The sequence below is a fragment of the Oryctolagus cuniculus genome, chromosome 6 (genome assembly GCF_051225735.1).
Source record: "Oryctolagus cuniculus isolate XC-2025 breed Fujian yellow rabbit chromosome 6, ASM5122573v1, whole genome shotgun sequence".
Taxonomy (NCBI): domain Eukaryota; kingdom Metazoa; phylum Chordata; class Mammalia; order Lagomorpha; family Leporidae; genus Oryctolagus; species Oryctolagus cuniculus.
Window position 1 is genome coordinate 68,689,781 of NC_142872.1, and position 141,038 is coordinate 68,830,818.

The window sequence follows — 141,038 nt, forward strand, 5'->3', positions numbered from 1 at the left end:
CGGCCTGACCTGCACTGTAACACCAGCAGGCTGGAGACGTCACTTCAGAACGTGCTTGGAGGAGACAGTCAGACCTAGCACCTTCTCATCTCCCTGCCAACAGATCTCCCATCTTATCCAACAGTGCCTTCCTCCCCCTCCACCCTAGGGCAATGATCTCCCTTCTTTCCTTAACTTCTCCCTTCTGATGCTTCCCTGTTGATGCTTACAATGCGACAGGTGCTCCACCTGCTGCTATTCATAAAACCTAAGTTCTTGGGGCCGGCACTGTGCCATGGCGGGTAAAGCCAGCGCCTGCAGTATTGGCATCCCATATGGGCGCCAGTTTAGTTCTGGCTGCTCCACTTCTGACACAGCTCTCTGCTATGGCCTGGGAAAGCAGCAGAAGATGGCCCAAGTGCTTGGGCCCCTGCACCTGCATGGGAGACCTGGAAGAAGCTCCTGGCTCCTGGCTTCAGATCGACTCAGCTTCAGCCATTGCGGTCAACTAGGGAGTGAACCAGTGGATGGAAGACCTCTCTCTCTTTCTGCCTCTGCCTCTTCTCTCTCTGTGTAACTCTTTCAAATAAGTAAATAAAATCTTTTAAAAAAATTAACAGTCAATGTGAATGATAACTGATTAAAGTTGTAAAACTGCCAAAAAATATATATCATAGATTGGAAATGCATGTAATCCATCTAAACTATCAAACTAGACAGACTGGCCCAGCTCACTTTAAACATGCCCAGAACACTTACCTTAACAAAAGCAACTATTGGGGCCGGTGCTGTGGTGTAGCGGGTTAACGCCCTGGCCTGAAGCCTCAGCATCCCATATGGGTGACAGTTCAAGTCCCGGTTGCTCCACTTCTGATCCAGCTCTCTGCTATGGCCTGGGAAAGCAGTAGAAGATGGCCCAAGTCCTTGGACCTCTGCATGCAAGTGGGAGACCCAGAAGAAGCTCTTGGCTCCTGGCTTCAGATCGGTGCAGCTCCAGCTATTGCAGCCAACTGGGGAGTAAACCATCGAATGGAAGACTTCTCTCTCTCTCTCTCTGTCTGCCTCTCCTTCTCTGTGTAACTCTGACTTTCAAATAAACAAATAAATAAATCTTAAAAAAAAAAAAAAGAAAAGCATCTATCACAAAGCCTGTTTTATAATCAAATGTCGAATATCTAATATAATTTATTAAATACTCCACTAAAAATGGAAAACAGAATGGTTGTATAGTTACAGCCTTGGGGCAGCATGGTAAAAATGAAGAATCATGCATCAAACTGTCACAACTTAGGGACTGTCTGTACGTAAAGCTGGGGGATTTCTAAAGAACAGAAAATGACTTCTTACAGTTCTGGGGGACGAGGCACCCAAGATCGAGGTGCTGGCATTGGTGTCGGGTAAGGGTTCCTCTCTGCTTGCAAGATAAGTCTTGCCTTGTTGGCACCTTCTTACATGGTGGAAGGCAGAGGGGCAGGAAGGGGGCACTCTCTCTGAAGCTGCTTCTTTTTTTTTTTTTAAGATTTTATTTATTTATTTATTTGAGAGGCAGACTTACAGACAGTGAGAGGGAAAGACAGAGAGAAAGGTCTTCCATCTGCTAGTTCACTCCCCAAAGGGCCACAATGGCTGGAGCTGCACCCATCCGAAGCCAGGAGCCTGGAGCTTCTTCTGGTCTCCCACATGGGTACAAGGGCCCAAGGTCTTAGGCCATCTTCCACTGCTTTCCCAGGCCATAGCAGAGAGCTGGATCGGAAGATGAGCAGCCGGGACTAGAACCGGCGCCCATCTGGGATGCAGATAATTAACATATTGCACCACAGCGCCGTCCCCTGAAGCTGCTTCTGTCACTGCATTCATCTGTCCAGGCAGGTAGAACTTTCATGACTTAATCACAGCTCACTGTGGAGATTAGGTTTCAACATGAATTTTGGAGGAAACACCATGTTCACACCACTGCAGGTGCAGTGTGTGTGTGTGTGGGGGGTGACAGGCAGCGAAAACGTTCTAAAGTAGACTGTGTTGATGGTTGGACAATTCTGTGAATACTCTAATTCTGGTGAATTATGCAGTATGCGGATTACAGTGCAGGAAAGCTGTCAGCAAAAACAATCAGACAAAAACCATCTCTGGGTGCAGTGAGGGTGATCAGGCTAAGGACAAGGGTGTAGCCAGCGAGACTGGCTCATTCATGAGATGAAGGATGCCTGGTCGATGCCTATGGATTGGAAGGAGAGGCAGGATGTGGTGCATGTCCAATGGGGCAGGGGGAAGAAGGGGGGCTTCTCTATCAGATTGTTCTTACACAGCACTCAGAGTAATAGTTCAAGATATAAATTCAGTTATGCCACTGTGCAGCTTGGGCCCTCAGCATTTGCTCCCTGCAAGTAGAATCAACTTCTCAGGGTGGCATTGTGACACAGCAGGTTAAACCGCTGCCTGCAAAGCCAGCATCCCATACGAGTGCCTGCTGGAGTCCCAACTGCTCTACTTCTGACCCAGCTCCCTGCTAATGTGCTTGGGAGAGATGATCCAAGTGCTTGGATTCCTCCCACTCACATGGGAGACTAAAAATGGTGCTCCTCACTCCTGGCTTAGGCTGGCCCAGCCCTGGTTGTTGCAGCCATTTGGGGAGTGAACCAGTGGATAGAAGACCTCTCTCACTCTTTCTGTCTTTTCTACCTCTCTCTGTATAAAACTGCCTTTCAAATAAATTAAGAAAATAAATAAAAAGAATCAGTTGTCCTTGCTGGACAAGGTTGCCATTCCTGGTCTCTGGCCCCTGGCTTCCCAGATTCAAGGCCTGGTTCCCTCTGCTCAGCCAGGCTCTATGAAAGATCAAAATTTGGTTTAGGGGCTGCTTTCCCAGCAATTTCCCCCAACTCTAATCGACATTAAGGGTCCTCGCTATACTATAAGTCTCTTGCTAACATCTGTAGTCATGGACTGAGTTTTGTGTAGTTGTTCATTTTTGTCCACCTTCCCTGCCATATTGTAAGCTCCTCCAGGGCAGAGGTATATATTTTTTCTCCTGTGTTCATTCTGAGACATGGATCAAAGTAGGCGCTTGGATGTTCATTGTATGGATGAAGGCATGAAATGAACACATCCCAGAGGAGCAGTGAGTCAAGCATTCTAAGGAGAATGAAATTATGAGGATCCAAGAGTGTAAGAAACAAAGCACAGAATGAAAGAAAATATTTGCAAGTCATGCATCTGATAAGGGACTGACAACCAGGATCTATATGAAGAACTCCTACAGCTCAAGAAAAAACCAAACACCCGGAGCAGGCATTTGGTCAGTTGTTCACGTCCCATGTCAGAGGGCCTGGTTCCAGTCCTGACTTCTCTGCTTCTGCCAGTTTCCTGCTAATGCGCACCCCGAGAGGCAGCAGACAAAGGCTCAAGTCTTTGGGTCCCTGCCCCCCATGTGGGAGAAGTGGATGGAGTTCTAGGCTCCTGGCTGTTAGGCATCCGGGGGAGTAAACCAGCAGATGAAAAGATCTTTGTCTCTCTGCCTTTAAGTGAGTGAAAATAAAGACAACACTAAAAATGAGAGTAAATGCTGGCAAGAATGTGGACCCCTCATGCACTACTGGTTGGAAGGTAAAATAGTGTAGCCACCTTAGAAGCTTGGAAGTTTATTAAAAAGTTAAGCACAGAGGCCAGTGCCTTGGCATAACAGGTAAAGCCGCCGCCTAGCAGTGCTGGCATCCCATATGGGCACCGGTTCAAGTTCCCAGCTCCTCCATTTCCAGCCTGGCTCTCTGCTATGGCCTGGGAAAGCAGTGGAAGATGGCTCAAGTCCTTGGGCCCCTGCATCCACGTGGGAGACCTGGAAGAAGCTCCTGGCTTCTGGCTTTGGATCGGTGCAGCTCCAGCCATTGTGGCCATATGGGGAGTGAACCAGTGGGTGGAAGACCTCTGTCTCTCTGTAACCCTTTCTCCCTGTAACTCTGCCTTTCAATTAAATAAATGAATCTTTAAAAAAAAAAAAAAAGGAAATATATGAAGAGAGAAGCAAAACATGGTATGTACACAGATAGGATATTAGTCTCAAAAAGGAAGGAAGTTCTGACCCATGCTACCCAATATAAACTTTAAAAACATTATGCTAAGTTAAGTAAGACAAATACTATATGATTCCACTTATGTCAGTTACATGGAATATACAAATTCACAGAGATGGACAGTAGTGTAGAAGTTTCCAGAGGCTGAGGGGAGGTGGACTGGGGAATCAGGATTTAGGGGGCACACAGTTTCCACTGGAGAAGAGGGAAAAGTGCAAATGGACGGGGGTGGTGTTCGCACCAGGTTTCTAGTGTACTGAATGCCAATGAACTGTGAAATGAAGCATGGTTAAGATGTAGGCATTTGGTCTAGTTGTAGGACGCCCATCCCCCATATCAGAGCCTGGGTTCACTCCTGCTCTGGCTCCTGTATCCAGCTTCCCACGACTACACCCTGGAAGGATGCAGCTCAGCAGTCCCTGCTACCCACGGTAGGAGACCTGGGTTGTGTTCCTGGCTCTGGCTCCTGCCCAGCCACAGCAGCTGCTGGCATTTCAGGAGAGAACTACCAGATGGGAGAGTTCTCTCTCTCTCTCAAATAAGTGTAAAAAAAATTTTTTTCAAAGAAGTGATCAAATAGGAACTTTTAGATTACATATATTTTACCATAATTTAAAAATCTTTAAATGTAAGGAACATTAGCCACCCACGCGCTTTGAACACACGCTGAAGAAGCTTATCACGAGATGCCATCCCGGCTGCAGGAGCCCAGCGCGCTCCCGCCCAGCTCACCCGGCCGCCCCGCGACCAGAAGAGGGCGTTCCGGGACTCGGTTTCCTCGCGCTCAGCCGCAGGCCCCGCCTACCCTGGGGGCGGGGCTGCGCGGCGCCTTTGTCTCCCGCGCACGATTTATCCGGGCTCGCGTTTGGATGGTTTGGATGGCTACGCATCCCGCTTATTCGGCTGTCCCACTTAGTATATTACAGGGAGGGCTCGGGGCGGCCAAGAGGCGCCGGGGTCACTGCCCCGGTAGGCCGGCCGCCGCGGTCTTCCCGGTTAAGCGGCCCCGTCGCCGGAGCGCGCCCGGCGTTGGTACACGGCTTCGCGCGCATCCGGGGCCCGGGGCGCGCTCCCCGGCTCCCGCCCACGGTCGTTCTGCAGTCAGTCCTCAGAACTTTGTCCCTCTCCGGGAGCTTGTATATCCTGGGGTGTAGTTCGCAAAGCGGGACTTGGCTGTGCTGTTTCGTAGATGGCTTTCTTTGCAGTGCGGGAGCGTTGTGACCAGTCTTTGAGTTAAAAGACGCCCTGCCGCCGTTTCTGATAGCGAGCAGCCACGATTTTCTCAGTGATCGCTACCCTGTAGGGCGTTAAACCTTTCTCCCCGACTCCCACACGCACTACCGCGTGCCCGACGGGGTCCCTCCCGGCGCTGCTCAAAAGAGAGAGCACCTGTGCAGGAAGCAGGTCTTGTTATACCTTGGGGGGGGGGGGTGGCAAGGAAGTAGGAGCAGTGAATCTCTTTAGGGTGAGGGTGGAGCTGACACCTGTGGTTGGGCCATCTGGTCACCTGGCTTGTAGCAATGGCAGCGAGAGCCTAGGAGAGTGTCCAGGGCGTAGATCGCGCCACAGACAAGACTGTGCCATTTTACTAACACTTCCACTGCTATCCCAGGCACGTTGCTGGGAGCTGGATCGGAAGTGGAGCAGCTGGGCCTGGAACCGGCTGGGAACCGGAATCCATATGGGAGGCATGCAGATGCTTAACCTTCAATGCCACAGCAGCGGCCCCTAACATTTCCTTGTTTCATGCTGCGAAGGACAGTCCTAATTAACTGCAAGAGTGGAAGTGGAATGATCAGACTTTCAATATGTGTTCAGAGAGCCCTCAGAGAAGGAGTGCACCAGTCACGTTCCAGATACAACATACCAGCAGGACGCCTGCCTGAAAATGAATGGCAAAAGGCACTGCATCATTTGATTTGATTTGCATTTCCGTGGTTACCTCTCTAGGAAATACTTCGCGTATCTGGGTCCTTTGCACTTCTTTTGCCAACTGCATGGTTCTGTTCCTTGGACGTTGCTTGGTGAGAGATGGTGCAGGGGCGCCAACAGATTGGGGGATCAATCTCTTACCAGTTTAGCGTCTGTACACCAAAGCAAATTACTTGAACCTCTTTAAGCTTCATTCTGCCTATATTGCCATGAAGTTGGTTTGGTGATTAGCTGAGATATTGCATACTGGGTGGAGTATCTTGTATCTGTGCATCTGTTTATATACATTTCACTTACCATGCTCATACACACACCCACCCATCCACCCTTGTGTTTCATAGGTGTTGCAAATGTTTTTTCTTCTGTTGTTTCTTTCAATTCTCCCACTTTATTCCACACAGAATGTTAAAAATAACTTTTAAGGGCAGATGTTTGGCTCAGCAGTTAACACACACTGCGTGGGACACCCACATCCTATATCGGATTGCCTGGCAGCCCATCCCAGCTTCCTGCTAATGCACACTCTGGAGATGGCTCAAATAGTTGGGTTCCTGCCACCCACATGGGCAGCCTGGATGTGGAGTGAATTCCTGGCTCCTGCCTTTGGCCTGGCCCAGTGCTAGTGTTATGGGCATTTGGGGAATGAACCAGTCGATGGAAGCACTTTCTGCTTCTCTCAAACAGAAATGTTAAAAAATTACTTTTTTTATAATCGAATTCATCAATCTTTGCATTTGCCTTTGAGTGCCTTTAGCTTTTCATGCTTTAAATTTAAATCTGATTGAGTTATTTTGCTATTTGCTGTGATTTAGAGCTCAAATCCTGAATTCCCATGCCTGACAAAACTGGGTGCAGAGAGTTAATCTAAAGGCTACTTTAGGGGCCATCGCTGTGGCACAGTGGGTAATGCCACCATCTGCAGTGCTGGCATCCCATATGGGCGCCAGTTCAAATCCTGGCTACTCCACTTCCGATCCAGCTCTCTGCTATGGCCTGGGAAAGCAGTGGAAGATGACCCAGGTCCTTGGGCCCCTGTACCCACATGGGAGACCTGGAGAAAGCTCCTGGCTCCAGGCTTTGGATTGGTGCAGCTCCAGCCATTGTGGCCATTTGGGGAGTGAACCAGTGGATGGAAGACCTCTCCTTCCCACCGCCCTCTGTCTCTGTATCTCTGCCTTTCAAATAAATAAATCTTAAAAAAAAAAAAAAAAAAAAAAAAAAGGGAGGGGGACTGGGATGTTGATTGCTCCAGAAAGCCCCACACCTGGGGACATTCCAAACTAAGACAATGCACTCTAAAGAGCCTTTGTGTATGCCACCCCATCCCCACCCGCTTATCAGGGTCTAGTGGCGCTCTACACCTCCCCCAGCCAGCAGCTGAGGAAGGGACTCTGCCTGCTGCTCAAACAGAATGAAGCCTGGTTTCAAATCCCCTGCCCTCTGTCTGGGAAGGCTCAAACCCCACTCTATACCCCCATCCTGTGCCCCCTAAAATAAAGTCTTCTCTACTTTAACTAGCCACCTTCTCTCCTTCTTTGAACCCTAAAGTCCTAAAGCTTAACATAGCGGTTATGAACGGGATGAAGGCAGACTTGAGGCGCCTTCCACACTGACTTCCCTTCTTCACTGCCATTTTGGAGTGAGTACGTCTCCCCTAGAGCACCCTCTTTGGCCTGGGAGACAAGTTGAGCATTGCCTTGGTTTCTTACCCCCTCAGCTCCTGCTTATGCTTTCTCATCTCTGCGGGCTCACAGCCAGAGAGCTTCCATCGGATCTCTCCTCTACATGCAACACCGGACCTGGTTTTCAGCCCGAGGACCAGTAAAAAGGATGGTCCCTGTGTCCCCAAAGTGTGCCTGCGCAGACTGGCCATTGTCCCCTGCCTCTGGAAAGTCCAGGGTAGACTTTGGTCCCGTTCTCCTTTCCCTTTTGTTCTGGAACAAGAGGAGAGCTCCGGGAGGTCTAATGTGGGGGTGGGGGAGTAGAAGGGTGGGGTGGGTGAGGGTTTTCCCTCTTTTGAGCAGGGACGCCTGTCTTAGAAAGACTGCTCTTACTTTTGTTGCTTCCCAACATTTGAGATGAAGGGGGTGGGTAGGGAGTAGACCCTGGGCAGACCTGCAGGAGGGCCTGGGTGGAGAGTTTGAGAGCCGGTAAGTTGGCCTACATCTCTGCTAAGATATTCTCCCTGCCTGAGTGTGGCCAAGAGGCTTGGGCTGCAAGAGCAGGGCAGGGAGAGCAGCAGTGTTTAATGGGGTAGGGCCTCCGCAGCCAAGGCCCAGCATGGGTCTCTGGTCCCTCCCTCCTGCAGGATGCCTTGTACCTCCTTCATCACCATCTTAAATAGACTGATTATAACATAACGGGACTTGTTTTAAACAGCTGTTTTTTCCACTGCCCCTACTCTACAAGGTCATGTTTTCCAACTGCCTTATCCACTGGCTGCCCTGACCCAGAGTTCACATTTTCTCACTTACTAAAGTGATGTAAGTTTCTCTGTCCCCCTATTTAAGCCTCCTCTGTTCTCCATTCATCACTATATGCCTTGTTAAACTGCAGAGCTCTGCACTGACTACTGCCCAGAAAGTATAAAGATCAGTGAAACTCTGTGATACTTCCTGAGATGCTGTGCACTGTTGCTATCATAATCATGACTATTTACATTTTTGTCATCTACAATATGATTCCCAAAATATTTTTGTCTGTTAACAAAATTGGAACTATTTTTTTAAGATGTATTTATTTATTTGAAAGTCAGAGTTCCAGAGAGGGAGAGGCATAGACATAGACATAGGCATAGGCATAGGCATAGGCAGAGAGAGAGAGAGAGAGAGAGAGAGAGAGATCTTCAATCTGATGGTTCACTCCCCAAATGGCTGCAATGGCTGGAGCTGGGCTGATCTGAAGCCAGGTACCAGGAGCTTCTTTTGGGTCTCCATGTGGGTGCAGGGGCCCAAGGACTTGGGCCATCTTCTGTTGCTTTCCCAGGCCATATCAGAGAGCTGGATGGGAAGAGAAGCAGCCGGGACACAAACAGTGCACACATGGGATGCTGGTGCTGCAGGCAGTGGCTTTACCCACTCAGCCACAGTGCTGGCACCACATACTATTCTTAAATGTCTTGCTTTCAAGGCTAAATATTTTTCTGAGACTCCTAGGGTTCACAACACCTGGGTAAAGTAACTTAATTCTCCAATGTTCAAAAAACTGCTTGTATGTTTTCATGGGTTCATATGCTGATATCACATGATAACCCTTTTCAATAGAGGTTTTTCTGTGTTTTTGTAACTGACCTAGGAAACAAAATTCTATGTATCTCAGGGAAGTTTCATGTGTTTTATAAAATGATGCCAAATTTATGCTGTGCTTATATGAAGTTCTGATTTTTCCCACATTGGGGTTAGTCACTGTTAATAGTTCACAGTTATAGGGCAGATCCAAGCCCCATTGCTTTAAACCAAAGCTTGCCCTTACACGTTGTGTGATGGTGAGGGGTAATGAGGTTGCTCTCTCCCTCATCCCCAGCTTCTGACTGTGGCCAGGTCAGCACTGGGACATGTAGCTGTCTAAATCTCCCCAACTACATTTTCATTCTTGCTTCGCAACCCTGCCCCATCGTCTCTTTAGACAGCTAAAGCCCATAAAAGTGAAGACAAAAAAAAGTTACACTGACAGTCTTTGTCCTGTCTAAAACTACCAGCCACTTAGAAAATAATCCCGGGCCGGTGCCACGGCTCACTAGGCTAATCCTCCGCCTCGCGGCGCCGGCACACCGGGTTCTAGTCCCGGTCGGGGCGCCAGATTCTGTCCCGGTTGCCCCTCTTCCAGGCCAGCTCTCTGCTGTGGCCAGGGAGTGCAGTGGAGGATGGCCCAAGTCCTTGGGCCCTGCACCCCATGGGAGACCAGAAGAAGCACCTGGCTCCTGCTATCGGATCAGCGCAGCATGTCGGCTGCAGCGCACCGGCCACAGCGGCCATTGGAGGGTGAACCAATGGCAAAGGAAGACCTTTCTCTCTGTCTCTCTCTCTCTCTCACTGTCCACTCTGCCCGTCAAAAAAAGAAAGAAAGAAAGAAAGAAAGAAAGAAAGAAAGAAAGAAAGAAAGAAAGTAAGTAAGTCCCGGAACATAAAAACAGTATCCTAATAGATAGATAGATGATACAAAGTAACTGACCTGTTAGATCCAATCTGTTAAGATTAATAGCTGTTTTATGTGGTGATCTGTCATCAAGGAGACCCTACTAAGCCAGTCTATCCCACCAATATTTCCCCTGTTGATGCAAAAAGCCAGGGCATCTAACAGCTGCCATTGACAGAGGCTGGCTTCCAAAGAAGCTCCACCCACTCTGCCAAAAACCTGGGCCCTGGGAGTGAGCCTGGACCACTGGATCAGAATCACAGAGCCTGTCACAAGTTCTTCTCTCAGCCTGCATCAGTATGGAGGAGACGGCCTGGGCTCCTTGTGGGCCTTACAGGTAGGGCCATAAATTTCTGCACTCTCCTATAACTAGCTAGGTAGATACTAGCCTATGTGAGCAAGAAAAAATGGGAATTCTGTGTGGCTAAATGATCACAAGTCTTGCCTTTGTTCATAACCCTGTCAACAGCTCTCTCCCTGGGGGCAGCATAAAAAAATCTCCACCACCCTGCACCATGAGAATCCTACAACAACCTTGCTGGGGGAGTCCCAACCTTCCGGCAGGGGCAGGTTAGGGAAAACTTTCCCCACCGTGTATGAAGGAGGATGCTGAGTTCACGGTGAAGTCCTGGGAGAAATCTCAGGAATTCCACACCCAGGAAGCCCTCCATCCAGACAAGGAGAGAAAAGAAACAGGAAGGGGCCCAGACACCCTCCTAAAAAACACTCTTAAGGACTCTCTCCATTAAACACTCAATCCAAAGCCACTCGAATCCAGTTGGAGTGGGCCTTGTTGGGTCATTTTAGCTACTACAGGGGCTCAACTGTCAGGCTTTCTGCCTGGATTCATTTCTCCAGGTCAGAACTTGCCCTGACCCAGGAAGACAACTGGGGCAAGTGTCTGAAGAGGTGGCCATCACAACCCCTGATACCTGAGCCTCTTTGCTTCTATTCCAGAAGAGTCTGAAGAGATCACTGCTCACAAAACTCTGAGACCCTCCCCTGTCTGACCTTGGACAGCACCCCGATCTTGTCCTAACCTCTCAAGGCTGCCACCCCCTCTCCTCCCTCCATCCAATACAAACAACAAACTTCACTCTCCTATGTGGCTGTTTTCCTCCTGGGAATTTGATCAAGTGCATTCCTGAGTGCCTTTATCCTCCATAAATTGTTCAACTTTTCTTGAGCCCTAACACCCAAAGGTGATATGTAACACAAAGTTTTTTCTTTCTTTCTTTCTACATATGTATTAAAATGCTGGATTTGTGAGAACACTGGGCTTGAACCCCCAGGCCTGTTGAAATGGGGCACAGGTAGTTCATCTAAAAGGAACTGGGATGTTGACTGCGCTGGAAAGCCTAGCACCTGGGGCCATTCCAAACTCTAAGACAATGTACTGTAAGAGCCTCTCTGCACCACCACCCCCCACACCTTATCAAGGCCCTTGTACTGCTTCGCACCTCTCACCTCCCCCAACAAGCAGCTGAGGAAGGGACTCTGCCCGCTACTCAAACAGAATGAAGCCTGGTTTTAAACTCCCTGCCCTCTGTCCTTGCACCCTCAACCTCTCCCTCTCCCCATCCCCCCATTCTGTCCTCCCTAAAATAAAGTCTTCTCTACTTTAGCCATCTCTTCTCCTGTTTTGAACCCTAAAATCCTAAACTCTGACAACCAGTCATTAGTTTGTTTTGAAGATTTACTTATTTGAAGGGCAGAGAGACAGAAGAGGAGAGACAGAGACAGGTCAGTTGAGCTTCCATTCCCTGGTTCCCTTCCCAAATGCCTTAAACAGCCAGGTTTGGGTCAGTTTGAAGCCAGGAGTCAGACATTCCATCTTGGTCTCTCACATGATTGGCAGGGGCCCAACTACTTGGCCATTTTCTTCTGTCTTCTTAGGTGCATTAGTAGGAAGCTGGATCAGAAGCAGAGTAGCTAAGAGTCAACTGGCACTCAGTAATGGGATGCCATTGTCATAGGCAGGGGTTTAACCCAGGTTTTGACAACAGACATTACAATACTTTCCATTCTGTTACCAGTGCTAAACTCTCAAATATACCTTGGACTTATTTCAGTGTACAGTCTCTTTTTGTACTACTGCTACATTGTTTTGATATAACATTGACATAGTTTTGCTAGTGCTACATGTATTTTTTTTTTTTTTTGCTACATGGTTTTAATATAACATTAACATAGTTTTACATGGTAGCTTTGCTAATTTTTACATGTTGGCTTGTTAATTTTGTATCCCCCCCCCACATACTATATCAGAAGGATCACTTCACATTTAAATAAAATCTATAAAAATACAATTTAAATGGCTACAACATGTCATTGGTAGCAATCAATTGGTAAATTAAAAAACAGTTAAAGTTTAATTGAAACTGCTGTATTTGTTATCTAATGATTGAAACTGCTTTCTAAATTTTCATTTGATACTACTATTGTCAGTAAGTGATCTGGGACTTGAACACCCCCTTGACTTGCATCCTCTGGTCTGCTTTAACAAAAATCAGGAGGAAAAGAAAGCTGGGCATCAGAAATGGAAAGATAGGTGGCAGCCTATTAATGGCTATTCTGTACAGTGATCTGCTCTCAAGGAGACCAAAAAGGCCAGTCCACTGCAGTGACTTTCAGTGTGGTAAGCCTGGGCTTCAGCAGAAGTCAGCTTGTGAAGAGCCCTGGCAGCTCTGCCAGCCAAGAGTTGGATTACTGGAAACGGACCTGCCCTGGAGTCGAAGGACTTCAGGTCAGAGCCACAGATCTTATTGGCTCTAAGCTGAAAAGCCCTTCACTCAGCCTAGCTTCCAAAGTGACCACTGCTGCTGAGAGGAGATGGCCAAGTAGGGTCAGCAACACTGCAGGCAGAACTGTAAATTTCCTGTTAGAGATGCCACCTGCCAGCCGGCGCTGCGGCTCACTAGGCTAATCCTCCGCCTAGCGGCGCCGGCACACCGGGTTCTAGTCCCGGCCGGATTCTGTCCCGGTTGCCCCTCTTCCAGGCCAGCTCTCTGCTGTAGCCAGGGAGTGCAGTGGAGTGATGGCCCAGGTGCTTGGGCCCTGCACCCCATGGGAGACCAGGAAAAGCACCTGGCTCCTGGCTCCTGCCACCGGATCAGCGCGGTGTGCCAGCTGCAGCGCGCCGGCCGCGGCGGCCATTGGAGGGTGAACCAACGGCAAAGGAAGACCTTTCTCTCTGTCTCTCTCTCTCTCACTGTCCACTCTGCCTGTCAAAAAATAAAAAAAAAAAAAAAAAAAGAAAAGAGATGCCACCTGCCTTCACCTAGCCAGCTCTCCTCCCAGGCCAGTCAGGTAATGGAAGTCAACAGGGTTCCTTCCCCAAGGAGGTTCATATCTCCCTTAGGATGTACCCCATGTGAAGAGACAGACAGGTCTGGGCCTCTTAACTTATAAGGCCTAAAGCCCACCAGATTATTATCAAGCCCCTTCTATCAGGTTCTATTTGCCTCTCAATCAGAAAACTTAGTTGACTCTATTCCCAACCTGTGTGTATTGATGATCCTCTCCTCCACTTAATTTGTATGATTATTCAGAATTTCTCTACAGACAAACCCCACTACCTGCAAAAGTTGAGTGGCCTTTCTCCCAGCCTTGGCTGGGATCAGATTTAAACCATGTCCATCAAACCATCCTCACAAGGGTCCAGAGACCCCCCCTCATTTCCTCTCCTCTATGAAATCCTTTCATTACCTGGTTAATGCCACTCTTAGGATCATTGGTTGCTATTCTCACCCTGACTTGTATACTACAGTGTCTGTTTAAGTGTTTACAGCAGATGATAATGGAATGAACCACGGCCTTCAGCAACCAGGCAGTCAACCAGATGCTTCTCCATCCATACATGCCTGTCCCTGCGGAGCCCCAATATACCCACAGCGGTCCCCTGTAAACAACGTCCCCAGTCAGCAGGAAGTAGCCAGAGAGACTCATCGTTACCTCCTTTCCTATCATCAAAAGGTCGGGATGGTAGCTTTGGGATCCGCATGGAAGGAAGGCCTATATTTCTGGGAATGGAATGGCCTACTTCCAGGGAAGAAAGTCCTTGTCAAGGTCCCTGCGGGTGCCTAAAGGTCAACCAATGAGGATCAGACCTGCCTCAACCTTTAACTCCCATGCCCTGAATCTATAAAAGGAGCTCTCCCAATCTCTGACGCGCGACTTCCCCAGCCCCCACTCTGTTGCTCTGTTGGGATCAGGGAACCTTGCCTGGGAGCAGAACCCCAATAAAAGCCTGTGAATGAATTGATTCGTCCGCCTGGGAAGATTTGTTATGCGCCGGACACCTTGCAGTCATCACAGGAGAAACTGCAGCAGATCAGTTTCCCATCAAATCTATTATTGATTTTATCACCATTATTTCATACACCACTTAGGAAATGATTCTGCCAGGGCTGATGTTGTCACACAGCTGGTTAAGCTAGTGCCTGCGATGCCAGCTTTCCATATGATGGTAGACCTGGATGAAGTTCCAGGCTCCTGGCTTTGGCCTGGCCTAGTCCCAGGCCATTGCAGCCATTCAGGGGAGTGAATCAGTGCATGGGAGTCCTGTCTGTTCCTCTCATTCTTAACTCTACCTGTGAAATAAATAAATAAATCAAAAGAAGGTAATGTATATGTACTTTATTTCTGTTTGCAAGGAACTTTCTAAGCTTAAACACAAATCTGGGGGCTGGCACTGTGGTGCAGTGGGTTAAAGCCTTGGCCTGAAGTGCCGGCATCCCACATGGGCACCGGTTCTAGTTCCTGCTGCTCCTCTTCCGATCGAGCTCTCTGCTATGGCCTGGGAAAGCAGCAGAAGATGGCCCAAGTCCTTGGGCCCCTGCACCCACTTGGAGACCCGAAAGAAGCTCCTGGCTCCTGGCTTCAGATGGGTGCAGCTCCAGCCATTGTGGCCGTCTGGGGGAGTGAAGCAACAGATGAAAGACCTCTCTCTCTCTCTGCCTCTCCTCTCTCAAATAAATAAAAATAAAAATAAATCTTTTAAAAAAACCGACAAATCTGAAACAAACATATCCACAGCTTTGACATCACCAACATTTCTGGATGTCAAAACACTAAAAAGCATGCAAATAATAACAATTAAAAGGCAAGCAACCTAGGAAAAACATTTGGGGCAACTATGGCCAAGTGTTAACAGCCTTAAAAAAGGGTTCTTCTTAAGTACACCAAGATCAAAGCGTTACAGAAGAGGTCAATTTTTTTATGTAAGACAGTTTTTCATATATAATTCAGCTTATATGAGAATTGGCTATAAATGTATGGAATTTATTTTCTGTCACTAGTAATCAGCTGCAAATCAGATATGGTTTTTCTCAGTATTAGCAAAGATTACAGGCAATTTTTGCTGCCAGCAGAATGAAAGCTATGGAAACTCTTCACACACCACAGAGAGGATTAAGTACTGTAAACTTTTATTATTAATAGCCTGAAAATATGCAGGTCCTCTCATTGCATGATTTTTAATTCTAGAAATATATCCTAAGGAAATAATCTGCTCTTTCTAGGATTATTACACATCACATTTACTCTTATTATGGAAGACAATCTCTGAAAACTTTAGGAAAAAGAAACATCTTTGAGAATTTGGCCATGTTGTTAAAAAGCAAAAAGACGATTAAAAAAAGAGTGATCCTTCCCCCACCCCCCGCCCCGAGATCATGAAATCAGACACCAGCGTTAAATCATCCCAAAATACCTGCGCTCTCAAAGGCGGCAACCCACCCAGGGACTGGGGGAGGAGAGGTGTCTTGATCCTGTCCGGGCTTTTCAATTACCCAGACTCCTTGGCTGCAAGACGGGGGACTCTTGATCTGGCTGAAGTTCCTGCCAGTCCTTTAGTTCCCTGGGCAGTGGGGGCATGCAGCACCGTGTACCTCGCACGTGTTTTCCACAGCACTCTGGAGTTAACTCCTTTGCAAGGCTCAAGTGGCCTTTCCCAATCTGGCTCTGCCGGCCTCTGCGCTCCTATTTTATCTTAAAAGACAGGATTCAGCCTCCACACCATTGCAACCTGGAGGTTGGCGATGCTTCGCTTTCGTCTTACCGTGGTGGCATCCGAAGCCTGTCCTAGCTGCTCTGCCCCTGTCCAACGCTGCCTGATTACCAACATGTGTGCACCGGGTGTGGGATGGGGAGGGCGGCCAGCTTAGACGTGGGAGTCTTGGGAGAGGCTACGGGCATCGCGCCACACGCACACACGGGGTGGCCCCGGGGACGCCTCGGGAGGAGCCAGCGGAGCGCGCAGCCGAGTGGCCGGTGCGCGGGGTCCGGCACGCACCGGCTAGCTCAGCCTGCGCCCACGAGGCGCGGCAGCGTGACCCCCTCGTGCGTGCGAAGGCCCGCGGTCAGGGTCCGCCGACCCCGGGCAGGGCAGTGGGTCGCACAGGGCGAGTTCGTTAGGCCAAAGCCGGGTACGGGGCTGAGAGCTGGGCACCGGGACCCACGGCAGCAGGTAAGGGGAGGTGGAGGCACACGGGCCTCGGGCGGCCCCAGGTGCCGCGGCGAGGCCGGGCCTCCGGGACAAATGCAGTTCCCGCCGGCCCCAGGTGAAAGGAAAGCCGCGCTCGTCCTTCAAGTCCCACCCGAGCGTGGGCACAAGCCTGGGCTAAGGATGGAGCCTGGGAGTACCACACGGCCCCGATAGGGCCCTAATCGCCGCCGCCATTCCCCTCCCCCACTCCGGCGGGTAAGGCTAGAGAACCGTTTGAAGGGGGACGCATGCGCACAAAGCTAAATTAGAAACCGCTGAGGCTCCAAGTTCAATATTTGCGGGAAAGCGCAGGCGCAGGAAAAGCCCGACGGGATTAGGGAGGGGGAGCTCGAGCTCAAAACGCATGCGTGTAACAAATGGTCGGCGGGAGGAGGGCCCGCTCGTGAAATTACGCATGCGCCTGAGAGGCCTGTGACGCAAAGGGGCGGTGCGGGCTCACACTGCGCACGCGCAGAACGTGCTCCAAAGGCCTTATTTAGGTTGCGCAGGCGCCTGCTGGCCATTTCTTCTTAGCCACGCCGAGGTTGGGTGTCTTGGTGAGTGCGGTTCTCTTGTTTGCCGCCTCGCGACCCCCGGGGATGCTATTTTTGCGAGGATTGCTTGTCCCCAGGCCTCCAGGGGAGCCTCGGGACCCTTGGCCAGCCTCGTGCTGCCGGTGGGGCCAGGAGCCGGCGGCTGACTGAGGGCTTCGGCGCCGAGGCCTGCGGGCCTCACCGACTCTATTGTGTGAGATGTCGGAGGAGGCGGAGCGGAAGCGGCCGCCGCCATTTCCTTGCCTCAGGCTGGCTCTGCGCCAGGGCCCCTCGGCTTGGGGCCTGGTGCGCATCGCAGGACGCGGGGTGCGGCGTGGTCCATACGGGCCCCGCTGCTTGTGCGGGGCGCCTGGAGGCGCAGAGCCGCTGGATGCTGAGGTTTAGGGTCTGATTGGCCCTCATCCCATCCTGCAGGCTGCTTGGACGCCGGGATTCGCGAGGAGACGATGATGTTGGGCACCGAGGGCGGAGAGGGATTCGTGGTGAAGGTCCGGGGCTTGCCTTGGTCTTGTTCTGCCGATGAAGTGCAGCGGTTTTTTTCTGGTGAGTGAGACGCGCGAAGCGGGAGTTGGCCATCGGGATTGGCGGGGCCGTGGCGCCCCCTAGCGGGCCGAGCCGGCGCCGCAGCCGTTCGCTCCGGTGCGGCGCGGGCCCAGCCGGCCGCGGTTACGCAATGGAAATGACGGAAGCCCCGCCTGCGGTCCTGGCCCCTTCGGGGGCGAGGCCACCCGGGTGCATCTTTTTGTTTCCTTTATGTCCCCGTTCATGCACCAGCCTTCTGCTAGCGATGCCATTCGCGAAAGGATGAGCTGAGAGTGATGAGTCCAACCCCCGCCCCCTTTTAGTCTGGAGGAAATTGCAAACTAGTATCTGGGAAAATAGTAATTTGCAGCGTTTTAACTATTGGTTTTCCGATTTGGGTGTTTCTTTGGGAAGGCGTGTCCTGCCTCGGAAAGTTTGAGATGCCACTTCTTTAATTTCAATGATCCTAATCAAGATTTGGTAATCAAAGAGTTCTTGCTCATCTAGTTATTGATGTAGTGCATGTGGCAGTGGAGGGTACTGACGCCCAGGAAGTTTGTTTGCCGCTGTAGTTTGTTTGCGTGTCGCTTGAATATTTAATGCCAGAATGTCCTTGTTCCCGTTATTAGTGTAAGATTAGGCTGATAAAGTTATGTTTGCAAGAAACTTGACATTTTTGGAAAGACTTGTAGTATTGTCTGGATTCAGTGTTGATTGCGGAAATCGACCTGTAAAACAAGAAGCAAGTTCGCTGGAAGCCACCTTGCAGGGGGCAAGGCTGGGTTTGGGTTCAGCTGTTCAACTTGGATCATTTTAAGTTGATAACATTGAGCCCTTTCCGGGTGAGTATTGGATAATGAGAAATTGTCATGTTGCTGATGTGGTACAAGCAACAGATGTCCCAAACCAAAACTGTGATGGGTTCACAAAGTGCGGTAAAATCGAAGTTCAGTCTTGAAACATTTTCTGAGACCTTTGAAAGGATTTGCCAGTTATGAGTAGCAAGCACTTAAGAGACAGGGAATTGAAAGTGCTTTGGTTTGGGTTTATGTGATGGATTGCACTATATCACTTAGAGTTTGGTTGATTGTGAGAGGATCACGATTTACATACTGAGGAGAGAGCTCTAGGCGTTGGTCATTAATGTCTTAGTCATTGTGACTTGCAGCTGATTGACTTTTTAGTGGTGACTTGATTAGGAATTTCATTTCTATCTCCCAGAGGTGGTTGTAGGTTTTAAATTCTGTATTAACGGTTGTTTTCTTTCCAGACTGCAAAATTCAAAATGGGGCTCAAGGTATTCGTTTCATCTACACCAGAGAAGGCAGACCGAGTGGCGAGGCTTTTGTTGAACTTGAATCAGAAGATGAAGTCAAATTGGCCCTGAAAAAAGACAGAGAAACTATGGGACACAGATATGTTGAAGGTTTGATTTATGTTGCCCTAGTAACAGTAAATACAACGTTAAACTTGGAAGTCTTACCCTGTTCTGAATTTTAGGTATTTGACCGCATGGAAATAGTCTTCTAAGGGAGTTTATGGCAGCTCTTCCTAGCTTATCTAAACACCCAGGAAGTCTGGAATGTGTTCTGACTTTCCAAAATTGACTAATTCTAAGCACCTCTTTCAGTATTCAAGTCAAACAACGTTGAAATGGATTGGGTGTTGAAGCATACTGGTCCAAATAGTCCTGACACGGCCAATGATGGCTTTGTACGGCTTAGAGGACTCCCCTTTGGATGTAGCAAGGAAGAAATTGTTCAGTTCTTCTCAGGTATGTAGTCCTGTTTGTTGCTGAGCAGTGAGTTTTGGCTAGCTTCTGGCAACATGACTTAATAGACCTTAAAGTTGAGTAGCTTAGGTAATGAAATAAGTTGTAAGTATATGCTGATGAATTACTGTTTTCTTCCTGGAGACCTTCAAATAATTTAAGCCCATCTTAAAGGTGGAAATTAAATACTTCCAAAATGTTAACTTTACTTGTATGAGTTTTCCTGTAGTTGTAGTTCAGAGTAGATCTTTGAGGATTGTCCTCAACAGCCTACCTATTCCTTACATTGCTGTTCAGCAAAGTACTTCAAATGAAAGGTAAGATCCCTTAACATTAGATTAGTATGAGCTAGATAATAATTTATAGCAGTCTCTGTAAGAGACACTTAACTTCGATCGTGGGACCACAAACATTTCTTACGGTCTGATCCTATACAAAAGATTATTAGGAAGCAACTTTGTTCAGCCAGCCTGTCACAAATAGTGTCATTCAAATGTGAGTAGATTGAAAACTTTAGTCTCAATATCTGAAATACAGAAAGCGTTTTGGAATTGTTTTGGGCCTAAAGTATTTGAATGTTTTTATGCTGAAGACCTGGTTAAGATTGCATGTTTAATAGAATGTTAGATCATATATTTTAAATACCATTAATATTGATGTGGTAAACTGATTTTTAATAAGAAATCCTTTCATGGTTTAGTGTAGTATGTTTTGAAATTTTGATTATTAGAATGTATCAAGTCCTAATATTGTGAGAACTTTTTGAATCAAGTCTGTTTTGTTTTATCTAAATTGGTGAGAATTGAATGCTATCTGTCAACGTTAAATATGAACATAATTTCATATCTTCTAGGAAAGTGCTTTAAGCCCTTTTTGTAAGCTTGGGAATGTATCCACGGAAAGGATTTTTCATAGACGGATTTTCCAGAAGTGAATCATACTACTGTTAGATCATAAGAGTGCATGATTGTGCTGTGTAGATCAGTTGTTCTGTTGAAAGTTTAGATTGAATGTTTGTCCATTACATGACTTAAGTAATGCTTCCATTTTTATATGAAATGTTTAAATGTGTACAGTTTTTAAATTTGAAGTTCCAATAATAACTTAAAACTTTGAAATATAAAATGAGGTAAAAGGTGTGTCTTGAATTTAGTAAAACTGTTTAATGCTTAAGTTTATTAAGTTATTGTATAATTCTCAACATTGAATTGCATAGTTTTTAACTGTTGAATTCTTAATGCATCCTGTGTTCAAGTTTTTTTTAACATATTGTGCCATGGGGTGTGTTAAGAATTGCGTTATACTTTGTAATGATGGAACTTCATATTATTGCAATGCATATTTAAAGAGTACTTGTTGAAAGCATACCATTCACCTAAAGTTAAAATTCTGGTTTATTTAAAGCTATAAGAAGAAATCATTTCTGGGCTTGTGATGTTAATATTGCCCCCCTACTGGGGTTATTTGTCCTTGGGTTGAAGGGTTGGAAATCGTGCCAAATGGGATAACATTGCCGGTGGACTTCCAGGGGAGGAGTACGGGGGAGGCCTTCGTGCAGTTTGCTTCACAGGAAATAGCTGAAAAGGCTCTAAAGAAACACAAGGAAAGAATAGGGCACAGGTGGGGATGGATGGTTGGTTGGATATGTCACTTTTCTTATGGTAAACAATTAAATCCATATTCTCTCTGCTTAAAAGGAGGAAATTAATCTATTTCCTAGTCCCAATGAATTGATTTTTGCCACAGTTTTCAAACGTCCTACATCAGTGTCCCATACTGCACTAAAACTCAATTTTAGGTTTTAAAATTGTCCCCAGTAAATTTGGTCTGATTTATAATTTTGTAACTTGGCCCCACTCAATGGAGTTGAGAGACTATGGCTTTAAAAAATTAATGCAAACCTGGCTTTAGCTGTAATAACACCCATCTAGTAAATTAATATTACCATAAGAAAATGTGATAATTTCTGATCTTGTTTTTAAAGTTGAAATGCAACAAACTTTTTCTTGCTGTATAAATATTCTGCATACATATTAATAAGCATAGCTTTCAAGAAATTGTCACAAAAGGTTTTATTCTCTTTGCTTGTGACTATTTTTCATTGAAGCATGCGCTTACCTATGCTGATTCCTACTAAAAGCATAGGCTGGGGTAATGATTGGCAAAAAGAAATGTGTAGTGTGGGCTAGACTGTTGGTGGAGGCTGGCTGTTTAGCCCACTTGCTATACATGCTGCCAATGGATGTGAGACTGGAAATGTTGGAAGTTGAGTGGAATTCTTTCCCTCCAAACACATTTTAGTCCAGTACTCCTCTACCCTTAAGGTTGGGCTCTGCCTCAGAGGAGTGTTTTTTTTTTTCTTTAAAATTTATATTAAATAATTTATGAGTGAATTTCTGGTCATTGCCTATGCAAATGTAAGAAATCTGGCTTTAAATACTAGTCAGTATCATGGCTATGACTAGATTAGACTGTTTTTTTTTTGTATAACTGAATACCTGTATGAAATGAACTAATGTTTTCTTCTCCCCTTCCCCTCTCCCATGAACAATGCTTTAGGTATATCGAAATCTTTAAGAGCAGTCGAGCTGAAGTTAGAACTCACTATGATCCACCACGAAAGCTTATGGCCATGCAGCGGCCAGGTCCCTATGACAGACCTGGGGCTGGCAGAGGGTATAACAGCATTGGCAGAGGAGCTGGCTTTGAGAGGATGAGGCGTGGTGCCTATGGTGGAGGTATGAGAGGTTTTGTGAGGGGCCGCTGATCTGTTTTGTATTTGAGTGTTCTCATTTAACTGATGGTGCTTTTTTTTCCCCCTTTTTTGTCCTTCAGGCTATGGAGGCTATGATGATTATAATGGCTATAATGATGGCTATGGATTTGGGTCAGATAGATTTGGAAGAGGTAAGGTAAGAATTGAATTTCTAAGCTGTGGGATATTTACACTCTTGTCCATCTAGACCTCAATTACTGTTTTTCAGGAATGTCTGATCACAGATACGGGGATGGTGGCTCCACTTTCCAGAGCACAACGGGGCACTGTGTACACATGCGGGGATTGCCATACAGAGCCACTGAGAATGACATTTATAATGTAAGTGTGAGATGGACTCAGGCGAAGTGTTCACTGTTGGCAGGGAAAATGGGTGACTGATTAGGCAACACTGTATTCTAAAACTTCAAGTTTTTTGTAATATTAGAAAACTGATTTGATTCTTTGAAATACCTTATGTTTTAGTTTTTCTCACCCCTCAACCCTGTGAGAGTACACATTGAAATTGGTCCTGATGGCAGAGTAACCGGTGAAGCAGATGTTGAGTTTGCAACTCATGAAGATGCTGTGGCAGCTATGTCAAAAGACAAAGCAAATATGCGTAAGTGTTTCAAGCATTTGGGGGCTCTTAGCAGGTGGTTGTGTGACAAACAGTAGGAATGCATGAGAAATGTAATGGGTAATTCTTAATGGCTGTGTTTAAAGGGTATTTACATAATTGACCATTTAGATGAATGTGTAAAGGCTAAGTTTTGAAACTTGAATTAGTTCAGGTAAATTACCCAAGAGAGACAGCTATAGGTTTTTACCCGAGTATTTGGAAGTTCACAGGTACACTTGTTTTAAGAACTTTAAAGTGCTTACTTTGCTTTCTTTCACCAACAAATGTTTTCAAACTTTGTTTTCTCATTTCAGAACACAGATATGTAGAGCTCTTCTTGAATTCTACAGCAGGAGCAAGCGGTGGTGCATACGGTAGCCAAATGCTAGGAGGCATGGGTTTGTGTAAATATCACTTTAGTGTCTTTTTTTTAAGCTAACCTTGTATGCCTTTTCTCTCATTTCAGAACACAGATATGTAGAACTCTTCTTGAATTCTACAGCAGGAGCAAGCGGTGGTGCTTATGGTAGCCAAATGATGGGAGGCATGGGCTTGTGTAAATATCGTTAGTTTTTTTAAAAACCAAAACATTTATATCTGTATAAGGCAATTATAAGTTAAGTTAATCTATATTTAATGATGAGTTTAGCATAATTAAGTTTGCTTAACAATGTAAGTTAGCCAAGAAAACAGTTCCTTGATTTGAATAAATTTTGTGTTTGGCTTAATAACTAACTGCTTAAATACTTGTGAATTAACATTGCTTAGGCTAGAAATTTCAAAATAGATTTAAGTATTGTCGGGGGGGGAGGGCACTGTATAATGAAACTAAATATTTTAATATGAGTATAAAGTTTAAAATAAATACATGGCCAAAACATTAAAATGAGTTAATTTGTTGAGCATAATTAGGTGTTCAGTGCTAACATGCATATTGATGTCCTTAGTAAAACTAAGGGGGAAACCCTGCTAAATCCAGTCCAAAAGTTTTCATAAAATTGTCACAAACTGCCTCTACTTAAGGAATTGTGAATTTAGTCCTGCTGATGTATATTGTGTTAACTCATGTGGTTATAAATATTTGACTAGTTTATGGTAAATTGAAGGATAGTCTGGTTATATATAGGCAATAGGCAGAAGGAAGCAGAGGGTTAGAGTAACGTAAGATCAAGACTGCAAAGTCTTAGATGTAGAATGACAAGCCCGGTACCACCAGGTACCACCTTACGCAAGGAACAAGGTTCTAATATTCTCTTAACTTAAAACAGCGAACCAGTCCAGTTATGGTGGCCCAGCCAGCCAGCAGCTGAGTGGAGGTTACGGAGGGGGCTATGGTGGCCAGAGCAGCATGAGTGGATACGGTAAGCCCGTTTTTTAATATACTTAGAATAAGTCAGGTTTCTTTAGTTGGGAATGTGCAGGCTCCTTTTTTGGTGAAATTAGGACATTATAAATCTATGCTTTATCCTAATGTAACTTCTTAATAGCTTAATTTTCAGAAGCAATCATTGGGAGGGGGAAGTGTACTGTGAAGTAAACACTAGTCATTGCGACTGCGGAATACTGTCGAGCCAGAACAACATCTGCCTCCATTTATTGAAACATGAAATAAAGTAGTTGACTTTTTCTGTCTTTTGGTTAGCATTAAAGCAATTTTTGATGGAGGGAGACTTAAAGAGTAGAATGGTGGTTGGGTTCAGGACCGTATTTACTAGTCAGTTAACCTAGGGATTGGTTTTATTAATTATTTTTCAATTTGGTCTAAAGAATGGTGATTTTGGTATTATAGTCTTACCCTACAAAATCCTTTTGCAGACCAAGTTTTACAGGAAAACTCCAGTGATTTTCAATCAAACATTGCATAGGTAAATATTTTCTCAAAAAATATAAATTCCCAATAGCAAATACTGATATGTTGTAATACCACCTTCCATAGCAGTCAATGGCTCTGACTTCACTCCATGGAGGCTGCCATTTTGGGCACAGTGAGTTGCTTTTTAGTCCAACTTTGTCTCACTTCCTGCCCACCATGAATAGGAAAAGCAAGAGACTTCCCCCGTGCTCCCTATTCATATACCATTCAATGGACGCCTTGTGAATGCTTATAGTAAATTTTTTTTAAAAATGCCTTGTTTAGTTTTAAAAACATGAAGTAATTTTGCAATTTTTGAAAAACACTAGTTTTCCTTTAAACTTAATTCTCTATGTTGATCCTGAAGAATCCGTTTAAATGGTAGCACAAGAATCTGGCAAGTTGGTACTGCAGAGAAAAGGGGTTAATTGAGACTTGTTTGGAGTCGGGATTCCCCTACTTGGACAGCAGCCATTTGCACTCGTATACCTTTTAAACTTTTTCTTGGAATGCAATATTTTATTTGACTGATGAACTGACACTGCTCCTAACTTGTCAACTTGCTCTCTCTGCAGGTAGCCAAGGAGCAGTGAGCAGCAGCTACTACAGTAGTGGAAGCCGTGCGTCAGTGGGCGTGAACGGAATGGGAGGGATGACTGGCATGTCCAGTATGAGTGGGGGATGGGGAATGTAATTGGTCCTCATCACTGACTTTTGGTCAACTTTTTTAAAGGAAAAAAAAATACAACTTTGGTTTAACAGTTTCCGCCATATGAGCTTGTGATTTATGCTTACTTTATAAGTGGGAATCAAGATTGTCAGCATAAGGTTCAGTATTTTTGGACATGCGTCATCTGGGATGTAACAGCGGCAAAGTTAACTATATAACTGTTAAACAATTTTCAGCTTTTCTCAAGTTAGTTATATTGTAGGATGTACTTAAACAGTAAGCGTATTTAGGTTAAAGCAGTTGAATTATGTTAAATGTTGCTCTTATACCACATTACATCAAACACTGTTTGGGTGCATGTTGAAAGACATGCTTTTTTGTAAAACAATAGGAGCTGTGTCTACAATTAAAAGTGAAACATTTGGCATGTTTGTTAATTCTAGTTTCATTTAATAACCTGTAAGGCACGTAAGTTTAAGCTTTTTTTTCTAAGTTAACGGGGAAATTTGAGACGCAATACCAATACTTTAGGATTTTGGTCTTGGTGTTTGTATGAAATTCTGAGGCCTTGATTTAAATCTTTCATTGTATTGTGATTTCCTTTTAGGTGTATTGCGCTAAGTGAAACTTGTCAAAAATAAATCTTCCTTTTAAAAACTGCACTTTGCTTCAGTGGACTGTTTCTTGGTGCTCTGGTCCTGCCTGGGGCGTGTGTGGGTCCAGGACTCTGGCTGTGGCAGAGGTTCTGCAGTGGAGGCTGTTATAGATGTCTCCAGACTTCTCTTCCCTCCAGTGCAACTACAGGTAAACTGGCTTTGGGGCCCTTGTGGAGGGCTGTGTCTGTTTGCCCTGGCTGCACAGGACCCAGTCTGCCTGCCTGTGATGAGCACTTGCTAATAAATTAGCACTTGCACAAAGCAGAGGGATTGGTGCGGTGCCCTCACTGCATGGCCTGCATGTCCACGAGGCCCTCCAGCGTGGCTGAGAGAAGTGCCGGAGGCCGCGTTAACTGAAGGCTGCTCTTTCCCCCTCTGCACTTGGGGGCAGTCTGCTAGGAGCTTAACTCTGTTTTAAAATTGGGGATTTTGAGCTTGTGTCTTTGAACATTCATTCCCTGTAAATCTCCTTGGGTAGAAGAACTTTGTCCAGCCAGTGTGACTAGTTTTAAGCCGTTGTTGAGGTTGCAGTCCTATTAGGTGGGACTCCAGTGACACCCTGGCCAAGTTGCTTTAGGGAATTCATTCAACTGCCACTCAAGTTGCACTGGGCGCAGAGCTTGGAATCTGCACTGCAGTGATAGAGGCTGGTAGCGCCTGTGACACCAGGTTTCCCTCCAGTTCCTTTGTAAGGTCAGCAGTTGGACAGACTGAAAAGTTGCGTTGTCCATGCACCTAGAGGACTGGCATGTATGCCCTCCTGGGAATACTGCAGCTGGAGTGGATCTAGCTTTCATTTGGGCCCCAGGTGAAAAGTTCTTGGAGGCGGTGTTCCAAATGCTTCTGAATTCTTGGCAAGCTACTCGGGAACTGCTGAAGGCTCGAGGGTTCCTGTGTGCTTCAGTTAACTGTTCATGCTTAGGGACATCTCTCCTTGTTAGAGAATCAAGTTGAAGTGAATGTAGCTAGGTGAATCTGGCTTACAAAAAGTGAGTCGGCCCCTGGAAGCCTGTGCCATATATTGGCCCAACGCCCCCTCCTGGGAGCTTCCCACCAGGGACTCAGAACCTCTAGCCCTTGGATTTTTCTTGTTTGAAAGGACAGAGATTGCCCATCTGCTGGTGTATTTCTCAGTGTAGGGCTAGGCCAAAGCCAGGAGCCTAGAACTCAGTCTGGGTCTCCCTGTGGGTGGCAGGGACCCTTGCAGGGTACACAGCAGGAAGCTGGAATGGAGAGCGGAGCGGGCACTGCTGTCTGGGATGTGTGTGTCTAGCAGTGAGGCACTGCCTGATGACTGCTCCAGAATCTGCAGCTCAGTAGCCTATGTGGAAGCTTGAGAAGCACTCGGAACACAGGTCTTGTTTTCCAGGTTGAGCATGAAGTGTGGTGCCAAGTTGGTAACAGTGTATTGTGGATTGAGTAGAAGTTACAAGTTACTTGACACTAAGGCAGCCAAATATTCCCTACATTTGTTGCTGACTTTGACCATTTGTTGCTTGGTGGAGGGAAGGCTGGGAGAAGGGGCAGGGGATGATGAAAGAGAAACCTTCACTGAGCACTTTTTTTTTTTTTTAAAGTTTACTTGAAAGTTAACAGGAGGAGAGGCAGAGAGAGAGAGGTCTTCCATCCGCTGGTTCACTCCCCAATTGGCTACAACGGCCAGAGCTGAGCTGTGCCAATCCAAAGCCAGGAGCTGCTTCTGGGTCTCCCACACAAGTGCAAGGGCCCAAAGACTTGGGCCATCTGCTTTCCCAGGCCATAGAGAGCTGGATCTGAAGTGAAGCAGCCGGGACTCGAACTAGCACCCATATGCCAGCTGCTACTCCACAGTGCTATCCCCTCACTGAGCACTCACAGGAGTGAGTGGCTTGCCCAAGGGTTTCCAGCAAGCTGGGGAGCCTAAATTGGGTGTGCTGAAAACAAGCTAATTCTAGGAACTTTGGGTCATGTGGTGGTCTGTAAACTTGATGAGAGTCCTGTGGGAGGCTAACAGCTGCCCAGGTTGAGGGAGGAGGGCCCTTGGCAGCTGCTTGCTGCCATGCATTTCCACTGCCAGGGTTTAAAACCTCCCACCCTGGAACATGACTGGAGCTGTGCAGATGCAGTCTGGACCTGGTGGCTGTGCCGTTGCCTAGCTGTAGGGAAGGGGTCAGCATGGCACAGTGGGTTAGGCTGTCGCCTGTGATGCTTGCCTTCCTGACTGTTCCATTTCTGATCCAGCTGTCTGCTAATGCACCTGGAAAAACAGCAAAAGATGGCTCAAGTGCTTGGGGCCCTTCTTACCCACACAGGAGTCCCCGATGGAGTTCTAGGCTCCTGGCTTTTGCCTGGCCCAACCCCAGCTTTCGCGGCCATCTAGGGGGTGAACCAGTGGATGGAAGCTCACTTGCTTGCTCTCTGACTCTGCCTTGTAAATAAATTTTTAGCAAGTACCCTGGGTGAATTCTGGGGCTTAGCCTCCTCTATCTCCCTATCCTAAAACTTACTCAGTAAACTAGACATCTGCAATCTGCTGAGATCATAATGGAAGTGTCAGAACCATACTGAGCCATGTTTGTGGGTGAGCTTTCTGCAGGGAAGAGGCGGGCCAGTGATCAGAGGAGTCGGGACAGCAGGCATCAGAGTGGGAGTGAAGGCAGGGCTCACCCAAGCAAGCTGGCATTTCAGAGGCTGGACAAGGGTTGAGGTCCTGGGCAGATAGGTTGACCCTGGCCGTGTCTGAACACTACAGTGCTTGCTCATGCCTACCTTCTAAGTTCCAGGACGTGACCCCTACCCCCCGGGTGTATGTGAGCATGAGGAGGAAGACTTGGAGCTGCTCCCTCACCCACAGCCAGCACTTAGTACTGCCTCTGAAAAAGTACTGCCTCTGAAAATAAAAACATGACTGGTTTCCCACAGGTGTCTCCATCTAATCTGTCAACTCGCAATTATACAGGCAGTCCCTGATTTAAGATGGCTGTTTCATGATTGTTTTACTTGGTAGCCAATAAAATGATATGAGGCACCTAATGCCACTTGATGTGTCTGAACATGTTAGGGTGGACTAAGCTAGGCAGGGCAGCTCTACTCAATGTGTTCTTCAATGTCACTTTCAATTTGTGGCGGGCTCGTTCAGGCCCTGCCATCCTATGTTTAGGAGCATTTGCACGTTGTGTGACGGGGTCATTCCTGAGGATCTGGCAGGCCCAATCAGGGCTGGGCCTGGGCAAAGCCAGGAGCCTGGATCTGGCATCGGAGTCCTCAGGCAGGGACCCCGGTACTGCAGCTATGACTGCTGCCTCCCAATGTCTGCCCCTCCCCTCCAGGGCCTTCAATCCTGAGGACTCCTTGAGGGGTGGCCCTGTGACAGACCTCCAAGAGCCTGCTTGGCGGCTCCCGCAGAGCTGACCTAAGTTCAATTTTTATACAACAGAGTGAAAAATAAGTGATTTTATTGCAGGCCCAATGATAGGAACTCACAAGGGTGTGAAGAGGCGAACCTCTTGACTCTGGCTGAGAAGGCACGCCCACAGACCTGCCCCCTCTCCCTTGAATAAAACACTGCACATCCTGAAAGGTGGGAGAGAAGCTGATTATGCACTAGCACAGTTGCTGCAAAACAGTAGGCTAATTCTTTTGAAAAGTGGAGAATGACAGTAGCAAACTCAGTAAGTCACATGTGAACCAAAGCCAGCGAAGTCTGAGGAAGCTGGAAGGGTTTGGAACCCAGAGGAGCTCTTCCGGCCCCGGCACAGACAGTCCCAGCATGCCGTCTTCCCGCCGCGCCCCAGTGGGGAGGTCAGGAGGCCGTGGAGGAGCAGCGCTGCAGCAGCAGCGTGTGGCAGCTGTCGCACACGCGCACGGGCTTGGGGTAGGAGGGCAGGGCCAGCTCGTTGCTGGAGCAGGTGCTGCAGAAGATGTGGCCACAGTTGCGGCAGTGGTGCTGGGGGAGGGGGAAAGAGGCGGTCACGGGCCGTCTGCACAGGGGATGTGCCCTCACCCCCCACCCGACGTCCCTTTCATGCGTTCTCCACCCCCCCCCCCCCCCCAGAAGCGTTGCCAGTGTGGCCTCCTTATATTTTCCTTTTCTGTGAGCCCGTGGAATGCTGGGGGGGGGGTCCCTGTAACTGCAGCATTCCAGGGGACCCCAGGGTTCCTGGGCACATCACAGACACGTAGACGACTGCTCTCCACTGGGGCTGCACCTCTGGCTGGCCCTGCCCAACCTTCGGCAGGCACAGGGGACAAACGTGACCTCAGGCAGCCTTGGGAAGCAAGTACCGCCAAGAATTTGGGAGGACTCTGGCTTCCGCTTTTCCACAGAGACTCAACAGAGAACAGTGATCAGCACGGAGGGCTGTGGGCGGTGGGGCGGGCCGCCTGGAATACAGGGTGGGCCCGGGACCTCCTGTTCCCCGGAGCCTGAAGGCAGGCAGAGGAAGGGGCAGCCCAGGGCACCAGGGACCTTCTTATGACCTGCTGCCCCACGGATGGTCTTTGCCTGACCTGGTCAGAATTTGCAGAGAGAATTCTGAGATGACCGGAGTAGACAGAGTAGGCCCGTCTCCAGGAGGTCTGCCAGTTAAGGGAAGGGCTGAGGCCGAGGGGCCGGGCAGGACTTCTTGTTACCCTGCCCCCACGTACCTTTCTGCGGGCGATGGAGAACTCCTTCTCGCACTGCTTACAGTGTGTGGCTTCGTCATCTTTCAGCCACGTGTGCCCCTGCAGAGGAGGAGACGAGACAGCCTCTGAGGGGCGCAGCCAGCTGGGGTCTGCCTGCAGCTGGGAGCCAGGGCGCTGCCCCGAGGGGTCTGTGGAAAGGCACACGCGCTTCTTCTGGGCCCCTAGCATCTGCTGGACGTTGTCTCGCCCAGGGCATCTATCCTCACAGCAGAGAGCCCTGCTGTGTGGCTTCTCTCCTCGCTCGCTGGCGCTCTTAGCTGTCTCTCTGTGCACACACTTTTGCGCGGTGTGAGAATAATGAAGACAGGCAGCTCACCGCAATCACACCCAGGGGAGGGTTGCTATTGGTGCGGACAACTGGCTGCTTCTGACCTGCCATGACTTGGCAAGTTAGGTGCCCAAGAGACATCAGGGTCAGTGCTGAGGGTCCTGGAGGGGCCACGTATGTGGAAGAGCAGAACAAGGCCCCAGGGTGGAAGTCCCAGCGCAGGAGAGGTGGGCGGGGGCCATCCTCCTCAGAACAGCCTGCTCCTGTCCTAAGTGGAACAGTGCTGCCCCCTCAGATGGTGCAGGAACCTGGTCCAAGTCAGGCTCAGACTGAGTGGTGACGGTTCAGGGTCCTGCCGGGCACCGTCCATCTCTGGCCCTTCTCACTTGAATGAAGAATCTCTTAACAACAACAAAAACCGATCTCCGCTACCTTTTTCCTTAGGGTTCCCGTAAACTACAGGCCCATTTCCAGGCTCCAGCTGATGGCACAGGAATTGAACTCAGGAGACCAGGGGCCTGGGAGTTGGCCCTGCCACTTGTCCGCACAGCCAGTGCTGCCTGCTGCTGGGACTACAGAGGAGCAAGTAGGTGCTGTGCACCTGCAAGCAGCGCTGAGGGTGGACACCAACACCAGTACCTTCAGGGCCTTGTTTACTTCTTTTATGTCTTCCATCTTCAACTTGGATCTAAAAAAAAAAAAAAAAAAAAAAGAGGCCATTTTATAGCTGTGGAGAGAGGCTCTGGGACTCTGGCACAGCTAACTCCAGTGACCTGGGCTCTGCAAAGGGTTGGCATGGGTGAGGCAGGAGAGCCCTGGGGTCCCAAGATCACCTTGTTGCACCAGCTCATGTGGCCACCAGCTGTGGGGCTGAGCCTGGGGACTGAATCTGGCTCAAGAAAACAATTACTTAGTTGCAAGGGTTTAAAAAGATGTGTAACAGCTGCCATAATCTAAACACAGAATGGGCAGGCGTTCAGCCCAGCAGTTAAGATGTTTGCACCCCACATCGGGTGGAGTAACCCGGGTTTGCTACCCTTCTGGCTCCCAACTCCAGCTTCCTGCTAATGTGGACCTGGGAGGCAGTGGTGATGGTTCAAGTAGCTGGGTTCCTATCACCCATGTAGACTGGGATTGGAGTCCCAGCTCCCAACTTTGGCTTAGTTCAGCCCTTGCAGGCGTTTGGGGAATGAACCAGCACATGGGAGCTCTCTTTGTCTCTGTCTCCTAAATAATAAACAAAGCAAAATGGAGAGTGAGCTCTTGGAACACAGGTTTCTGGCATCTCTGGACAGCAGTCCCTGCCTGGACGTGTGCTCCCTGCGGGGCAAGGGTGCCCTGCTCTGCCCAGCAGGAATCCTACTCCGCAGGCTCTGTGGCCTGCACTCCTACCTGTTCTGGCTAGAAGGGGCAGGTTCTGAGAGCAGGGAGGGTTGTTCTTGGTCCATTCTTGTTAGAGCAAGTACTGTTCTTTAGCTAATGTCCACTAAGAGACAGGAATGAACACAACCTGAATGGGCAGAACAAGGCAAATACAAGGAAGCACTGCACCTGCAACTGTGGGCTGCAGTGCAGGCCTTTCCTGTTAGTCTGACCTGTCATCGGACTAAGCGTCAGAACAGCAGCTCTCTGGCCACCACAGACGACCACTGAAGGAGGGGTTGGAGAACAGCCCTGTGGCCTTGGCCAGTGCCCAGGCAGGCAGTGCCTCCCCTCCGTCAGCTGCCCGGATGGGGGCCTGGGAAAGCAGGTTCAGACGGCGCTCTGGAGGTGCAGGGACTCCTGCTCTAATCTGGAGGGCAGATGAGGAAGAACCCGGATGAGTCCAAGCAGAAGGGTCTGAGAACACGCTCCTCCCCCTCTGCGCCTGGCACGGGCTCCCGGGAGGGAGGGGGAAGCAGGGAGAAACACACAGGCAAGCGTGTGGGCGACCCTGTGGGCTGCGGGCACCTGGCCCTGCAACAGGCACACACCTCCACTGAGACGGGCAGGGTCACCAGTGGCTGGGGCCCCGGGGGTGAAGTTGGATCAGGCAGTGGCAACAAGACCATACATTTTCAAGTGCAGAGACCACACAGGTTTCTGAAGTGGATGCTCCACCGGCAGGGTGAACTCTGATCTGCCCTGCTGCCTGTCCAGCGTGGAGGAGGGTGCGCAGGGGGAACGTGCTCACCACCACTGGCTGCACACCCCTGCAGCCAGCCAGCTCCATGCCAGCGCTGGCCTCCTTTTTTTTTTTTTTTTTTTAATGTTTAGTCTCATCTACTTGAAAAGAAGAGTGACAGATGGAGAGATCTTCCATCCTCTGGTTCACTCCCCAACAGCCAGGGCTAGTCCAAGCCAAAGCTGGGAGCCTGAAACTCCATTCAAGTCTCCTGTGTAGGTGGCAGGGGCCCGTGATCTTCGGCCATCACCTGCTGCTGCCTCCCAGGATGCATAGCAGGAAGTTGGATCAGAAGCAAAGTAGCTGGGACCTGAATCAGGCATTCAGATGTGGGATGCAGCTGTCCCGGGTGGCAGCTTAACCTGCTTCATCACAAGGCCTGAACTGCGGTCTGGGTCTGGTTCTGGCACGTGTTCCTCGAGCTGCTTCTGTCTGTGCCCCTGTGTATGGAGCTGCTGTCAGGTGGGCAGGGCTGGGCAGGCAGGGCTCAGCAAGGGCCTGAATGGGGCCACGCTCCCGCCAGTCCTAAGATTCTCCTCCTTGACACCAGAGCTTGCAGGCTGAGAAAACACCCGAGCATATCTGTGCACCTCGTGGCTGTTTTCAGCCGCTTCTCAAGCGAGCCCCAGGGGCGGGCCTTTTCTGGTGAGGTGTCAAATGCTGGGCCTGAGCCCAGGCTGTGCAGGGCTATCTCTTTGGTCAGGGTACTTGTGCCTGGCACTGGTCCAGGACTCAAGGGCACAGGAAGGACAAGCTATGCAGGACCTCAGCTGGATGGTGCTGCTGGCCCCAACAGCGCCTACCCTCTTCCGCGAGGCAACCAACAGGCAGGAGAGCAGGGCTGGGAGGTGGAGACTGATTCCTGACGGCTTTCTTGGCTGAAGCCACTTGAGCTGTCCCTTGTAGCCCAAACCCAAAGACAGAAAAAGCTCTGAACCCACTGAGTCTGAAATGCAATCATCACACAAAAGGGCGAGTTCCAGTCTGCACCATGACCCACAAGCAACCTGGCCAGCCTGGGATATGGAGGAGAGCAACTGTGAGGGTGTGTGCTCCCTTCGCACCAACCAGCAGCCTGGCACCACAACTGCAGTCTGCGGAGAGGCAGGTGGGCTGTGCTCAGCAGCGCCAGGGAGTGCACTCGTGCAGCGGCCCGACTGCGGGCCGGCCCAGTGACTTTCCCATCACCTCGGCAGGTTGGGGAACGTGATAGTTCTGGTCCCCAGAACAGAGTATTCCTGAGGAGTTAACTAACTAGTAATTAGTAGCTAGTTAACGAACACCCTTCTTGGTTCCCCAGAGGCTGGCCTGCCTTCCGGGCAGGGCGCTGTTGGTTCCCTTCCAGCAGCATCTGGCCCGTGATGGGTGGGGTGAAAGATGGGAGTGACGTTCCCCGTGGGGAGGGCGCCCAGGCCCCAGCCCTGCACACGGAGGGAGGGAAGCTGGGCTCTTACTGGCTGAGGTGCAGTCCCATTTCCTGGAGGGCTTGCTCCTGCTCATCACACACCTTCTGTAGCTCGGCCTTCTCGTCCTGGAGCCCCCGCAGCTCCTACAATGAACAAACGAGGCACCGGACACCAAACCACGCCCCCCCCGCCCCCTTGGGAGCACTAGCAACTGGAGTGACAAACAGATCAGGATGTTCCAAGGACTGCTGTATCAAGGTCATTTAGACAGGGTTCTTCCTGCTCCCTCTCCCCCAGGATCTCAGCTGGGGACAGGGTTCGGTGACATTCTTCAGGCATGTTAAACAGCTATCTGTCCAAAGTATTTTAGATTTTTAAAACACATATTTAGATGAACCTTCCACAAGGTTACAAGAGGCCGCATCAGGAAGGCCTCTGTGAAAGGTGACCTTTTTGGTCTGCACTGAGAAAGCTGTTTGCGAGAAGGGCCGGGCAAACCTTCCGGGGAACGCATGAGCAAAAATTATGCCAGCCAGGACGTGGGACCTTGCTCATGGCTCAAGAGCGGCCAGACCGACCATCAGGGGCCCATGAGACCCAGGGATGGGCTATGGGCAGGACGCTACCCAGCGAAGGCAGCGTTGGCAACCACGTCACCTGAGGCTGGCGCATCCAGGCTGGGGACCCAGAAAGGAACTGGGGGTTTCCCAGCTCATGGGGAGCAGCAGGAGGGCTTAGAAGGATGGCAGCCACCTACCCACCTCCACGGCCTCTTCTGACCCCAGAGCCTGCTCACCCAGGGGCTCCTGACAGGCCCCTTGCCTTTTTCTGCCTAAAGTACTTTGTTTGGTTCTTTTGTTGGAGGGCTGGGGTAATCTGAGGCTCAGACCGAGTATTCTGAAGTGGAATAAAGGGCTGTCTTCCAGGCTCAGCAGGGGCTCTAAGCCCTCTCTTGCCCCCCACCCCCAAGGGAGCTCCCTTCCCAGCCGACCCCGAGAGCCGTGACTGGCGGCTACCACACAGTACGGTGACAACAGATGTCAGCGTGTTGCACATTTCTCTATGGAAACAACAAACTACAAGATAGGATTTTGGATGTTTCTGCCATAAAGGGATGTTAGATGTCTGGAGATAAAAACAGTATCCTGACTGCACACTCTGATATATACACAGACCGAAACATCACATAGTATTCTGAATGGGAGCAATTTTTATGTCTGTTAAAATTAAAAACAAATTGTGCAGTGGTATTCAATACTGTGTTCAATACCACAAAACCCAAGCTGGGAAGCTGCCCAACCTGTTCACCAAGGAGAGGGTCATGGGCGCCCTGCCCCTGAGAACAGCCCGGGCAGCCACAGTAAGCAGGCCACGGTCAGCAGGGCAAAGGCTCCAGTGCCCTGGGAGGTCCAGCTCCATGACGACATGGGAGCCTCGCCAGCACCCCCACTTGTCTGGCTGGCTAAGAGCCCTCGGACCCAGGCCAAGCGTTCAAGTGAGATGGGCCTCCAGAGCAGAGAGGCAGCACCAGCAGCAGTCTGGGGCTCAGGTCTAGCCCAGGGTGTCTTAGGGCTTGGGTTAAGTCTGCTTCCCAGGTCACCTGGCTAACCTCTGGGATGAGGGGGGGCGCTGGCAGCTTCCTCCCTCGTAAGTTTCTGACCCACTCTCCACACGGGAGCCGGTACGCGTCTTGTGGTAATGCATCTGTCCAGCAGCTTCCTGTCATGCCCGCAATAAGCCCAGATTCTGCCCCATGGCTCCATGCCCCTTCTGCTCTCCACCTTCACGAAGACAGAACCCTTATGCCTGCCGCATGCCCGACAGGTGCTCTGCCCAGGTCCCCAGAGGCCCTGTGCAAACACTGCACTCTTTCTCTGTCCTCAGAGGGCGTCTGCCTTCCCGAGCTCACTGCTAGGCTTACTGGCCAGGAGCTGCAGCAGAGGCCGAGGGAAAGGGCGGGTAGTGGAGGGAGGGCAGCCCTCCCTCACCCTAGGGCCTGGCTCCCAAAGGCACAGGGCTGTGCCTCCTACCTTTTTCAGTCCTTCCACTTGCTGCAGCTCCGTCCGCAGGAGAGAGCAGGTATCCTTCTCGTGCTGTAATTCCCGCTGGAGAGCTTGTCTCTGTTCTTTTTCTGATTTCAACTCTTTCTCTAGACTTGAGCTGTTTCCCCAAAATGAACTGGAGTTAGTGTCAGGGCGAGATCCCCATGGAAGAGCCACAACCCACAGTCCTGTACGGGCACCGGGGAGCCCTCTGCACTGCCACTGAACGAGACGCTCCGGGCCAGCCGCCCCTCGCCGAGGGCAGGCAGGAGGGGCAGGCACTCCAGGCGGCCCTGCACATGCTGAGCAGAGGGAAGAGCTCTGAGCCGATGGTGCCCACCAGACTCCACTCCTGAGAGGGAGCCCTGACGGGCAGGGTACCACCGCAGTTATTCTTTCTACAACCCACAGCCGGCGCCCAACGGATGCCAGAGGGAGGAGGGGAAGGAGAAAGGTACCAAGGTCACGCGAGCGCTGGCGGGAGGTGTGAGCTGGGCTGACCCCTGTTCTGCTCTCCCACTTGGGTAAGGGGGATAAAGCCGTCTGCTGGCTCCCCCAGGCCAACCTGGCATCTGTGCGCCCTCCCCCGCACTGGCCGTACAGGCTGAGTCTGAGGCCAGGCTCGGCCCCAGTTCTTCCTGGAGGTGAGAGGTGGGAAGTTGTGCGCGGCCGCGCTGCCTACCACTGCTCGTGCAGCTGGGAGAGCTGCAGCTGCAGGGCGCCCACCCGGCTGCCCAGCTCCTGCTGCAGCTTACGGCTCCGCTCCTCAGCGCCCCGTCTCGCCTGGTCTGAGAGCTGTAACCTACACGGTGTAGAGGGAAAGAAAACATCCCACTCAGTGTACTTTCTTCCAATGGTCTCCCAAGAAGCATTCTGAACCAAAGCTGTTGTTGGGGATGTCAGATAAAAAGTAGACCACAGCTGCCTGCTGTGCCAGCATCCCATGTGGGCACCAGTTCGAGTCCTGGCTGCCCCACTTCTGATCTAGCTCTCTGCTATGCCCTGGGAGAGCAGAAGAAGATGGTCAAAGTGCTTGGGTCCCTGCACCCGCATGGGAGACCCGGAAGAAGCTCCTGATTGCACAGCTCCAGGTGTTGCAGCCCTCTGGGGAGTGAACCTTTCTCTGCCTCTGCCTCTCTGTAACTCTGCCTTTCAAGTAAGTAAATAAACCTTAAAAAAGAAAATAAAAACCAAGATACCCAAGCAAATCTGAATTTCTAATGGACAACAAATAGGTTCCTGTATTTTCAGCAAAATTACATCCTAAGTATGTCTCATATATTCCTTGGAATATATACATTATATGACAAATATATTTGTTGTTTATCTGCAATTCAAATTTAATTTGGTATCCTGTATTTTTGCTTGGTTAATTTTCACAATTGAGGTGACTTCTGTGTCGTGCCTTTTAAAAGCAGGCTCTGGCATTCTGATTTTAAAGTGAACGAGCAGCCAAGATGGCTGCTGTGTGTGCATGGCTCCCTGTGCTGTGCTGCACATATATGGGGGATCATCACCCTCAGGCCAATAGCCCCTCCTGCCAGTAGACTCCGGGTACGGCCCCGCCCCTCTGCAGCCACACTCTCCGCCCAGCAAACCCTGACTTGTTCTGTGACTGTCTCTCTGAAAACATCACACAGATGCAGCTGTACTTCTCCAGCCTCCGTCTCTCAGAACGTTTTGGGAGCAGCCTAGCCTGACACATTTGGTGGTTGGTTCCCAACGCGGGTGGAGCTGTACCTCACTGGACAGACTGACCGCCGTGTGTTTATCTGGCCACTCAACACAGGACACTGGGTGCCTTCTAGATTTTGGCAACTATGAACAGAGCTGTTGTGCAGCTCGGCACGCTGGCTTGCGGGGATACGATTCTCACCTCCCCCTGGCAGAATCCAGGAGTGCCACGTGTAAGGAGGCCTAGCTGTTGCAGGGAATCCCCCACAGGGTCCGTGCTGCCTGGCATTCCCACCAGCAAAGCTGTGGCTCCCAGCTGCTTTGTGCTCTCAGCAGCACTGTGTGGTCATTAAAAGAAACAGGGGCAGGCATTTGGCCTAGTGGTGGAGACCCTGGTTAGATCCAGCATCTTCACTGGAGGATCTCCGTTTGTTCCCCAGCCCGTTCTGGCTCCTGATTTCAGCATCCTGCCTCTTAAAACAAAAGTACTTTAACAGGTGTGAAGGGGCCAGCACTGTGGCACAGCAGGTTGAGCAGTGGCCTGCAGCGCCAGCATCACATATGGCATCCCCTGGCAGCTCCACTTTCAATCCCATTCTTTGCTAATGCGCCTGAGAAAGCAGCAGAAAATGGGCCCTGGCATCCTTATGGGAGACTCAGAAGCTCCTGGCTTCTGGCTTCGGCCAGGCACAGCCCTGACTATTGTGGCCATTTGGGGAATGAACCAGCAGATGAAAGATCTTTCTGTCTCTCCTTCTCTAACTCTTTCAAATAGTCTTAAAAAAATATAGATGTGTACTGGGAACTCATCATGGTCTTGATTTTTTAAAACTTGTTTATTTGAAAGAGAGAGATGAGAGAGAGACTGGGAAATCAACCTAGGTCTGCCGCTGGGCAGCAGGGACCCGAGTCCTTGCACGACCTGCTGCCTCCCGGGGCGCGTTATCAGAAGGCTGCAATCAGGAGCGGTGCTGGGGAGTGAATGCAGGCACCCCCTGCCACGCAGGTGGCCCGAGTGGTGTCTTCACTGCCGCACCACACGCAAGCCCCTCATCATGTTTTCACCGTGTGTTCCTTCCTGGCTAGCGACACTCAACGTCTTGTCTTGAGCTTGTTTGCCCATCATAGGTCCTCTTGGTGAAGTGTGAGCTCAAGTCGTCGTCCATTTTTAAAGTGGACTCTTTGGTTATACTGCTGAGTTTGAGAGTTCTCTATATACTCTGGATACAAGTCCTTTGTCAGATATGTAATTTGCAAATATTCTCAAACTTACAACTTGCCTTTTAAATTCTTAATTGTATCTTTCTTCTTCCTTTTTTAACAGTACATAACATGTATTAATATTTTCAAGGATTGGGATTCACTGGTCATTTGGAATTGAAAGTCAGTTTTGTGGCTGGCACTGTGGCATAATGGGTCCCAGCTTGATTCCTGGCTGCTTCACTTCTAATCCAGCTCCTGGCTAACATGTCTGGGAGAGCAGCAGAAGATGGCCCAAGTGCTTGGGCCACTGTCACCCACAGGGGAGACCTGGAGGAGGCTCCTGGCTCCTGGCTTTGGCATGACCCAGCCCTGGCCATTGTGGCCATCTGAGGAGTAAACCTACAGATAGAAAATCTCTCTGAACCAGCAGACAGAAAATCTATCTCCCCTTCTCTCTGTAATTCTGCCTTTCAAATAAATTTTTTTAAAGATTTATTTATTTATTTGAGAGGCAGAGCTACAGAAAGGCAGAGGCAGAGAGGGAGAGAGAGAGGTCTTCCATTTGATGGTTCACTCCCCAGTTGACCGCAACAGCTAGAGCTGCGCCGATCTGAAGCCAGGGGCCAGGAGCCTTTTCTGGGTCTCTCACATGGGTGCAGGAGCCCAAGGACTTGGGCCATCTTCTACTGCTTTCCCAGGCCACATCAGAAAGCTGGACCAGAAGCAGAGCAGCTGAGACTTGAACCAGCGCCCACATGGGATGACAACACTGTAAGGCGGTAGCCCCACCAGCAATGCCACAGTGCCCGCCCCTCAAATAAATGTTAAAAAAGAAGTCAGTCAATCATGGGGCCTGTGCTGTGGCACAGTGGGTTAACGCCCTGGCCTGAAGCGCCAGCATCCCATATGGGCACCAGTTCGAGACCCAGCTGCTCCACTTCCGATCCAGCTCTTTGTTATGGCCTGGGATAGAAGTAGAAGAAGGCCCAAGTCCTCGGGCCCCTGCACCTATGTGGGTGACCTGGAGGAAGCTCCTGGCTCCTGGCTTCATATCAGTGCAGCTCCAGCCGTTGCGGCCAATTGGGGAATGAACCATTTGGATGGAAGACCTCTCTCTCTCTCTGCCTCTCCTCTCTCTGTGTAACTCTTTCAAATAAAAATAAATAAATCTTTAAAAAAAAAAAAAGTCGTCAATCAGTCTCAGGGACCTACTTATCCTAATGAAGGGGAAAAATAAGTGTTCGAGATTATTAAACCATGTTATGGGAGGACCTCATTTGGAATGACCAGACCAGAATAGAGTTCAAACAAGCAGAAGGCACTGATAACTAGTCTCAGAATAAGTCTCCAGTGTTAATCCTGGAAGAAAATTAACTTCTGAAATGGTTCCAGAAAAAAGTCAATTAAATCTTTGGTTCTTCTGGCTGTTTTATGATAGACTTCGGGTGACCTATAAGTGCAGAAATACCTCGAGGCTGATGGAACTTAATCCTGAAAAGGCGGCTGTTTTGGGGTGAAAAAGCTCCTGACACCTTCCAGAAAAAAGTTCAGTTGTCTTAGAAACAATGAACCGTATACAGAATAGCCAAGCATTTTACCAGCATCACCTGAGTTTGAAGGAAACTGCAAACATGTCCACTGCAAACAGTGTCAGCGCTGACTTCAAGGTTGCTTTTCTCAGAGTTAATTGTCCCTTTCACAAGTTTTACACATTTCCCATTTCCATTACTTTTAAAAGTTTATTTTCATTCTACTTGAAAGGTGGTGAGACAGAGACGTACATCTGCTGGTTTATTCCCTAACTGCCTGCAACAGCCAGGGCTGGGCCAGGCTGAAGCCTGGAGCCAGGAACTCTATCTGGGCCTCCCATGCGGATGGCAGGTACCCAAGTAGTGGAGGCTCATCTGCTGCCTCCCAGAGTGCACCCTGGCAGGAAGCTGGATTGGAAGTGGAGGAGCGGTGACTTAACCAGATACCCTGATATGGATTTGGGCATCCTGAGCAGTGTCCTAGCTGCTATGTCAATGTCTGCCCACCCAAAACAAGTTTTAAATTTTTGATGAAGCCCAAGTGACCAAGTTTTCCTCTTAAGGACTGTGTTTTTAGGTCATTTTAAGATTTTTCTGTCTAACCTGAGGACATGAAGATTGTTTTCTTCTACTACTTCTATAGTTTTTTAAGTTTTACATTTAGATTTGATCCATTTTAAGTTAATTTTTGATAGGAGATGAGATGTAGGTTCAGGTTCCTTTCTTTGCAGATGGATGTCCAATTGTGTCTCGATCACTTACTGGAACAATTACCTTTCCTCCATTGCCTCGGTACCTTTGTGAAAAAGCAGCAGTTGTACTTGTGTGGGTCTAGTTTTGGACTCTATTCTGATCCACTGCTGACTTGATATTTAAATTGTGCACAGCCCGTTAAGTCACTGCTTGGGACACCCACAGCCTATACTAGAGTGCCTGGTTTGCTTCCCAGGTCCTCCAGGCTTCTGATCCAGCTTCCTGGCTAACGTGCTGGAGAGGGAGGCAGCAGATGACTGTCTGAGTACTGGAATTCCTGCCGCCCACGTGGGAGAGGGAGACCTGGACAGAGTTCTGTCCTCTTGGCTTCAGACTGGGCCCCTCTGGGCTATTTAGGACATTTCGGGAGTGAACCAGCGGATAGAAGATCTCTTTCTCTGTCATTCTGCCTTACAAATAAATCAATTAAGTCTTTAAGGGGCCAGCACTGTGGCATAGCAGGTTAAGTTGCCGCCTGTAGCACCGGCATCCTATATGGGCACGAATTTGAATCCTGGCTGCTCTGCTTTTTTGTTTTGTTTTGTTTTTTAAGATTTATTTATTTATTTGAAAGGCAGAGTTAGAGAGAGAGGCCTTCCGACCTCTGGTTCACTATCCAAATGGCCACAATGGCCGGAGCTGCTCCAATCCGAAGCCTGGAGCCAGGAGCTTCTTCCAGTCTCCCATGTGGGTGCAGGGACCCAAGCACTTGGGCCATCTTCTACTGCATTCCTAGGCCACAATAGAGCTAGATTGGAAGTAGAGCAGCTGGGACCTAACCCAGTGCCCATACGGGATGCCAGCACTGCAGCCTCTAGCCCCACCCCAATCCCCCGCTACTCTATTTCTGATCCAACTCCCTGCTAATTAGCCTGGGAAAACAGCAGAAGATAGCCCAAGTCCCTGGGCTCCTGAACCCACATGGGAGAACTGGAGGAAGCTCCTGGATGCTAGCTCTGGGTCAGTCAAGCTCTGGCCATTGTGACCATTTGGGGAATGAGCCAGCAGATGGAAGATCTTGATCTTTCCCTCTCTGTAACACTGCCTTTCAAATAAATAAAATAAACCTTAAAATAAAAAATAAATGTATCAGGAACCAGCGCTGTGGCATAGCGGGTAAAACCACTGCCTGGAATGCCAGCATCCCATATGGGTGCCAGTTCAGGTCCCGGATGCTCCACTTCCGATCCAGCTCTCTGCTGTGGCCTGGGAAAGCAGCAGAGGATGGCCCAAGTCCTTGGGCCCCTGCACCCACGTGGGAGACCTGGGGGATGCTCCTGGCTCTGGAATGGCATAGCTTTGGCTGTGCGGCCAACTGTGGAGTGAATCAGCAGATGGAGGACCTCTCTCTCTCTCTCTCTCTGTGCCTCTGCCTCTCTATGGCTCTGCCTTTCAATTTAATAAATAAATAAATATTTTAAAAAATAAACAAATCTTTAAAAAAGAGAAGTGACAGGGACAAGGAGCTCACTGTGCAGTTCTGACCTGCTGTGAGGCTGATTAACTGAACACCGGCTTGGGCAAGGCTGCTGGATCCAGTCCTATTCTCTGGTAAGATGTGGACCTGCAGAAGTCATTCCATCTTGCCTGTAGTTATTTATTTTCCTTTAAAATATTTATTTAATTATTTGAAAGGCAAAGTAACAGAGAGAGAGAGAGAGAGAGACAGAGAGACAGAGAGAGACAGGCAGAGAATGAGATCTTCCACCTGCTGTTCACTTCTGGGTCAGGCTGAAGCCAGGAGCCAGGAACTCCATCTTGGTCTCCCATGTGAGTGGCAGAGGCCCAAGTACTAGGGCTGCCACTTGCTGCCTTCCCAGGAGCAATAGTAAGAAGCTAGGAGTAGAGCGGCCGGGATGCAAACTGGCACCCTGACATGGAAGGCTGGCATCACAAGCGGGGACTTAACCACAATGCTGCCCTCTCAGGGTCTGTACTGAGAGGGTCTCTGAGTCAGCTTCCAAGCCCAGGAAATGCCTGGCATCTTCTCGGGGGAGGGATTACCTTTCTTCCATCTGCTTCATGCTGGACAGAACTTGGTTGGTTTTACCCTCAAAAGATGTGATGGCTTCATTCTTCTGCTGCAAACTGCTCTCAGCATCCTGCGAAAGCAAGAACAGGGGTTCAGAGTCGCCCACCTCCCCCATCCCTGCTCGGATTACTAGTGGGGTTTAATGTTAGCCTACTTTTTCTGATTACTCCTCTTCCCTACAGCCCTGGCAGACAAACTGGGCAGGGCTCCCTGTGGGGAGCAACTGAGCCTAGACTAAGTTACTGGAATTAAGACTTATTCTATGCATCTGCTCTCCCACAATATGGCGCTGAGGGAGCAAACAACCTCTACGCAGCTGCCTCATCAGTTTGATAAGCTGCAGGAGCTGATCCTGCTCCTGACTGGAGGAGAGCAGCGTGCTCGGCGTGTGGGTAGCAGAGTTGGGATTGGTGGAAGAGGACTATAAAGGAGGAGAGAGACAACATGCACCAGGAACATCTGAAGGAACACCTGAGGAACATCTGAGCAGCCCCCGAGAGAGCCAGCCGGCGGTGTGCCGCTCTTCCACGGAAGCGGGGAAAGCGGCAGGGGGTGCCGCCCCTCCACGGAGGTGGAGGGGCCGGCAGCTAACCCTGGACGGCGTCATTCCTCCATGAATGAGGGAACGGCAGCTAACCCGGGAAGGGCCGAGCAGATAAAAGAACAGCGCAGGGTCTAGTGTCGTTCCTCCGCAAAGAGGGGGAGCGACAGCTCCCAGCTGCCAACAGAAAGAAAGGCAAAGAGGAAGGTACGACCTTTGCTGCTCCTTGACAAGGGCCTTGAGTCAGGTCCCCAACTGTCCCCAGCTGCCAGGCCCATGCAACTAAGCCCCTGCAGGATTCTCCAGGGAGGCGCTGTCAGCCTCACCCTAGGACACCTCACCTCCCTAGGACAGATGGAGGCCCAGGAAGAGGAAGCAATGGGCTGCAGGTAGAAAGCTCGCGGGGGCGTGATTGTTCCCGTCCACGCCTGTACGACTCTCTGAGTCCAGGCCTTTAGCCAGACCAGACACCAAGTGCCCAGGAGGGAGCTCTCTATTCCTGGGCGTTTACAATGAAAGGATGTAGCAACCGACCTTAAGGAGATACACTATAATAGAATACACTACAGTAGAGAATAGCTTCAAAACCACCTCATATCTGCCAACTAAACAACCTATTTCCAAAAACCGCTGAGCTGAGAAAACAGACCGGGGGCAAGCAGTTGGCCCAGGGGAAATCAGTTAGGACACCCACTTCCCATATCAGAGTGTCTGGGTTCGGAGCCTCACTCCACTGCAGACTCCCGTTTTCCTGCTAATGCACACCCTGGGCGGCAGCAGGTGATGGCTCCAGTAAACCACATGGGAGACAGGGACTGAGTTGCTGCCTCTGGCTGTGGACTAGCTCAGCCTCAGCTAACAGGGGCATGTGGGAAGTGAACCAGTAGATGAGAAATCTCTCTCTCTCCCTGCTTTTCTTTTTATTTTTTGACAGGCAGAGTTAGACAGTGAGAGAGAGAGAGAGAGAGAAAGGTCTTCCTTTTCCGTTGGTTCACCCCTCAGTGGCCGGTGTGTTGTGGCCAGTGTGCTGCGCCGATCCGAAGCCAGGAGCCAGGTGCTTCCTGCTGGTCTCCCATGCGGGTGCAGGGCCCAAGCACTTGGGCCATCCTCCACTGCACTCCCTGGCCACAGCAGAGAGCTGGACTGGAAGAGGAGCAGCCGGGACAGAACTGGCGCCCCAACCGGGACTAGAACTCGGTGTGCCGGCGCTGCAGGCAGAGGATTAGCCTAGTGAGCCGCGGTGCCGGCCCTCCCTGCTTTTCAAACAAAGGTAAAAACAAGACCAGGCTGGAGAACTGTCCAGAGACTATAACTGAGGCAAGTGCATTGTCGCAGGAGTTAGGTGAGGAACTACTGCCCGTGGGACGGATGGGGATGGGAAGTGGTGTGTGCGACCCCTCTCTCACTGCGCCGCTGGGAGCACGCTCTGGCTCTGGACTCCTGTGTTTCTCCCTCTCCAGTGGGAAGAATGGGAGAGCGAGAGCTGCCTAGGTAGCTGAATGGCTGTGAGGAGTGACACTGAGTACTTCCGTGCAACTACTCAGTCACGGAGACGCAGGCTTCCCTTCTGTAGCCGGTCTGCTAAGTCACAACGGCGGCGTAGCTTACCCTAACTAACAGCACGTTTACATACGGGCTCCAAGCAGAGGAAACCAGGAGCACTTCACGTAGACGATTTGTCATGAGGGGAAACCTGCTCCTCCTTTCCCCCTTGTGGTATTTAAATTTCTTTGTTGCTGGTATAATACTGATTATCATTCAAGTCAAGTCAAACTGAACCCGGTTTATTACACTGTCTGCCCTCATGCCATCTTTGGTGAGAGTCAGCCTACGTCCATGGAAAATGCAGCATTTTGGGAATGTTTTGGGAATGAAACAGGAAGCAGAACTTCAAGGACAAGCTTGAGAAGGACGCAGGATGGTGCCCCGAGTGGCCTCTGGGTAAGGAAGCGTCACCAGTTTTGATGCCGTGAGTGTCTTTCACTCATGACATGCCAGAGGGCCGAGACCAGGCCTGACATACTAGAGGTGCACAGATGTGCTGGGCCACTCACGTGGCAGGAAGAGTGAAGCAGGACTGTAGAGGGGCAGGCACTGTGGCATAGCAGGTAAAGCCGCTGCCTGCGATGCTGGCATACCATACAGGTGCCGATTCCAGTTCCGGCTCCTCCACTTCTGATCCAGTTCCCTGCTAACGGCCAGAGAAAGACAGTGCAAGATGGCCCAAGTGCTTGGAACCCCTGCACCCATGTGGAAGACCCAGATGAAACTCCTAGCTCCTGGCTTCGGCCTGGCCCAGCCTTAGCCACTGTGGCCATCTGGGGAGTGAACCAGTGGATGGAAGATGTCTGTCTCTTCCTTTCTCTCTAACATTTTCAAAATAAATCTTTTCTTTTTTTAAAGGCTATAGAAAGCAGCAGGGAAGACACGGAGCCAGCTCCCACCTGAACTTTGTGAAACATCTGTAAATTAATTGCTTTGACTTCTTCCAGTTGCTGGCGGAGGGCGACGAGGGTGTCCTGCTTCTCGTGGGTATCCTTCTCCAGTAACTTCATTGCAATTTCCATCTCCGTTTTCATTCCTATTTGTAATTCCAGTTCTTTTTCTAGTTCCTTAAGAGGATATTTACAAGGAAGATGTTAAACCACAGCAGGGTATTACTTGAGGTTGTATGGTGGGCAACGTCTCAAAGACAAACCACAAGTCAGGACAGCTGGGGAGATGGACAAGAGTCTGTAGCACAGTTAGATGGCACAGTCCATGGTCAAGCTGACAGAGCTGCTCAGTGGCACTGGCTGCCTAGAGCTCCAGCACCCACATTCTCCCCATGGTGTACAAGGATGTCTGTCGTGGGCTTCGGTGCTGGCAGCAACTGGCTGTTTCGCGATGGTAGAACTTCTGGGACGGTTGCTAGGTGATGGCACCAGAGTGCAACCGTTTGTCCTGGACAGCTCAGGACACACTTCCCGCACCATGCAGGTGTGAGAAGTATGTGTAGTAAAGAACCTTGGTCGCAGACACACAGTGCGTGGAAATACGCGGACCTAGGGCTCGGACTGAGGGAACAGTTCTGTCACAGAAACCACGAGTCTGGTCAAGGCAACCCCTGAAAACAGGACTGCAGAATGGGGGAAAAGGTGTCTGAGTGACAACGCAGCACTGAGCCGTAAACACACAGGGCTTCCCACGGAGAATGGGCAGCTCCCGCCTCCCCATGGCACAGGGCCGCGGGCTCCCGCAGCGCCCCCCAGACCCGCCACCTCCGCTCACCAGTCGGATCCGCTTCTCCTCCTTGAGCTGCTTCCACACGTCGCTGTACATTTCATCCAGGCCTTGCCGGGTCTGCTTGTAGGTCTCCAGCTCCACTCTGGTATCTTGTTTTGTCATCTGTATCAAACAATACCCAGAGCAACGGTTTGCTTCCAAAAGCTAGCTACAAAGTATTTTAAAAACAGACCAACATTTTTTAAAAAGAGAGATAATTTCTATTTTTAAGCATGACAGAGATATAAAATCTTGACAATATTTGAACTTGGAGATAAAGGATGAGAGCAGCCAAGAGATGCTTGAAAGGTCCTGGTCACGTTCACAGTCACTTAGAGCTGATGTTCTTTATGACAGAATAATAGTCCTTAGTGGGAAAGGCCTTCTCCTAATGGGTCACTTAGTGTTTACTGACCGTACTTTGATCTAGCCCTGGGAGGATTTAGAGGGAACTCAGACATGCTGAGACTTAGCTGCAAGCCAGGAATTCTACAAACAGTAACCGGGTTCTGTACCGGAGGGAGGTAAAAGAGCTACGGGAACATGGGAGAGGGGATGCCTAGGCCCACCACCGTGCCGAGGGTGGTGGTACAGGAGTCTGCATGTGAGCAGATGTTGAAAAGTGAACAGGAAGTGTGGCTTGCAGAGGTCCAGAGTGGAGGCGTCCACATAGACCAAGAGGGACGTGGGCTAGGCCCCTCACATGTTATGAGCACTGAGTCAGTACTGTACTACAGCTGACCTGCTGTGTCTGCACAGGTTTTACATTTGTGGATTCAACCAACCACAAATTGAAAACATTCAGGGAAAACAAATGAATATGCATAATTTACTTGTCATTATTCTTTAAATAGTACAACTTAACAACCACTCACATACATTTAATTATATAAGGTATTATAAGTAACCTAGAGATGATTTTAAAACATTATTTATTTATTTATTGAGATGCAGATTCACAGAGCTGGCTCCCGTCCACTCCCCAAATATCTGAAATGGCCCCCCGCTGGGGCCAAATATGGGCACTGGGAACTCAGTCCTGCTCTCTCATGTGCAAGGAAGAAAGCCAAGTCAACTGAACCATTACTGCATTAGCAGGAAGCTGCAGTCAGGAGCCAGAGCCAGGAATTAAACCTAGGGAATGCAACGTGGGCTGTGGGCATCCAAAGGCGAGGGCAAAGGCCCATCCCTACAGCCGACTTAGAGTAGATAAGGATTTCCTTGGTTCCATGCCTTTGCTATGCCACTGTATACAAGGACGGGACCATGTACAGATTTTGGTATCCCCAGGGACCCAGGAACCAATCCCTCAAGGGCTACTGAGCTCAAGACTGGCACCGGGTGTATCTGAGAGAAAGACAGGCCGCCTGGCTGCGAGGCCAGGCTCTCACCTCCACACTCTTCTCACTTCTTTCACGGATCAATTCATTTTGTTCTCTTAACTGCTGCTGCTCTTCTTCAAGTGAGCAAATCCGGTCAGTTGCCGCTGAAAGCTGATTAGGGAAGATTTTGACATTTCTTAACATCAGCATTTATCTTACTATGCTAATTAAAAACTAACATTATTTGGCGTCTTCACTATTTATGATGCATGTTCACGTGTCTGACGTTTTATTTCCTTGTTTTGAATGGGTAAGACACGGTTCAAAATTCCAAAGACCAAAAAATACATGCTGTAAATACTCCGGCCCTCCCCTCGCCAGCTCTGCCTCCCTAGGCTCGCTCTCTCTGGCAAAATCGACCATGAGCTACTTAATACAGGCAGTGGTTCACGGACACACAAAACCAGAAACAGTCTGAGTCTACTGCGAGAGAAGTGGTTCAAGAAATTACAGTTCATAAATACTTGAAGGCTTTTAACAACCCAGGATGCAACACGGACAGGGAGCGCAGGTGGGTTACATGGTATGCTCTCACTTGTAATTAAAACATCCACCAGGTTGAAGATGCTTAAGAAATGATGGAGCTGTGTAACAGATAAATGACATGACGGGCGTGACACAGCAGAGCTCAGCACAGGGATTATGGCTTTTTTTGTTTTGTTTTTCTGATTCTCCATTCCTTTCAGGTTTTCTAGTCAACATTTTATCACTGAGAGGGAATTAAAGTGGGGGCGTGTGAGGGGATGGGTAAAAAGACACCATTCAAGACCAGCGCTAGAGGAAGCCTTCCTTCCTCGAATGAGCTGCTGTGGTTTAGGGACAGGATGCTTTCCCCAGCCTGGCTCAGGACAGAATGTCAGGAGAGGTGGGGAGAGCAGCCGCCCCAGCCACCCCAGGACACAGCCTGCAAGGGCAGGGGGGCTGGAGAAGGGGCCGGAAGCAGGACGAGGAGCCCTGGTAGCAGGCTCTGCTCTCAGCGTCAATCAGCAACGGAGGCACCCAGGAGCACCAAACTCCTCACCTCCTCTTTGCCAACTGTGTCTACAACCCCCAGGAATAAGTTCCACTCAGACCTAGAACCCAGGCCTGGAGTCAGTAAACATAACCACTGCAGCCCTACTAAGCCAGTCTCCAGCTTTAAAGCACATGTAGTGGCTACAGCAGAAGCAGCAGGCAAAAGCTGAGCAGGGGGTGTGCCCTGAAGGGAGTGTCCTCTTCTCCAGTGCACACCTTGTTACAAACCAACTGAGAGCTCCTTTCAAAGCCAGCCACCTTGTCTGAGAACAGAGAATCTGCTTATGTGCCCCGCCTGCTAAGAGTGGTATTGCACATGTTAATATCTGACTGTATCTTTACAATAATGTGAAGCATGCGTTATCATCCAATGTACGGTTGGTTTCAAGAGGCCCCCCTCCTGTACCCCTGGATGCGCTCTCTGAACTGCCTTTACTCACACATTATTATATGAGGCCTCTCCTCAAAGCCTCAGGGCTGGTGCCGCAGCACAGAGCAGCTTCCAGGGGCCTTAAGTGGGGTCCTGCATTACAGAGGCCTGCTCTGAGATGCCTTCCAGCTGTCCCCTGCCTGCATCCTCGAGCCTCTGCTCTAAGCCCTCTTCCTCGCCAGGGAGACTAGGTGGGCAGGCCTGGGCAGCCGGGGACCGCTACCTGTGGAAGGCCTTAGCAAGGCTGGGCAACCCCGCTCCTGCTAACAGGAGACAAAGATGTGTCCACCAAGGAGCCTGCCGGGCGGCTGGCAGCAAGCTTTCTTCCTCGGCCTCAGCCCTCCTTCTTCCTGTCCTTTCATTCTCTCGCTTCCTAGTGAGAAAGCAGAGAAAGACCACACTGTGGGGAGCCTGGCTCCGTGCTCCCGAGGCCAGAAGACACGGAGGGCTAGGGAGCTGGTACCCAGGGGCAGAGCCTCTGCCTCCCGGGCAGTGAGGGCACACACCATCACAGCAGAGGTGGAGAAGAGGAAGAAAATGCACTTTCCTGATAGATGGTGGGCTTTTCCGAGGTGCTTTCTGCCACTGGATTACTTTGTGGTGATAAAACCTAAGTCACAGAGAACGGGCTCATGAGCAGCCGAGCGTCTTCCCCGGGAGCCCTGGAGAGGGCACAACAGACACGCAGGAAGCCTGCCCCAGGTGCAGCTCATCCCGCTGTCAGCAACTCCCCTTCCTACCAGCAGGAAGCGCAGGTCACACAGACCAGCTGCGCCATTTCCCTTAACCTTGGGTCATTCTGTTCTGTGGAAGAATTTCAAACAGTTACACACCTCTTCTTGGAGCTTTGAATTAGTCTTTTCTAAGCCATCTATTTTTGCTTGAAGATCTCCAACCGTGCAGCTGTAGAAGGTAAAACAGTGGTCGATGTGAATGCATCAAGGCTGTTTTCCCAGCCTGTCAACTGTGAGACTCCGATTCTGGCCTTCCTGTACGTAGGAACGGAAAGGCAAAGCCTCTTCCCAAAGTACTCAGAGGATTCTAAATGTCTATGTGTGCACACAGACACTCACACCTACTGGTCACTAAGTTTTATTCTTTTTCAATAAGATTTATTCCTAAAATATTCATTCATTTTTTAAAGAACCTACAGAATTTTATTTTTATTTGTTTGAAAAGTAAATAAACAAAAGAGCAAAAGAGAGAGATAAAGACAAAGAGAAATTTTCCATCCACTGGTTTATTCCCCAAATGCCTGCAACAGCCAAGTCTGGGCCAGGCTCAAGTTAGGAGCTAGGAACTCCATCTGCGTCCCCCATGTGAGTGACAGGGGCCCAAGTACGTGGATCATCTTCCACCACCTCCCCAGGCACATTAGCAGGGAGCTGGATGGGAAGCGGAACAACCAGGATTTGAGCTGGCAGTCTAATAGAGGGTGCTGGCATTGTAAGCAGCAGCTTAACCTGCTGTGCCACAATGCTGACTCCTGTCCTAAGCACTTTATTTTTATTTTTTTTAATTTTATTTATTTATTTGAGATGCAGAGTTAGAGAGAGAGAGAGAGAAGAGAGAAGAGAGATAGATATCTTCCATTCACTGGTTTACCCCCCAAATGGCTGCATCGGCCACTTGATCCGAAGCCAGGATCCAGGAGCTTCCTCTGGGTCTCCCGTGTGGGTGCAGGGGCCCAAGCACTTGAGCCATCTTCTGCTTTCCCAAGCCACCAGCAGGGAACAGGATCAGGAGTGGAGCAGCTGGGACTGGAACCCACATCCCTGTAGGATGCCAGTGCCACAGGCAGAGGCTTAACCTACTACGCCATAGCACCAGCCCTCCTAACCACTTAAATGCATCAATTCACTTAATCCCTCCACAGTTTGATGAAATAGATCCTACTGTTAACCTATTCTACACATGAGGAAACCCTAAGCTTATGTTAGAGAAGTCACTCAAGTTCACACATCTGTGCAGGCAGGTGGCAGGAGAACCCACGTGGTCTGGCTGCACAGCCACACTCAGAAGCATCAGACCAGATTGTCAGAGACTAAGAACAAACCTGGCAAGGCTAACAAATCAAGATGAGGACCTGGATGGAAGGGGAAAAAGCCACTAAAGACACAACAATGAAAATGTAAAAAACAAGAAATATGGAGGGAATAAAAAATTTTTAACAATATATAATTTTCAAAGTTATACCAACTGGGGTCAACATTGTGGTACAGTGGGTTATGCTGCCACTTGTAATCCTGGCATCTCATATCAGAGATAGTTCTAGGCCTAACTGCTCCTCTTCTGATCCAGCTTGTTACTAATGTGCCTGGGAAGGTAGCAGAAATGGCCAAAGTATTTGGGTCCCTGCCATTCACATGGGAGACCTGACTGGAGTACCTGGCTCCTGGCTTTGTCCTGGACCAGCCCTGGCTATTGCAACCACTGGGGGAGTGAACCAGCAGATGGAACATTGATCTCTGTCAATTTTCTTTTCAAATATATAAAGTAAATATTTACAAAAAGTTATACTGTGCATCTAACAAAAAATAACCAAATTAAAATTTTCTTAGAAAATATATATTACCAAAACAACACACTTCCTCAAGGGGAGAAAACCTGGATGAACTCACAACTAAGGAAAAACCAAAAAGCTGACATGGCATTGCCTTATAAAGGATTCAAGCTTTATTTTTTTAAAAAAAAAGTTTATTTGAAAGGCAGTTACATAGACAGGGAGAGACAGAAATTGATCAATCTCCCATCTGCTGGTTCACTCCACAGATGGCCACAATGGCTGGGGCTGGGCCAGGCAGAGCCAGGAGCTTCATCCAGGTCTCCCATGCAGGTGGCAGGGGCCCAAGGACTTATGCAACTTCCACTGCTTTTCCCAGGCCCCTAGCAGAGAGCTGGACAGAAGTGGAGTAGACAGGACATGAACTGGCACCTACAAGGGATGCTTTACCTGCTACACCACAATGCCAACCCCCAAGCTTCACATTTTTAAGGAGAAAATAATGCCTGCAACTAGAAGCTGTTCCCAAGTACAAAAATACGGCAAAGTAGATGAATTCATTCTGTGAAGCTGCTTAATCCAGATGCCATGCTCAAGAAAGGAAACACAACATTTACAGGATGGTGAGATCAACAACTGGTCTGCTGAGTCCATCCTTGGCAACAGGACACATCACATCTGGGCCACGTGGCACGCCTGCATCACAGCCCAGAGGGCCTGGCTCAGCCCTGGTTCCTTAGCTTCTGATCCAGCTTCCTGCTAAAACTCATCCTCGGAGGCAGCAGGTGATGCCTCATGTATGTCGCTCCCCGTCTTCATGGGGGAACGACACAAGACCCTGCGCTGTTCTTTCGTCTGCTCGGCCCTCCCCGGGTTTGCTGCTGGTTCTTCCCGGGTTGGCTACTATCCCTTCCACCTCCGTGGAAGGGCAGTTCCCCCTGGCCACATTCCCCACTTCCGCAGGGGAGCGGCACACCGCCGGCCGGCTCTTCTCGGGGGCTGCACAGGTTCCCTTAGATGTTCCCCATAGATGTTCCTAGTGCATGCCGTCTCTCTCCTCCTTTATAATCCTCCTCCGCCAATCCTAACTCGGCTGCCCACACGCCAAGTACGCTGCTCTCCTCCAATCAGGAGCAAGTCCTACAGTTTATTAGTTGAACTGGAGGCAGCTGTGCGGAAGCTGTTTACTTCTCTCCCAGCGCCATATTGTGGGAGAGCAGATGCATAGAATAAGTCTTTTTTTTTTTTTTTTTTTTTTTTTTTTTGACAGGCAGAGTGGACAGTGAGAGAGAGACAGAGAGAAAGGTCTTCCTTTGCCGCTGGTTCACCCTCCAATGGCCACCGCTGCAGCCGGCGCACCGCGCTGATCCTGGCAGGAGCCAGGAGCCAGGTGCTTTTCCTGGTCTCCCATGGGGTGCAGGTAGAATAAGTCTTAATTCCAGTAACTCAGTCTAGTCCGGCTGCTCCCCACAATGTACTTGTGTCCCTGCCACCTGTGTGGGAGATCGGGATTGAATTCTGGGCTCCTGGCTTTAGCCTGGCCCCGTCTGGCTGTTGTAGGTCTCTGGAGAGTGAACAAGCAGACGGAAGATCTTTCTCTGTCTGCCCTTCAAAACACACACACACCACACAAACACAAACCAACAAAAGAATACATCTCATCAATAGATACACGGATAAAAAATGGTTACCTTAATGATGCTAAAATGCATCTGTTCCTTATAAAAACTCTCAAACTAGGTATCAATCAAGAAAGCCCCAACACAGCAGCCAAGCTGACAGGGAGGGAGCTGCATCTCCTCAAGCATGTCGGGAACAACAAGCCAACTTCCTAGCCTGTTTCATCGGCTTTGGGGGCCAGAGAGGCTGCTCCTGTGCAGCACTGTTAATGACTAATGTGCGCTCCAGAAGGGGGTCCCAGAGAATGTGTCTCCCCTGGGGCTGGCGCCATGGCGTAGCGGGTAAAGCCACCGTCTGCAGTGCTGGCATCCTATATGGCACCAGTTTGAGTCCCGTCTGCTCCTGTTCTGATCTAGCTCTCTGCTATGGCCTGGGAAAGCAGCAGAAGATGGCCCAAGTCCTTGGGCCCCTGTACCCACATGGAGACCCAGAAGTGCCTGGCTCCTGGCTTCGGATCGGCGCAGCTCCAGCCATTGCGGCCAACTGGGGAGTGAACCAGCAGATGGAAGACCTCTCTCTCTCTCTGCCTCTCCTCTCTCTGTGTAACTCTGACCTTCAAAAAAATAAATAAATATAAAAAAAAGAGAGAATGTGTCCCCCCAAGAGTCCCTCACGGCCCATCAACACCTTCAAGGATTAATGTTTCATGAAACACACATGTCAGCAGCTTTCCACCTGAAATTTTAGTCAAGACAAAGATGCCTGCGAGTGCTGTGCCACTGCTCTGGAAGGCTTAGTTCGGTGGCTTTCAATCCTCCTTTCCTGCCCCAAGGGCTGTATGCTGATTCCCAGCAGCAACAGTGCAGTCACGGCCGGGGGCGCAGAGGGAAGGTTTAATGGATTTACCTCTCTGGATTGTCTAACTGCACAAAGAACCAAAGACTTCCAAAAGCTGCTTTATCAAGAAGAAATCACACTCATCCTGTCTGGACACATGTTGCTTGAATAACTTTTCTTGGTTTGAAAAACGTGTTATAAATACACGGCAGCTCAGAAAAGTGCCGTGAAGCAATGACAGGATACACAGCACGTAACCGGAACAACACCAGACCCAAGAAGTGTGTCTTACCTTAAGTGCCGGTTAAGTTCTTCCACGTAATTTTTTTGATCAAGGACATCAGTAATTCTTTCATGTCTTTGAAAAAGAGCAGAAAAAGGGAGCCTTTTAAATTCATAGGTAATACTTTGTCTTCCCAACCTTCATATCACCTTGTCACGGTACCAATGTCTTCAAGAAACCAAAAGACAGCCACAGCTGAGCAACACGTGCATGGTCCCAGGGTAAACAATGGGGACACAGTGGCAGGGCCTCTAGTGGGGACAGCCATCTACCATAAGCAAAGGGCTCTGAAAGTGGCACATGGCCCTGCCTTTACTGTGTGGAAGAAAAGGAGCCTAACTCAGGGAACGGACAAGACTTTTCAGAGCGCAAAGCCACAGAACAACAGCACCCAGAGCCCTTACTCTTTGCCTCCGTCAAGATCCTGCACATCCCTGAGGTAGATGGAAAAGTCAATCACTCCAACCTGACAGAAATAAAACACACAAAGTCAAAAATACCATTTTCCACTTTCCACAAACCTTACCGTCTTTAAAATTCAGGGCACTTACCATTCCTGTGCACATTTAGTTAGGCTAATCAGCTCTGAAGAATGGCAATCAATGGAACAAACCAAAAGAAAACTAGCCCACCTTTTTGAAAGAAAAACTGACTAAAAACCAGAACTAAAGGAGGAATGCAGAGCGTGGTGAGCAGAACAAGGGAGAAGCTGCACGGGAGGAGTAACTTGTAATGATACCAAGCTGGACAATGTTAGCTAGTGGAGAGGATTTTGAGTGTTCCCAACACACACAAATGATAAATGTCAGAGGTGATGGATGTGCCAGTGACCCGGATCTGATCATTATACACTGTGTACATGCACTGAACTGTCACGCTGTATGCAAAAACACAGACAATGAGGCTGGCGCCACGGCTCACTAGGCTAATCCTCTGCCTGCAGTGCCGGTATCCCGGGTTCTAGTCCCGGTTGGGGCGCCGGATTCTGTCCCAGTTACTCCTCTTCCAATCCAGCTCTCTGCTGTGGCCTGGGAAGGCAGTGGAGGATGGCCCAAGTGCTTGGGCCCTACAGCCAGCACCTGGCTCCTGCCTTCGGATCGGCGCAGTGCGCCGGCTTTAGTGGCCATGTGGGGGTTGAACCAACAGAAGGAAGACCTTTCTCTCTCTCTCTCACTGTCCAACTCTGCCTGCCAAAAAAAAAAAAATAAAAAAATAAAAATAAATAAATAAATAAAAAACCCCAAAACACAGACAATGGCTATGTGTCAATTAAAAATGAACAAAACCCTGAGAGTATCAACTAATGAAAACACTCAGAATTTGAGAACATTCTAAAATTTACCACCTCGTTAATGTTAGTTTTCTGTGTTTATTCAGTAATTCTGCTATTTACAAAAATCAACAATGTTTGGATTTAAAATTAAGAGAGAGCTGGATCTCTAGACTAAAGTGACTTAATTTCTGAGTCCTTCTTCCCCATTTGTGGTGAAATGGTCAGATCAGTATCTCAGGGAAAAATTCTCCCACTCTGCTGGGAACTGAAGGGGAACAAGACACCTCACACACCTTATCAAGACCTCTGGCAGGAAATACGGTGCTCAAGTGTAAGTGACACCATTCCTATTTGAAATATAGAAAAACTGGGTGCAACCTAAATGCCTGTCTATGGGGAAAAATTTACATCAGTCATGTTATAGTCGGATCGCAGAACCATATCCAGTTGCAACAAAGAATGCAGTGGATCAATTTGCGTGATATGTAGAGTTTCAGGTTAAAATTTTAAGTGGTGGGCCAGCATTGTGGTACAGTAAGTTAAGCAGCCACCAAAATGTCAGCCCTTTGTTTCTTGGAATTTTTGCGTGTCTGATTTTAAATGAAACTCTCTTTTCTATACTGTCTTTGGCACTCTTCAGGGTCAGGATTATTTTAGCCTCATAAGATAAACTGGAGGGGCTGGCTTTGTGGTATAGTGGGTAAACTGCTGCCTTCAGCACCGGCATCCCACATGAGCACTGGTTCGAGTCCTGGCTGCTCCACTTTTGATCCAGCTCCCTTGCTGATGGTCTAGGACATGTGGGAGACCTGGAAGCAGCTCCTGGCTCGTGGCTGTTGCAGACATCTGGGGAATGAACCAGTGGATAGAAACTGCTCTCTCTGAAACTCTTTCTTTTTAAAAATTTATTTATTTGAAAGGAAGAGTTTACAGGCAGAGAGATCTTCTATCTGCTGGTTCACTCACCAGATGGCCACAATGATCCAGTCTAAAGGAAAGAGATTCGAGTTTCTTCTGGGTCTCTCACGTGGGTACAAGGACCCAAGCACTTGGGCCATCCTCCACTGCTTTCCCAGATACATTAGCAGGGAGCTGGATCAGAAGTGGAGCAGCCAGGACTTGAACTGGTGCCCAAATGGGATGCTGACATTGTAGACGGCAGTTTTACCCACTATACCACAATGCCAGCCCTGAAACTCTTTCAAATAAATAGATAAATCTTTAAAAAAAAATCCAAAAAAACCATACACATACACACACATATGAAATACAAAGGTACACTAAAAGAATAACAGATAAGCCAAGGAGACTTACTTTAGGAATATAGGAATGATATTAAAATGAGAAATCTATGAATTAACCCAGTTATATTTAGGGTTAAATACAGATATGCCTTGCCAATTGATGCTCTTAGTATTCAACATGTGTTTTAGTCAGAATTACAGAGAAAGGGAGCGAGAATCTTCCCTCCACTGGTTCACTCCCCAGACAGCTACGATGGCCAGGCCAAAGCCAGGAGTTTCTTCCAGGTTTCCCATGTGGGTAGCAGGGACCCAGGCATTTGGGCCATCTTCCACTGCTTTTCCCAGGCTGTTAGCAGGGAGCTGGAATGGAAGTGCAGCAGCAGGGACACGAACCAGCACCCACCACTGTAGGTGGTGGCTTTACCCACTATGCCACAACACTAGTCCCCTGATATGTATTTTTAATAAAAACACAAAAGTAAACTGGAATAGAACAGTACTCCCTAATCAGAAGAAAGGATCCCTCAGCTGTCAACAGCAAATATACTAACGGATGTTTGAAGGCTCTTTCCATCTAAAAATTAACTGGAGTTTCAGGTTAATTTTACTTATTAATTTAAGAGGCAGGTTTGGGGGAGCAGAGAGGGGGGAAAAGGAGGAGAGAAACTCCCATCTGCTGGTTCACTCCCTAAATTCCTGCACTGGCAGGGCTGAACTCAATCCAGGTCTCCCTCCTGGATTGCAGGAACCCAGTTACATCTGCTGCCTCCAAGGATCTGCATTAGTCAGGAACTGAAGCTAGGAATCAGATCCAGGCATTCCGATGTGGATGCAAGTGTTTTAACTATCTGACTAAACACTTGCCCACAGGTTAATTTTAATTAGATGACATATGAAAACAACTGCCATTCAAGATAAGAACGGACCAGGGTATTCAATCCCATCTATTAACTAATATAAATCCCAAATGGAGCTTTTATTATTTGGAAAAATGATGTTCAAGTTCACCAGGTAAACTGGACAGCCTAGAAATATTTGAAAAGAAGTACAACAAAGCAGGCTGAAGTTAATTCCCAGGGTGTAAAACATCTTATACTGCTCCAGTGATTAAAAGAATGAGCTGCTGACATAGGACAAGAGATCTAGGGACTGAACAGAACAGATCAGAAATAAACCTAAGCACATTATAGACATTTCATACACAATAAAGGTAGAATTTCAAATTGCTAGAAAAACGACATTTAATAAGTGATATTGAGAAAATGGACTTATTATTTGTAAGAGAAATCTAGATTTCCACTTCACACTGTGTCAAAATGAATTATTTAAATGCAAAAAATACACATCTGATTTTAAAAATTGGGCTAATTTTTAAGGTAGGAGGGACTTTCAAAGCACAGTATCTTAGAAAATATAAAGGAGGGGCTGGATGTTGTGGTGTGGTGCATAAAGCTGCCGCCTGTGACGCCGGCATCCCATATGAGCGCTGGTTCAGGACCCGGGTATTCCACTTGCAATCCAGTTCCCTGCTAACATGACTGTGGATGATGGCCCAAGTGCTTAGGCCCCTGCACCCACGTGGGAGATGCAGAAGCAGCTCAGAGCTCCTGCCTGGATCATTGAGGCCATATGGGGAATGAAATAGAGGATGGAAGATTCTCTGTTTCTCCCTCCCTCTTTTTTTTTTTTTTTTTTTTTTTTCGACAGGCAGAGTGGACAGTGAGAGAGACAGACAGAGAGAAAGGTCTTCCTTTGCCGTTGGTTTACCCTCCAATGGCCGCCATGGCCGGCGCACCGTGCCTATCCGAAGGCAGGTGCCAGGTGCTTCTCCTGGTCTCCCATGGGGTGCAGGGCCCAAGCACTTGGGCCATCCTCCACTGCACTCCCTGGCCATAGCAGAGAGCTGGCCTGGAAGAGGGGCAACCAGGGCAGAATCCGGCGCCCCGACCGGGACTAGAACCCGGTGTGCCGGCGCCGCAAGGTGGAGGATTAGCCTACTGAGCCGCGGCGCTGGCCCTCCCTCCCTCTTGTAATGCTGCCTTTCAAATAAACAAATAAATAAATAAATCTTAAAAAGTAAAATAAAAATAAAAGCTGCAAAGTATGATTATAAAAATAGATAAATAAATAAATAAATAAATAAATACAAAATTCTACAGAGAAAACTACTCCCTGAGAATCCAGACAGAAATTCCAACCAAGGAACAATATCCTTAATCTACAGTGAAGAAGCAGATAAAGACTGAAAACTTGGGAAAACAGGCAGAGGATATGAACAGGTAGTCACAAAAACTCAACTGCTACTGGCAAATAAAGCATGCAAAAATACCCGAGGTGGGTGTCTGTACTAGTAGTTAAGGCGTTCACATCATCTACATCCAGTACCTGCATTTCATACCCACCTACAGTTCTGACTCATTTCTGTTAACACAGACCTGGCAGGATGGCCCAACTGACAGGCATCAGCGAAGGCTGAAGTAACTGGGCCCCTGCCACTCACGTGAGACACCTGGACTAAGTCCTTAGCTCCTGGCATTGGCCTGGCCCAGCCTTGGCCGTTGTGCGCATTTGGGAAGTGAACCAGTGAATGGAAGTTCTGTGTCTTTTTGCCTTCCAAAAAACAAACCAAAAAACCAAACCTGACCTCCCTGCTTCTCAAAAATGTAAATTTGAGGGGCTAGTGCTGCAGCATAGTGGGCTAAGCTTCCATCTGTGACGCCAGCATCCCATATGGCACCAGTTCGTGTCCCAGCTGCTCCTCTTCCGATCCAGCTCTCTGCTATGGCCTGGGAAAGCAGCAGAAGATGACCCAAGTGCCTGGGCCCCTGAACTCGCATGGGAGACCCAGAAGAAGCTCCTGGTTCCTGATCAGCCCAGCTCCGCCTGTTGGCAGCCATTTGGGGAGCGAACCAGAGGATGGAAGACCTTTTTCTCTGTTTCTTCCTCTCTCTCTCTGTAGCTCTCTCAAGTAAATAAATAAATCTTTTTAAAAAATATTTATTTATTTGAAAGTCAGAGTTACACAGAGAGAGGAGAGGCAGTGAAAGAGAGTGAGAGAGAGAGAGGTCTTCCATCCTCTGGTTCACTCCCCAATCGGCCGCAACGGCTGGAGCTATGCCAATCTGAAGCCAGGAGCCAGGAGCTTCCTCTGGGTCTCCCACATGGGTACAAGGGCCCAAGGTCTTAGGCCATCTTCCACTGCTTTCCCAGGCCATAGCAGAGAGCTGGATTGGAAGTAAAGCAGCTGGGTCTTGAACTGGCACTCGTATGGGATGCCGGCGCTTCAGGCCAGAGCGTTAACCCACTGCGCCACAGCACCAGCCCCAATAAATAAGTCTTTTAAAGTAAATCTGGGATGATGAGCTGCTTTGTCTGTCAGACTGAAGACCAAGAGTCCTCATCGCTCCCTGTGCTGGCAAGAGGAAACGGGCCCTGACACACTGCCTGTGGCTGTGCAGAACGGAAGCCCTTTCTGCACATCAGTTTTACAGCATCTGTGAAAATGTACAAAGCTGGGCTGCCCGTCTGTGCAGCAGTGAAGCTGGTGCGTCTCACATGGGAGTTCCACCTCTGAACCCAGCTTCCTGCTGATGTGTACCCTGAGACACAGCAGGTGACGGCTCAAATACTCGGGTCACTGCCATCTCCAGGGGAAACCCCAACTGAGCTCCCGGCTCCCAGCTTCAGCCTGGCCCAGCCTGAGCTGTCTGAAATATTTGAGGAGGTGAACTAGTGGACGGAAGATCCCTGCCTGCCTGCCTTTCAAGTAAAAATAAGCTTTAAAATATAGAATGTGTATACTTCAACACAACAATCCCAAAATTAATGCTAAGGAAATAAACAGACAAGGCTACAAAGAGATATAAGGATGTTTCAATATTGTTGTTAAAAAATGGAAGCAACCTAAATTGATGAAGCACTGGTTAAATTTTGGCACATTAAAAATGAACATTCTGTAGTTATTTAAAGTGGAGTATAAATCTGCTAAATTTAAAAAAAAAACCTGCAAAAGTGTGGCATAATCACAGTATGAAAACTCCAAATGTCTCACTCTGAAACACATGAACACACGCACCCACACAGACGCCTTCATGCACGTGCAGGAAGGACATACACCAGAACCTAACAGGGATCCACTGTCCTGGAGCAAAGGGACGATGGATGCTGTTTAGTTTCTTTTCAAAAATACCACAGTCTGTATTTTCCGAGAAATTTCCAACATGCATAACAACAAAGCTATTTATGAAAAGGGAGGTTATGAACAAATAGTTGACCGGGGCATGGAGAGATTAGGAAAATGTAGGTTCCTCAGGTCCATGCTGGCAGAGGTCCAGCCATGGCCATCAACGCCCTAAAGAGGGGGGTTTGTTCCTTCACAGACATTTACAGTGCCCACTCGGGGGCCCCGGTCATCCCAAGAGAGCTGACCCTGCGCCTTCCTGTCACTTTATCAACCTCATTCCCCCAAGCCCTCCTGATTCCGTATTCTTACTCCCCACAGCCAACCTTTTGGGGCTTCCAGCCCAGACTCCATGTTTTGGCCGTCTTTAATCTTGGCCACTTTGAAGTCATCACCCGAACGGCTGCTAGAGTGAGCATTCTCAAAGCCAGCTCTGGTCATCTCAGCACAGCACTTAAAACCTCCATCAGCTTTTCCCATGCTCGACGGCTGAACGTTACACCCTTTGGCACGGCAGCCGTGGCATCCATGGCATCCATGGCCTACCAGTGGGGCCGAACCTCAACTTCAGCTCACTCACTGGGCAGTCTACATGCCAGCATGGACAACTGTTACCTGCTCTGAAGCACGCTTGCCTCCCATGTGTGCATCTGTCCGCGTGACCTTTCCACCCTTCCCTGTGCTTCTCCTGTGCCCCAGTACAATGCGTGGCCCGGTCCTCTGGCACGTGGCTCTTTGCCCTCTACCCCTTCCTCAGGGTCAGCACCTGCCTGGAGATTCTCCTAGCATCAGAATACCGTTTTACCTGAGAATCCAAGTCTTCTCCTTTTAGGCAGAGATTGGCATCGAGAACATTGAGTCCCACCAGCAGGCCGACAATCACCATGCCTTCTTCCTCCATCATGAGTGCCTCGGGCTCGTAGAACTCACTGAAGGAGAGGATGGCACAGGGAGCCCCTCAGAAGCGCCCTCACTCCTGCCTCACCACCCCCGCCCTGGCATCCCGACTCCCAGCAGACAACTCCCTTTCTTCCTCTCACTTCCTGCCACCACTGTGAGCGCTGCTCTGCTTCTCTGCCCTCTGCTCTCTTCCTGCGGCTATGAGCGGCCTCTGCCTAGGCTCAGCTCCTCTGTGTGCACCTGATCCTCTCCTGGACACTGCTTTCTGCTCTCCTGTCTTCCACGATGCTCTGAGCCACTTCTACGCGTACACTCACATAAACAGGAAATGGTATTCCGCAGCTCTTCCCACCACAAAGGGACTCTTCCCCCTTTCTCGCGTTTCACTGGGTGATGTTCGCTTTTACTTCCTCACCTCCCACTCACCATAGCCCGGACTTCTGGTTACCAAGGATTTGCTGGTTTACCAAATCCAGTGGCACCCAGGCCAGTGGGGGTGGGGAGGTGGGGTGGCGCTGAGAACTTGTCTTAATAATTAGTTCATGAGAAAAAAATCTGTGTCTCAAAGTTACTCATGTAACTACTCAAAATACAAACTCTGAAATATCTGAAATCAATATTTATCACATAAAGATATGTTCAGTGATAAGCCGTGACTTGAAAGCCCCAAAAGGCTTGGGTTTTAGGCCGTGCTGTACTCTTATCTCAGACAAGAGAACGGACTCTAAAGAGATTCTTCTCTTGTAAATTATTAGTCTAGGAAAATTCCTGTTATAATGATTATTTAATTTTGGAGTTATAAGCAACAAAAATGAGCTAGTCATAAATTTCAATTACAGCTAGTTTATACTTGCTAAGAAACATAAAATTTTATAAACTGGATGTGTAATCCTAAAACAGATAACATAGGTAGGCTCACTTAGAAGAATAAGGTTTTTAGGGGCTGGTGCTGTGGCACAGTGGGTAAAGCTGCCACCTGCAGTGCTGGTATCCCATATGGGTGCCAGTTCGAGACCTGGCTGCTCCACTTCGAGACCTGGCTGCTCCACTTCCAATCTGGCTCTCTGCTATGGCCTGGGAAAACAGTGGAAGAGGGCCCAAGTCCTTGGCCCTCTGCACCCACATGGGAGACCCGGAAAAAGCTCCAGGCTTCGGATTGGCGCAGCTCCAGCTGTTTCAGTCAACTAGGGAGTGAACCAGTGGATGGAAGAGCTCTCTCTCTCTCTGCCTCTCTGTACCTCTGCTTTTCAAATAAACAAACAGACCTTCAAAAAATTAAACAAAAAAATGAAAACCAAGGTTTTTATATTGTAAAATTGGTCACTGGGGCCACATTGTGGCACAGTGGGTTAAGCTGCTGCCTGTGACGCCGGCATCCCATAAGGGTACTAGTTTGAGTCCCAGACACTCTGTTTCTGACTCAGTTCCCTGCTAATGTGCCTGTGAAAGCAGTGGAAAGTGGCCCAAGTCTTTGGACCCTGCTACCCATGGAGTTCCTCCTCCTAGTTTTGTGGCCATTTGGGGAGTGAACCAGCAGATGGAAGATCTCTGTCTCTCCCTTTCCCCCTGATTCCCTGCCTTTCAAATAGATAAAATAATCTTTAAAAATACGAAACTATGAAACTGTTCACTTTTCTAAAAGTAATTTTTCTCATTACCAGCCAATTTAATAAATACCATTTCACTGAAATTCAGTTATCTAATCTTGGGTGCTGATATTTTTGAAAATTGTTTTCAAAATGAAAAGTCTTATGAATTTTCATAATGACTTTCAGATTTTAGTGGTCAAAAACACGAAATACTACTATTTTAAAACTAAGCCACTGAATCCTTAAGATTAATAACTTGAGAAAACGCATTTGGCGCAGCTGTTAAGATGCTGCTTGGGATGGCCATACCTCATACTAACGAGCCTTGCTCTGCTTCCAACTTCCACTTCCTTTTAACGTGCAACCTGGGAGACAGCATGATGGCTCAACTACTTGGGTACCTGCCATTCATGTGGGAGGCCAGGGAGTTCCAGGATCCAGCCTTTGACCTGGCCCAGCCCTGACTGCTGCCAGCATTTGGGAGTGAACCAGAAGATGGAAGATCTCTGTCTATCCCTTTCTGTTTCTCTGCCTTTCAAGTAGATAAAAATAATCTGAATACAAACTATGAACGTTACACACTTTTAATTCAAAATGATGTATAGAACCAGATTCTAATTCTTTACAAGGCAAAAGATAAGCAGAAATAGGAGATGAAATACCTTAACAGATGTTTATTGTCTATAAGAACTTTCAGATAATCTGCCAGTTTCTTTTGCATGAGTGCAAGATAAAGCCAAGCTCTGCCTCTCCCCACAGGTGTCCTAGAATTCAAACAGAGAATCAAACTATTGTGGCATAACAGCAACAATGGATCCAGGAAAAACACGGATTTCCCAGTGAGACAGACATGTCCCCCCACATTTGTGAACACAGAGAACAGGGTAAGAACAGCAGCTCTGGGGTATGCTGAGGGGTGGGTACTGCCTGGCAGGTGGAGGCCAAGGACACTACACTCCTCTGATAGTTCAGCAAGTTTGTGGAAAATGGAGTTAGATCATTATTTTGGTGCAAAAGTGTTTGAAACACAGGTGCATAAAGGCTCTTGAGAAAAAGGTCATGAAAAATGTGTATTAGGTTAGATTTGTATATGAATGAACATTCTTTCAAATGACATAGACTATAATAGTTGTTAAAGTGCTAACATCTCTTGAGATTTCAATGCACTAACTCAAAGGTTCAAGTTGTTGCTTTATTTTTAAAAGTAAAAAAACACACAACAGAACGTTCATCTTGACCATTTTAAGGGTACAGGTCAGTTGTGTTATGTACATTTGCCCTGCTATGCGAGCCAAAGGCTTGCGTTAAATATTAAAAGGAGGAAAAAAAAAAACCTCCCAATTATAAACCTGAAACTGTTTAAGGGAAAAAAGGCTCCACCCTGAGCAGAGGAGCTGCAATTCTAACACTCAAGAAGGCAGTCAACGCTGTAGGCAATCATCCACCCAAAAGAGCCCTCAGGGTCAGAGTGCACCCTCTGAAACTAGGAGCCAGGTGCAGAAGGGTTCACCTCATTAATAAAAAAGATTTTGGGACACACTCATGCACTCAAAATAAATGCTGTTAAGGCAGAGTTAGAAAGGAAATAAAGTAGGGGGAGGGGGGATTTCAGTGTTGGCACAGCGTGAGAAACGAGGCTGACCCGTGAACTAGCACAGCTCTGCTACAAGGCAGGTGAGGAAAATTCTCCATCTACCACTACAGCCTGAGGGAATCAGCCAGGCTGGGCACAGCGCTGTACATCTGGGGATGGTCACCGCAGCGCTCAGAACATGAAGACAATCACAAAGCCCGAAGCCGGCTTAAACAGATGGCTCTAGCACAGCGGGCTATTTCCATCTAGCATACTATACTGTGAAAAAGAGAAATAAAACCAAGAAGAAACAAAAAACAGTCAATCTTTCAATACTGTGAACCAATATTTGACAAGGGAACAGGCTTAATGTCTAATATTGAGTGGAAAAAAGGCTACACAATAGAATGTACAGTTTTAATACATCCTGTCGAATGGGCAATACCATCACTTGGTTGAAGAACCACAAAGTATGAAAAGGTACACAGTCACAACACTCTCTCCACTTCCCCGTCTTTCTGCTCCCCATACATTAATAGCGTTCTTAGTTGAGGTTCACTTCCAAAACATTTATTTATTTATATATATATATATTTATATGTGTATATATATATATAAAACAAGTATAAATACAAAATCTTATTTTTCTCTTTTTACAACAAAATTAACATTACACATACTCTTCTGCAACTTGCTTATTTCACTGAATGTTGGTCACCTTAAAAATCTTTCCAGGGGCCGGCGTTTTGGTAAAGTGGGTCAAGCCACAGCCTGCGAAGCTGGCATCACATATGGGCACCAGTTTGCGTCCCGGCTGCTCCACTCCAGTTCCCTGCTAATGTGCCTGGGAAAGCAGCAGTGTACGGCACTTGCCACCCACGTGGGAGACCTGGAAAAAGCTCCTGGCTCCTGGTTTTGGCCTGGCCCAGCACTACACGGTGGCCATTTACACAGGGGTGTAAACCGGTAGAGGCTCTGTCACTCCCTCTCTTTCTGTAACTCTTTCATATAAATAAATAAATCTTAAAAAAAAAAATCTTTGCGTATCAGTACCCAGAGGACAATAGATAATTCTGCACATGACTCTTTCATGCGTTAAAACTAGGACAAAATGCCGAGAAGTGGCATTGCTGGGTCAAAGGGTCAAAGGGCAGACACCTCTGTAATTCTGTTGAATGGTCTCCAGCTGCCCCCAAAATGATTGCAACCTGACGCCTAGGATGGGATAACATGGAAACAGAAATCTTCTCCATCTGTCTGATTAAAATTAGGCAATCAGAAAGGCTACTCTCACTTTCAGAAAGACAGATGCTTTGTCTGGGTTTAAGTGCCAATATTTGATATTGGTATTTATCATGTAAAGTTACATCCACTAATAAACCAAGGCATGAACATGGAAAGACTCAGGGTGACTCTTTCAGATGAGGGAGTTAAAACTCTATAGATACTACTTTCAGGATGCAAAATTCATCCTGCACATTTTGCAACACCTGGAAATACACCATCCTCCACTGTTCGGCTCCCTCAAGAAACACGTCATAACTTCCAAAATACCTTAGGCACTTTAGAGCTTCTGTTACTATTTCATGAAACAGTGAAAACATGGCAGCTCTTTAGGAAGCAGAAGAGCGGCCCTTGCCCACGTGGCTCCCAAGGGGCTACTTCTCCCCAAGGTGTCAAGGGCAGGGACTGCCACGGACTTCCCTTCTGGTGACAGGGCGAGGATTTCCCTCACGTAAGCCTGCCGCTTGTTTAGCACCCTGCGGAATCAATGGGGAAACAGGTGGTGCACTTAGCCAAGTGAGCTCGGGGTTAGCACAGCAAAACTTCAAAAACACTTGGCGTGTTACGATAAGGAAGCCTGGTTCAGCTCAAATCAGCAAACACTGAGCATTCTGTCGGGGCGCTTTAACTCTTGGGAGAGTGAGATGGTCAGGAAGGGGACGGGAGGCTGTTCATATAAAGACCGGCTAAAGAAAGCAGGCAGAAGACTGGAGGGGAGCAGGGGGACACCTCATGAAAGAGCTCAGCCAATAAATGAGGCAGACACGGGCAGAGAGCTTTAAACCGACGAGGCAGAGGCCTGGAGGACCGAACTGGGGGCAGGGACAGCAGGTTGGCATCAGATCTTGAGAACAGTGTACAGGGCTCAGCAGCAATGGGGTCTGTGGGATTCAGAGTTCAGCTCCGCCACTCACTTGCTCAGGGACCACAGGCAAGTCGCTGCACGGCTCTCCATCTCACCTCCCGCACTTGGGAGTGGGGACGCCAACAGCTATCCTAGAGGGTCATGGTGGCGGACTCAGAATGAAGAGGGACGTCCTTGGCGCAAGGCCTGGCGTTCGGCAGGCACATGGGGTCATGGCTGTGGTCATCCTCTGCAAATGGATTAGGCTGGCTCCACCGGGACAGGCCCTGTCCTCCGCAGAGCAGTCTGCGCAGGGCTGTATGAAATCAGTTCCAGGGGCCCTATGGCCCCTTCTAAGCGTCAGATTCTACAATGCCACCTTATTGGTGTTCTGGCCAGCTTTTAATTTGGAGTTCTCAAGGCAAATCCAGACAGGGAAAATGATTTTCGGGTCCTGGTCTATTTACAAGTATCCCTCGTCCTGGAATCTAAAATCTATCTAAAAGCGTATTTTTCAGAAACGTGGCCGGATGTATGCGAAGCAGAGCTTGCGGGAGTGTAGCAAGGATTCCCTTTCCTCTGTCCGTGACACTTTTCAGTGCACTGAGCCAGGGTGGCGAGCAGGACGCACGGTGCCCATGTTGAGGCAGAGAGAGGGGGCCAATCTGGCTCCAGACCATGTGAACAACAAGCAGCAGAGCTGGGGCTCGCATCTGTGTGCCTCACGCTACAGTTTGCTCCACATGAGAAAGAGCTGTATTAGTAAGGAATTGAGAAACCGACGTGAACTACTTCTCACTCACTTTAATTCTGGCAGATTTCTGACACTAGTAGCTATCTCTGCCGCTTCTGGACAAAGTTTCTCCACGAGCTCCAAAGGACCAAAGAAAGATTTATTTTGGCCAATAAAACTCTTCTTAACTAAAAGGGAAAACAAAAGGGTTATTCATGAGAACAGTCTGCAAAGTTTCTCCAGGGCCCACAGGCTCGCTCCCAGAAGCCAAGAGGCAGCTGCAGAGTCCCACTGCCTCAGCTCCGATTCAGGCTGTGGACAGGGAGAGGGCCAGTGGGAATTGGCCCTCCCTCCCTCCAACAACAGCTTCTCTGTCTGACCCGCGACGTTCCTCCAAGCATGTTCTGCCCAGCGAAGGAAGTGAGTGTCTCACACAGCTACCGGAGAAATCTTTCCAAACCCTTGCCCCCTTTTGATGGTAAAACCAAGGCTTGATGTCTCAGATCATTACTCTCTCTCACCCGGACCCTAATATCGTCACTTCCATACCCTTACAATCTGTTATCAACGTAGTTGGACATTCTTTTAAAAATCCAAGTTGGGTCTCATTTCTCCCTCAGTTAAAGTCCTTCAAACATGCTTAGAATAGAATCCATTTCTCACTGTGACCTCGCTCCCCTTTTCTCTGGAGCCCCTGCAGTCTTCCTCCAGCCAACCCTGCACCTGTCTGCTTCTGTTGTTACTGCGCGCCGCGGTAGCAACGCTCGTTCCAAGCCTACGCAAGGATGGCTGCTGTTTCTGTTAGAGCTCAGTGCACATCTCACCTTTCACCTGGCTGAGAGGTTCCTTCCTTGATTCTATCGCCGCGCCCGTTTTGCTTCCCTGAATTCGCAGTGCTGTCATCAGGTCTGTTTCCGTGTTTGTCTGTCTTATCCCAGGCCTGTGCTGTCCAAGGCAGTCACTTGCCCACGTGCCACTGAGCGCTCAGAACTTGCAGAACCTAACTCAGGAACTCAAAGTGTGGTCTCTAAGCCTTGGTTAAGGAACGTAAACTCTTCACTAGCAAGGCTTTTGACTACTGAGTGAGTACGTGTCAACCAACACCGCTTTGGATATATTGGGTTCAATGAAATACGTTCAAACTAACTTCACCCCTGTCCTTTTGCCCTTCTTACAAACGTGGCTACTAGAAGACGAAAACTTGCCTAGGAGGTTTGCATGTTGCCACGGGCAGCGGGCTCTGGAGCCGCGCCTGCTCAGGGGCTCTGCTCCGTACCCTGCAGGTGCTCTCACCGGGAGGAAATGCGCGCAGAGACCCGGCCGGGCCCCACGCCCCCGCACGCCCCCCAGCGCACCTTTCAGCCCGTGTTTGAGGCAGTGCTCCATCACCACGAAGAACTGCTGCAAGGGGGCATGGTCGGCGTCCAGGCTGCGGCCCAGGCTCAGGGCGGACTGCAGCAAGACCTTCACGCTAAGTTTCATCATGTGCATCAGGTTGGCTCGCTCCTCCATCATCTGGCCCTTGGACGCTGCGCGACAAGGACAGCTTCGTCAGCGGACGGAGTGTGGTCGGAGATGAGGCGGTCGCTGGGTAAAGGAGGGAGGACAGGCCAGGCAGCCTGCTCAGGGCACGCCAGCGCTGGCAGGAGAGCCACTGGGGTTCGTAGCCAACCGGTTTTTGGTCTCCGGAGGCCCAGGACCACCGGCACCGTCCTGCCTCTAGGTCAAAAGAGACCACGGGCCTCCGACTCTAGAAGCTCTCCCACTCGGCTATGAGCGTTACTAAGGCGACGGCTCAACCGAGACTTGCCGCGATTGGTCCCTCCCACGCTCGGTATTCCATTTGCAGCCAATAGAAGGGCGGAGACTCCAGGAAGTCCTGCCCCAACCCAGAAGAGCGTTCTGGGAGAACGTTCCGTTCCCGAACTATCCCTTTCCGCAACACACCCATTAGGCCACGCCCACGGAGCGCGCGGGCGCCATTTTGCCTGCTCAGGTCCCAAGGGGACAGGTCGCTACCCTTCCCAAAAGGCATCCGACCCTATGCTTGATCCGACGGCGACAGTCCCAGGCCCTGCAGGAAAGCGTCCTGCACTACATTCCTGATTCTAACTCGACTGGTGGCAAGTCGAGTTTTGCAATTTTTTTGTAAAATCGTTAGACTGTAAAGAATTCAACTATTGTTTCCATTTCAGTTCCATTAATCTCGTCGCTTCGTTTTGATAGTTGAGTCTGCCTACAGCCAACATCTGGTATCTGATAAGTGCTTACCAAGAAACTGGGATCCTACAAATTCAAAAAATTCAGACCCCAAATGCTGTACCAGTGTTAACACTCAACTATTTGCCACTTGGGCTGCAGTGGGGAGATCGGATTGCTTTAGTTTGCAGCTAATTACTACAGAAGTTAAACATCTTTTCTTGTATAGGGAAATTAAAAGTTTTTGTGAGGTCAGGCTAGTGTCCATCTGCTGGTTCACTCCTCAAATTCCTTCAACAGCCAGGGCTGAACCAGGCCAAAGCCAGGAGCAGAAAACTCAAATCTGGATCCCTCATGTGAGTGCCAGGGACCCTCGCACTTGCAGCCATCACCTGTGGCCGTCCATGGTGTCAAATGGTAGGAAGCTAGAGTGGGCACTGGTGTCAGGACTCAAACCCAGGCGCTCTGATACGGGATGCTGGGGTCTTCACTGCTAGGCTAGACATCTACAGCCCAACGTCCCAGATCTCACTGTCTCCTAGTGTTACTGTGGTACCAGATCAGAACAATGAGGACAAGGATTTGGACTGAAGGAACGAGAACACAGAACCTGCTGACAGGATGAGGGTTGCAAACTCGGGTCTCCAGAACTGCTCTGTTGAATGAGGGTGTTTTGGAGTTGGCTGGAAGAGGAGTCAGGTGTAGGGGGGTGGGGGCAAGGGCCAGGGGCAGCTGCATATTGGCCTCTGGCCAGGTGCCTAAGCTTGTACATTCTTCTCTCTGCTTTAGTCATCTGCAAAAGAAGCTGAGAGAAGGAACATGGCAATGCCTGCCTCAGGTGATGGGGGAGTGGGAAGCCAGAATCCCCCTCTGAAGCATCAACAAGGTGCTCTGTTGTTTTTATTTTTAATTATTTATTTATTTATTTGAAAGAGTTACACAGGGAGAAAAGGACAGGCAGAGAGCAGAGAGAGAGAGAGAGAGAGAGAGAGAGAGAGAGAGAGAGGTCTTTCATCTGCTGGTTCACTCCCCAATTGGCTGTAACAGCCGGAGCTGTGCTGATCCAAAACCAGGAGACAGGAGCATCTTCTGGGTCTCCCATGCAGGTGCAGGAGCCCAAGGATTTGGGCCATCTTCTACTGCTTTCTGAGGCCATAGCAGAGAGCTGGATGGGAAGTAGAGCAGCCGGGACTCAAACTGGCACCCATATGGGATGCCAGCACTGCAGGCGGTGGCTTTACCCACTATGCCACAGTGCCAGCCCTTGCTCTATCTATTGTTATTATGGCCAAGTGGGCTTCAGTGCCCCTGGAGGTCACATGCAGGTGGCAGCTTTCTTCTGTCCCAGACCTGCTGCCTGTGACACCAGTGTCTCATACTGGCATGCCTGTTTGAGTCCTGGATGCTCCACTTCTGGTCCAGTTCCCTGCTAATGGGCCTGGGAAGGTAGCAGAAGATGGCCCCTGCCACCCACATGGAAGACAAGGATGGAGTCCCTGGCTCCTGGCTTCAGCTTCGCCTAGCACCAGTTATTGGGGCCCCTTGGGGAGGGAACCATGGATGGAAGATTTTTGTCTCTCCTGCCCTCTCTCTGTCACTCTTTCAAATAAATAACATTTTTTATATAATCTTTTTTTAAAAAAAAAAGGTCTTGGGCTAGTGCTGTGGCATAGTAGGCTAAGTCTCCGCCTGTGGCACCAGCATCCCATGTGGGCACTAGTTCGAAACCCAGCTGTTCCTCTTCCAATCCAGCTCTCTGCTTATGGCCTGGGAAAGCTGTGGAAGATGGTCCAAGTGCTGGACCCCTGCATCCACTTTGGATTGGCACAGTTCCTGCCATTGTGGCATTCTGGGGAGTGAACCAGTGGATGGAAGACCTTTCTCTCTCTCTCCCTCTCTCTGTAACTCTACTTCTCAAATAAATAAAATAAAATAAAATAAAAAAATTATCTTGTAACACATGGAGATTAAACCTGCCCTGATGCTGTATCAAGTCACAACATGTGAAAAGATCTCTCACTGAGAGATGTCTTGGCACATCTTAGGGATGCCTATCAGGGTTGAAAACAATCACATCTCTTTACAATAGCCCCTACCCCTGCCACAGTCTCACTTTTTGCAGTGTCAGTCACCTGAGGTCAACCCTGAAAAGGTCTGAAAATATTACATGGAAAATTCCAGAAAAAAAACAACTCATAAGTTTTAAATAACCTTTGCCACAATATATAATTGTTATATTTTATTATTGTTAATATCTCATTGTGTCTAATCTATAAATTAAACTTTCTCATCTGGATGTATGAGAAAAAATATAGTGTATAAGGCATAGACTCATTGGATGTGTTGTTATCCATGGTTTCAGGCATCCCTAAGATGTGCCATTACCCTGATGGACATTTCCCATAAATTAAATGACCTAAAACCACAGCTCTGAGTTTCTGGTGAAAATGGACCTGAATGACATGATAAACCTTTTGTCAAAAAGTATTGTATTGGGGCCGGTGCTGTGGCGTAGCAGGTAAAGCCGCTGCCTGCAGTGCTGGTATCCCATATGGGCACCGCTTCAAATCCTGGCTGCTCCACTTCTGATCTAGTTCTCTGCTATGGCCTGAGAAAGCAGTAGAAGATGGCCCAAGTCCTTGGGCCCCTGCACCCGCGTGGGAGACCGGAGGAAGCTCCTGGCTCTTGGCTTCAGATCAGCACAGCTCTGGCCCTTCGTGAATGAACTAGTGGATGGAAGACCTCTCTCTCTCTCTACCTCTCTGTGTAACTCTTTCAAATAAATAAATAAATCTTAAAAAAAGTATTGTATTGGTAATGGTGTAGTAAAATAGTGATATTTACCCCAACCATTCTGCATATTCTGAAAAATAAGGTGCCTGGGGCCAGCGATGTGGCACACACCTTAAGTTGAGATCCTGCCTGCAACACTGGGATCCCATTTGAATGTCGGTTCAAGTCCTAGCTGCTTCCTGCTGATGAGCCTGGGAATGCAATGGAAGATGGCTTAAGTACTTGGACCCCTGCCACCCAACTGGGAAACCCAGGTGGAGTTCCAGGTTCTTGGCTTTGGCCTGGCCCTGCCACTGTGGCCATTTGGGGAGTGAGCCAGCAGACAGAAGTTAGCTCTCTGTCTCTCCTCACTCTCTAACTCTGCCTTTCAAATACATAATAGATTTTTAAAAGAAATAAATCTTAAACAGAGTGCTTAAGAATAGCAACTATTGTTTGCTAAGTTGAGAAATGCCTTTAATATGCCTATGTTGCTTCATTTTGTAAGATGATTGATTTTTCGGCCGGCACCATGGCTCAATGGGCTAATCCTCCGCCTAGTGGCGCCAGCACACTGGGTTCTAGTCCCAGTCAGGGCGCCGGATTCTGTCCCAGTTGCCCCTCTTCCAGGCCAGTTCTCTGCTGTGGCCCGGGAGTACAGTGGAGGATGGCCCAAGTACTTGGGCCCTGCACCCCATGGAGACCAGGAGAAGCACCTGGCTCCTGCCATCGGATCAGCGCGCTGGCTGCAGCGGCCATTGGAGGGTGAACCAATGGCAAAAAGGAAGACCTTTCTCTCTGTCTCTCTCTCTCACTGTCCACTCTGCCTGTCAAAAATAAAATAAAATAAAATAAAATAAAATAAAATAAGATGATTTATTTTCAAATATTTGCTTAGAACAAAAATAAAAGAACCAAAAAAAATTTTTGGTACTACAGCAAGCTGATTTGGGGTACATAATTTGGAAAGAGGTCAAAGATAAAATACACTGCAATAACAAAACTCTCCTATTTTTAATTTATGTGAACTAGGTTTCTCAGGGATCACACCTATAAAAAACAAAACAGGACAAAAATTGATGCTGAATTCTATTTTATTTTAGCAGGAAATTATATATATCTATCTACAGATAGAGGCTACTGATAAAAACCAGCATCATTCAGCTAAGAGCTGCAACTCAAAAGATTTATGGATGATAATAATTATAAAAATTGTATTGGGGCTGGCGCTATGGTGTAGTGGGTAAAGCCGCTGCCTGCAACGCCGGCATCCTATATGGGCCCCGGTTTGATTCCTGGCTGCTCCACTTCTGATCCAGCTCTCTGCTATGGCCTGAGAAAGCAGTGGAAGATGGCCCAAGTCCTTGGGCCCTTGCACCCACATGGGAGACTCAGAAGAAGTTCCTTGCTCCTGGCTTTGGATTGGCGCAGCTCCAGCCGTTGCAGCCATCTGGGGAGTGGACCAGAGGATGGAAGACTTTCTCTCTCTCTCTCTCTCTCTCTCTCTCTCTGTAACTCTTTCAATAAATAAAATAAATCTTAAAAAATTGTATTAAGGCCGGCGCCGCGGCTCACTAGGCTAATCCTCCGCCTAGCGGCGCCGGCACACCGGGTTCTAGTCCCGGTTGGGGCGCCGGATTCTGTCCCGGTTGCCCCTCTTCCAGGCCAGCTCTCTGCTGTGGCCAGGGAGTGCAGTGGAGGATGGCCCAGGTGCTTGGGCCCTGCACCCCATGGGAGACCAGGAAAAGCACCTGGCTCCTGGCTCCTGCCATCGGATCAGCGCGGTGCGCCGGCCGCAGGGCGCCGGCCGCGGCGGCCATTGGAGGGTGAACCAACGGCAAAGGAAGACCTTTCTCTCTGTCTGTCTCTCTCACTGTCCACTCTGCCTGTCAAAAAATAAAAAAAAAATAAATAAAAAATAAAAAAAGATAAAAGCATATTAAAAAAAAATTGTATTAATGGGCCGGTGCTGCGGCTCACTAGGCTAATCCTCCACCTTGTGGCGCCGGCACACCAGGTTCTAGTCCCAATCGGGGCGCCGGATTCTGTCCCGGTTGCCCCTCTTCCAGGCCAGCTCTCTGCTGTGGCCCGGGAGTGCAGTGGAGGATGGCCCAAGTACTTGGGCCCTGCACCCCATGGGAGACCAGGAGAAGCACCTGGCACCTGCCTTCGGATAGGCACGGTGCGCCGGCCATGGCGGCCATTGGAGGGTAAACCAACGGCAAAGGAAGACCTTTCTCTCTGTCTCTCTCTCTCACTGTCCACTCTGCCTGTCAAAAAAATAAATAGAATAAAAAATTGTATTAATGTTCCTTTTTATCATTGCAGTATTACTAATTATTTCAAAGATAATTCATTCCAGAAGAAAAATTTTTATATATCTAGAGCTTTTTCATAAAAGTTTATTGAATTTTAATTTATTTATATATTTTTGCTGAGTTATAACAGGATGACCAAAAACACTTTTTTATAAAAAAAATATAAGATTTTAGGGGCCAATGCTGTGGCTTAGTAGGGTAAGCCTCCGCCTGCAGTGCCGGCATCCCATATGGGCGCTGGTTTGAGTCCTGGCTGCTCCACTTCTGACCCAGCTCCCTGCTAGTGGCCTGGGAAAGCAATGGGAGATGACCCAAGTGCTTGGGCCCCTGCACCCACATGGGAGACCCAGAAGAAGCTCCTGGCTTCAGATTGGCCCAGCTCTGGCTGTTGCGGCTTCTTAGGGAGTAAACCAGTGGATGAAAGACCTCTCTGCCTCTCAAATGTTAAGATTCTGTGAACAGGGGCTGGTGCTGGGGCACAACGGGTTAAGCCGCTTGCAATGCTGGCATCCCATACCGGAGTACCAGTTGTGGAGTCCTGGCTGCTTTGCTGCTTACCCAGCTCCCTGCTAATGCGCCTGGAAAAGCAGTGGAAAACAGCCCAAGTATGTGTGCCCCGACACCCACGTGGGAAACCAGGGTGGAGTTCTTGGCTCCTGGCTTCAGCCTGGTCCAGCCTGGCTGTTGTGGGCATTTGGGGAGTGAATCAGTAGCTGCAATGTTATGAGTTGTGGAGGGGAAGGCGGTTGCTGAAGCCAGTCTCGTGAGTTCTTTTTCTCAGCTTAGTATAGAAATAAAAAGCCGGGAGACAATTTGCAAAGAGGCAGAAACTTTTATTAGACAGAAAAGAAACTTTTGATTGGCAAGCGACAGAGAAAGCATCTGGTCGGAGAGGAGAGCAGGCGGAGTGCCTGAGCAGGACACTGGCTCTGAGGAAGGGTCTCGAGTTTTTAAGGCATTACTATCTGCTCATTGGTTCCTACTGGGGGTGCCCACTGGACAGGGGGTTTCACATGTGTATGCTGATTGGCCTGGGGCTCATGGAGATAGCAGGGGTCTCCTGGAGACTGTGTATTTCCTTAGGGGCTCAGCCCCCTCGTCTGCTAGCTCTGGTTGAAAGAGTGCAACCACTCTGGAGGTGTGATTTAAAGCCACAACATCACACAAGCTAGCCTGAATCTCCTGGACCAGTCTGATTCTCCCCAGGGGCTCAGCCCTTCCCCTGCCAGCTCTGGGTGAAAGACTGCACCCACCCTGAAGGTGCGATTTAAAGCTGCAAGGTCACACCTGCAGCACAAGAAGCTGTCAGTCGGGGAGATACCAGTTGGACTGGAGACAGGCTTTCTAGTCACAGCTGACAGCTTGCTTGTAAAGGACATTCCACCTATGTCTGAGGGGCCCACAGACACCCCCCACCCCCAGCCCCACTGGAGAGCTTCGTGGAAGATAGCTCCTTCTGTGTGTCTCTCTCCCTCTCCCTTTCTGAGATTCTGTGGCAAAGGTGGAATGGAAATTCATGTTTAACAAATAAAAGGGGGGCCTGCGCTGTGGCGTAGCGGGTAAAGCTGCCGCCTGCATTGCCGGCATCCCATATGGGCGCTGGTTTGAGACCCGGCTGCTCCACTTCTGATCCAGCTCTCTGCCATGGCCTGGGAGAGCAGTAGAAGATGGCCCAAGTCCTTGGGCCCCTGCACCCACATGGGAAGAACCAGAGGAAGCTCCTGGCTCCTGGATTCGGACTGGCGCAGCTCCGGCTGTTGTAGCCAATTGGAGAGTGAACCAGTGGATGGAAGACCTCTTTCTCTCTCTCTCTCTGCCTCTCTTTCTCTCTCTGTGTAATTCTGACTTTCAAATAAATTATATATATATAAATTTATATATATAATTATATATATATGTGTGTGTGTGTGTATATATATATATATATATATATATAAAAGGGGCTGGCGCTGTGGCGCAATAGGTTAAAGCCCTGGCCTGTAGCACCATGTGGGCGCTGGTTCTAGTCTCGGCTGCTCCTCTTCTGATCCAGCTCTCTGCTATGGCCTGGGAAAGCAGTAGAAGATGGCCCAAGTCCTTGAGCCCCTGCACCCACATAGGAGACCGGAGGAAGCTCCTAGTTCCTGGCTTCGGATCAGCTCAGCTCTGGCCACTGTGGCCATCTGGGGAGTGAATCAGAGGATGGAAGGCCTCTCTCTCTGTTTCTACCTCTCTCTGTAACTCTTTCAAATAAATAAAGTAACTTTAAAATAATAATATAAGAAAGAAACAAAAGGGAAATGTAAAATTTTCCAATGTTAAATAACTTGGTATTATTTTTAAAATTCACTTATTTTTAAAGGTTATTTACTTTGAAAGTCAAAGTTAGAGAGAGAAGGAGCAACAGAGAGATACTCCATTGGCTGCAACAGCTGGGGCTGGGCCAAGCTGAAGCCAAGAGCTTCAATGGGTCTCCCAAGTGGGTGGCAGGGGTCCAAACATTTGGGCCATCTTCTGCTGCTTTCCCCAGACCACTAGCAGGGAGCTAGACAGGAAGTGGAGCAGCCGGGATACAAACTGGCGCCCATATGGGATGTTGGCACCACAGATGGCAGCTTTACCTGCTACTCCACAACACCAGCCTCTGGTATTTATTTTTAAGATTATTTATCAGGGGCCAGCACTGTGGCATACCAAGTGAAGCCACCGCCTGCAGTGTTCGCATCCCATATGCACCAGTTCGAGTCCTGGCTGCTCCACTTCCGATCCAGCTCTCTGCTGTGACCTGGGAAAGCAGTGGAAGATGGCCCAAGCCCTTGGGCCCCTGCACCTGTGTGGGAGACCAGGAAGAGGCTCCTGGCTCCTGGCTTTGTATTGGTCCAGCTCCAGCTGTTGCAGTCATTTGGGGAGTGAACCAGCAGATGGAGGACTTCTCTCTCTCTGCCTCTCCTTCTCTCTCTGTGTAACTCCAACTTTCAAATAAATAAATCTTTATTTATTTATTTATTTATTTATTATCTTTTGACAGGCAGAGTGGGCAGTGAGAGAGAGAGAGACAGAGAGAAAGGTCTTCCTTTGCCGTTGGTTCACCCTCCAATGGCTGCCATGGCCGGCACACTGCGCAGCGCTGATCCAATGGCAGGAGCCAGGTGCTTCTCCTGGTCTCCCATGGGGTGCAGGGCCCAAGCATTTGGGCCATCCTCCACTGTACTCCCGGGCCACAGCAGAGAGCTGGCCTGGAAGAGGGGCAACAGGGACTAGAACCCGGTGTGCCGGTACCGCAAGGCGGAGGATCAGCCTATTGAGCTGCGGCGTCGGCCCCATCAACAAATTTTAAAAAAATTTATTTATCGGGGCCAGCACTGTAATGCAGTAGGTTAATTCTCCACCTGCAGTGCCAGCATCCCATATGTGTGCCAGTTCTAGTCCTGGCTGCTCCACCTCCTATCCAGCTCTCTGCTGTGGCCTGGGAAAGCAGAAGATGGCCCAAGCACTTGGGTCCTTGCACCCATGTGGGAGACCCAGAGGAAGCTCCTGGCTCCTGGCTTTGGATAGGCTCAGCTCCGGCCATTGCAGTAATTTGGGAAGTGACCTCTCTGTCTCTCCCTCTGTCTGTATATCTACCTTTCAAATAAACAAATAAAGTCTTTAAAAAAAAATTTATTGGGGCCGGTACTGTGGCTCACTTGGTTAATCCTCTGCCTGTGGCAGAGGATATGGGCGCCGGGTTCTGTCCCAGTTGTTCCTCTTCCAGTCCAGCTCTCTGCCGTGGCCTGGAAGGGCAGTGGAGGATGGCCCAAGTCCTTGGGCCCTGCACCTGCATGGGAGACCAGGAGGATGCACCTGGCTCCTGGCTTCGGATCGGCACAGCGCCAGCCATGGTGGCCATTTGGGGGGTGAACCAACGGAAGGAAGACCTTTCTCTCTGTCTCTCTCTCTCACTGTCTATCTGTCAAATAATTTAAAATAAATAAATAAATAATTTATTTATCTATCTATTTATTTATTTGAAACAGTTACAGAGAGAGGGAGAGACACACAGAGAGAGTATTCTTCCATCCACTGGTTACTCCCCAAATGACAATGGCTTGGGCTGGGCCAGGAGCCAGGAGCCCGGAGCCCAAATACTTGGACCATCCTCTGCTGCTTTCCCAGGCCATTAGCAGAGAGCTGGATCAAAGTGAAGCAGCCAAACTCAAACTAGCGCCCATATAAGATGCCAACATCACAAGTGGTGGCTTTACCTGCTACACCACAGCGCTGGCCCTCGTATTTATTTATTAGAAAGTCAGAGTTACACAGAGAGAGAAGGATGGGCAGAGAGAGGTCTTCCATCCGCTGGTTCACTCCCCAATTGGCCGCAATGGCGGGAGCTGTACTGATCAAAGCCAGGAGCCAGGAGCTTCCTCCAGGTCTTCCCATGCGGGTGCAGGGCCCCAAGGACAGCGCCAGCCCTCTTGGTATTTATTTTTAAGATGAATGGTGATGCTTATGAAATCATTAGTGTAATATACATAACCCTTGATGCACTTTAAAGAACCATCGAAGAGTTTTATTTTAAAAAGTCAGCATTTACAAACCAGAAAAATGTATACATGGGAAGAACTGGAGGAAGAACTGTGGCTCACTTGGTTAATCCTCCACCTGTGGGGCCAGCATCCCATATGGGTGCCGGGTTCTAGTCCCAGTTGCCCCTCTTCCAGTCCAGCTCTCTGCTGTGGCCCCGGAGAGCAGTGGAGGATGGCCCAAGTGCTTAGGCCCTGCACCCGCATGGGAGACCGGGAGGAAGCACACTGCAACCTAGAAAAATGTACTCTGAACAGCTTTAAAATTTTGATCAAGAATTTTATGTAACAACTTTAAAAGTTGGAGATGTCTTTGATGGGTAACACATGTGAGTAAAGCTGTGCAGTCCAGAGTTGCAAGCGAGCAGAGGCGGGCAGCAGCGGCTTGCAGCGACCGCCGTCCCTGGGAACGCCAGCTCACCCATCCTGTGCTCTCGGGCGCCTTGTCTTGCTTACACTCAATTTACAGTCTCAGAAAGTTAGAGCAGGACCTGTCTTTTGGCCCTTCTCTCAGTGTTACTGGCTTTGTGACTTTGGCCAGGCTAAGCGTGATTAATGATGGCACAGCACACAAGTGTTGGGACACAGCGAAGTTCTGCATTAAGTGGACAGCTCAACAGTCGGCAGGGGCTGGGCCCGCAACACGAACAATAAGCTGAGCTGGACAGAAAATGCCCGGTCTTGAGAGGTTCCAGGGACACTGGGGCAGGGAGCGGTTCCGAATTACACAAGAATGACTAGATTCTTCACATTTTTGATTTGGAGGAGCCCTTTGGTATCTCCAATGACATGACACAGGATGAGGTTATCCTGCACGGTACTGATGGAGACACGTTTTGCCACTTTCCTAATTGTTTTTGGCTAAATCAGAGTTTGGCAACATAAAGGGGGAAAAGTTGCAGTGTTTCACTCTGGAAAGTGTAGTACTTCTGCGGCAGGGACATTATTTTTTATGATTTATTTTATTTGAAAGGCAGAGTTACAGAGAGAGAGAGAGAGAAAGGAGATCTTATATCTGCTGGTTCACTCCCCAAATGGCCTCTGGGCCTGGGCCAGGCCGAAGCCAGGAACCTGGAACTCCATCTGGATCTACCACGTGGGTTCAGGGACCCAAATCCTTGGGCCACCTTCCACTTATTTCCCAGACACATTAGTAGAGAGCTGGATCGGAAGTGGAGCAGATGAGAGCAAGCTGGTGGCGATATGGGATGCCGCCATCGCAGGCGGTGATTTAGCTTGCTTATGCCACAATGCCTGCCTGCAGGGGTATTTTAATGTGTGGCAAAGAATGGAAACAGGCATAATCCACACCAGTGATCTGATGACAAAGACTAAGTTGAACCATTTCAAAATAAAAGAGCACTTTTTTTTTTTTGAACAGCCATGAACAAGAAAGACCTGATGCTTGGTGTGTTCCCTCTTGGAAGCACATGTTTTATTACTCATCCTTTATTACTCATGAAAAGCAAGCTGTAGTGCCTCCTGTGTACATCCTGATGGCCTGAAGACTGTGAGAGAGGAAAGCACCCGTGCTACATGCAAGCACTTGGACAGACACAGCAGTGGGGACAGTTTCTTACAAGGAAGACTTACTGTACATTCAATGTTCTTTTGCATGGTTGGATTTTTGTTTTTATTTTTGATCTGATTTATTTATTTGAAAGGCAGAGTTACAGAGAGAGGCAGAGAGATCTTAACATCTGCTGGTTCACTCCCCAAATGGCTGCTATAGCTGGGGCTGGGCCAGGCTGAAGCTAGGAGCCAGGAGCCAGGAGCTTCCTCCAGGTCTCCCACATGGGTGTAGGAGCTCAAGTACTTGGGCCATCTTCTGCTGCTTTCTCAGGCACATTAGCAGGCAGCTGGATCAAAAGTGGAGCAGCCAGGACTTGAACTGGCACCCATATGGGATGCTGGCACTGCATGTGGCGGCTTTATCTGCTACGCCACAGCACTAGCCACATTTTTTTTTAAAATCATGTGGCTTTATTGACTTAAAAAAAATCCCCCAAACAAAATAGATCCCATGTAGGATAACATCTTAAAGCAAATATGCCATATATCCCACAACATTGCACTGTGTTGTCTTGTAATCGCCATCATCAAAAATATTCCTAGCAGGAGCACACCTCCTCTCCAAGCTCTGCGCCTGGTGGCTGCCCTCGGAGATCACCCCGTCCTCAGCAGAGCAATGGGAAAGGAGGAGCCGGCATCCGCCCCAGGCCTGACACAAGTGCTGGCCACTGTCTCCCCACCAGTTTTCCTGAGGCCTCTGCAGAGGGTGATGCTCACACTTGGCTCCTTCCCCACCTCCGCTCCTGTCCTACCTGACCGTTTGAAATCTTTCAGGGACCAGCCAGGAAGCCATGCTCACGATTTTTTTTTTTTTTTTAAAGATGTATTTATTTGAAAGACAGAGCTACAGGAGATGCACACACACACACACACACACACAGAGAGAGAGAGAGAGAGAGAGAGAGAGAGAGAATCTTTCATCAGGTTCACTCCTCAAATGGCTGCGATGTCCAGGGCTGGGCCAGGCTGAAGCCAGGAGCCCCAAACGCCATCCTGGTCTCCTACATGGACAGCAGGGGTCCATCGTGTGCTGCCTTTCCAGGAAGCTGGATCGGAAGTGGTGCTCAGATAGATAAGGAATGCCAGTTCCCAGCTTAACTGGCTGTTCCACTCCAACACCAGCTTCCCCCCATGTTCATTTTTGTTCACAATTTTTGCCAGTTCAAGTGGCAGTTACCACTTACCATTTCTTTAAATTGACCAATTTTCAAAGTCCAAATGGTATATATTACTATATAAAGTTATCAAGGAGACAGGCAGTGAGGGATGGTAACTAAGAGCGTGGCTCCAGGAGTATCCTGATTTGGTGGAAGTATCCCCCTTTATAAAAGGGGTTACTAATGTCACCTGTCACTGGCCTGCTCAATTGTCAAGACCCTTCTCAAAACCGCAAATACTGTATTTCTGATCTGCGGTTGGTCGGTTACACCTGTGGCTGCAAAGCCCACCGACACAGAGAAGTTGATGTATGCACTTTGAGTTTGGGAATTGAAATTGAATCAATTAAGGGATTCCACTTTGGAATGTTAACTAATTTTTCATGCGAATGTCACCCGCGGCTCGTGGCTCCTGTGTGGGGCGGCACAGCCCAAACATCTGGTTTGGAGGGCTTGTTAGGGTCCTAACGGTTGGATGTTTCCAGTCTTCTCACGCCGACACTGCTCCAGACTACAAGCGCTGAAAAGCCCTCTGCGGAGATGCCCGCGTGACCGGGGCCGTGGCGGGAGGAGTGGCGGCTCGTCCCACGCGCGTCAGCGGCGGGCCCAAGCCTGCGGACTCCACGGCGAGCCCGGGGTGCGCGGGGGACACGCGGGCACCGGCGGGAAACACCACGGGCCTTGCTCCCCCAAACATTTAAACACCCGATACAGATTCCTGAAGCCTAGACGCCAACCCGGGAGCTTTCCGGGGCCGTTCCCGGGGAGCGCCACGAAACGCCGGGTGCGAGAGCCCGGCCCCAGCCCGCCGCGCAGCCCCGCGCGCTCTCCCGCGGGCCCCCCTACCTGCGCGCGCCGCCCCGTCCGCGCCGCCGTCCGTACCGCCCAGCCCCGCGGCCGCGCGCAGCGCGTTCCCGCAGCTCGCCGACAGGTTCCCGGTGGCCCGTCGCGCCAGGGTCAGAATGGGCGCCGACCAGCCCTCGGCCGCCTTGGCCGCGCTCCGCAGCGCGCCCGGGCTCGGCAACTGGCCGCGGTCCACGATCTCGAAGTCTTCTCCCGGCTCAGACCCCGGCCCGGACTCCGACTCCGGCTCCGGCTCCCGCCCCGCTGGGGAGCCGTCTTCCCGGTCGGCCATCTTGGCGGTGTCAAGTGGCCCGTGGGCGGGGCGTGGGTGCGGCGCGGGCGGGCGCGGCCTGGCGGGGGCGGTGCGGGCGGGCGTGCCTGTATCTTGGCAGGATTTTTTTTGCAGTGCTTGCAAGGTGCTTCTCCCTCCTCGCCGCCGTCTTCACCTTTCTTTCACTCTGAAACCATTCAGGGCCAGGACAGATTGTAAAATAAGAAACATCCTTGGCAGCTGGGGCTCCTGTTTGCATGGAAAGTTCTTCTTGAACTTCCTCTCTCCCGGGACCCTTGCACTCCCAGCCTGGCCCGTATTGGGGCCCCGGACTTCACTTTCTCTGTGATGCTGTTTCCCGTTTTTAATTTTCATTTCCTATTTTGCGTTTTTTTTTTTTTAAATTTCTTGACAGGCAGAGTGGACAGTGAGAGAGAGAGAGAGAGACAGAGAGAAAGGTCTTCCTTTGCCGTTGGTTCACCCTCCAATGGCCGCCGCGGCTGGCGCGCTGCACAGGGCTGATCCGAAAATTGCAGGAGCCAGGTACTTATCCTGGTCTCCCATGGGGTGCAGGGCCCAAGGACTTGGGCCATCCTCCACTGCACTCCCTGGCCACAGCAGAGAGCTGGCCTGGAAGAGGGGCAACCGGGACAGAATCCGGCGCCCCGATTGGGACTAGAACCCGGTGTGCCGGCGCCACAAGGCGGAGAATTAGCCTAGTGAGCCGCATCGCCGGCCCTATTTTGCGTTTTCTACCTTGTCATCTTTCCGCAGCAGTCTTCAGAATGAGCCATCATTGCATGGGCGAATTAGCAAACTGGAACAGAGGTGCCAGGAGAGTTTTTTTGTTTTTTGTTTTTTCCTTTTAAATTAAGGGAAAATATGCTACTGCGGGTCCGTGAAGGGTGCACTGGAAATCAGATCTGGTCCTGCTCTTATGACGACAGCACTGCGCCCATCATTAAGGAACGCTGGGCAGATGTTAAGGACATCTTCAGCCTGTTTCCTCCCTTGGGAAAGAAAGAAATTTGGCTTAAACCAGAAAACTTTCATTTTGGAACCCTCATGAGGGTGGGGACATCTTTACAGCTTGTTGCGGACGCGCAGGAACCAGAAGTTTCACATAAAACTTTGGAGTTGCGTCTTCTCTGAGTCGTGGGGAGATTAAGCAACCTGGCATATGCCCTATTGGCAGCAACTGTTGGATTCAGCCATGGCTGCTGCGTAGGATAAACGGGCTCAGTGACACCTGGGAAAGCGTGGGGAGGCCGATTGTGGCAGGGCCATGCTGATGCGTGGAGCGGCAGCAGCAATGGGGTTTGCAGCTGGGAAACAGGTTGAGCTCAGTTCAGAGCTCAGCACAGGCACAGGCACAGGGAGACGGGATGCCAAGGAGCAGGGTGCGGTCCGTGGGTGGAAAATGAGCAAAGAGGACCAGCAAGAGTGAAGGGGACTCTGAGGAGACTCAACAGGCTTCGTGCTGAATTTGGGCCAGGGTGATCAGAACCAGAGCAGGGGAGGGAGGAGGCAGAGGATGAGGAACCTAAGTGGATGGTGAGTGTTATGGGTGGTTCTTGTTAACGTGGCTTAGCGGGGCTCCTCCGTAAAACCGGTTTTTATGAAGAAGAGTACTGATAGGCCAAGGAGGAAGTTCAGAAGCCTGACTCAGGGATGGTCGAGAAAAGAATCTTGGTTATTGCTGTTTTAGCAGTGGAGGTGCTCTGGTCCAGCCATTTCACTGGTTTTCATGACCTGTGCGGTCCCTGAAGGCCGGTTCTCTGTGGGGTGCTGCTGCAGCCAGGGGAGCTGGTGAGATGGTGTTTGATCGTCCCGGTGGGCTGCCGCTTCTGGTCTTTACCAGGTGGAGGGGGCAAAGGTGTCCTGGGATAAGAATAGTCCCACACCCCTCATCCCTTCCCAGTGCTGCCAGGTGTTTATTTTTATTTATTTTTAAAAAAGATTTATTTGTAAGACAGAGCCACAGAGAGAGGTAGAGACAGAGAGAGACCGAGAGGTCTTCCATCCTCTGGTTCACTCCTCAAATAACAGGGACGGCTGGAGCTAAGCCAATCTGAAACCAGGAGCCAGGAGCTTCTTCTGGGTCTCCCACATGGGTGCAGGGCTCCAAACACTTGGGCTGTTCTGTGCTGTTTTCCCAGGTGCATTAGCAGGGAGCTGAATCAAAAGTGGAGCAGCCAGGACTCGAACCAGCAGCTGTAAAAGATACTGGCACTGCAGGCCTGTGCTTTAACCAACTGTACCACAGCACTTGCCCTGCAGGTGTTTATATTGCTGCAAAGCTTATTTATAATGATCAGGGCCTGGAACTGAATTCTATTTTGTGTAGAAACAAATTTTTTTTTTGAGGAATAGCTTTAATATTGCATCAGGCCTTGTCCCTCAAATCTCAGTGGCTTTAACATAAAAGCTTATATCTTGTGCATTGCAAATCAGCAAAGAGGCAGGGACTGCTCTGCTCATGCCTGGGAGTCTCCTGGGCCCTAGGCTTCAGGGGCCTGCATTACTCTGAGTAGAGTTTTGCATCCACAATTCACTTATGCACAGTTCATTGACAAAGCAGTGTCCTGGCCATGTCTAACTTCTTGGGAAGTGAGAAGTTCAGTCCTACTAGTGTCTGGGAAAAAGAGAATGAGAAATACTGATGAGCAGAATAACCACTATCATCAATTGTGGGGAGCAACTCGGACTAGACTAAGTTACTGGAATTAAGACTTAATTCTATGCATCTGCTCTCCCACAATATGGCGCTGGGAGAGGAGTAAACAGCTTCTACGCAGCTGCCTCTCGCCAACTTGAGTGATGACCTGCAGGAGCTGATCCTGCTCCTGATTGGAGGAGAGCAGCGTACTCGGCGTGTGGGTAGCAGAGTTGGGATTGGTGGAAGAGGACTATAAAGGAGGAGAGAGACAACATGCACCAGGAACATCTCAGAGGAACACCTGTGCAGCCCCCGAGAGAGCCGGCTGGCGGTGTGCCGCTCCCCCGCGGAAGTGGAGAAAGTGGCAGGGGGAACCGCCCTTCCACGGAGGTGGAAGGAACGGTAGCCAACCCGGGAAGAACCAGCAGCAAACCTGGGGAGGGCCGAGCAGACAAAAGAACAGCGCAGGGTCTAGTGTCATTCCTCCGTGAAGAGGGGGAGTGACAATCAATGAACCCTTCTTTTTCTCAGAATGGAGTATATTATCAAAAAGGAGTGATGAAGAGACTTGTAGAATGACAATTGCTTTAAGTAGCACTCTGACCTCAGAATCAGCCCTAAAGGCATCTGGTCTGGCTGAAAAGCCCACAAGACCATTTCAGGTATGGAAAGCCAAGACACTGTGGCAAAAAAATATCCTACACGAGGGACCTTGGTGGGTGAGACCCCAGTGGAAAGAAGGAGGTACTTTTCTCTGACAGGAGGAGAGAACTTCCACTTGGCTTATGGCCTTGTCTGAATACTGACAGAGTTTGTAGATTCAAAAGACTTCCATAGCCATAGAAGCTCATGTCAAGATCCTCAGGTGGTCACTGACATCATACATAGGAGTGCTAATTGTTAAATTAACAACAGGAGTAGCTGTGCACTAACTCCCCATGCAGGACCTTTGTCCTCAAAGAGTTGGATTATGAGAGTTAACAGTAAAACTTGTTCACAAAGATTATTTCATTTTAGTGTACTAAGTGGAGGATATTCTTATGTCTCATAAGTTTCAGTTATGCCTAAGTATCCATCTCCACTTCTTGTTTTCTTAGGTGCTTCCTTAGTTAATGATAAAACTCGTTCTCAAGGACTTACTTTCTTTTAATGTATTAAGTGGAGGATATTCTTAGGTTCCATAAGTTATAGTTATGTCTTAGGGCTCACAAAAGATGTGTCATTCTTGGGTGCTTCCTTAGAATTAATTAAGTTTCTTTTAAAAAAAGTGAAATTAACTTTGAGATGCAATGACTTTTTTTTTTTTTAGATTTATTTATCTATTTTGAAAGGCAGAATTACAGAGAGGCAGAGGCAGAGAGAGAGGTCTTCCATCTGCTGGTTCACTCCCCAACTGGCTGCAATGTCCAGAACTGTGCTGATCTGAAGCCAGGAGATAGGAGCTTCCTCCAGGTCTCCCACATGGGTGCAGGGGCCCAAGCACTTGGGCCATCTTCCACTGCTTTCCCAGGCCATAGCAGAGAGCTGGATCAGAAGTGAGGATGCCAGGACTGGAACTGGCGCCCATATGGGATGCCAGCACTGCAGGCAAAGGCTTAGCCCACTACACCACAGTACTGGCTCTGAGATGCAATGTCTTTGAACAGCCCTTGTCTTGACTGTTGAAGAAAAATTTTTTCCATGCAAATTGTTGAACCCTTTACTTAGTATAGAGTTGGTCTTCTGTGTATAAAGTTAATTAAAAAAAAAAAAAAAAAAGGGAGTGCTGACTCTACCAGACTAGGCAAGGGAGTTTGCTGGTACTTATCTTAATTCTGCTAGCACTGAGCACAGCAAGTTGAAGTTCTTGGCGGTGTTCACTTTCTGTAAGACCAGCCATAGGGGATGCTTGGTGCCTTAGTGTGCTTTCTTTTGCTGCAATTCACAGACTGGGTAATCTGTAAAGAGCAGTGGTTCCTGTATCTCATCTGTCTGCAGGCTGCGAAGTCCAAGAGCGTGGTGCCAGCACCGGTGAGGGCCTGCTTGTTGGCAGGGCTCTCTGCAGAGTTCCAAGGTGACATGGCACCACACATCCAAGAGTCCTCTAGGAGAGGACAAAGCCGGGTTTGGGTACAGACCTCTCATGATAGCTAATCCGCTTCCACAGTAACCTGCCCCCCCGCCATGCACGAAGGGCTCCATTCCTGAAGGCACTGTCCTGGGTGCCCAGCCTGCTGCCTGGGTACCACTCTTACAACACAGGAACGTTTAGGGGGCACATTCAAACCCTAGCACGTGGTAGGAGGGGTTTTGGTGAGCAGAAGTTGTGTGATTACTTTAGGTACAAACAGTGACATGCCAAAGGCTCTCATATGTGTTAGATTAGTCTCTGTCATAGTCCATCTCTTTGTAATGCTCTGTAATAATTAAAAAATAAAAATCCCTTCCCTAAGGCACAGGGTCCAGTCCTTCACCTGTCCTTCTCTCCTCTCCTGTCCTTTTCTTTTCCCAGCACCCAGGAGGGTACTTCAAAAAGTACGTGGTAAATGGGAGAAAAAATTAATGGTCGCATTTTTATTTGATTGAGTTCAAACCTTCAAACCAGGCTTCTCTTCCCAAAGGAGATAGAAAGGAAAAAAAAATCAATGTGTTCATTTTTAAGAGTTTAAGATGAAGGGATTGCTTCTTGATCTGTTTAGAGGAGTGATAAGCCTGAAAAAAAAAAAAAGATTTGACACATTTAATTTAGTGCAAGTTTTTTTAACTTCATGCACAGATTTTTCCATAATATACTTTTTGATAAGCTTTGTGAAGACCTCTGCTATTTCTTTCTTTTTCTTTTTTAAAATTTATTTATTTGAGAGGCAGAGTTACAGAGAGAGGGAGAGACAGAGCAAGGTCTTCCATCCGCTAGTTCACTCCCCAAATAACCACAATGGCCAGCTCTGGGCTGATCTGAAGCCAGGAGCCTGGAGTTTTTTCTGGGTCTCCCATGCGGGTGCAGGGGCCCTAGGACCTGGGCCATCTTCTACTGCTTTCCCAGGCCATAGCAGAGACCTAGATTGGAAGTGGAGTAACCAGGACTTGAACTAGCACCCATATGGGATTGGGATGTCAGTGTTACTGATGGAGGCCTAGCACAGTACAGCACAGCACTGGCACCAACCTTGACTATTTCTTGTGTCTTGGGTTTCCTCTGTCTGCTGCCTTGGCTAGGGAGTGAGGAGTGATTTGTGCTTTGTGTGCTGCCCATCATGCCTGCTTCCCTTTTTTTTTTTTTTTTTAAAGATTTATGTATTTATTTGAAAGTCAGAGTTACACAGAGAGAGGAGGGGCAGAGAGAGAGAGAGAGAGAGAGGTCTTCCATCCACTGGTTCACTCCCCAATTTGCCACAATGGTTGGAGCTGTGCCGATCCAAAGCCAGGAATGAGGAGCTTCTTTTGGGTCTCCCATGTGGATGCAGGGGCCCAAGCACTTGGGTCATCTTCCACTGCCTTCCCTGGCACATCAGCAGGGAGCTGGATTGGACTCGAACTGGTGCCGGCACCACAGGCAGAGGCTTAACCACAGTTCTGCCCCCTCCACCCTGCCCGGCATACAATACATTATGAATGGTTCTCACTAGGCTGTGAGACAGACCTCCAGGGCTCACTCCTCCAATATAGCTGAAACTTTGTGCCTCTTGGCCAACCTCTCTTCTTTCAGCTTGCCTTTTCATCCCTTAGCCCCGGTTCCCTTCCCTCTACTCTCTGATTTCATGGATTTTTTTTTTTTTTTTTGACAGAGTTAGTGAGAGAGAGAGACAGAGAGAAAAGTCTTCCTTCAGTTGGTTCACCCTCTAAATGGTCACTGCGCTGATCCAAAGCCAGGAGCCAGGTGCTTCCTCCAGGTCTCCCACGTAGGTGCAGGGGCCCAAGCACTTGAGCCATCCTCCACTGCCTTCCCAGGTCACAGCAGAGAGCTGGACTGGAAGAGGAGCAGCCGGGACTAGAACCTGGTGCCCTTATAGGATGACGGCACTGCAGGTGGAGGATTAACCAAATGAGCCACGGTGCCAGCCCCATGGATTTGATTATTTTAGGTGCCACGTGTATGTGGGCTCCAGCAGCCACTGCCTTTCTGTGCCTGGCTTGTTCCACTGAGTGCCATGTGCTCCTGGGTCACCCCTGTGGCAAATGACAGGACGTCCTTGCTGCTGAGAGGCTCGCCACTGTGTGTCTCCGCCACGTTTTCCCCATCCACTCGTCTGTGCGTGGGTCCTCGTCTTGCCTGTGTGTCTTGGCTGTTGCAAACGATGATATGAAGAACATGAGCTGCAGAGAGCTCGTCGAGAGTCTGACTTCAGTTTTTTTGAATAAGTAGCCAGAAGTAGGACTGCTGGATTGTATGACAGTTCTATTTTTAATGTTTGTAAGAACAGCTTTCCATAATGCTTGTACTCACTTACATTCCTTGCAGTAGCATGATCTATGGCTTGAGAACTGGGATTGGTATAGGCAGGCAGATAGGATCGAATTGATTAGGTTTGTGAGCTGGAAGACCACACCTGCCGTGTGATCTCATGCCTCTATCTGACCCCATCTGTACACCCACCTGCCAATCAGACTACATAACCATGCCCCCTTTGGAAGTAAATAAAAGGCATGGAACACTGTGAGGCCTTCCCTCGTTGGCCTGTGGGTGCGTGGCCCTTGGTCCCCCTCCACCCCCCATCTCTGCTTCCCTGCTTGCATGCTTGCTCCACGTGGCCCATGGCCTGCCGTCTGCCTGGTATGGACCCAACTTAGCTTCTAGCCTTCTCTTTCTTCTCTAAATAAAGCCCTCACTTTCCTGTGCATTTCTCTCACTGAATAAAAAGCTTAAAACCTTACCATGTTGTCTGGTCTATTTGAGCCAGCATTCCGAATTCTTCTCTGAATAAGTAGCAAGAAACCACAGGAGAATAAATATAGAAAATTATTAATAAGCAGGATTATATGAGAATATTTTCTTCATAGCAATCATAAAGCTCTCAAATCAGTTGGGTTAACACTGATTCATACCTGTAATCTAATCTTACCTTTGAACCCAGTTGCTAGTTACAAAAGGATTATGTTGAATTGTGCTGTCTGGAAGGAACTTCACTTACTTTCCAATTCCTGCTGTCCTGATCTTCTCTTCTCTTCTCTTCTCTTCTCTTCTCTTCTCTTCTCTTCTCTTCTCTTCTCTTCTCTTCTCTTCTTTTCTTTTTTTAAGGTCTTCCTTCCGTTGGTTCACTCCTCTAATGGCCGCTACAGCCGGCACTGTGCCGATCCGAAGCCAGGAGCCAGGTGCTTCCTCTTGGTCTCCCATGTGGGTGCGGGGACCCAAGCACTTGAGCCATCCTCCACTGCACTCCCAGGCCACAGCAGAGAGCTGGACTGGAAGAGGAGCAACCAGGACAGAATCCGGCACCCTAGGGCCAGCGCCGCAGCTCAATAGGCTAATCCTCCGCATTGTGGTGCCGGCACACCGGGTTCTAGTCCCAGTTGAGGTGCCAGATTCTGTCCTGGTCGCCCCTCTTCCAGTCCAGCTCTCTGCTGTGGCCTGGAAGTGCAGAGGAGGATGGCCCAAGTCCTTGGGCCCTGCACCCGCATGGGAGACCAGGAGAAGCACCTGGCTCCTGGCTTCGGATCAGCGCAGTGGCTTCGGATCAGCGTAGTGAGCCGGCCGCGGCGGCCATTGGAGGGTGAACCAATGGAAAAGGAAGACCTTTCTCTCTGTCTCTCTCTCTCACTGTCCACTCTGCCTGTCAAAAAAAAATCTAAAAAAAAAAAAAAAAAGAATCCAGCGCCCCAACTGGGACTAGAACCTGGGGTGCCTGCGCCGCAGGGGGAAGATTAGCCAAGTGAGCCACGGCGCTGGCCTGCTGTCTTGATTTTCAACCTTGTAAACAGCACTGTATCTTTGTGCAGTTAGCTCCTTAAAAGAACTTCCTGGGAGGAAAATTATGGAGTCAAAGTGCATTAACATAAAAATAAAACCCAAAAACTCCATTCCAGAATTTCGGCCAATGAGGAGTGCACCCTTCAACTGACACATGAGAATATCCTCTTGCCTGCCCCTCCCACTAGTACATATTATGCTCTTAAAATCTGGGCTGACCCAATGGGCAAGAGACATCTCCTGCTGGATTTGCATTTCTTCAATCATCAGCGTATGAGGCACACTGTTCATTGTGATACTGTCTAACTATAAGCCAAGATTAACATTTTGAGTCCTTGTCTCAAACTTAAAGAAGCAACCTACACTTAGACATAGACAAGACAGACATGTTATCAGGGAGCATATTTTATTTTATTTTTATTTAAAGATTTATTTTATTTATTTGAAAGAGTTATAGAGAGGTAGAGACAGGAGAGAGATGTCTTCCACCCGATGGTTCACTCCCGAGATGGCTGCAACGGCTGGAGCTGCGCCGATCTGAAGCCAGAAGCCAGGAGCTTCCTCCGGGTCTCCCACATGGGTACAGGGGCCCAAGGACATGGATCATCTTCCACTGCTATCCCAGGCCATAGCAGAGAGCTGGATCGGAAGTGGAGCAGCCAGGACTCGAACCAGTGCTCATATGGGATGCTGGCACTGCAGGCTGTGGCTTTACTCGCTACACTACAGCGCAGGCCCTGGAAGCGTATTTTAAAATTAATATTTTAGGGCCGGCTCTGTGGTGCAGTGGGTTAATCCTCTGCCTGCAGCGCTAGCATCCCATATGAGCACTGGTTCTAGTCCCAGCTGCTCCTCTTCCAATCCAGCTCTCTGCTATGGCCTGGGAAAGCAGTAGAGGATGGTCCAGGTGCTTGGGCCCCTGTACCCATGTGGGAGATCTGGACGAAGCTCCTGGCTTTGGATCTGCACAGCTCTGGCCATTGCGGCCAACTGGGGAGTGAACCAGCTGATAGAAGACCTCTGTCTGTCTGTCTGTCTCTCTCTCTCTGTATTTCTGCCTCGCAAATAAATAAAATATTTAAAAAATTAATATTTGAGGGTCTTTGCTGTTTGTGTAGACAAGAATTCTAAATACTGACTCAAATGAGGCAGACAACATGGTAACGTTTAGAATTTATTTAGGGAGGCCAGCGCCGCGGCTCACTAGGCTACTCCTCCACCTGCAGCACCGGCACCCCAGGTTCTAGTCCCGGTTGGGGCACCGGATTCTGTCCCGGTTGCTCCTCTTCCAGTCCAGCTCTCTGCTGTGGCCAGGGAAGGCAGTGGAGGATGGCTCAAGCGCTTGGGTCCTGTACCCGCATGGGAGACCAGGAGAAGCACCTGGCTCCTGGCTTCAGATCGGTGCAGGGCCGGCTGGCCGTAGCGGCCATCTCAGGGGTGAACCAATGGAAAAGGAAGACCTTTCTTTCTGTCTCTCTCTCTCTCACTGTCTAACTCTGCCTTTTAAAAAAAAATTATTTAGGAAAATGTGGCAAACACACAGGAATGTGAGGGCTTTATAAGGGAGAGGGTGGGAGGCAAAAAGGTGAACCAGGAGTTTCACACCAGGCAGTGAGCAGATCAGGGGCCAAATGCAGGAGTCCACAGGCCGGAACTGCGTGGAGAAGCCACATCGACCGCAGACTGCACGGGTGAACAGGGCAAGAAGTGGCCAAATGGCCAAGCACTGGAGAGGCACTCGGGAGAGCAGGGTGGGGCCTCGGGTGCTCCAGGCCTCCTATTCACTTCCAAAAGGGGAGTGGTTAGTCATCTGATTGGCAGAGGGGCTTATACAAGTGAGATCAAGTGGGGGGGGGGGGAGGGCTTTGGCTCCAGCTCAAGAGTCTAATTCTATCTCCTTGATTAGTACCATATCAATTGCATACCCAATAACCATTTCCTTTTTTTAATTTTGTTTTGTTTTGTTTTGTTGTTGTTGTTTTTCTAATGGAGACCTGATTTTGTGAGTAGGCTCAGGCTCAGGTGAGAGACCATGTTCACAACTTCCCTGGAGTTCACAACCGTTTCTGGCCAATGAGCTGGAAATTGAGTTGGGGCTTCTGGGAAGTCTTTGGCTTTTTCCTGTAGATGGGAAAAATGCCCTTTTTCCTTTCTTGCTGCCTGAGTGTAGATGCGATGCCTGCCTGGAGCTGGGCCAGGCATTAGGCCGTCACAGGAGTGGTCAACATGGATAATTCTGTGTATTTCAGCCCCAGTGAGCCTCTGGCTGCAGTTGAAAATACTCCTAAAGGATGTGTCTGGGGGCCGTGGGCCTGGTTTTGTGTCCTGCATCACCACAGCCCTTGCTGTTCCTAATGGGGGAGATCTTTGCGAAGAGGTGCCCTCTGCTGTGCTGTGGAGCAGACACAGAGAGAGTGCCCACTGAGTGTCTGCTGAAGGAATGGGTGAGATAATTTCATTCCATTTGCAAATTGCAGAGTCCAAGAAGAATGCTTACTACTTTTCTAGGGAAGGTGGCCCTTCCAAGTCTCAAACTTTTTAACATTTTTAAACATTTCTTTATTTGAAAGGAGAGTGGGAGAGAGTGAGCGAGCGAGTGAGAGGTCTTCCATCTGCTGGTTCATTCCCCAAATGGCTGCAACAGCCAGGGCTGCTCCAGGCTGAAGCCAAGAGCCAGGATCTCCATCCAGGTCTCCCACGTGCACGTGGGGCCATCTTCCACTGTTTCCCAGGTGCGTTAACAGGGAGCTGGCTTGGAAACGGAGTAGCCAGGGCTCAGACTGGTACTTGGATATGGGACGCTAGTGGGGAAAGCAGGGGCTTAAGCTGCTGTATCATGTCGCTGGCCCCTCAGTTTATTTTCACTCCTTCCCTCTCTAAGGCTGTGCCTCCTGAACTTTTTCACATTACAGTCCCCCACCCCAGAGCCTGACAATGCTTGTCACATAACACAGGGTTGTGGATCCCTGAAGGCTGGGATCATCTGGCCTCCCCATGTTCCTGGTCATCCCTGGACCAAGAGCGCTGCTATTTCTGCACAGAGTTGTCTGATAGCTGTATTAGTGGGGAAGCTCTGTTCTGTAGAGAGTTGAAGTTTGTCTGTTTCTAGTGAAGAGTATCATGAATGCTTCTAAATTTGTGCCAATCAACGCACAACAGTGCAGCAACTGTAAATGTTTGGCTGCCATCTAGTGGTTTAAAATGATATTGGATTTCTAACCATGAGGATTGGTAGTATCTTCCCATCCATCCATCCACCCGCCCAACCATCCATTATTCATTATCCGTCATCCATTCATCTATCCATCATCTATCCAATCCATTCATCCATTGTCCATCTATCTATCCATCGATCCATCCATTCATATACATGTTTTTCCATCCATCCATCCATGATTCATTATCCATTGTCCACCCACCCATCTATCAATCATGCCTCCATCTATTCATCCATTGTCCATCTACCTGTCCATTGATCCATCCATTCATACACACATTCTTTCATCCACCCATCCATCTGTTATCCACCATCCATCCACCCATCCATCCATCCTGTTCTCCCATTCATCTGGCCAGTCCAGCCCACAAAGTCCTATGTGATCTGGCTCCTGCCAACCTTTCTGCCCCATTTCTTGTGTGGATTTGTTAGGCCCCATATGTTTTTTTTTTTTTTTTTCCATTCTTGCAACACACCAAACTTATCTGTGCCTCTGTCCCTCCCTCTGCTTGGAATGATTTTCTCCCCATGACTTCATCTTTGTCATCATCATTTGTATTCAAGCTCAGTTTGGGTCTTCAGAGAGACTTTCCCTGACCATTCTGAAATCCACAGCCCTCCCAACCTCTGGGCTGTCTTTGTCCCTTTGCCTAGTTTGTTCCTCTCATAGCACTTGTCGCTTTCTCCCATTGCCCCATGGGAGATTTATTTATTTATTTATTTATTTAGACAGGCAGAGTGGACAGTGAGAGAGAGAGACAGAGAGAAAGGTCTTCCTTTGCCGTTGGTTCACCCTCCAATGGCCGCCGCGGCCGGTGCGCTGCGGCCGGCGCACCGCGCTGATCCGATGGCAGGAGCCAGGAGCCAGGTGCTTTTCCTGGTCTCCCATGGGGTGCAGGGCCCAAGCACCTGGGCCATCCTCCACTGCACTCCCTGGCCACAGCAGAGAGCTGGCCTGGAAGAGGGGCAACCGGGACAGAATCCGGCGCCCCGACCGGGACTAGAACCCGGTGTGCCGGCGCCGCTAGGCGGAGGATTAGCCTAGTGAGCCGCGGCGCCGGCCCCCATGGGAGTTTTACCAATACCGTCTGACCAATACTGTCTGCCTCCCCTGCCAAAATGCAGCTCAGAGGGGGGCTGGTCACTTTTGTGCATTGTTGCATCCTCAGGACTCAGAACAAAGCACCCCAAATGTTAGTGACTATGGTGGAAGAAGGGAGGCGGGAGGAGGGAGAGGGGCTCATAGCTAGCAGCTACTGCAGATAGTGTAGCTCTAGAATGTCTAGTATAAGAGAAGGGGCGGCTGTTTGGCCCACTGGCTACCGTGCCAGTAAGATGCCCACATCCCACATCCGAGTGCCTGGGTTCCATGCCTAGCTCTGGCTCCTGACTCCAGCTTGCCGCTAACTAGACCCTGGGATGGCCCTAGTGATTGGGCTCCTGTAACCCTGGTGGGGATCTGGATTGAATTTTCAGCTTCCAGCTTTGGCCTGTCTCACCCGGTCCCCGTCCTGCACCATTATAAGGCATTTGGGGAGTGAACCGGAAGATACAAATGCTCTTTCTCGCAAATAAATAAATAAATAAATATTACAATTAGAAAACAGAGGTGACAAAAAAATATAAGAGAGAAGAGCAGATGCAGGCTTGTGGGTTGGAAGTGACTTCTCTGCAAACTCACTGGGCCAGGCTGCAATGTTTTCGGGAGGATCAGGCCTTAGGTGGGAGGAGGGCTTTGGCTACTATTTCAATTAACTACACAGGCATTGATCTACTCCAGTTATGTTCCTTCTTGTGCAGTTTTCATGTTTTAAATTTAGTTTTTTAATGGATCCATTTTATGTAGGTTTAACATTCTCACTTTGGGGCCAGCATTGTGACGCCTGCAATGCCAGCATCCCATATGGGTGCCTGTTTGAGTCCCAGTTGCTCCACTTCTGATCCAGCTCCCTGCTGATGCACCCGGGAAAGCAGTAGAAGATGGCACAAGTCTTTGGGCCCCTCCCTCCACGTGGGAGACCCTGAAGAAGTTCCCTGCTCCTGACCTCGGATCTGCTCAGCTCTGGCCATTGCAGCGATTTGGTGAGTGAACCAGCGGATGGAAGACCTCTCTCTCTGTCTCTGCCTCTCTCTGTAACTCTGTCTGCAAATAAATAAAAATAAATCCTTAAAAAATATTCTGGTCTCCCACAGTGGGTGCAGGGACCCAACCCAAGTACTTGGGCCATCTTCTGCTGCTTTCCCACGTGAATCAGCAGGGAGCTGCATCAGAAGTGGAGTGGCTGGGACTCAAACTGGTGCCCAAAGGACGCTGATGCTGTAGGCTGTGGCTTTAACCCGCTGTGGATTTGGTCTGTTCTTTTCCCAGTGGTCTGAGTTGAATACTTATCTCATATATCTTTAACACTTCCTGTTTCCCAATAAATGTATTTAGGAGTAGCGATTTTCCTTGACATACTGAGTTGACTCTCACAAATTTTAACATTTACATTATATGCTTTAAGAATTTCTTAATTTTCTCTCTACTGAGTTGCTTAGAAATATATTACAAGAGTAATTCAGTTTGTGGAAAATTGAGTTAAAAGATAGTTTAGGGGCTGGTGCTGTGGCGTAGTGGGTTGGGCCACTGCCTGCAGTGCCAGCATCTCTGATATGGGCACCGGTTCGAGATCTGGCTGCTCCACTTCCAATCCAGCTCTCTGCTATGGCCTGGGAAAGCAGTAGAAGATGGCCCAAGTGCTTGGGCCCCTGCACCCACGTGGGAGACGAAGAAGAAGCTCCTGGCTCCTGGCTTCATATGGGCACAGCTCCAACTGTTGTGGCCAATTGGAGAGTAACCAGCAGATGGAAGACCTCTCTTTCTCTCTGCCTCTCCTTTTCTTTCTGTGTAACTCTGACTTTCAAATAAATAAATAAATAAATAAATCTTAAAAAAAAGGATAAGTCTATTTGGTGCAAAAATTTTTTGAAATTGTCTATATGATTAAAAAAATTTAGGGTGTGGTTGTTTGGCCTAGTGGCTAAGATACTGCTTGGGATGCCAGTGTCCCATATCACAGTCGGCTCCACTTCCAATCCAGCTTCCTGCTAATGCTCACCCTGGGAGGCAGCAGTGTTTGGGTCCCTGCCACCCACGTGGGAGGCCTGGGTTGAATTCCTGACTTCTGGCTTTGGTCTGACTCAGCCCTGGCCGTTGCAGCCACTCAGGGACTGAACTAAAGAATGGAATGTCTCTGTAACTCTTTCAAACAAAAATAAATATTTTTTATATAAAAAAAAAAACCACCACCACCACATTAGGCCATGTGGCTCGGTCACTTGGCGCCTGAGGTGAGAAGTGCAGGTGCGCCCTGGTAAGTCTGCATGCCCACAGTCTCCAGCCCTGTACAGGGTGTTAATGATCACTGCTGGCATATTGCAGGATGTCTCAGAGGCTGAATCAGCTGTCACTTCTGTCTTGCTGGTCTCGAGCCTTGAGACCCAGTTTTCTCTCTTGCTTGGTTTTCCTGCCAGAACACCAAGGGTTCCCACCTCATTTGTGTCTCTTTATCGGTGCAGGGGTCCAGACACTTGGGCCATCTTCCACTGCTTTCCCAGGCCATTAGCAGGGAGCTGGATCAGAAGCAGAGTAGCCAGGACACGAACTGGCATCCCTATGGGATGCCAGAGTCACATGCACACACCAGAACACCACAACACCAGCCCCTGTCCTGTGGTTTAAATCAAAGAGGTGTACAGGGCATTGAAGGTATACCAAGGGAACAGCTGATCTGCATACAGGATAAAGTCAGCCAAGAATTCTACAATCCAGTGTTTATTTCAGACACAAACTTCAAGACACATTTCGTTTCTTCTTCCTTTTTTTTTTTTTATAAAGATTTATTTATTTATTTGAAAATCAGAGCTACACAGAGGAAAGGAGATGTAGAGGCAGAGAGAGAGAGAGAGAGGTCTTCCATTCTGCCGGTTCACTCTCCAAATGACTGGGACAGACAGAGCTGGGCTGATCCGAAGCCAGGAGCCAGGAACTTCTTCCGGGTCTCCCATGTGGGGGCAGGCGTCCAAGCACTTGGGCCATCTTCTACTGCTTTCCCCGGCCACAGCATAGAGCTGGATCGGAAGTGGAGCAGCCGGGACTTGAACCGGCACCCATATGGATGCTGACACTGCCAGCAACAGCTTTACCCGCTACACCACAGCCCTGGGCCCCACATTTCTTCCTTCCTTCCCTCCCTCCCTCCCTCCCTCCCTCCCTCCCTCCCTCCCTCCCTCCCTCCCTCCCTCCCTCCTTCCTTCCTTCCTTCCTTCCTTCCTTCCTTCCTTCCTTCCTTCCTTTTTAACAGGCAGAGTGGATAGTGAGAAAGAGAGACAGAGAGAAGGGTCTTCCTTTGCTGTTCTGTTGGTTCACCCTCCAATGGCCACTGCGGCCGGTGCACTGCGCGCTGATCCGAAGGCAGGAGCCAGGTGCTTCTCCTGGTCTCCCATGTGGGTGCAGGGCCCAAGGACCTGGGCCATCCTCCACTGTACTCCCGGGCCACAGCAGAGAGCTGGCCTGGAAGAGGAGCAACCGGGACAGAATCCGGCGCCCTGAGCAGGACTAGAACCCGGTGTGCCAGCGCCACAAGGTGGAGGATTAGCCTAAGGTTTATTCCAGTGAGGCTAGTACGAGGTGCATACATTTGCCAGGGGAAACTTTTACTTCTCAATCAGCTCTTGCAGCAAATGGTACTCACCTGCTCGCATACAGCGCGGCCAGCTAGGGGCCCGATTCCTGGTGCTCCTGCTTGCTGAGCCACACTGCTGGAAGGTGCAGGAGGAGGCCAGGATGGGGCACTCAATGAGGCGAGGATCTTGATCTTCATGGTGCTAGGTGCCAGGGCAATTACTTCCTTCTGCATTCTGTGGACGATGCCAGGGCCCGTAGTGGTGTCCCCGACAGTGCGGTGTTGGCTCCCTGGTCCTTGTGGATGCTGACATCATGATGGAGCTGGAGGTGGTCTCGGGGTGCAGGTGGGGACCACAAGGCTGCACGTCCAGGAAGGAGGGCTGGAGGGGGGCCGACCCAGGACAGCGGAACGGCCGTGGCCCACGGTCGAGCAGCTTGCAGCTCGCAGCTCTTCTCTGGGGAGGAGGCCGGCGGCAGCCATCTCCTGCTCCAAGTTCAGAGCGACCTAGCATAGCTTCTCCTAATGTCATGGACGGTTTCCCCCTCGGCCATGTGGAGAAGCTGGAGCCGTGTGAGGATCTTCATGAGATAGCCAGGTCCAGACGCAGGGTGGCTTGGGGGAGGGTTCCAGAGTGTGCAGGGACAGCACAGCCTGGATGGCGGGGGGTATTGAAAGTCTCCACGGGGCCGGACTGTAGCACAGTGGGTTAACACCCTGGCCTGAAGCTCCGGCACCACATATGGCTGCCAGTTCAAGACCTGGCTGCTCTGCTTCCGATCCAGCTCTCTGCTATGGCCTGGGAAAGCAGTAGAAGATGGCCCAAGTCCTTGGGTCCCTGCACCTGTGTGGGAGACCCAGAAGACGCTCCTGGCTCCTGGCTTTGGATTGGCAGAGCTGCAGCTGACCCGATTGGGAGATCTGGAAGAAGCTCCTGGCCCCTGGGTTTGTATCGGCACAGCTCTGGCCCTTGTGGCAATTGGGGAGTGAACCAGCAGATGGAAGACCTCTCTCTCTCTGTGTGTGTGTAACTCTAACCTCCAAATAAATAAATAAATCTTAAAAAAAAAAAAAAGGAAGAGGGTCTCCATGAGGCTGGCCCTGTGGTGTAGCTGGTAAAGCTGCCGCCTGCGGTGCCGGCATCCCATATGGGTGCCATTTTGAGTCCCAGCTGCTCCACTTTCGATCTAGTTCTCTGCTATGACCTGGGAATGCAGTAGAAGATGGCCCAGGTCCTTGGGCCTCTGCACCCGCGTAGGAGACCCAGAAGAAGCTCCTGGCTCCTGGCTTCGAATCAGCTTAGCTCTGGCCCTTGCAGTCATTTGGAGAGTGAACCAATAGAATGGAAGACCTCTCTCTCTCTCTCTGTCTCTACCTCTCTCTGTAACTCTGCCTTTCAAATAAATAAATAAATCTTAAAAAAAAAAAAAGAAAAAGAAAAAGAAAGTCTCCAACATGATCTGGGCCATCTTCTCTCTGTTGGCCTTGGGGCTCAGGGGGCCTCCGTCAGCAGTGCGGGGTGCTCCTCAGGGCCCACAGGTGGCTCATTGCAGAAGGTGTGGTACCTGATCTCCATGGCGTCCCATCTGTGCTCAGCGGGGTACCTCAGGGTCAGAATGTCACGCCAGTTCTGGGCCTCCGCATCCACATGCGAGTCATTCTGGCCCATGCCCACCACCACTTCTGAAGCCGGGGTGCCCAGTGGTGGAGGGGAGAGCCACGCGGCGGCAGGGGTGGGTGGGTGGCGTCCCCAGCAGAGCCGGCTTTGCACACACCAGAGCCGCTGTGGATGCCCAGCGTGGCACTTTCATCTCCCATTGCAATGGGTGGCACGGTGGGTGGCCAAGTGGTGGGAGGACGCAGAGGTGAACTGGTGATGCCAAGTGAGCCTAAATAAATGTTTTAATTTTGTTTTCCATTCACTTTTTGAAGTACCTTCGGATTTGCTTTTTTTTTTTTTTTTTTTTGACAGGCAGAGTGGATAGTGAGAGAGAGACAGAGAGAAAGGTCTTCCTTTTTTTGCCGTTGGTTCACCCTCCAATGGCCGCCGCAGCCGGCGTGCTGCAGCCCGTGCACCGCGCTGATTCGAAGGCAGGAGCCAGGTGCTTCTCCTGGTCTCCCATGGGGTGCAGGGCCCAAGTACTTGGGCCATCCTCCACTGCCTTCCCAGGCCACAGCAGAGAGCTGGCCTGGAAGAGGGGCAACCGGGACAGAATCTGGCACCCCGACCGGGACTAGAACCCGGTGTGCCGGCGCCGCTAGGTGGAGGATTAGCCTAGTGAGCTGTGGCGCTGGCCACCTTTTTTTTTTTTTTTTAAAGATTTATTTGTTTGAGAGGCAGAGTTATAGAGGGAGAGACACACACACACAGAGAGAAGTCTTCCATCTGCTGGTTCACTCCCCAAATGGCCACAGTGGCCAGAGCTGGGCCAATCCAGAGTCAGAATCCAACAGCCAGGAGCTTCTTCCAGGTCTCCCATGCGGGTGCAGGGGCCCAAGGACTTGGAATATCTACTGCTTTCCCAGGCCATAGCAGAGAGCTGGATCGGAAGTGGAGCGGCCGGGACTAGAACCGGCGCCCATATGGGATACCGGCACTGCAGATGATGCTTAACCTACTACACCACAGCACTGGCCCCTGGAATTGCTTTTATTTTATTTATTTATTTATTTATTTATTTTTTTAATCAGTTAAAATATGGAAGATTTTTTTTAATTTAATGAGCATAAATTTCCAAAGTACAGCTTATGGATTACAATAGCTTCCTCCCCCCCGTAACTTCCCTCCCACGCACAACGCTCCCCTCTCCCACTCCCTCTCCCCTTCCCCTTCACATCAAGATTAATTTTCAATTATCTTTATATACAGAAGATCAATTTAGCGTATATTAAGTAAAGATTTCCACATTTGCTCCCACACAGAAACACAAAGTGTAAAATACTATTTGAGTACTAGTTATAGCATTAATTAAACACCTAAGAGTAATTGTGTATTAATTACAGAGTTCAACCAATAGTTTTAAGTAGAATATAAAATGCAACTTTTGTATTGTTGTGGCTCCCTCCCCCAACCTCCCTCCCTCCCGTGGCCCTCCCCTCACCCACTCCCTCTCCCATCCCGCCCTTCATCACGTTTCATTTTCAATTACCTTCATATACTGAAGATCAACTTAGTATATACTAAGCAGGGATTTCAACAGGCTGCACTCACACAACCGAACCAGGTATAGGGTATTGTTCGACTAGTAGTGTTGTTTTTAAGTTTCATAGTAAAACACATTAAGGACAGAGATCCTACGTGGGGAGCATGAACCCAGTGACTCCCGTTGTTGATTTAACAATTGGCACTCTTATTTATGATGTCAGCAATCACCCGAGACTCTTGCTATGAGCTGGCTAGGCTATGGAAGCCCCTTGAGTTCACCAACTCTGAATTTGTTTAGTTAAGGCCGTATCACAGTGGAGGTTCCTTCCTCCCTTCAGAGAAAGGCGCCTCTCTCCTTGATGGCCTGATCCTTCTGCTGGGGTCTTGTTCACCAGAATCTTTCATTTAGATTGTTTTTTTGCCACTGTGTCATGGCTTTCCATGCCTGTGAGACTCTCATGGACCTTTTAGTCAGATCCGAATGTCCCAAGGGTTGATTCTGAGGCAGGAGTGCTGTTTTGGGCGTTTGCCATTCTATGAGTCTGCTGTGTGTCCTGCTTCTCCCGCAGGATCATTCTCTCCCTTTTGATTCTATCCTTCATTATTTGCTTACACTGGTCTTGTTTGTTTAATCTCTTCAACACTTATCCTATCTTTTTGATCGGTTGTGTATTTATACTGTATTTATACTTATCACTTTACCAAGTGTGCTGGCATTGGTACCTGCCTCCTTGGTAAGGTTGAGTTGAAATCCCCTGGCACATTTCTAGTTCCACCATTGGAGGTAGGTCTGAGTGAGTATGTGCTGTCCTATATATCTCCTCCCTCTCTTATGGAATTGCTTTTATAATCTTTTATCTTTTGCTTTATTTTTTCCCCCACTCCCTTTCCCTTCTTTCCTTCCTTGATGGCTGGAGAATGCAGCTCTGCAGTTATTGAAGCTTCCTTCCAGATGCAGTCTATATTTAGTTCCTGTAATTGTTCTGGGTGGGTTTAAGAACAATATGATTTCTGAGGCCACCTGCAATGCCAGCATCCCGTATGGGTTCTGACTGTAGTCCTGGGTGCTCCACTTCAGATACGGCTCCTTGCTGATGGCCTGGGAAAGCAGCTGAAGATGGGCCAAGTGCTCAGACCCCTGCCACCCACATGGAGACCTGGAAAAAGCTCCTTGTTCCTGGCTTTGGCCTGGCCCAGCCCTAGCTATTGCAGCCATTTGGGGAGTGGACCAGTGGATGGAAGATTTTTCTCTCTTTCCATCTGCAATTCTGACTTATAAATAAATAAAACAAATATTAAAGAAAAAAAAAAAGAAGAAGGGGTTGGCCCTGTGACTAAGGGCTCCACCTGCAGCGCCAGCATCCCATATGGGCATTGGCTCATGTCCTGGCTGCTCCTCTTCCCATCCAGCTTCCTTCTGGTGTCCTGAGAAAGCAGTGGAAGATGGCCCAAGTGCTTGGGCCCCTTATACCCCCGTGGGAGACCCCGAAGAAGCTCCTGGCTCCTGGGTTCAGATCGGCTCAGCTCCGCCTGTTGCGGCCTTTTGGAAAGTGAACCAGCAGATGGAAGCTCTTTCTCTCTGTCTCTTCCTCTCTCTGTCTGTAGCTCTACCTCTCAAAATAAAATAAAATAAAATAAAATATTTTAAAAAGAAAAGGAAAGAAAACAAGGACTGTTCTCGGCGTGAGTCGCTGTGGAGCAAACCTCTGAGGATCTGCCTGCCTGAAAGTGTCACCTTTTTAAAAATTATGGTCTCGTGTTGGCGTGTGGCACAGCAGCTAACACACCACTTTGGGACACACGAGTCCCTGTTGTAGTGGCTGGGTTCAGGTCGGAGCTCTGATCCCAGCTTCAGCTGACCTTTCTCCTGGGAGGCAGCAGGTGATGGTTCAGGTGGTTGGGGCTGCCACCCACAAAGGAGCTGGATGGCGTTTCTGACTCCCAGCTTCAGCCCAGCCCAGACCTGGATGCTGTGCACACTTAGGGAATGGCTCAGCAGATGGGGCATCTCTCTCTCCCTCCATCTCTCTCTCTGCCTTTCAAATAAAAGAAATAAATACATAAAAATAAATTATTACAAAAATAGTAACATTATGTTCTGTTTGAATGGAAATATGGCTACATAAGAAAGTCTAGGCCTGTGGTTCTTTTAGTTCAGTACATTGAACATTTTCTGTTATTTTATTTATTTGGGAGGCAGAAAGAGAGAGAGAGAGAGAGAGAGAGAGAGAGAGAAAGAGATCTTCCATCCCCTGGTTTACTGTCTGCAATAGCTGAGGCTGGGCCAGCCCAAAGCCAGGAACCAGGAACTCCATCTTGGTCTCCTACTTGAGTGGCAGGGGCACAAGCACTTGAGCCATTATCTGCTGCCTGCCAGGCTGCATCAGCCGGGAGCTGGATTGGAAGTGTGGAGGAGCTGCGATTCAAACTGGCGCTCCCACATGAGAGGTGAGTGACCGAGCAGTGGCTTAACTCGCTGCACCACAAGGCCAACCCCAAGTGTTTGCGCTCTTGTGCCCCGTGTATTTTACCTAACATACCATTCCAAGGTCCCTCCATGCTGCAGCAGCTGTCAAAATCCCACTCCTTCTTATAGTAGAGGAGTAATTGCGTCATCAACTTCTGTGGACGGATTGCTGTCATATGGCCCCAGGATCCCATCGCCTATCATCCAGGCAGTTCCCAAAGTTCCTACAGTGTTGTGATCATCCCAAGGAGAGGCCCCTGGCCCTACCTCTCGCCCCAGCCTTCCTCTTTAGATTGGGTTTAGTTACTTCGAGGGCTCCTGGGGAAATTTTTTGGCAGAAAATCAGTTCCTGGAGTCCCTGCTTTTCCTCCACTCTGGGGTGTAGAGTTGTAGTCCCTGCTGGGTGCCGGCTTGGCAGGAGCAAGGATCATTGTGGCCTCTGGAGTCTGAATGGCAGCTTGAAAGGCCATCCTCAGTGTTGGGGGACACTGTCAATCCAGAAACTCATCCTACGTTCCTGGGAAGGCTTTAGGTTGCTTCCTTCATAATCTTTTTCCTCTGCCATACCTGCTTGGTTTCCTGCAATCTTTTTTCCCTCCCTCCCTCCCTCCCTCCCTCCCTTCCTTCCTTCCTTTCTAAGGTTTATTTATTTATTTGAAAGTCAGAATTACACACAGAGAGAAGGAGAGGCAGAAAGAGAGAGAGAGATGTCTTCCATCTGCTGATTCACTCCCCAGATGACCACAATAGCTGGAGCTGTGCTGATCCAAAGCCAGGAGCAAGGAGCTTCTTCCAGGTCTCCCATGCAGGTGCAAGGGTGCAAGCACTTGGGCTATGCTCCACTTCTCTCCCAGGCCATAGCAGAGAGCTGGATCAGAAGAGGAGCAGCCAGGACTAGAATAGGTGCCCATATGGGATGCTGGTTCAGAAGGCCAGGGCTTTAACCCACTGAGCCACAGCGCTGCCCCTTGAATTTTCTTAAAATGTTGTCTCTCCATCCCAAGATTCTAAACATTTACTCCTGTAGTTTCCTCTAATACCATTATAGTTTCACTCATATTCTTTATATGCAGTATATTGATCTGCCTGGAATTTGTTCTTGTGTCTCATGTGATACAGGCATTTAACTTGTTCTCACAACATCAGTGATGTATTCAAATGCCATTCTCTTCAATGGTTCATCTTTCCTCTTATTGACTTGAAATGCAAGTTTTGTATATTAAGATTAGATCTGTCTATTATTTCATTAGTTCCAAACATTTATCAATCGATTCTCTTGGATTTTTTAGGCAAGCTATCACATCTTTTGTAAAATAGTCAGTTTTTTTCTGTTTTACAACACTTGTGTCTTTGACATCTTCTCATTTTATTACAAATTGGATAGTTCTGGCTCTGGTACTTGTTTTTGGAAAAAATTTTTAATTTTTTCAAGTTAAGCAAGGTTCCTTTTTTCTTTTAAACATTATTTATTTATTTGAGAGGCAGAGTTACAGACAGAGGGAGAGAGAGAGAGAGAGATAGGTCTTCCATGTGCTGGTCCACTCCCCAAATGGCCGCAATGGCTGGAGCTGAGCTGATCAGAAGCCAGGAGCCAGGAGCTTCTTCTGGGTCTCCCATGAAGGTACAGGGGCCCAAGCACTTGGGCCATCTTCTATCACTTTCCCAGGATGAGCCATCTTCTACTGCTTTCCCAGGTACATTAGCAGGGAGCTGGATTGGAAGAGGAGCAGCCGGGTCTCAAACCAGAGCCCATATGGGATGCCGGTGCCACAGGCAGAGACCTAACCTGCTCTGCCACAGCTCCGGTCCCAGGGATGTGGGCATCTTAACAGCTAGACCAAGCACCTGCCCTTGTGAGGTTATCTTTTGATCATGAAAGCCAACATTTTCACAAGATATGTCTATATTTGTGACTCCTAAAACTAATTCACTTCATTTCTGGCATTCAAGATGTTGAAGTAAGGATGTGATAGGTCCTTCAGTACAGAATTCTGGGTTTCCCGATAGGATCTGGGATCAGTTGTACTGAGATAGGAACCAAAGATCCTTCTGTCATCTCTTTAGCTGTGATCTAGGTATGGCTGGGCAGATCTTCCCTGCTGGTGTGGGTGACAGAGGGACAGCACAATCAAGAAAGGCAAAGCAGGGACTGGCGCTGTAGCGTAACGGGTAGGACTGCCGCCTGTGGTGCCGCCATCTCATGTGGGCGCCAGTTGGGGTCCTGGCTCTCTGCTGTGGCCTAGGAGGGCAGTGGAGGGTGGCTTGGATCCTTGAGCCCCTGCATCCACACGGGAGACATGGGGGAGTCTTGTGGCTCCGGATCAGCACAGCTCTGGCTGTTGCGGCCATCTGGGGAGTGAACCAGCAGATGCAAGACCTCTCTCTCTCTCTCTCTCTCTCTCTCTCTCTTTCTGCCTCTGCCTCTGCCTCTGCCTTTGCTTCTGCCTCTCTGTAACTCTGCCTTTCAGATAGATAAATAAATCTTTGGGGAAAAAAAAAAAAGAAAGGCAAAGGCAGAGCTCAGACAGAAGGCACATTCAGAGCAGAAACTCTGATCTTGGGAAGACAACGTGTTTCTTGATTTTGAAGATGATGCAGAGCCATGGTAAACAATAAAGTCACGATCCAAATGTTTGCCTGCACAGGACCGCTTGCAAGGAATTGTGCAGCCTCATGGCCTAGGACTGAGTCCAGTGCAGGCAGGACTGCGTGACTGTCCGGGGTATTCGCAAAAGCAAACCATCACAAAGAATTTCCTCACCTACCTAGCCCGTCTGCAAAAAATGAGTAATTCTACCTGGTACTTGGCTCAGCATTTTCAACTGGAAAATCCCAGCCTTTTTCAGACGAGGGCCGGTTTCATGCTCATACCTTCTTGTTGCTTTTCCCCACCGATTCCTGTCTTTCTCGCTGGGGCTCCTGTTGTTCATTGTCCATTCTCCGTGTTGCTTTTTCTTTTTCATGTACCATTCCTCTGCATTTGGGGAGTGATTTTATGCATTTTTCAACAAAAAGTAATTAAAACATTTATTTTTGTTTTATTTAAAAGGCAGAGAGAAAAGAGAGAGAGAGAGAGAGAGAGAGAGAGAGAGAGATCATCCATCTGGTGGTTCACTCCCCAAATACCTGCAACAGCCAAGGCTGGGCTAGGCTGAAGCTAGGAGCTCAGAATTCCATATGGCCCTCCCATGTGGGTAGCGAGTACTTGAGCTATCACCTGCTGCCTCCCAGGGTCTGTGTTAGAAGGAAGCTGAAGTGGGATGCAGAGCTGGGACTCAAAGCAGGCACTCTGATATGGGATGTGGGTGTTCCATGCAACCTCTTAACCACTGTGCCAGAGGTCTGCCCCTCAACAATTACTGAACACCTGCTCTGTTCTGAGACACAGGCATGGAGGTTAGGTCCATGACAAATATAGAGAATGCTGCCTTCATAGACCTTACACTTTTTTGGGAAAAGACAGATAATCATTATGTTCTGGGGTGATAAGGTTTGCTGGAAACAGGGGCATAAATAGTGCTACAAGGAGGATTGGGAATGGTAAGGAAGAAAAATGGTCAATCTTACCTTTTTTAAAAAGATTTATTTATTTATTTTTAAGATTTATTTATTTGAAATTCAGAGTTACACAGAGAGAGGAGAGGCAGAGAGAGAGAGAGGTCTTCCATCCACTGGTTCACTCCCCAATTGACCACAATGGCTGGAGCTACGCTGATCTGAAGCCAGGAACTAGGAGCCTCCTCCAGGTCTCCCACACAGGCACAGGGGCGCAAGAACTTGGGCCATCTTCCGCTGCTTTCCCAGGCCATAGCAGAGAGCCAGATTGGAAGTGGAGCAGCCGGGTCTTGAACCAGCACCCACATGGGATGCCGGCACTTCAGGCCAGGGCATTAACCCACTGCACCACAGTATTGGCCCCTTATTTATTTATTTGGTAGTCAGAGTTACACAGAGAGAAAAGGAGAGGTCTTACATCCAATGGTTCACTCTCCAAATGGCCGCAACAGTTGGAGCTGGGCCAATCCAAAGCCAGGAGCCAGGAGCTTCTTCCAGGTCTGCCATGCAGGTGCAGGAGCCCAAGGACTTGGGCCATGCTCTACTGCTTTCCCAGGCCATAGCAGAGAGCTGAGTTGGAAGTGGAGCAGCCGAGACTTGAACCAGAGCCCATATGGGAGGCCGGCACTGTAGGCGGTGGCTTCACCTGCTATGCCACAGTGCTGACCCTTCTGACCATTTTATTTTAAGACAACATTCATTTGAAAGGCAGAGCGAAAGAGTGGGAGGAAGGGAAGAAGGACAGAGAAAGATAGAGAGAGAGAGAGAGAAGGCTCCCATCTGCTGGTTTGCTCCCTGACTGCCTGCAATGGTTCCCACCCAGTGCCAAGATGGGAGCTGGAAATTCCATCCAGATCTCCCAGGTGGGTGGCAGAAACCCAGTTACTTGAGCCATCACTGCTACATTAGCAGGAAGCAGGGGTCAGGAGCAGGAACTGGGATGCCAACCCAGTTACTTTGAGGTGGGATATGAGTGTCTTTTTTTTAATATTTATTTTATTTATTTGAAAGAGTTACAGAGAGACATAGAGCCACAGAGAGAGGTCTTCCATTCCACTGGTTTACTCCCCAAATGATGGCAATGGCCGGAGCTAAGCCGAATGGAAGCCAGGAGCCAGGAGTGTCTTCTGGGTCTCCCACGTGGGTGCAGGGACCCAAGGACTTGGGCCATCTTCTACTGCTTTCCCAGGGCATAGCAGAGAGCTGGATCAGAAGTGGAGCAGCCAGGACTTGAACCGGCACCCATATGGGATGCCAGCACAGCAGGCAGCGGCTTTACCCACTATGCCACAGCACCAGCCCCACGATATGAATATCTTGAGTGGCATCTTAGCTACAAGGCCAAACACCCATCCTGATGTGCAACTTTCAGTAGAACATTCAAGTTAGGTGTCACTGAGAAGGCGGCAAGATTTCAGAAATGGCTGTAACCAGGCCCAGAGGAAGCAGGGGGGCATTGGCAGAAAGCCGCTGTGCAAAGACTGTGGGGTGGGAGTGTGCCTGGGTATTAGGCGGCAAGCAGGAGGCTGGTGTGGCTGGTGCAGAGCCAGGCTGCTGACAGGTCACAAGGATCTAAGTTCCGTAGGACCCTGCGGGCCACCCCGGAGACTGGTTCTGAGTGTGTGTGTCCCTCCCACCCATTCCATACGTTGACCGAATTCCCAATGTGATGGTGTTGGAAGGGGCCTTTGGATGGAACCCTCATGAGTGACATTAGTGCCCTTATAAGAGACACCTGAGAGAGGCCTCCACCATGTGAGGACAGGGCTAGGACATGCTATGCAGGGACCGGGGAGCCAGCCCTCAGCGGACCCTGGATCTGCTGGTGACGGATCTTGGGCTTCCCAGCATCCACCACTGTGGGAAATGGATTTTTTTTTTCAATTTATTGGGGCCAGCACTGTGGCATAGCAGTTAAAGCCACCGCCTGCAGTGTCAGCATCCCATATGGGTGCGGTTCTACCCCAGCTGCTCCACTTTCTGTCCAGCTCTCTGCTATGGCCTGGGAAAGCAGTAGAAGATGGCCCAAGTCCTTGAGCCCCTGCACCTGTGTAGGGACCTGGGAAGAGGCTCCTGGCTCCTGGCTTTGGATTGGCACAGCTCTGGCTGTTGCAGCCATCTGGGGAGTGAACCAGCAGATGGAAGACCTCTCTCTCTCTCTCTCTCTCTCTCTCTCTCTGCCTCTGCCTTTCAAAATAATAATAACTAAATCTTTAAAAAAAATAAAAATATATGCAAGGGCAGTTCTCTAAAGATAACCCAACTGGAACTGCTGCATTTCTGAAAACAATTTAATCTGGACTGCTGCACTAACTAATTGGGCCAGCAAACCGGTTCTGTTTCTTTAAAGCAATGGGTGTGTTTATGAATGCTATGTGTGTGTGCATGTGCGCGCGCGTGTGTGTGTGTGTGAATTCATGCAAGCACAGGGGTAACGAAGGAGAAACACACCTAAGAAATCCATTTGAATTATCACACATCCTAGTCAGTTCCACAATCAGGTGGCTCCAGTTGGATAGCCGCTGTGTGGAAGACACATCACACACGACCCAGAACCGTGCAGGAAAACTGCATCCAGGCAAACACCGCAGGAAGTCGGGGCACTCTGCATATTAAGTTAGACAGAAACCTCCTTTATCCTTGCAAGCCTGAGAAGGAACTGGCTTTTAACTCCCACGACAGGGTGCAGGGTGAGATGGGTTGACTCTACTGGCCCAGTTCTTCACCTGTACCACGTTCTCACCAGAGGCCACTGCAGGGGCAATGCACTTTCACACCCTTCAGCTCTGGGCTTGGCCAGCGGGTGCCAGCGATGTGAGTCAAGCAAAAGCCTGAAGGCTAAGCAGGTTGAGGACGCGCACGTCCCACAGCAGCGTACAGGGGTTCAATTCCGGCTCTGGCTGCAACCCCAGCTGCCCGCTAATGCAGACCCTGGGAGGCAGCGGTGATGCTTGTCACGGGAGACCTGGGTTGCATTCCCAGCTCCCCTGCCCAGAGCTGTTGTGGGCATTTGGGAATGAATCAGCAGCTGGGACCCTGAGCGCTCGCCCGCCCTCCCTCCCTCCCTCTCTCCCTCTCTAATAAATGCTTTCTGAAAATTTCTTTCCAAACCTCAAGTGTGCTTGTGTGGTTAGAAGTGCCCTCCCTCAGGTCCCTGCCATCACAGAGATGAACACACCCCTGCTAATGGTCCCGGAAGGAGGGTGAGGGATGGTGGGTGGAGTGGAGCCGCCCACCTCCCACCCCAGCCAAACTGCAGACCCATGCGTGAGAGATAAATGCTTGTTCCTGGTGCCCCTGGAGCTGGGGGTGGTGCAACACAAGGCATCACTGTGGCGTTGGTGACCTGACACGTAAGGTGGGCGGCAGGGCCCACCACAACAGGTAGGAGGAGGTGGGAGGGTTTTTTTTTTTAAGATTTATTTTATTTTCGAAAGCAGAGTTACTAAAAGGCAGAGCCAGAAAGAGCCAGAGAGAGAGAGAGAGAGGGAGAGAGAGAGAGAGAGGTCTTCCATCCACTGGTTCACTCCCCAAACCCTCACAATGGCCAGGGCTGGGCTGATCTGAAGCCAGGAGCCAGGAACTCCATCAGGGTCTCCCAAGTGAGCACAGGAGCCGATGGACTTGGGCCATCTTCCACTGCTTTCCCAGACAGACTAGCAGGGAGCTGGATTGGAAGTGGAGCAGCTAGGACTTGAACCAGCACCCATCTGGGATACTGGCATTGCAGGAGGCGGTTTAACCCAGTATGCCACAATGCCAGCCCAGGAGTAATTTTGGATTAAAATGGCTGCTCACTGAGGACAGACCGGTCTACTCTGACACCATGTTGCCACTTTCCAGGGGCAGCCTGGTGATGCAGGCACCCTCTGCTGCCAACAGAGAGCAACTTGGGCACCGTGGTCTAGATTCTTAAAAATGCTGGGCCAGCCCTGTGTTGTAGTGGGTAAAGCCGCCACTTGCAGTGCCGCCATCCCATATGGGTTCTGGTTCGAGTCCCGACTGCTCCACTTATGATACAGCTCTCTGCTATGGCATAGGAATGTAGTAGAGGATGGCCCAAGTTCTTGGGCCCCTGCACCCACTTGGAAGACCCCAAAGAAGCTCCTGGCTCCTGGCTTTGGATCAGTGCGGTTCCGGCTATTGCAGCCATCTGTTGAGTGAACCAGCAGATGGAAGACCTCTCTCTGTAACTCTTTCAAATAAATAAAATAAATCTTTAAAAAAAAAAAAAAAAGAGGACAGCCCAAGTGCTTGGGTCCCTGCACCCGCAAGGGAGACCCAGAAGAAGCTCCTGGCTCCTGGCTTTGGATTGGCCCAACTCTGGCCATTGCAGCCATTTGGGGTGTGAACCAGAGGATAGAAGATTTCTCTCTCTATCTCTCCCCCTCTCTGTCTGTGGCTCTACCTTTCCAACAAACAAATCTTAAAAGAGAAAGAGTTCAAGGATGTGAAAGGGCAGGGGGTGATGTTAATTCCAATTAGCATAGATCTCTCTGAACCTTGGATCTTGAATTAGGTGACTGGAAACTTCGGCTTTGTTTTTTGCTACCTCTGCCAAATCTTACAATTGAAATGTCCATATACAGTATGTGTGTGTAAAAAATAAAAGGGCAATATAAAATATATAAAATAAATAAAAATTGTAATGGGTTGACGTTGTGGCACAGTGGGTTAGGCTGTAGCCTGCAATGCCGGCATTCCATATGGGAGCAATGTTTGAGTCCTGGCTGCCCCACTTCTGATCCAGCTCCCTGCTAATGTGCCCGAGAAATTAGTGAAGCATGGCCCAAATGCTTGGGCTCCTACCAGAAAAACCTCTTGGTAGGTTTCCCTTTCCTACAGAGAAAGGGAGAGAGAGAGAGAGAGAGAGAGAGAGAGAGAGAGGTCTTCTATCTGCTGGTTCACTCTCCAAATGGCAGCAATGGTCAGAGCTGGGCCAAGCTGAACCAAGCAGGAGCCAGGAGCTCCTTCCAGGTCTCCCATTTGAGGGCAGGGGCCCAAGCATTTGGGCCATCTCCCACTGCTTTCCCAAGCCATAGCAGAGAGCTGGATCAGAAGAGGAGCAGCTGAGACTCAAACTGGCGCCCACATGGTATGCTGGTGCCACAGGTACCACAGCCCTGCCTTTGCTCTTTTTTAAAAAAAGTTTATTTGAAAGGCAGAGAGAGAGAGAGAGAGAGAGAGAAAGAGAGAGAGAGAGACAGAAGAGAGAAAGAGAGAGAGAGAGAGGAGAAAGAGAGAGAGGAGAGAGAGAATGAATTTCATTTGCTGGCTCACTCCTGGCTGCTCCGTGTCTGATCCAGCTCTCTGCCTATGTGTCTGGGGAAGCAGTGGAGGACGGCTCAAGTCCTTGGGTGCCTGAACACACATAGGAGACCCAGATAACGCTCTGGCTCCTGCTTGGTTCTGCTTGGTCCAGCTCTGACTGTTGCTGCCATTTGGGGAGTGAATCAGTAGATGGAAGATATCTCTCTCTCTCTCTCTCTCTGTAATTTTTTCAATTAAATAAATAATTTTAAGGATTTATTTATTTATTTGAGAGGTAGAGCTACAGAGGCAGAGAGAGAGAGAGAGGGAGAGAGGTCTTCCATCCACTGATTTGTCGCTCCCCCTCTTCGCGGAGGAACGACACAGGACCCTGCCTAGGCTTCATATCTGAGTCACGGCACCATTATGTCGCTCCCCCTCTTCGTGGAGGAACGACACAGGACCCTGCGTTGTTCTTTCGTCTGCTTGGCCCTCCCCGGGTTTGCTGCTGGTTCTTCCCGGGTTGGCTACCGTCCCTTCCACCTTCATGGAAGGGCGGTTCCCCCTGCCACTTTCTCCACTTCCGCGGGGGAGCGGCACACCGCCGGCCGGCTCTCTCGGGGGCTGCTCAGGTGTTCCCTTTAGATGTTCCTGGTGCATGTTGTCTCTCTCCTCCTTTATAGTCCTCTCCCACCAATCCCAACTCTGCTACCCACACACCGAGTACGCTGCTCTCCTGCAATCAGGAGCAGCTCCTGCAGCTTGTCAAGTTGGTGAGAGGCAGCTGTGTAGAAGCTGTTTGCTCCTCTCCCAGCGCCATATTGTGGGAGAGCAGATGCATAGAATGTCTTAATTCCAGTAACAGTCTAGTCCGAGTTGCTCCCCACACTGATTCACTCCCCAATTGGCCACAATGGTCAGAGCTGGGCCTATCTGAAGTCCGGAGCCAGGAGCTTCTTCTGGGTCTCCCACATGGGTGCAGGGGCCCAGGACTTGGGCTATCCTCTGTTGCTTTTCCAGGCCATAGCAGGGAGCTGGATTGGAAGTGAAGCAGCTGGGACTTGAACCAGTGCCCATATGGGATGCCGGTGCTGCAGGTGACGGCTTTAACCTGCTGCATCTCAGTGCTGGCCCCAATCTATGCATTATTAAATAGTATATTTATAAGATGAAGCGTGGCAGACACAAGAGAGGTGAGGCTGCTGCTGGAGTAATATAGCATCATGTTTATGGGGAATTTTGTTTGAGAGTGGAAGGAGTGTACTCTAATGATAAAAGCATACTACAGCAAATGCAGAAGACAGTGATATAGTTGTTAGTTACTGCGTATGATAATTGCAGCCGTTGGGTTGCTGCATGGGGACACACGCGTCTTGTACCCGATTGCCTGGTCTGAGTCCCGGCTCCTCTGCTTTTGATCCAGCTTCCTGCTGGTGTTCATCCTGGGAGGCAGCAGGTGATAGCTCAGCAGGTGGGTCCCTGCCACCCACATGGGAGACCCAGGTTGAGTTCCTGGCTCCTGTTTGGCCTCATGTAGCCTTGGCTGTGACAGGCATTTGGGGAGTGAACCACTGGGTGGAGGAGCTCCCTCTCTGCCTTTTACATAAAGTGAATAATAAAAAAGTGTAGGGGGCTGGTGCTGTGGCATGGTAGGTAAAGCTGCCAGCAGCACTGGCATCCTGTATGGGTGCCGGTTCAAGTCTTGGCTGCTCCACTTCTGATCCAGCTCTCAGCTACGGCCTGGGAAAGCAGTAGAAGATGGCCAAGTGCTTGGGCTCCTGTACACGGGAGACCCATAAGAAGCTCCTGGCTTTGAATCAGACCAGCCCCAGCCATTGTGGCCATTTGGGGAGTGAACCAGTGGATGGAAAATAACTTTCTCTCTCTCTTTCTTGGTCTCTCTCTGACTTTGCATCTCTGTAACTCTGTTTTTCAAATAAATAAATAAATCTTTAAAAAAAAAAGTATATACTTCTGAATGACAGGCAGTGCAATAGGGGTTCACACCAGCATCCTCACCTGCAGGTGAGGAATGCCTTGTGCCGTGCTGTTACCATGGCGACAGCATCACTAGGCAGTAGGAATACTGCAGCTGTGTTGTGGTCTTAGCGGATCACTGCCGCCGTTGACTGATGTGTTGTTGTGCAGTGCATGACACATCCCAGGTCCAATGCTGGATGTTTCTTGTTCTCGAAGCCCCTCGGGAGCCACCTGCCTGACAGTTCCCAGCAGTGCTGCTCAGTGGCCCTGGCCAGTGCCGTTGGCGGCCCCGGGGAGGCTTCTGGAAACGCAGGTTCTCAGGCTCCACTCCAGACACCCTGAATTACCTCCGGGGTAGCCTGGGAACGTGCAGGTTTCCAGCTGCCCAGGGGACTGTGCTGAGAAGCTCTGTTTAGGTCATCCATGGCCTTTCCTTTCCTGTGTCTGTCAGGAGCCCCATCACCTGTGCTCGTGGGGACCTGGGGCTCTCAGCAGGCTGCCCTGGGGAGCAGGACTTTCTCCAGGAGAAAGGGAGTGAGATAGCAGGGGAGCCGGCCAGCGAGGACCGTGCCAGGGCCTTCCGAGGGAGACTGCTGTTTCCAGAATTCTCCGTTACCTGGGCCCCCATTGCTGCTGTTGCATGCTCCCTGTAGCTGCTTCCATGCTCTGCTCCGGCCCAGACACAGGAGGACAGCGCACTGTCAGACCTGCAGAGAACAGAGCAGCACACCAGGTTTCTCAGTGGAGTCGCCAAGAGCTCACAGCGGGGGAAATGCAAATTTGAGAATCAGGATGTGTTTGATTTGCTTGGAGACCAAGATACAATTTCCCAAGGATGCCTGGGACGTGCCTCTGTGCCGGAGGAGCTGAGGGAGAAGAATGTGGGCTGCAAGGAGATGTGGGGGCTGGAGGACAGCCCGTGGGCTCTGGCGTGAGTGTGAGCCCCAGCCCAGGGAGGGAAGCCTGCTGCTGGCTACAGGGTTCCAGCTCCCAGGCACTGGGTTGGCAAGTGGGGGGCCCGGAGGCCGGCTGCACATCCCTGGGTCTCTTGAGCAAGGTAGGGTGAGCATCAGGGCACCCTGGCTGTCACAGAACACACAGAGTGCTTCCCCCAAACTGGCGGCCTCGCTGCAGTGGTGGCAGGTGCAGGGCGGGTGTGGACCAGTTGTGGGTGCTGCGTGCTTGCCGGCCCATTGTGTGTTGCTCTGGTGGGCACTGGGAAACCAGGCATAGGCATGGTTCTCCCGGATGTTGGGACCCACCCCAAGGCAAGGGTGATGAGGCCAGGGTGGGATGAATCCACCCAAAGGCCTGGGTGACCGTGGCTGAGGCTGAGCGTCCCTGGAAGGAACTAGACTCCAATTTCAGAAGTTGCAATTAGAGGGGCCGGCCTTGTGTGTAGCTGCAGGCATCCCACAGCAGAGTGCCAGTTGGAGTCCCAGCTGCTCTTGCTTCCAATCCAACTTCCTGCTCATGTGCCTGGAAAAGCAGTGGAGGAGACCCAAGTGCCTGGAGCCCTGCCACCCACGTGGGAGACCTGCATGGAGTTCCTGGTTCCTGCCTTTGGCCTGGCCCTGTCTTGACCTTTGCAGCCATTTTGGGAGTGAACCAGCAGATGGAATTTCTCTCTCTCTCTTCTTTCTCTCTCTCTGTCTGCCTTTCAACTAAATATTCAGACACACATTTGCTTTTTAACATGCAGTATGTGTTATAGTGTGACATTTATGTTTAGTGTTATATTTGCTCCTAACATCGTGAGGAGGCAGATGGGCCAATTGGCAGGTAGGCCTGTCCTGGTCAGAATGAAGAAAATGGGAAATCTCTATGAGCGTGCAACAGGCTTGCTCCTCCCCAAAGGCTGCCTTTAGCCAGACGAAAGTGCCCAATGCCACTCCCGAGTTTCCGGTGTTATCACGGGAATAGCAAGGAAGCAGTGATTCTACCCTTCTGAGTCTTGGCTGATGACGAGCATAGCAAGGGGACCTCACCAATCACCCCTTTCTGATGGCGTTTGTTTCATCAAGAGCAGGCTAGAAGGATGGACAGGATTACAAGTCTGGCCTTCTGAGGGTTTTCTCCACCCTCTGACTGCCTGTTAGCTTGTTCTGGTTTTTCCTCCTCGGAATTGTGCTCGAAAGACTCAATCGTCACCGTTTCTCGGGTCTGCCTCCTGGCTGCTGTGGCAGGTTTCTGGCTTAAATAAATCTTGCTTTGCTCACTGCTTTGTCTGCGTGGAAATTCACATGAGACAACGAACTGACATCACCTCTCTTACCCACCGTTTCTCCCATAACATCTTTTTTTTTTTTTTTTAAGACTCATTTTATTTCTTTGAAAGGCAGAGTTACAGAGAGGCAGAGCCAGAGAGAGAGAGAGAGAGAGAGAGGTCTTCCATTCTGCTAGTTCACTCCCCAAATGACCGGAACAGACAGAGCTGAGCTGATCTGCAGCCAGGAACCAGGAGCTTCTTCCAGGTCTCCCACGCGGGTGCAGGGGCCCAAGGACTTGGGCCATCTTCTACTGATTTCCCAGGCCATAGCAGAGAGCTGGATTGGAAGAGGAACAGCCAGGACGGGAATTGGTGCCCATATGGGATGCCGACGCTGCAGGCTGGGGCTTTAACCCACTGCACCACAGCACCGGCTCCACCCATAACATCTTAGTGCTGTGATTCAGATACAGTTTGAATTCGACTCCAGCCAGCCTTGGATTGCCTCACCGGGCAGGTGAGCGTGCAGACGGCTCTTGCTTCTGGTTTCCAGAGAGGTTCACTGTCCTCCATAATAACTCTCTCACTTTCTCAAGAACACAGGGTCCCCGTCGGCCAGTTAAAAGCAGTTAGTGGGGCTGCTGGTCTTAAGTCTGGGGGCTGGCCTGCTGATTAGGTTGGAGCAGTCCCTGGAGCTGAGACTGTTCTGGAGTCCTTGCGAACGTTAGAGGCTCCACTCTTTATTCTCGTCTCAGCTCTGGGAGCGTTGGTCCTGTCCGACTCAGCTTCCTCTCGCCGGGATTGGCCCCTTGCACCAGACTGGGAGAAGAGGCTTGGAGTAACTTTGAAATTCAGGCCAGGGCCACTCTCTGGCAGTTTTCAAGGACTCCTTGACTGGACACCAAACTCCGACAGCCTGTTAGGGTGTCGGGCTGAAAAACTGCATTCTGTTCTTTCCTCGGAGACCAGTCTGTCGGTGAGACTGGGCGCAGCTTGGAGCGAGGCCATGGGCTCCAGGCTCCATGGCTCAATGAGTCCTTTCTTTACCCCAGATCCTGACAAGATCTCCATCTCTCTCCCTGCTTCTCATGCGCTCAGCTAATCTCTCCTTATCTCGCCAGACTCCTCATTTTCCACAAGCTGGTCCCATTAGCTGGTGTTTCCTAGACAGCTCAAAGGCTGGTGAGATGTCTAACTTAGGGGGCTCCTGAGACAACTTTACGGTCGCTGAAAGAGAGGAGAGGGGGCTAACGCTAGAGCAAAGAACAGAGAAAGTTGCTCTCCCGTGCCCAGAAGAAAGTACAGGCCTTCCGTCCACTATGAGAGCCAGCCGGGGCTCCTGTGCTGATCTGATGCACCATGAGACATGGGAGCCTGTAAGGAGAGCCCCCGCCCCTTCAGTCACATGCGGGAGGTCTACCAGGAATGCCTGACCCCGGAGTTCTGGGCCTTGGGGCGGGGGGGCAGTCAAATCTCCAGTGGTCTCCTCTGCAGGTAGCCAGGAGGAAGCTCCTGGCTCCTGGCTTTGGATTGGCTCAGCTCTAGCCATTGCAGCCATTAGGGAGTGGGCCATCGGATGGAAGACCTCTCTCTGCCTCTGCTTCTGTCTTTCTGTAACTCTGCCTTTCAAATAAATAAATAAATCTTTGAAAAAAAATCATTGGGAAGCGTGAGTATTCATCTGCTTAGTTGCCAGGCCTGCACCTGGTCTCAGTGGGCCCTCCCCATTGAAGGATGCCACGTGTCTCATTTTCTCTAGCTCTTTAGTCAGCATTTTCAAAAAGACACTGACAAGAACTGATTGTACAGAGTTCTTTCTCCTCCTCCTCCTCCTCCTTTTTCTTTTAAAGGTTTTATTTATTTAATTAATTTTTTTAAAAAAATTTTTGACAGGCAGAGTGGACAGTGAGAGAGAGAGACAGAGAGAAAGGTCTTCCTTTGCCGTTGGTTCACCTTCCAATGGCCGCCGCGGCTGGCGCGCTGTGGCCGGCGCACCGTGCTGATCCGATGGCAGGAGCCAGGTGCTTCTCCTGGTCTCCCATGGGGTGCAGGGCCCAAGCACTTGGGCCATCCTCCACTGCACTCCCTGGCCACAGCAGAGAGCTGGCCTGGAAGAGGGGCAACCGGGACAGAATCCGGCGCCCCGACCGGGACTAGAACCCGGTGTGCCGGCGCCGCAAGGCGGAGGATTAGCCTAGTGAGCCGCGGCGCTGGCTCTAAAGATTTTATTTATTTATTTGAGAGGTAGAGTTACAGACAGTGAGCAGTAGAGACAGAGAAAGGTCTTCCTTCTGCTGGTTCAATCCCCAAATGGCCACAATGGCTGGAGCTGGGTTGATCTGAAGCCAGGAGCCAGGTGCTTCTTCCAGGTCTTTCACACAGGTGCAGGGACCCAAACACTTGGGCCATCCTCCACTGCTTTCCCAGGCCATAGCAGGGAGCTGGATTGGAAGAGGAACAGCTGGGTCTTGAACCACACTCATAAGGGATGCCAGTGTCACAGGTGGAGACCTAACCTACTACACCATAGTGCCAGCCCCCAGGTAACAAAGTTTTATGTATATTAGGAAAATGTTCTTTGTTTTCTGTTGACTATATTGAGTTTAGTCACTTTACAATTTGGGTCTTAAAGGAGCTAACGTTATCCACCTTCGCTCTGATTGGATCTGCTCACAGCTTCGGTTCTAATGCTCAGGCTTACCTTATTTTGACCAAATGGTTTAAAACCTCTGACAGTTCTTTTACATCTAAAGCTCTTTTACATCTAAAGTCTTTGACATTGACCCCTGAGCTTCCAGCTGGATCCCTGGAACTCTCACAAGCGGGGACTCTCAATCGGGAGAGGCAGTAACTGCTTCATGCTTTGTGTTACCCAGGACTAAGCAACGAGAAGCCATCGAACTCCAGGCGGGACTCCAGACAAAGGCCCTGAGGAAAGCCCCACTCTGCCGGGACCCTGAGGGCGACCCTCAGAAGAATGCCCTGCAGCTGCCCCTTTGCAGCATGAAGCAGCCCGAGCAGTCACCACCCCCACGTCCCTAACAGCAGTTAGGGTCCCTTCTTCTCAGGGAGGGAATGTGAGGAGGCGGTTGGGCTAATTGGCAGGTAGGCCTGTCCCCGTCAGAATGAAGAAAAGGGGAACCCTCTATGAGCATGCAACAGGCTTGCTCCTCCCCAAAGGCTGCCTTTAGCCAGACGAAAGTGCCCAATGCCACTCCCGAGTTTCCGGTGTTATCACGGGAATAGCAAGGAAGCAGTGATTCTACCCTTCTGAGTCTTGGCTGATGACGAGCATAGCAAGGGGACCTCACCAATCACCCCTTTCTGATGGCGTTTGTTTCATCAAGAGCAGGCTAGAAGGATGGACAGGATTACAAGTCTGGCCTTCTGAGGGTTTTTCTCCACCCTCTGACTGCCTGTTAGCTTGTTCTGGTTTTTCCTCCTCGGAATTGTGCTCGAAAGACTCAATCATCACCGTTTCTCGGGTCTGCCTCCTGGCTGCTGTGGCAGGTTTCTGGCTTAAATAAATCTTGCTTTGCTCCCTGCTTTGTGTGGAAATTCTTTCACTTGAGACAAGGAACCAAGGTTGCCTTTCTTCACCCGTAATGAACATTCATATTCAATGTTAATTTTTGTAGCATAAGTACAAGCTGATGAATTCCTCTTGGATCAGAAGACCCCAGTCTGGATCCTGGGCTCACTGCTTATGACTCAAAGCAGAAACTTGCCCTGGGAAGGCTTTTGTTGTAGACAGAGGCAATGCCCAATTCACAGAGCTGGGTAGGAAATTGTTGGAGAGAGATTAGCTGGTGTCTTCCAAGGACTGATGCCTGCCTGGGACTCCGGGCAGTTTTTTTTTTTTTTAAGTTTACTATTTATTTTCTTTCTTTTGTTTTAAAGATTTATTTCTTTATTTGAAAGTCAGAGCTTCACATAGAGAGAAGGAGAGGCAGAGAGAGAGAGAGAGAGAGAGAGAGAGAGAGGTCTTCCATCCGATGGTTCACTCCCCAATTGGTGCAATGGCTGGAGCTGTGCTGATCTGAAGCCAGGAGTCAGGAGCTTCCTCTGGGTCTCCCACTTGGGCCATCTTCTACTGCTTTCCCAGGCCACAGCAGAGAGCTGGATTGGAAGTAGAGCAGCTGGGCCTCGAACCGGCTCCCATATGGGATGCTGGCGCTTCAGGCCAGGGTGTTAACCCACTGTGCCACAGCGCTGGCCCCTATTTATTTTCCATCTACTTGAAAGGCCAAACAACAGAGAGTCAAAGAGAGAAACAGAGATTTTCCACCTGCTGGCTCAGTCCCCAAATGCCATCAACTGTCAGGAATGGACCAGGCTGAAGCCAAGAGCCAGGAACTCCATCCAGGTCTCTATTGGGGGTGGCAAGGGCCCTAGTACTTGGGCCATCAGCTGCCACCTCCCAGGCACATTAGCAGGGAGCTGGGACTTTAGCCAGGCATCCCAATAAGCCCACCCCTTCTACACAGTTTAATTTATGGTTTCTAAACATTAAAGCCCTTGCACAGAGCAGGCACATACACTGAAGCTTATGGAACAGTAATTCCATTCTTCCATGTATGGGTCCTAGATATAAGCACGCCCCCCCGACACACAGACATGATCTGTATCACAATGCAGCACAGCCATACATGACATGCACATACATTCATACCACCCAGAAACACACGTGCATTGCCTGTACATGCACCACACCACATGCACGCAAGACCAAATGAACACAACTGCGTATGGGCATGCACACTTCACACACATGTCTATCTGAACCATAGGTGCGCACTGAAGGCATACACTTTTTTTTTTTTTTTTTTTTTTTTTTTTTTTTTTTTTTTTGACAGGCAGAGTGGACAGTGAGAGAGAGAGACAGAGAGAGAAAGGTCTTCCTTTGCCGCTGGTTCACCCTCCAATGGCTGCCGCTGCAGCCGGCGCACCGCGCTGATCCTGGCAGGAGCCAGGAGCCAGGTGCTTTTCCTGGTCTCCCATGGGGTGCAGGGCCCAAGCACCTGGGCCATCCTCCACTGCACTCCCTGGCCATAGCAGAGAGCTGGCCTGGAAGAGGGGCAACCGGGACAGAATCCGGCGCCCCAACCGGGACTAGAACCCGGTGTGCCGGCGCCGCAAGGTGGAGGATTAGCCTATTGAGCCACGGCGCCGGCTCGGCATACACTTTTTTAAAAAAAGATTTTTTTTTTTTTTGATAGGCAGAGTGGATAGTGAGAGAGAGAGACAGAGAGAAAGGTCTTCCTTTTCCATTGGTTCACCCTCCAATGGCCGCCGCGGCTGGCGCGCTGATCTGAAAGCAGGAGCCAGGTGCTTATCCTGGTCTCCCATGCGGGTGCAGGGCCCAAGCACTTGGGCCATCCTCCGCTGCAATCCTGGGCCACAGCAGAGAGCTAGCCTGGAAGAGGGGCAACTGGGACAGAATCCGGCGCCCCGACCGGAACTAGAACCCGGTGTGCCGGCGCCGCTAGGTGGAGGATCAGCCTATTGAGCCGCGGCGCCGGCATTAAAAAAAGATTTGTTTAATTATTTATTTGAAAGCCAGAGTTACACACAGAGAGAAGGAGAGGCAGAGAGAGACAGAGAGGTCTTCCATCTGTGGTTCACTCCCCAATTGGCCACAAAGGGCAGAGCTGTACTGATCTGAAGTCAGGAGCAAGGAGCTTCTTCCAGGTCTCCCATGCAGGTGCAGGGCCCCAAGCACTTGAACCTTCTTCTACTGCTTTCTCAGGCCATAGCAGAGAGCTGGATCAGAAGTGGAGCAACTGGGACTCGAACCAGTGCCCATATAGGATGCCAGTGCTGCAGACTGGGACTTTAACCCACTGTGTCACAGTGCCAGCACCAGAATACACATTTGTACCACACCACACACACATCATGTTCACACACACACACACACACACTTGCACACATGCACCCTTCTCTCCCCCATACACCCACAGTTTGCTAACAAGAAATGGCAATAATTGGAGATACCACCAGGTGGCGTCATGAGGCTTTTATTCAGAGATTTTTTGCCTGCTTTTATATATCTGTGACTTGACTCTGTATTAATAGTTCTCCAAGTGTGACCCAGACTATTTTCATAATAATACTAGGATGTCTGCATTTTCCCACCCCCACAGCCGTCTAATTATCCGGGGACAGGAGACGACGGCCGAGGGCACAGTGTCTTCTCCCGACGGAGCTCCTGAGCATGTTCCCCGTGGCCAGTGCCTCCTGATTCTCAGCCGTGTCCTTGGTTGCACCAGCCCATGGCTGCGAGAGCTGCCATCTGGTTGGTATGTGAGGCTCACAGCTCCAGAGCTCGGAGTTTTACCTGCTCGTGCTGCTGACTCAGGGACAGGCCCTGTCTCCCTTCAGTATTTTTTTCTTCTTTTTTTAAAGATTTATATTTTAAGTTTATGTGAAAGGCAGAGTTACAGGGGGAGGGGAGCAGAGGTGAGATTGATATATATATATGTAAATATATATACATATATATATATATTTCATTTGCTGGTTCACTCCCCAAATGGCCAGAACGGCTGGGGCTGGGCCAGGCTGAAGCCAGGAGCCAAGAGCTTCATTGGGGTCTCTCATGCAGGTGCAGGGGCCCAAGCACTTGGAGCATTTTCTGTGCTTTCCCAGGTGCATTAGCAGGGAGCTGGATTGGAACTGGAATAGCCAGGACTCGAACCAACGCCCATATGGGATGCTGACACCCCAGGCAGTGTTTTTAACTGCTACCTCCACAAGGATGGCACCCCCCTTCCATATTTTCAGGCCCCTGAGGGATCTTACTGGAACAGCCCCTGCTGTTGTCTCTAGGTTGTCCCCTTGTGGGCCCGGTTCAGCTGTGCCCAAAGTCCCCACTACTGCTGTGGCCTCTCCTGGCCTCCTTGGGGTTCTGAGACTGCCCATGGCTGTGTAGTAGCCTGCTTGTCAGCTGCTCATGCTGTTCCGGGTCCCCGACCGCTTCTCCCTCGGTACTCTTGCCCCTGCCCTGCCCCCCCCGACACCATTTTTAGACTCTGTCTGAGCCACCTGGCTGCTACCTTTGCTGTCCCCATCATGTGCACTCACTCAGCATTAGTGGCCAGGCAGGCTCTGTGTCTGCAACCCAGGACCTGCCCCTTGCACCTGTCTCGGATGAAGGGGCCGAGAAATACCTTGCCTTGTGCAGTGCTCCTGAGTGGGCGGCTGGCACCGCCGCTGCCTAAGACCCTTGGGGAACGGTGTTAGTCCATTTTTCTGGGGGCTGCAGTGAAGTGTCTGAGGCTGGCTCGCTTTCAAAAGAGAAGGGGTTTGTTCTGCTCACAGCTCTGGAGGTTTGGGGGCAGGCACGGGCACTGACTCGGCTCTGGTGGGTGCCATCACAAGGTGGGAACGTGTGCGGGAGGGAGAGAAATCACAAGGCCAGAGAGAGAGAGAGAGAGAGAGAGGAACCAGGGATAGCTGGGCCTCAGGAGAGCCACATCACTCTCTTCCAAGGCTGCCCCCGTCCCAGGCACCTAAGGACCCCTTGCTGGGTACACCTCTCCACGGTCCCAGCAGCACTGCCACAGCGGGGACCTAGCTTCCAGCACAGGAGCCCTTGGGACGCTCTCGTACCATATCCAAGCCACGTGAGGAGGCAAGGCTCTGCGTGAGCAGAGCAGCCAGGCTCTCTCCAGCTCAGGCCCTGCTCCTTCTTCCAACTGCCTACCTATCCCTTCCCTGACTTCTTCCCCACCACCGGCAGACAGGTTGAATGTGGTTGTGAACCAAGGTGCAGTTCTTTGCCATTGCATCTGGGCCCTTGGATGATCTGCAAGTGTGGCGGGGTCCCGAGCTCCATGGAAGGTTCCCAGACCTTCCCAAGGGTGGGGGCTTTGTGCAGAGTCCACTGAGTCTTCGGGGCTTGGCCAGCTTCAGAGATGGGCCTACCTGCACCTTGGCTTTGTCCCGGGTGCAGCATCCAAGTCCACACACATGGCAAGCTGAGGTCTAGCTCAGTCACCACACGGATGTTGGGCGCACAGTTCGATGACTTGGGTGTGGTTTGTCCCCCAAGAGTCCCTATGTTGAGGGCTTGGTCCTTAGTGCGGTGATGTTGGAAGTGCTGGGACTTTTAAGAGGTGGGGCCTAGTGGATGGGAATTAGCTCGTGACAGGTGCAGGCTTCTGCGGGGCAGTTCTCACGAGAGAGCTGTCACAAAGGAATAATTGTGGCCCCTCCCTGCATTCTGGTTCCCTGTCTCCCTGTGTGACTGCTCCCTATGGCATGCACTCCTGCCCGTGTGGTGCTCTCCACAGTGAGAGCCTCAGTGGAGCTGAGCTGATGCAATGGAAAATAGACTAATCAATCAATCAAATCAATCAATCAGTCCCCTGTCAACTCTCAATCATCTATGCATCGATCTCTCATCTGTCAATCATCTATGTAATCTGTCAATCATCATCATGCATCTGTCATCCACCTATCATCCATCCATCGATCCACCTGTCCCCTCTCCCTCTCTCCCCAGTCACGAGCCCTTGCCCCAGAGAGTCCCTCCCGTCCTTGGCAGGGTGCCAGCGGCTCTTACTCTCTGATCCTCTGGCAGTTGCTATTTGGATTTACACTCCAAAAAATTCACTTCTTCTGGTTTTCAATTTCATAAATATGTACGAAGAAGTATGTACCCCTTTGTGTCTAGCTCCCTTGGCTCGAAACACTGTTTTTGAGGCTCTTCATGATTTTTTCATATATTAGCAAACCATCCCTTTTTCCAATAGGGAGAATTCCTCTGTATAATGCACCACAATTTGTTTATCCATTTGCTTGTTGGTGGGCATTTGAGTTGTTTTCTTTTTTTTTTTTTCCTATTCCGAGTAAACTTTATCTGGGTCTCCTACATGGGTGCAGGGGCTCAAACACTCAAAGCAACTTCTGTTGCTTTCCCATGCACATTAGCAGGGAGCTGGATTGGAAGTGGAGCATTTGGGACTTGAACTGATGCCCATATGGGATGCTGGCATTGCAGGCGGTGGTTTAACCCACTACAGCACAGTGCCAACCCCCAAATACTTTTCCACGAGGCTTGTGTTCATTTATCCTCCCACCAGCAATGTGTGAGAGCTTTGGTGGTTCCAATGCTAACAGGCACTAGATGGTGTCAGTCTTTTTAATACGGCCATTTTAGTGGGTGTGTTGTAGTACCCTGTAGTTTTAATTTGCATATATATTTGATTTTATTCGTGTTGTTTTGCTTTTATTTATTAGAATTTGTACTCTGCCTTCTTCTAGAAAGTGTTAATAGGCCATTTTTTTGCTATAAATATAGCCTCATTTCATAATCTATCTTTCAAGTATTAAGGAGAGTATATGTTCCTTCAAGAATGTTGATTCGTTCGTTTGAAAGACAGAGCAACAGAAACAGAGAAAGAGAGGTCTTCCATCTGCTGGTTTACTCTGCCCAAATGCCAGTGCCTGCAGCAGCTGGGGCGGGGCGGGCTGAGGCCAGGAGCCAGGAGCTCCACAGGGCTGCGGGGGCTCCAGTATCGGAGCCCCCAGCACCTGCCTCTCGAGATTCTCAGCAGCAGGATCAGTAGCTGCGACTCACCCCAATCTGAGTGTGGCCGTCCCAGACAGAGGCTTAACCTGCTGTGCCACAAGGCTCACCCTGGGAACATTCTTTTAAGTGGCTGTGTGGCATTGCTGAGTGTGAGTGGTGGTGGGCAGGATAGGGTGCAGATCCCAACCAGGGACCCTGGAGCCATAGGTCTGGGTGAAGTCGCCCACCAGTCTCATCTGACTTTGGGCCCCATAGAAGCTCATGGGAGTGTTGTGAACGCTGAAGGCGAAAACCTTAGAAGGCAGGCAGCCGGTGCTTCTTTCTATTATAAACCACATCGCCACTGTGGGTACAGCTTTCTCTCCATTTAGGTCACTCCTTCAGGATCAATACCCAGCAGTGAGTCACGGGGCAGTGGGTGCCAGCATGTTTTTCCTCCCTCCCTCCCTCCCACTCTCCCTCCCTCCCCCCACCTCCCTCCTTCCTTGCTTCCTTCCTTCCTTCCTTCCTCCCTTCCTTCGTTCCTCTCTCTCTCTCTCTCTCTCTCTCTCTCTCTCTCTTTCTCTCTTAGCTTTATTTATTTGTTTGAAAGACAGAGTTACAGAGAGGCAGAGGCAGAGAGAGAGAGGTCTTCCATCGGCCGGCTCACTTCCCAAATAACTACAATGGCCAGAGCTGCGCCGATCCAAAGCCAGGAGCCAGGAGCTTCTTCCAGGTCTCCCAAGTAGGGGCCCAAGGACTAGGGCCATTCTCTACTGCTTTCCCAGGCCATAGCAGAGAGCTGTATTGTAAATGGAGCAGTCGGGACTCGAACCAGCACCCATATAGGATGGCGGCACTGCAGGCAGCAGCTTTACCCACTACAACACAGGGCTGGCCCAGCATTTTTAAGAATCTAGACCACGGTGCCCAAGTTGCTCTCTGTTGGCAGCAGAGAGTGCCCGCATCACCAGGCTCTCCCTGAGAGTGGCGGCATGGTGTCAGAGTAGACCGGTCCGTCCTCAGTGAGCAGCCATTTTAATCCAAAATTACTCCTGGGCTGGCATTGTGGCATACTGGGTTAAACCGCCTCCTGCAATGCCAGTATCCCAGATGGGTGCTGGTTCAAGTCCTAGCTGCTCCACTTCCAATCCAGCTCCCTGCTAGTCTGTCTGGGAAAGCAGTGGAAGATGGCCCAAGTCCATCGGCTCCTGTGCTCACTTGGGAGACCCTGATGGAGTTCCTGGCTCCTGGCTTCAGATCAGCCCAGCCCTGGCCATTGTGAGGGTTTGGGGAGTGAACCAGTGGATGGAAGACCTCTCTCTCTCTCTCTCTCTCTCTGGCTCTGCCTTTTAGTAACTCTGCTTTCGAAAATAAAATAAATCTTAAAAAAAAAAAAAAAACCCCTCCCACCTCCTCCTACCTGTTGTGGTGGGCCCTGCCGCCCACCTTACGTGTCAGGTCACCAACGCCACAGTGATGCCTTGTGTTGCACCACCCCCAGCTCCAGGGGCACCAGGAACAAGCATTTATCTCTCACGCATGGGTCTGCAGTTTGGCTGGGGTGGGAGGTGGGCGGCTCCACTCCACCCACCATCCCTCACCCTCCTTCCGGGACCATTAGCAGGGGTGTGTTCATCTCTGTGTGATGGCAGGGACCTGAGGGAGGGCACTTCTAACCACACAAGCACACTTGAGGTTTGGAAAGAAATTTTCAGAAAGCATTTATTAGAGAGGGAGAGAGGGAGGGAGGGAGGGCGGGCGAGCGCTCAGGGTCCCAGCTGCTGATTCATTCCCAAATGCCCACAACAGCTCTGGGCAGGGGAGCTGGGAATGCAACCCAGGTCTCCCGTGACAAGCATCACCGCTGCCTCCCAGGGTCTGCATTAGCGGGCAGCTGGGGTTGCAGCCAGAGCCGGAATTGAACCCCTGTACGCTGCTGTGGGACGTGCGCGTCCTCAACCTGCTTAGCCTTCAGGCTTTTGCTTGACTCACATCGCTGGCACCCGCTGGCCAAGCCCAGAGCTGAAGGGTGTGAAAGTGCATTGCCCCTGCAGTGGCCTCTGGTGAGAACGTGGTACAGGTGAAGAACTGGGCCAGTAGAGTCAACCCATCTCACCCTGCACCCTGTCGTGGGAGTTAAAAGCCAGTTCCTTCTCAGGCTTGCAAGGATAAAGGAGGTTTCTGTCTAACTTAATATGCAGAGTGCCCCGACTTCCTGCGGTGTTTGCCTGGATGCAGTTTTCCTGCACGGTTCTGGGTCGTGTGTGATGTGTCTTCCACACAGCGGCTGTACAACTGGAGCCACCTGACTGTGGAACTGACTAGGATGTGTGATAATTCAAATGGATTTCTTAGGTGTGGTTCTCCCTCGTTACCCCTGTGCTTGCATGAATTCACACACACACACACACACACGCACACAGCATTCATAAACACACCCATTGCTTTAAAGAAACAGAACCGGTTTGCTGGCCCAATTAGTTAGTGCAGCAGTCCAGATTAAATTGTTTTCAGAAATGCAGCAGTTCCAGTTGGGTTATCTTTAGAGAACTGCCCTTGCATATATTTTTATTTTTTAAAGATTTAGTTATTATTTATTTGAAAGGCAGAGGCAGAGAGAGAGAGAGAGAGAGAAAGAGAGAGTCTTCCATCTGCTGGTTCACTCCCCAGATGGCTGCAACAGCCAGAGCTGGGCCTATCCCAGGAAGGAGGAACTTCCTACATGTCTCCCACGTGGGTGCAGGGGCTCAAGGACTTGGGCCATCTTCTACTGCTTTCCCAGGCCATAGCAGAGAGCTGGACAGAAAGTGGAGCAGCCGGGGTCGAACCGCACCCATATGGGATGCCAGTACTGCAGGCAGCGGCTTTACCTGCTATGCTACTGTGCCAGCCTGCTGTTCACGCCTGGAGTGTGATCTTGCTCCTAGCTTTCCCTGTCACTCCCACACCCCATGCAACTCCATGGTCCCAACCATGTTGCACTCACTTGCGTTTTAATTTCAGATGGAAATTCAATATTTTAGAAATCAATTTCATGTGTGAACTCCTAAGTAATGACTTTATTTCCCTCTGCATTACTTGTTGTACTCTTTCTCTCTTACTTTTGGATTCTTAGAAGTGCCTTTGGTTTGTGTTCATACACACATGCTAGTTTGGCTGGGTATAGGAATCCAGATCACAATGTTGCCCTCGGAATGCTGGAGGAAATGCTGTCATTTTCTAGCATTCTCTCTTCTGCCTTGGACTCCCCTCTCCCTCACCCCTATTTTATCATTTTGCCCTTTCTTTCCTCTTGGAGCTCCTATTCCAGAGACTTGGAACTTCCGGCTCTGTCCTCCAGGTCTCCTGATTTGTAACCCATATCCATCGTCCCTTTGTCCTTTCAGGATAAGCTTTAGAGTTCCTTGGGGTCACTCCCACTCTTAGCCGTGTTTATGTTGCTTTCATCCCATCTATGGAGTTTTTGAAGTCAGTCTTCAGTTTCTACTGTGAATGATTAGTTTTTTCTGGATGAAGTTGCCTCTGTTACCGCTCAGAAGGTAGACGTCTTAGCTGTTATCTTTTCTCTAACTTCTCTGGGTTTCCTCAGGCTGTCATTCTGTGATGCTATGTTGGATGTCTTTTCCTCACAGTGTTGGGTTTTCTCAAATGTTCTCTTGCCCACCTACTTGTCTTTGTAGCTAAGAATTCCTGCATATTTAGTTTCTAAGAATCTGCATATTCAGTTTCTCTCACCTGCCTCTGCTGGCTATTGGAGTGGGGCAGGCTCCATTTCCCAGGGTATTGTAGGAGTTCCTGGTCCTTCCTGTAGGCAGAAAGTCCATAGTTACTGGGGATACTGTTCTGCCTCTTGGGACTAAGTATTTACATGCTGAGCTTTCACTGGGGGCAAAGACTGTGGCTCAGTGACACTGACTTTTATGATTTTCCCATCACATAATGGATGGATTTCCTTTTCCTTTATTCTCCCTTTTTGCTTCTTCTAATTGAAAAAGACTTTTTTTTGTAATATATGGGATTTTGGATAGGAGGGAGGTCACACAGGGTGCTTGGTCCTCCATCTGGCTCTAATCTGCATTTTTAGCAAAACAACTAAGTTTGGAAGTTTGGAGCTAACGACATTAGGGCTGAGAGATTTGTTAATGTAAATACATTTCAGCAGAGTTAATGAAAACTTGGAGTTCTTACAAAGTTGGATATATTACATGTGTGACAAATTATATATAAACCAGATTTCGTTTCCTGTTTTTTTTTCCCTCCCCTTTTTTTCCTTTTTAATCAGCAAAAGAAAAATGGCAAGAAAACCAAGTCTCCTGTATTATAGTTAGGGGATGATGCATATTTAAACATCTCTACATTTGCTCTTACAATGAAGAAACTCTTCCAAATCCCCTCCAGGTGTAAAGTTTGAGCCTATGGTGAACCCCTTCCTTGGATATGGTTTAGGCTTTGCCTCTCGGTGCCCATCAGCCCTGGGGCTGCTGCCGTTAGCAACCGTGCGCCATCTCTCATCACTATGGTGATTCTTGTTAAATAACTGAACAGTCCTGTCACGTGCACAGGCGCCTTCCTCGGCATTTTATTTGGCCTGTCAGTTTCCACAAACAATAATAATCTGGTCAATAAATGTTTGTTGAGGACCCACTGCGTGCCTGGTGCTGGCGACACAGAGAAGACTGGGTCAAGGTCAAGATGCTTTCCGTCTAGGAGGCTTCCTGCAGGGGAACGGATGCAGAAAGCATGGATTCCATACATCACTCAGCAAGGGAACCCAGTTTCACATGTTTGCAAAGTGACTGAATTTGAAAATATTTTATGCTTGTATCGATATAACCCTTTTTAAAATGTATGTTGAACTTTCAAATGGGAGAAATATTATGCAGTTCAAAAATCAAAACAACATGAAAAGATATCCTCATCTGCTCTTCCTAACCCCCCCCCCCCGCCCAGGTAATCATTTTTATTAGATTCTTGTTTATACTTCTAGTATAGAGTATTCAACATGTTCATGGAAAATGTGTATTAGGAGAAAACTATGCATGGACTTCAAATTCTTTTCACTAAAATAAACTCCCTTAAAAATTCTTCTAATTATGTAGTTAATTTATTTAAGAGACAAAGATAGATAGACAGACAGAACTCCCATCTGCTGGCCACTCCCCAAATTCCTGCAATGGCTGGGACTGGACCAGGCTAAAGCTGGGAGCCAGAAACTCAATCTAGGTCTCCCCAACGACTGGAGCCATCACCTGCTGCATCCCAGAGTCCTCATTAGCATAAAACTGGAATCAGGAGTGCGTCGGCGTCAGGACTGGAAGCCAGGCACTCCAATATGGGATGCAGGTGACCTGAGCTGCAACTGAACCACCAGGCACCAAGATGTCCCCTCCCCCCAAAGTCGCTCTTAATGCAATTTTCCACACACTTTTTGAAGTACCCTTGTATGTCCTGGTGTGATCACACGATGTTTTTATTTTTCCCTTCCTATAAAGAGTAGCAGGCTACATGCGCACCACAGCACACTGGAAGTGCTTTTGGGTTGGCCCAGTCCATTCTGACAGGTTGGCCACTACCTGGTGGTGGTGGGGGTCTTCAGAGTATGTGAATGGGCCTGCGTGGGAAGATTCACATCTTAGCCGCTTCAGTGAATGCTCCAGTGAGTAGTCTTGTACAGTTGGTGTGTGTGTGTGTGTGTGTGTGTGTGTGTAGGGGTGTCTGTGGGCCTGCTCGATCATGGGTTGCTGTCTTTTCCAGACGTTTAGCCCTTGCTGGGGATTATGTTACCTCTTTCTGCCGGCCTCTCTCTCCTGAGCAAGGCTGTGTCGAACCCTTCTAGTATCAGGTAATGCATCCTGTACCCTTTCCTTGCGGTGCAGTATACAAGGGTACGCCAAAGGGTGTGGGAAACAGTGCTTCCACATTGGAAATTCACACCGCCAAGCGGTCTTCAAAAAGTATGTAAAAATCTGTGCATGGATTTCCATTTTTTTTTTTTTTTTTTTGCACCAAAATAAACCTCTTTTAATTCTGCTTTCCCACGCTCTTTAGAAGGACCTTTGCATTTCTTCCCCAGGGGAGTATCAGTTTCCATAAACACCAGCAAAGCTGCCCCCTAGTGGACAATGGGTTACATTGGCCGCACGATGCTCCAGCTGAGCCAACACTGGCCGGGGGCCCAGCATGTTCAAGGGACAACGTGGAGGGCAGGCTGGCCGGTGCTCAAGTTCAAGGTGTTGGCACTGGAAGGGAGGATCTGTCATGCACTGGGTTTGATTTCTCCTGCAGGTTATGGGCAGCCCCCAAAGGAAGGAGGTGGTTCCACTTCATAACTCTAGGATCCTGTGTAGGTCAAGGACAAGACAGCAGCGAGCCTGCAGTTTTCAGTTCTTAACACTTCCCTGCATTTCTCGCCATGGCAATCAACGTGTAAGACGGCCGTTTAGCAGTTGTCTGTTACATAAGGCAGAGGGGGCGGCGCGGGAGAAATCCTGAGCCAAGAGGGTTCATTTCTCTGTGTTGCTTTCTGGCAGGCGGGGTTGAGGGGCCGCTTTCCCACCTGGCTTCTCCAGAGCCACTGTTAGGCAAGGCTCTGCATGCACACAGAGGGTGGACGGACAGGCAGTGACGCTGGGGCGGGGTTCTGCCCGCGACGCCACCAAGAGGGGGTGGCGGAGCTGAGCAAAGCAGGCCAGCTTCCCGGGGTCCTGCTCAGGTGTTCTCTGCCAAACACAGTCGTCTGGCTCCCTGAGGCTGCCAGGGGAGGGCGATGCTGTGTGCCGTTTCCATGGCAGTGGCCAAGAGGCCCCGGGGCCGCAGCCAGGTGGCTCGAGGGCTCACCTGCTTTGCTCTTGGCAGCCCCCATAAGGAGCAGGCAGGGGGCCTCCTTCTGCCTCTCTCCGTTGCTGGAGCTTGTGGAATGTCTTTGGCTACAGCCTTTATGAGGCTGATCTCTGTGTGAGAGAACTTTGAAGTTCTGTGCTTACAGAAAGTGCAGCTTTATCTCAGAGGGGATTGAATGGCAGTAACTGAGAAGGCAAGAATGGAAAAGTACCAGGAGCATGCGCACCTGTCCAGGTGAGGCTGGTGGCAAGGCAGAGCCCCTCACCAAAAGGGCCACAGGAGTTTCTTGCAGTGTCATTGACGTCCGTGTGTGTGTGTGTGTGTGTGTTTTAAAATTTATTTGTTTATTTGAAAGACAGGGTTACACAGAGAGAGAAGGAAAGGCAGAGAGGAAAGAGAGAGAGGTCTTCCATCTGCTGGTTCACTCCCCAGTTGTCCACAATGGCTGGAGTTGCGCTGATCTGAAGCCAGGAGCCAGGAGCTTCCTCCGGGTCTCCCACGTGGGTGCAGGGGCCCAAGGACTTGGGCCATCTTCTGCTGCTTTCCTAGGCACACTAGCAGGGAGCTGGATCAGAAGTGCAGCAGCTGGTTCTCAAACCAGTGCCCATATGGGATGCCAGCACTGTGGGCAGTGGCTTTACCTGTGACGCTACAGCACCGAATTCAGTTTTTTAAAAAATAATATGTGTTTTCCATGAGTCTTTTGAAGACCCCTTGTATGTAGGATTTTTTATTTTTTGGGAGGGGGCACCAAAATAAACTTATTTTTAAGTCCATTTCCCACAAGCTTTTTGGAGTGTCCTCTTACATGCTGTGGGTCCTTGGTGCAGCCCAGAGGTGTCAGCTGAATCACCCTCCATGGTTTTTCTAGAAGGGAACTCTCACAGGATACTGGGAATTCAAAGCTGGTGGCATGGGGGCCACGACTCGCAGGAGAAGGACGTCACAGCCAGACCTGGGTTCACGATGTGCCTTTTCAGCAAGCATTCCCCGTCCTCGTCTGTGGGCAAGGTGTGTGCAGGTCAGTGGCTGTGCCCTCCTGGGGGGTTCTAGCAAAGCATGGGCTTTGTCCTTAGAAGAAGTGACAAGGACGTGGACAAAGGCTTGGGGTCCTGACTCTGGCTCATACAATGAAGACGTTCTAAGTGGATTCCAAGTGACACAGTCACAATGGCACAAACAGCAGGAGCTGCTGCAACCCATGTTGTGACCTCACTCCTCCCTGCTTCCCTGAGGCGGAGTGCTCTTCCTGGGGCTCTTCCTGGGTGGTAACACAGGTGATGTGTTTTACAGTGGAGCACCACTGGAAGGAGACCTGGAGTCAAAACCACACAACTGCGCATGGAGTTTTCTTTTCAAGATTTATTTATTTATTTATTCGAAAGGCAGACTTATAGAGACAGAGAGATCTTCCATCTGCTGGTTCACCCCATGGATGGCTGCAATGGCCAGAGCTGGGCAGTCCGAAGCTAGGAGCCAGGAACCTCTTCCTGGTTTCCCACACACGTGCAGGGGCCCACGCCCTTGGGCTATCTTCCATTGCTTTTCCTAGGCCATTAGCAGGGAGCTGGATTGGAAGTGGAGCAGCCAGGACTTGAACCTGTGCCCATATGGGATGCTGGCGTCTCTATGCCAAGGTGCTGGCCCCCTCGATTTATTTATTTATTTTTTGACAGGCAGAGGGAACAGTGAGAAAGAGAGACAGAGAGAAAGGTCTTTTTTTTTTTTTTTTTTTTTTTTTTTTTTTTTTTTTTTTTGACAGGCAAAGTGGATAGTGAGAGAGAGAGAGACAGAGAGAAAGGTTTTCCTTTTCCATTGGTTCACCCTCCAATGGCTGCCGCGGCCGGCGCGCTGCGACCGGCCCACTGCGCTGATCCAAAGGCAGGAGCCAAGTGCTTCTCCTGGTCTCCCATGGGGTGCAGCCCAAGGACTTGGGCCATCTTCCACTGCTTTCCGGGCCACAGCAGAGAGCTGGCCTGGAAGAGGGGCAACCGGGACAGAATCCGGCACCCCGACTGGGACTAGAACCCGGCACCCCGACTGGGACTAGAACCCGGTGTGCCGGCGCCGCAGGAGGAGGATTAGCTAAGTGAGCCACAGCGCCGGCCTCGATTTATTTTTTTTAAGGTTGAATTACTGGGTACTACAATCTAGTCAAGCCAGCCTGCAAAAGTAACACCACAGGTGGTAGCCATGCACAGGGTGAGATGTGAGTAGCAGAGAATGTTCCAGTCAAAAGCGCTTTTCTCCCACCTCCAACCGCCAGTAGTTCTCCATGGGGGAAACCGACTTACAGTCTCTGTCTCCATCCACAGACGGGTGAGGGATCTGGACGCCAAGTAGAATAGCCAACCACGGCCGTCTTTCATACAGGGAAGCCGCAGAACCAGCCGAGAGCGTCCTGAGGCCACAGAGGGAGCCATGTGGACAGGACAGGACAGGACGGGCCCTCGGAGCAGGGTATGGTGGAGGTCTCGACCCACGGACTCTCCGTGGCCTCCAGCGTGGCTAGGCGTGCAGCCCAGCAGAGGCACACACGTCCGCAGGGCGGGGCAGGAGGAGGCTCCGCCCCTGCTCCCTCGGGAGGCGGGGCCTGTGCAGAACAGGCTCAGGGCACGCTGCAGGGGACCCGGTCGCGGTGGGGGACCGGGAAGCGCTGCTATCGGAACTGAGTGTACGACATGAGGCGAAGAGGCTAGAGGAGGCGCCATGAGGAGACGTGAGGCACGCTTGTCGTTTACAGTGGCAGACCCACTTCTACCGCGTCCATCACTCGAGAGCCTGGATGGGTAGCCAGCACGGAGGCGGGGTGCACGCTCTGGTGTGGCTGTGAATGGGGGCCCAGGAAGGCTCGCCCAGGAGTGGGAGGGAGAGTCCTGGGAGGGAGGGGGCGCAGCTCCGTGACACACAGTCCATCCCTGGGACCTACCATCATCTGTTTCTAGTCTGTCCTTGGGGTGCAGCCCCCACGTCGCCTTTGGCAGAGACAGCTCTCCTGACTGGTGCTCTGGTGCTCTGGTGCTCTGGTGCTCGTTTTAAATTTTTTTTTTTTAAATTTAAAGATTCATTTTATTTATGTGGAAGAGGGAGAGAGAGAAGAGAGAGATCTTCCATCTACTGGTTCACTCCCCCAAATGGCCACTGGGCCTGGGCCAGGCCAAAGTCTGGAGGCTGGAACTCCAGGTGAGTCTTGCACATTGATGTCAGGGGCCTAGACATTAGGTGCATCAGTAGGGAGCTGGATTGGAAGCAGAGCAGCGAGGCCTGGAACTGGTGCTCTGTTGTGGGATGCAAGTGGTGGCCTAATCCACTGTGCCACAGTGCCAGTACCCCTGGGCCTTCCCTCTTGATCCCCTTAGCCACTCTAAGTTTCAGCCTCTTGCCGTCTTGGACACGCTTATTAGAAAGCTCCTACATTGTAAAAAGGCTTCCATAGCCTTGGCAACTCATGACTAGAGCCTAGGGAGATTACTGATGCCATAAACAGGAGTGTCAAATTGTTAAGTCAACAACAGGAGTCACTGTGTACTTACTCCTCATGTGGGAGCTGTCCTTAATGTGTTGTCCAATGTGAAGTAATGCTATAACTAGTACTCAAACAGTATTTTACACTTTGTGTATCTGTGTGGGTGCAAACTGATGAAATCTTTACTTAATATATACTAAATCGATCTTCTGTATATAAAGATAATTGAAAATGAATCTTGATGTGAATGGAAGGGGAGAGGGAGCGGGAGATGGGAGGGGTGTGAGTGGGAGGGAAATTATGGGGGGGGAGCCATTGTAATCCATAAACTGTACTTTGGAAATTTATATTTACTAAATTAAAAAAAGAAAAGAAAAGAAAAAAAAAGAAAGCTCCTACATTGTATCATGAAGAATCTGGTTTCTGTCCTGGGATGAAGCATCCAAACCCCTTGGACTCGTCAGAGTGAGAAGAGTGCCTTGGTTTCTCCTGGAGGCACTTGGACAGTACCTTCATTACTGTTGTTAAGATCTGGGATGAGGGGCCGCTGCTGTGGCATAGCACACTACGCCTCCACCTGCAGCACTGGCATACCATGTGGGCGCCAGTTCATGTGCCCGCTGCTCCTCTTCCAATCCATCTCTCTGCTATGGCCTGGGATAGCAGTAGAGGATGGCCCAAGTCCTTGGGCCCCTGCACCCACGTGGGAGACCAGGAGGAAGCTCCTGGCTCGTGGCTTTGGATCTGTGCAGCGCTGGCTGTTGCGGCCAGTTGGGGAATGAACCAGTGGATGGAAGACCTCTCTTTCTCTCTCTCTCTCTCTCTCTCTCTCTCTCTCTGCCTCTCTTTCTCTCTCTGTGTAACTCTGACTTTCAAAATAAATAAATAAACCTTAAAAAAAAAAAAAAGGAAAGGATTCAGGATGTGAGGAGCAGTGTTGTGCGAATCAGGAAAAGCCACCACCGCCTGTGACACCGGCATCCCATATGGGCGCTGGTTCATGTCCTGGCTGCTCCGCTTCTGATCCAGCTCTGCTAATGGCCTGGAAAAAGCAGTGGAGGATGATTCAAGTACTTGAGCCCTTGCCACTCACATGGGAGAACTGGATGAAGCTCCTGGCTCCTGGCTTTGGTCGGGCCCAGCTGTGGTCATTGCAGATATTTGGGTCGTGAATCAGTGGATGGAAAGATCGCTCTCTGTCTCTCCCTCTCTTTCTATATATAACTCTGACTTTAAAATCAATAAATAAAAGTCTTGAAAAAAAGAAAAACTTGA

General features: G+C 49.7%; 2 protein-coding genes and 1 long non-coding RNA gene across 20 annotated transcripts; 1 reads left to right on the forward strand and 2 right to left on the reverse strand.

Moving 5' to 3' along the window:
• Positions 1-8,698: 8,698 nt before the first annotated feature.
• Positions 8,699-16,341, reverse strand: LOC127487621 (uncharacterized). 2 transcript variants are annotated; one of them, XR_011389923.2, is made up of 2 exons: positions 15,826-16,341; positions 8,699-8,977 (listed from the first exon to the last, which is right to left on the reverse strand). It is a non-coding gene; the product is annotated as an uncharacterized LOC127487621 (long non-coding RNA). The 2 variants fall into 2 exon arrangements; XR_007914628.3 differs by lacking the exon at positions 8,699-8,977 and adding an exon at positions 14,736-15,026.
• Positions 16,342-16,442: 101 nt separating this feature from the next.
• Positions 16,443-26,007, forward strand: HNRNPH1 (heterogeneous nuclear ribonucleoprotein H1). Of its 14 annotated transcripts, none has more exons than XM_070076521.2 (14): positions 16,443-16,581; positions 17,568-17,696; positions 18,946-19,101; positions 19,306-19,449; positions 20,928-21,066; positions 22,006-22,184; positions 22,282-22,353; positions 22,410-22,543; positions 22,688-22,823; positions 23,138-23,197; positions 23,290-23,379; positions 24,092-24,184; positions 24,639-24,688; positions 25,251-26,007. In XM_070076521.2, exons 2-13 carry the CDS (start codon positions 17,600-17,602, stop codon positions 24,686-24,688), a joined length of 1,350 nt encoding a protein of 449 aa, XP_069932622.1. In that variant the 5' UTR covers positions 16,443-16,581; positions 17,568-17,599; the 3' UTR covers positions 25,251-26,007. The 14 variants fall into 14 exon arrangements, with proteins under 14 accessions (XP_069932622.1, XP_017206328.1, XP_089192367.1 ...); XM_051833820.3 differs by lacking the exon at positions 16,443-16,581 and adding an exon at positions 17,118-17,156; XM_051833822.3 differs by lacking the exon at positions 16,443-16,581 and adding an exon at positions 17,118-17,156 and having other exon boundaries at positions 23,290-23,349.
• A 3,411-nt stretch (positions 26,008-29,418) lies between these two features.
• On the reverse strand, positions 29,419-84,961 carry RUFY1 (RUN and FYVE domain containing 1). Of its 4 annotated transcripts, XR_016236479.1 has the most exons (19): positions 84,640-84,961; positions 70,587-70,760; positions 69,302-69,419; positions 65,460-65,561; positions 63,114-63,237; positions 56,016-56,077; positions 55,621-55,686; positions 51,202-51,271; positions 50,592-50,978; positions 48,934-49,035; positions 47,549-47,665; positions 46,723-46,890; positions 43,710-43,807; positions 37,229-37,348; positions 36,535-36,664; positions 34,553-34,647; positions 31,574-31,622; positions 30,628-30,705; positions 29,419-29,926 (listed from the first exon to the last, which is right to left on the reverse strand). XR_016236479.1 is itself a non-coding variant. In XM_002721301.6 (18 exons), exons 1-18 carry the CDS (start codon positions 84,926-84,928, stop codon positions 29,783-29,785), a joined length of 2,106 nt encoding a protein of 701 aa, XP_002721347.1. In that variant the 5' UTR covers positions 84,929-84,957; the 3' UTR covers positions 29,419-29,782. The 4 variants fall into 4 exon arrangements, 2 of the variants coding, with proteins under 2 accessions (XP_002721347.1, XP_089192363.1); XM_002721301.6 differs by lacking the exon at positions 50,592-50,978 and having other exon boundaries at positions 84,640-84,957; XM_089336237.1 differs by lacking the exons at positions 50,592-50,978; positions 69,302-69,419; positions 84,640-84,961 and having other exon boundaries at positions 70,587-71,054.
• Positions 84,962-141,038: the final 56,077 nt, after the last annotated feature.

Excerpts from the sequence above, each read along its gene's own strand:
- HNRNPH1 (XM_017350839.4), top strand. The coding sequence starts at position 17,600 with ATGATGTTGGGCACCGAGGGCGGAGAGGGATTCGTGGTGAAGGTCCGG. Across the intron at positions 19,450-20,927 it reads AATTGTTCAGTTCTTCTCAG|GGTTGGAAATCGTGCCAAAT; the intron begins GTATGTAGTCCT and ends CTTGGGTTGAAG. Across the intron at positions 22,185-22,281 it reads GCGTGGTGCCTATGGTGGAG|GCTATGGAGGCTATGATGAT; the intron begins GTATGAGAGGTT and ends TTTGTCCTTCAG.
- RUFY1 (XM_002721301.6), bottom strand. The coding sequence starts at position 84,928 with ATGGCCGACCGGGAAGACGGCTCCCCAGCGGGGCGGGAGCCGGAGCCG. Across the intron at positions 47,666-48,933 it reads GAAGTGAGAAGAGTGTGGAG|ATGACAAAACAAGATACCAG; the intron begins GTGAGAGCCTGG and ends TGTTTGATACAG. Across the intron at positions 30,706-31,573 it reads AAGTAAACAAGGCCCTGAAG|GGGCACACGTGGCTGAAAGA; the intron begins GTACTGGTGTTG and ends CCTCCTCTGCAG.